This window comes from Malurus melanocephalus, unplaced genomic scaffold, assembly GCF_030028575.1.
Source record: "Malurus melanocephalus ecotype Western Australia unplaced genomic scaffold, MMel_1.1 scaffold_43, whole genome shotgun sequence".
Taxonomy (NCBI): domain Eukaryota; kingdom Metazoa; phylum Chordata; class Aves; order Passeriformes; family Maluridae; genus Malurus; species Malurus melanocephalus.
This window is the reverse complement of record NW_026623275.1, coordinates 57,240-201,418: the sequence shown is the minus strand read 5'-3', so window position 1 is coordinate 201,418 and position 144,179 is coordinate 57,240. Positions and strand designations below refer to the sequence as shown.

General features: G+C 38.7%; 2 protein-coding genes across 6 annotated transcripts; both read right to left on the bottom strand.

Annotated features, from left to right (window-relative positions):
* Nucleotides 1-34,124: 34,124 nt before the first annotated feature.
* Nucleotides 34,125-143,492, bottom strand: ADGRG6 (adhesion G protein-coupled receptor G6). 5 transcript variants are annotated; one of them, XM_057364817.1, is made up of 26 exons: nt 143,257-143,492; nt 137,553-137,653; nt 101,938-102,279; nt 95,650-96,270; nt 91,359-91,427; nt 88,313-88,396; nt 81,074-81,159; nt 79,694-79,746; nt 79,560-79,613; nt 70,634-70,776; nt 69,815-69,929; nt 66,627-66,688; nt 65,280-65,487; nt 64,644-64,809; nt 61,359-61,499; nt 58,195-58,311; nt 57,090-57,135; nt 55,336-55,442; nt 52,436-52,563; nt 50,884-51,152; nt 49,164-49,278; nt 47,823-48,106; nt 43,881-43,982; nt 41,707-41,859; nt 39,457-39,503; nt 37,323-37,386 (listed from the first exon to the last, which is right to left on the bottom strand). In XM_057364817.1, coding segments are annotated over exons 1-25 (3,582 nt in total). In that variant the 5' UTR covers nt 143,259-143,492; the 3' UTR covers nt 37,323-37,386; nt 39,457-39,489. The 5 variants fall into 5 exon arrangements, with proteins under 5 accessions (XP_057220799.1, XP_057220797.1, XP_057220798.1 ...); XM_057364814.1 differs by lacking the exon at nt 39,457-39,503 and having other exon boundaries at nt 34,126-37,386; XM_057364815.1 differs by lacking the exons at nt 39,457-39,503; nt 143,257-143,492 and adding an exon at nt 142,738-143,010 and having other exon boundaries at nt 34,126-37,386.
* Nucleotides 83,428-87,292, bottom strand: LOC130572843 (uncharacterized). The gene has a single exon (XM_057364819.1). The coding sequence runs from the start codon at nt 86,804-86,806 to the stop codon at nt 83,810-83,812; it is 2,997 nt and encodes a 998-aa protein (XP_057220802.1). The 5' UTR covers nt 86,807-87,292; the 3' UTR covers nt 83,428-83,809.
* Nucleotides 143,493-144,179: the final 687 nt, after the last annotated feature.

Sequence of the window (144,179 nt, the reverse complement as noted above, 5' to 3'; positions counted from 1 at the left end):
GGTGGGGTCCGGTCTATCCTGCTGTGCCGGCAGTGAGAAGGTGGAGGGAATTGCCTTAAAATGAGACAGGGAGATCCTGATTAGACATTAGATATATTTTTTTTTCACTGTCCAAGTGGTCAGGCACTGGAATAGGTTGCCCAGGGAGGTGGTGAACTGACCATCCATGGAATTGTTTAAGGTGCCTGTATCTCGTGCTGGGTGATGTGGTTTAATGATTTAGGGGCTACAGTGGCAGAGCTGGGAGGATGTTTGGACTTTATCTCAAAGTTGTCTTCCAACCTTGATGATTTTATGATTCATTTAGTGAGATGCTGAGAAATCTAGTATCGCTGTGGTGCCTGGATATATGTGAAACATCTAACAGGACCAGGAAAAGAAAGGCACAGGGACCCAGAGCACAMTGCTGTCCTTTCCAGGGTGACTTCTCTGATTTCCTAGCTCTCAGAGGCCAGCTGAACCTTGGTGGCTTGTTCTGCCACCATTTCTGAGCACTTGTGCCCCATTTTTGAGCACTTGTGCCTCATTTCATGCTGATGATCTTGGAGCCATGGCTGCTATAACAGCACGCCGAGCTCCAGCTCCTCCTCCTGACTGCTCCAAATGGGCACTGACAGCGAGATGTCCCACCTTGACCTGACACACCTGCCCAAAATACACCAAGCAGCCAGAGCCAAATCCAGCACCGAGAGGATACATCCAGCAAAATCCAACAGATGGATGCAGGAAGCCAGCAGGCCCTCCCTGACAGCCTCAGTCAAACAGAAACCAGGCAGCCGCAGCTCAACCACAGAGAATTTCCTTCTGGGGCTTCTGGCCTCCTGGGAAGCAGAGGAGTTTCCTGTGCTTCTCAACATCCTTTCCACATTGCAGAGTTTTCAGGCTTAGGAATATTTATCAACTGCTTGGGAAATGTTTACTATTTCTGGAAATAAAAAATGCTATTTTATTCACCAAAGGGCATAGACTAAATTTTACATCCTCAAGCTGGTGCCTCTGAACGTGGAGTGGCACAATTTTCTCCAGAATGCTGTGTCCATGACTKCTGTAAGCGGAAATGGGAAAAAAGGTTGAAAATAATGAACCTGAAATCAYGAGCTGCAAACACCTGAACCCCATATGCCTGTAGGTCTTGCAGGCATTCTACCTCTGTGAAAACAAACGTAATTACAAGCAGCCAAATTCAGTTTGAATGGTTATCTTGCCTGAATAAAGTCTATGGGGACAGACCAAAAAGYTCCTAATTTTGTACCTAATATGCTCCAGTACTTCTGATTACACAGTGCTGGTTTTCCTCTTAAAATGTTGTGTTTTAATGATCACTTTTACTCCATATTCTGAATGTGAATTCAGTAGCCCAAATAACGGGCTAAGCTCCTTTTCTTTTCCCCTCATTTCAGGAAAAAAGTAAAAAATATTAAGGAGTCASTGACACTTCATGGATTTCAGAGGATTTTGTCTTTTTACCTGCAGAATGGCTCTCTTAATTATTTTTTACCATTTTGTGGTAAATACTAAGTTGATATTTATTTAGCTGCTTGACACTTCAGCCAAGACAGATAAAATCCACATTATKTGAACTAAAATGTGGAAGAAGAAATTAGCGTAGAACTGAAGTGATCCAATGTCCATGGAAGTCAGAAATRGAAAACAAACTGGAGCTTAAGGAGAATATTTGTTCACATGGGGAAARCATTTTTTTGAGACATAATGTTTCAATCTATTCATTCTCAACTTGCTTTTCTCCAGCAGGAACTGCTGAGCTTATTTTAACCAACATCCTTCTTTGATTCATCCAAACTGCTCTTCGGAATTCCTCTACTCTCTTGCCATTGACTAAAATGTTAAAAAGCAAGTTATTCTGAGGGAAAAAAAAGGTATGTGTGGATTCTGGCACCAAAGCTTTGGTCTGTATCAGTAGGTAGTGGAAGACACTTACTTCCCTGGGAGTGAGATGCTTAAATGYCTTTGAGAATCTGAACTTTATTGGGAAATTATATAAGCTTACTTCCCTTTTTCCCCCATCCTTTCTTTTTACAATCCATTTAATTCAGATGGTAAATATGTWGTGAAAAGAAGCAACCTTGCCATTTAAATATTCTGACTGCATAATATGTGAACAATTGCCATAAATAAATAATTAGTCCAGGTCACTGCATATGATACTGCTTCACTGACTGGCTTAAAAGAGGGAGGCGAGAAATGAGAGACAAGAGCTGTGTGCATAATTTTTCTTTCCTACAACAGAATAGGAAATGGACACTAATTCATTTATATTGACAGAATCTGAATATTGGCTTATTTTATGTGTACAAGAACTTATCCTTCTACGTAATATTCTAGTCTTTCCCTTAGGAGCTGTGAACATTACATAACTATCGAACAACGTTCTGTGCACTGTKTTAAATTTCCTAAACCTGCAAGGAGGAATGTGTCACCAGTCAGAGAGATGTCACTTTGGCTGACTGCTGAGTCCTTTGAAATAGACTCTACTCCCCTTGGTGCATATTCACGGTGAAATGGTTTAACAGGACAAAGTGATTTATTTCAGTTGACATAGCTTCTTGGGTAAATGAAAAAAAAATTGTTTTCTCCAGTAGGTTTATTAAGGCACAATTAAACTATGGCTATTCAAAYTAGTTCTGAGCTATGTATGTCTGAGGGCATCTAGCACTGTGCATCCAGGTACCAAATCTGTCATAACTGCATTAGTTATGGGATGGTATGGGTCTGCCTTAGCGCAGAGCTGCCTAAAATGTTTGATTTGTGTCCAGTATCTCGGTTTGCATGATTAGACAAATCTTTGTGCCAGAACAATGTGCCCTCAGTAAACATAATTATTCTACTGCTTTTYCCCTTTTACTCTCTGAATTTAAATGACTGCTTCTATTGCAGTTCTTAGCAAGCAATGCTCTGTAGTGGATCTTACCTTACAGATCATGAGCAGCTGTAAAATTCTTTCTCTATGTTAGAGGCAGAAAAATGAAACACTGAAGAGGGTGACTGAGTTCCAGACTCTGGATCTATGTTTGTATGTCTCCTTCCAGTTCTTGACTGAATTTAATCACTGAGTTGAAGCCATGGGTGAAAATATACTTCTTCGCATGGAAACTGAAAAAGAAGTTTTGGAACTTTATTCACAAAAAACTACTCTTAGATTGGGACATGGACCTGAGTTTCCCTCAGGTGTCACTGTCACCATAAACTGTTAGTGACATACAAACTTCACCATAAAAAAAAAAAAATTGGTCTTTAAATAACATATGTGTCCCCTCAGCAGAGATGATTAAATCTTTGGAGGGCTTAGCAAGGCAGGTGATCATTTGCCTTCTATTATAATAGTCTTTAAAATATGTTTAATTTTTTTTTTTTTTTTTTTAATTTGGGAAGACATCTCTGTCCAGCAGATGCAAAACCTCTTACCACCTGGAAATGCCATGGTCAGATGATCACTGTAACATGGGCTGTCATTTCTAGTAAGAAGAAAACCCCAGAAAATTAACCTTGTGCAGTTCAATTGTATTCTTGGTTGTCTCTGAAGTCCATAACTCATTAAGTATATATTGGCAAGTCTTTCTCTGGACTTAAAGATTTTTACTAACTGCAACTGAGCAAGCTCAGTCCATATATATATGTATATCKGTATACACTCAATCTATTCTTGTTTATAGCACATTATAAAAAGGAGCTAAACTCATTTCTCATCTTATATGAAGAAGTACTGTAGAATCAGACAAGCTGTTATGRCTTAAGCCCAGCTGTCAACTAAGAGCCACCCAGCCTCAATGCTCCCCTCTCCCCCTGACCTCGGTGGAATAGGGTGGAGAATCAAAAGTAAAACTTGTAGGTTGAGATAAGGAAAGTTTAATAATTGAAAACAAAGTAAAAATACAACCAAAAAAACCCCAAACAACAATAACAACAGCAAACCCCCCCAAACAAACCACAAACAATAGGGAAAGGAAAAAAAAAAACAACCATGCAATTACTCACCATCCACTCACCAATGCCATGTCCCATTGCAAGACCCAGATCTGTCCCTCTTCCAGGTAACTCCCCCAGTTCGTGTACTGGGCATGACATTCTGTGATGTGGAATAYCCCTTTGGCCAGTTTGGGTCACCTGTCCTGGCTATGACCTCTCCCAATGTTTTTGTGTTCCTCCTCACTGTCAGAGAATAAGATATAAAGAAAAAAAAATTTTTGACTTAGGATAAACACAACTTAGCAAAACTCAAAACATCAGTGTGTTATCAACATTATTCTCATTCTAAATCCAAAGTACAGCACTGTACCATCTACTATGAAGGAATTAAATCTGTCCCAGCTGAATCCAGGACATGCAGAGATATTCATAACTAGTATTTGTCTGGCAAATTTTAAAAGCAGATGTGTAAAATCTGAAAATGCATAAATCATCTCTGACAAGACTAAAGAAAGGATTTGCTAATATTTTTTAAATACTTTATAAGCTCAAAGGTCATACAAAGGTTAAGTCAGGTAAAGTAAGTACTGTGTTTGTAAATCAAATGGGAGCTGGGTTCATAAATTAATGTGACACGGAAAAAATCTCTGGTCAAATAAACATGGWAGCTAGAAGAAATACATACATGCTCTTTAATGTGACACAAAATGAAGAAGAAAACTTTTAGCTAATGATATATTTTCTGCYCTGAATCAGTGAATTAATAAACTCTACAGAGCTTTGGAAGAATAAACCACTTTCTAACTTATATGGATCAGTTTATGTTTCAATGAACAGTTTCCTTAGAGCTCCCTCCTGCACCCCTGTTGGTTTTATTGTCCAGATGTGTTCTCTTAGTAATTCTTTTGGTCTGTATTTACTGCATTTTTCTCAGTGACAAAGTCCCTGACTGTATTCCTAYCAAATAATGTGGCATTATTACAGAGCAGAGGTTTTGAATTTGCAGTGCATATATATAGATTTTTTTTTCCCTGAACAGGAAAGGTGCAATAGTCATTGGATCAATCAATACTCACAATTACCATATGTCCTGGTCCCAAACAGGACATGGTTAATTTTTGCAGTTAATTTTTGCAGTTAATTTTTGCAGTTAATTTTTGCTGTTGTTACACATTATGTAGAAAGTCTTTTACCAAATGAAGTTCTGTAAATCTTGTCATTGTACCAGAATCACCAGAAAATTTTGAGGCGGATAGAACTGGATGTACCTTGAGCCTTTGAAGATGGCATTTGTTTGTACTTAATATTTCTTATTTCCTGTACAATCAAAGAACTACTAACTTAAAAAATTCTTTCAAAAATTCGTAAGAAATTTCTTCAYTATTCTCTGCCCAGAATCTGCAATTAGACCATAGCCTACTAAACCTGAGATTGCTCCTTTTGAAGGAAGAGTAAAATGCCAGAAGCACAATAGCTGAAGTTATAAACATCTCTCTGGACTACAGCATCCATTTCCCTGAATCACACACAGATGGTTCAATGAAAAAAGGAATTCCATGTTTATTCTGGCAGGAATCCTGGTCACTGTCAAGGAAACACTGTCTTTACAAAAAAAAAAAGAAGTTTTAGATGAAAATTCCCAAAAGTCTGACTCTTAGTTTTGACATCACTATAGATTCAGAAATGAAATAATTAAAAAAAAMTAGTTCAGGTATCATACAGACTCACACTGTAATGCCAGATATTTTTAGTACTCCATAAGGATTCTTGCCTCGTGCTGAGATGTACTGCATTTTTGTGTTCAGAGACAAGAGCACTGCATCCTGCACAAGGAAAGGGCACAGGATTTCATAAGAAGATGCAAAATACAGAGTGACAGCCTCTTTGTTCACTCATTCCTTGTTTCCCTGGGCTTTGCAGGAACTCACTGAAGGGATACATCGGGGCATCACAGGGCAGATCAGGAGAAATGTTTCTTGTAGATAAACAGCCAAAGATTTTCTTCCTCCCAATCACAGACACAAAAAAAGGATATTACACAAAGATTTTTTTTAAAAAAAGGAAGGCTGTAGATGATAGGTTATAGAGAGGCTGGACAGAAAGAAAGGAAATCAGCGGGATACCTGGATGTCAGCATGATGACGTCCAAAGGCCCATCTGGTATCTATGCACTGGAGTGAAAGGGGATGTCTGGTAATCAGGGTTTTGTGGTATATTCACAAAGTAGAAATGAGGTTGTGTTTAGGGATAGGGAATGTGGAAGAATCATTTATGGAAGGAGGAGGAGGGAATGGGATGGCCAGATGCTTGTCTGTCAGGAAAAGGTTTAGCGATGCAGTCTTTATGAGGCAGAGCTTCTTCACTATCAGTGGAGGAAGAACAGCAAAAAGCCCAGACTCATTCCTACTRTTGTTTTTTCCATTTCAACTGCTCGTGTCTTCAATAATGAAAATGAATTCATTCACTTGAATTGATTACAGAAAAAGTAAAGAAGCAAACTTTTATATATTTCTGATATGTTTGACATGAATGTTTCTTCCTCCAGTTTTTCATTTGAAAGTAGAATAAGAAGTGGTAGAGATCTCAGWCAAGGATTGTCTTTATGAAATTTCCAATGTCTTTTTCTGTTTTTCAAGAAATGAAATATGCAGGAARATTGGATAATCTTTCAGCTGTTTGGATGGTTTCTTGAAGCAAATCCAGTCCCCAAACCTTTCAAGACTTCTTTGCTGCAAATGCATATTGACAAACAGACAGCCAAATGCCACAGAAGTAGGCTCTGGTAATGCATGTAATTGAATTATAATACCAGAAGAGTGCTGAAAAAGAGGGCCAAAATAATTAATATAATCAGCAGAAATTTGTAATATGTTCTTAAATCAAAATTACTCTACAAGCAAAGCCTGTTCCTTCATCCTCGTGTGAACTTCTACTGATATGCAACTCCTGCTCTTCCAGATTCTTGGACACAAACTTTGTAAATCGGAGTCAGATTCGTGGACTCAGATTCTTCTTTAATCTGCTTAGACTTGTCTGGCTAACTGAGTAATGCTCTGGAGATGGACATATCTCAAACAGGAAAAGGAGGAAAGCTTAATACAGGAGATAATATTATCCTTCTATTAACAAACCCTCATAACACACCCACAGGACATGAAAAAAATGATATTTTGTTCCTTCTTTTCACCCTGTCCAATCAAAATATATTTTAATRGAGACCAGCAAAGAAAATGTAGAACATCAAATCCCAGCAGTGCATTCATCTTGGCAATGAAAGGGTTCCTTAATGCCTGATTCTTACCAAACCATCCTCTGCCATGTCAAGTGGTTCAGAAGTATTGCCTGMTGAATTCTAAAATAAATTATTCTTTGAGAGAAAAATATGGGATTATACCTAAGAGTGAGTATCGTCGAGAGAGAGGGTTATCTTGCCCTTCTGTAGTTCAGACCTGTTTATTTAGATGACTTTCTGTAAGTGAACATCCCAGTTTACRTGTTTGATTAACCTGGTTTCCAGACTGTTTTCACTTTGTGGGGTCAGAATCTGCCTGCTATAATACGGCAGAAAATGGAAATATGACATCTCATATGAGATGTCATATTTTCTCTACATTGTTGGAATAAACTGGTTTCTTTGGTTTTCTGGRGACCTTTTTTGTAAGTATATCCTTCTTATGAGATTTTCTGGGGAAGTGAGGTGAGATGAACTCCTCAAAATTATACTGAAGAAAAGTCCACAAGACCAGATTACTAACCCTTTGTACTGAATATCAGCTCATTAAAGGACTCATCATCTCTAGGTACATTCCTACAACATATACACCCCTTGTTTTTTCTGCTCCAATCTCTTTCAGGAGGGGGATGGATGAGGGATATTTTGATAACTGGTAATTGTCAGTGCCACAAAATAAGCTTCCAAAATATCACATGGTTTCTGCGCTTGAGATAAAGCAAGATCCTTTAAGTGAAATGAAAGAACTCTAAAATTATACACTGAATAATCAATATATTTTTTGTTTTGCTTGAAAAAAMGTTTTGCAAAAGGGTCTTTGTTTTTCAGGTCCCATGACCACAACTGAAACACATAAACTGAAAAGAAGTGCTACAGAGATATAAATCTTCATAGAAATCATAACTTTCTTATGCCATTATTGCTGCTCCTTAGCAAACCATGCAGTCATTTTCCATTCATTTAGAATTCAGTCAAGTAGGATCAATTCAGGCTTTGCTTGTCTGTATCCTGTGATGTAATTCCAGCTAATGAAACTGCAAAGTATAAAATCTGGCTTCAGCCAGCAAGACCATTATAATGCTCTTCCTTCTGTCCTGACCTTTAAGTGAGAGTCCAAGGCAATGAGGGCTGCCTGCAACCAGCACTTGTGGCAACATGCTGAGTGCAGATACGGATGATGGCTCTGCTGCGATGAATCACCCAGATAACATTATCTAATCAGATACTTTATTTCAAATGAGAAAACTTCATTACAAACGCTGCGACTGCCATGCCAAGCTTGCAAAATTTAGGACATGGTAGAACTGAGATGGACCATTCAGCTTCTATTCAAGTCCCCTAATACCTGCCAGGTTACAGCTGTGTTAGAAGGTTGTCAGAAGTTCAGATAGGATTTTTCCATRGATGTGTTCAGCAATGGTATCCTAGCAAGTATCTAAGATCATTCTCCCTCTGTCAGAGGGTGAGCTGAGATCATGAAGACACAATCTGAATGCAGGACTGTACATTCCCGGGTAGATTTCTGCTACAATTTCTTAAGAAAATTAATGCCCCAGAGAGACTGACCGATCCTCTCTCTTGCCATATGTGCACACAGTCAGACATGCATCCAGGTGAGAGCATTTGTAAGATTTGTAGGATGTGTGYTGGCATCATCACATCTTTATAAGGCCTGTGCAAGGCAGAGGCACCAATCTCCTTGTGCAGGTCCCACGGCATTGTCCTGGCCACAGAAGCTGGGACACCCTGGGAGAAGTGGCCCTTTCACTTTGCCCAGCKKGGCAGAGCAGCAAGGTCAGTCCCCTTCAGGCTGCCTCCWGGGTAGTGCTTTGGCTCTTGAGAGTTGATGTTATGACCAAATTTGGGCTGTTTTCTGGGGACTGTCTGATGYCTTCCCTGTGTGTCTGGTGTTACAGTAAGAAGGTGCTCAAAACTTCTGGATTGCACAGTGTGGCTGAGCATAAGATTTATTAGGACAAGGAAAGKAGAAAGAAAACAAGTATTTTTTCCAAGTGTGACACAAGCATCAAACATTCCTTGGGACAACTGGGGGRATAGAATAGATGGAAATTGTTACCTCTGCATTGCAAATAGAGAAGTCAAGGCCTGGACTGAATAAATCTGCCAAAAATGGTAGAGAGATCCAAGGCTGGATGGGAATTAGGACTTTTCAACTCCTATTTCTGGGTTTATTCTTCTTAACCAAGCTTGTTGTCATTATTCATATATTGTCTCTTCTTTTTCAGCACCAGTACTCAGCCTTAACTGAGAGCTTGACAGAGACACTTTGCAGTCAGCTGGAATCAGTCAGGCACAAATGATTGCCTTGTGAATGTGTGGCATTTTCTTGCCCCATTCAGTTCAGCCCTGCAAGTCAGAGCATCTGCACAGTGACYTGCTGTGCATCATTGTGGGCCAGGCCAAAATGCTGCATTGCCAGTGTRGTTTCTGCAGTTTTCTGCAGCTCTGTTTGCTAGTGCACTTCAGCTGGTGATGCAAAAGAGGTAAACCTATCTTAACAAGCAATAATGAAGGATGCACTTTCAATAAAAATTAAGGTTGTTTTTTAATGCAAATATTTTCCCTTGGCATGGAAAAGAAGGAACAACCATCTCAGATCAACCCAAAACTGCAAGCTTCAGCAGTAATCCAAATATCACTTCCAGGAGAAAATCCCAATAACCTTGAAGTAAAGGGTATAACTTTAGTTACACTTGATAGACAGAATTCTACGACTAGTATCTACATTTACACAAGGAATCTATTGGAAATATTGCCTGGAGTAGGGAAAAGGAAATAAGAAATTGTGGCAGGTGAACACAAGAAATTKTTTGAGAACAGTTTGTTTTGTTCCAGCTCAGAGCACATTACTTCTGCAGTCACTGTTCAAGACCCACTTTAACTGTCCATTGCATGAATTCTCCTCATGTTGAGTTATTTAATGATCTTAGGTCAGTCTAACTTATTTCAGATGAGGCAGAAAAAATGCATTTCTATTTTATTTTCTCTGACCCAACACTGCACATTTACATCTGCTGAAGACWGAAGGACCACCTGTTACTTACGTTTCACTTGCTTTTGACAGATGTTAGAACCCAGCTGTATTTTCTAAGCATCCCTGGGTCTGCATTATGTTTTCTCAGGGCAATTTCCGCTTGTTTTTGTTTTTGTTGGGGTTTTTTTGTGTTTTTTTCTTATAGTGCTCAGTGAGATGCAGCAATCAATGATCTCATGGATATTGCTTAGGAGATTAAAATGCTAAACAATTTTTCATACACATTTCCCTCCTGGAACAAACATCTTAAACCACAAAATTATCTCTCTGAAGCACCATGCCAGTAGGCTCAGATGGCTTCTCCTAGTATTTACACTTATTAAAGTCTGCAGTAACTCCAGGGAAATCAGAAGWGGCACTTTGTAGTGAGTGGGATTTTGCACACTGAAGTTACACAGGAAGTTCTGATATCTGGATGTGCTCTTTGGTACAGAACACCCAGAGAGGTTCAGCCAGGAAAGCTCCCACCAGCCAAGTTTTCCATTGGCAATGGCAAGTTTTTCTTTGGAAACCTGTCCCCAGTTCTTGTTGCATTCCTTTCCAGTGAGCCAGCTCAATCAGAAAGTAGTTTGGAGGGAAATTGCAGTGGCACAAGGTTGTTAAATATTATTTTATCACCTTTATGYATCCCATATGGCTTCTATTACTGAGTCATTACATTCTGCTGTTGCTGGCTAATCAATAATTTTCATACCACTCCTTACCAGTCTCTTAATTTTTGGGAAAAGAAGAGAGATATGGGGATCCATTATCTTGGAGGTGTTATATTTCCTAAAGAATATTCAAAACAGTTCCTCCAAATAGAAATTGATGTCTTGCCAGCAGCAATCACTTAAAAAAAACTGAAACAAACCAAGACCACCCCAAAACCACTGAAACTCACGTGTTGTTATTTATCAAATCAATTTTTGTCAAACCACAGATCAGAAATCACATGGCAGRTTGTGATATACAAGATCAAATACATGGAGAGAAAAAATGTCAAATCATGTTTACTAAGTTTGAAGGGGTGGACAAGCGTGTTTTTCAGGGTTCCTAGATGTGGTCCTTTTCCCACTTTCTGCTAAAACTTCATTCCTSTAGAGAGGAATTTCCTCTAGAATACTTTCTCTTTCTTCTACAATCATTATTTTAAATAATTAGTCAAAAGGAGATTTTTTTTTTTTTCCCAAATGTGGATTTTCCAGCTCACAGGAAACTCTGTGGGATTGTAGGTGCCTATCTCCCTGGCAGAGTGTCTGGGCACACTGCCATTTCTGGTTATCCTGATGCCACAGACCCTCAAAATTCTCTTCCTTTTCCCATCATGTCCAGCTGTGGGGTAGCTGCCATGGCTTTCATTAGTGTCTTCCTAGTAGGAGATCTTTAAAAGTGAGGTCGAATAAATGTTCTATGCACAAACACACAAGTGGCTTTTGGTATTGGTAAATTGATCCATGTAGTAAAGTGACCATTAAAAGTGATAATAACTAAAATTTTTCCAAACAGTAAAAATCAATTTACATTATGTGCGAGCTTGAAAACGAGAAAAGGTCTAAGACTTTATTTTCTGGCAACTTTCCACCCAATTTTTCAATCTGTATACAGCCTTTTTAGCAGAGTGGGCATTTTCTTTCTTTTTTTTTAACTTAACCACAAACCTGTTTGAAATTGTATTGTCAATGTCCAAAATGTGAGAGACATTAGTTCAAAAACTTGGAACAAAATTACTTACAATTCTTTCTCTCCATTTTTGCAATCAGATATTTGGTTTCAATTCAGGCAGTGAGAATATGTATTGTTTAGTCTTTTAATATTAATATTTTTCTAGCAGTTTGAAATTTTCAAGTGAAAAGAATTATAGGAAAGTAATATGATCTTCCTTGACTTTAGTTTAAGCATTATATAAATTTAAGGATTTTATCCTTCAGTTATCCTTGTTTAAGGATTACTTTTAAGGATRACTTCAGTCCAGATTTCTGAGATTTTTAACTGAGTACTAGATCATTTGAATCAGTCTTATTCTGTGGTAAACATAATTTCTAGAAACACCTCTGTCCCTTGTTTTTGTTATTCAATTAATGTCAATTAATCAGTAGAACATAAAGGATGTGGACAATACCATACAAAACAACATTGGTTGCCAGATAAAATTTAATACACAAGTCAATGGAAGATTTCTCTGTTTAGTGGTTGTACATATGACAATAATTTAAAAAGCCAATAAATAGCATATTTTCTGATCAAAATTGGCATGGATTCCTATCTGCTGATTCTTTAGACATTTACACTTACATTTACATTTACATTTACATTGGAAAGAATATATTCAGATAAACGAAGTCTAATTATGATATGACATTTTGTGATGCTGTGATACTGCGCAGTCAGTTGAGATTGTGACTCACTCAGAAACTAATGTTTTTGTCTCAAAACTCAAAGTCTGGCATTTAAGAATCACGGAGTTGTGCAATCGTGCATGAAATTTAGTTCATGATAGGGGGGACAAATTCCTTTGGTTTAGAATTAGTTTTTAATGTTCAATGCCTGGAACTGACAAGCTCTAGATTAGAGATGTTTTCAACCCATCCTCATTTTAGAACAGAAGTTCTAGGATTATTTATCAAATTAATAGGTCCTGTAATTTCATTACCTGAAATACCCCTAATTATTTAAAACATGAAAACCTCCCATTTCATAAAAACATATCAAATAAAACAAATTTCAAGCTGTTTTTCTCATAAATAGTTCCAGTTTCTTATTATGCACTGCTTATCATGTAACTTATGRCTGGTTAAAATGGCCCAGATTCTCCAGGTCTATACAGTATCCAAACAGTTTTAACTTTGGCACATCAGGACTACSTGATCTTAAAGCTTATCCTAGCTAAGGCATTGCATGGGCTGTTTATGTAAATGGCTGCATATTATTGCTAGAAACTTACCAAAAGTTCTGTTTCTGCTTCACTGGGGAAAGCAAGATGCAGGCTGTGAGCACTCCAGGTAAAGGYGTAAACACGCCCTTCATACTTCCATATTTTCAACTTCTAACAGCACTCTGCAGGGTCAGCCTCTCATTCATGTCACCATTTGTACTATGGTGAGGCAAAGGACTTTCTCTCTATAGCTAAAACCATAGCATTTCCTTTTAAATTTTGTTTTTGTAAGTATTTCCTTTGAAAAGRAAAAAAATCACTCTTCATTACATGTGTGTTAACCTAGTAATAAAGATCATAAATCAACATTTCTAACAAGCACCTATCATTATAATGACCATTAGAGTTGTACATTTATGCATCACTTGCAGTAAGCATTTTTCCCTTTCCAGGGACTTGCTCCTCATGAAAACTTTTCACCATATATTTGTGTACCCTGCTCAATGATATCCGGAACAATGAAGCCCAGTGCAGTACAATAATTATGTTGAGTTCTCTTACAGGGTAACCTCACATTAATTTAAAAAGAGACTTTAACCATTTAAGGACTGTAGAGTTTGACTAATGATATTTAATGGGTTTTGTTCCAAAGTCTATCCTGATATCATCAACAATTCTGGTTTAGCGCTGAGGATGCAAATAAACAGAAGGGAAATATTTTCCAGAGCTATTAAAMATAGTAGGTAAGAAGAAATAATACAGCTGTGGGAAAATGAGGTGATTATTTATCAAAGTATATTTTAACAGATTTTTTCAGCTTTTATGCTACCGCAATGAACATGAAGTTATAKGAATTCCTTACAAATGTCTTTTTGAAAGCAGACTTGATTTCAGTAGTGCTTAGCTTACCAAATATTTTCCTCATTATAAAGTACTACATGGTGTTAATTGGTAACTGTCCATTGCAATGGTGATCATCACTGCTTATAATTAAATATACATTGTAAGTAATTTCAGTTCATTGATATAAGCATTAGATAAGACATTCTGGAACACTGTAAATATTGTATTAAGTGTGTAAAAGCTCTTTCCCATTACTTGGTGGACAATTTGAGAAGTGAGGGGGGAATTGCATTTCATTTATAGAAGTACAAACAATGTGCAAKAAATTGTCATTTTGTTTTCATAATGCAAGTGACGCTGACATTTTTGTGGACATGCAGAAGGAATTAATCAAATTTTACAGCCCAGTGAGTATGGGAGTGCTGGATAAATATAGAGCATGGAAGTGGTGGTATGACATCACTGCCAGTGACATCTTGCGTCATGAAAACTGAAGTTTAAATAGGAACAGCAATTTCTCATCTTACTTTCAGATGACATCAAAGGTTCATGGGAAATTTGTTTTCATGAACATATTCTTCACTSATGGCAGTCGGAAAAACATTTTTTGTCAGGAAAGAACAAATCAACCATTTTTAAAGTAGTGAATATCCATAAGATTTTTAATTTTAAACTTMTTCAACATATGCTTTGCATTGTGATGCATTAGAGACTTCAAAATCATTACATCACATTTTTTCATGTTTTCTTTACAGTGCTGTCACACAGTCTTCCCTCCCTGCTCCTTAAGAAGATTTTTTTCCGCCATCCAACTGCAGCTGAGACCTTGGGTCCAGCACGAAGAGTGAAGTAAAGGCTTCTCTGGGTCTCTCAATGACCATCAAAGTGTGTGAAAGGCTATTTACAGGGTTTTCTTGCATCCTACGTATGTGAAATGGCTCATGCTAAAACAGAATCTCAGAACAACTGAGGTGGGAAGGGACCTCTGGAGATAACCTAGCTCAGCCTCCCTGCTCAGACCAGGATCAGCTGGAGAAGGGATCTCAGGGCCATGACAAGTCACATTTTGAGTATTCACAAGGGGAAAATGCCACAACTCCTCTGGGCATCTTCCCATGTTCTGACAGCCGCATGGTAAAACCTCAGATTTTCGTGTTTGAGTAGATTTTTCTGTATTTCAGCTTGAGCCAAAATATATCCCATAATGACAYTATGTGCACTACTGGTCAGAACATAAAAGTCATTGTGCATCCTGGGAGGTTGAAGGAGGTAGTGCCTAAAGACATGAATGCACAGGCAGGTATGCTCAGTGTTTAGTTCTGAAGTAAGAAAGTTTCCAAAGATCAAACCTGGCTAAAAACACAACCAGAAATGCAACCATTTTTCACCTGYTCTGCACCATAAGGAAATTATAGAAATTAGGAGCATTTTGTTGAGAGATGYGAAACTGGAGAGAGGAACTTCACAATAAGTTTATTAGTTGCTAGTTCAAAATTCTTGTATGTGTCCAGTGCTGGTTGCTCTCACTGTACACAATAAGCAAACCTCACCAAACCCTCTATACATCAGACTGCAGAAGTTCTGCAGACAAAATTTTAAACACAAGATGTTTGTGGGACCCTCAGTTTATAATTGAAAGCCTGAATATTGTCTCAGTTCCCTGACAGTCCTTCCATTGGAGTGGATTTCCAGGGCAAGGCCTGGAGGAATGGAGGCAACAGTGGTAGGGCAGAGTGAGAAGAAAGCATGGACCAGAGTGCTGGGAGGAGCAGCAGAGAGCATCTCTGACCCTCTGCATCCCMCTTCAATCCTCAGCTCTCTGTGCTGAAAGTAAACCAGTGGTTATGAGGCTTACTTCTCTTTCATGTGCAATGGGTAACAGAAATGGCACAAATCCTTCCTGTCTGTTTTTGTCATTTTCTTCAATTTGGGTTCCTCAGTGTTGGAAGATACTTATCAAGGATGCAGTTTCTCATGACATATGTTGAACATGTAGTAAAAATATCGATAGCCCTAGATGGAATTGTGAGGCATCAAGGAGAAAGATTTGCTATCTAGAGGCCTAAAGTTATTATTATTGCCATTTTGGAGAAAGACAAACTCTGCTTATGCAAGTGTTTAAATTGACCAACCAATTACTTTTAATGCTTTTRTTCCTACTCCACTCTCACAAATATTTGTTAGAAACTGGTAGCTTCATTTCACTCAAATAAGCACCAGATTCCTTCAGGGAAAAGACTGGCTCTAGGAAGATATTCTGCTTAGCCAGCTTCTTTTCTTTGGAGGGAAAAGAAAAAGATGTCAACACAAACACAAGTCAGTGGTTGATGAGATGTTTTAGGGCATGGGGGAATATTTCCAATTTTAATATGATTTGCCCTTTAATGATGAAGAAAATAASTAGATCCTGAAAGCTTATTTAACTTACATAAACTTACTTATTTGCTGGCCTCCTAAAGGCGACACCTTGGCCCAGGATAAAAAAAAAATTCTTCTGTTGAGTTTGGGATATTTTAGTTTTAACTTAGTTTTCAAAAGGGGTTATTTTCATTAGTACATAGATAGCCTTATAAATATGAAAAAGTGTGTGGGTAATAAGTCCTTGAATATTGTTCATTTGGGTTTTTCTTTGACCAGTTAAGTTAGCACAAAACTGACAATTCCTGTGGGCGATGTCAGCTCAGAGACTAAGAACTCAGTGGTGTCAATGACCAAGCACTTTATCTATCTTCTTAGAAAATCGAATCTAAAAACTACTTTTCTTAAAACAACTGAACACTTTAATCAATTGAGATAGATTGTTTTAGGGAGTGGCTCTCTCCTATTAGACTTGTTTCCTTATGGTTAATAAAGCTCATTAGGAAATTTGATTTGAATCTTGGCAGCTGTCACTCATGTCAGTTCAAATTTGTACAGACAAATTTATAACATTGTCATAGAAGAAACACATTTTCCCTTAGAACTTACATGGGTACAGRAGGAAAAAGAAAGGATTTTATGTCTCTGCAGTACTGTTCTTTCTCATCTAGACAAGCCAGTGAAGTCTTTCTGAGAGGATTTCTCCAATTCTTAACAAACTATCTCCTTTTCCAGGCCTTTGACTGATTTATTTRATCAACCCTTAGGAACATATTATTTTTATGAGTTTTGTCCATTTGATTTGCTAAAAAAATACAAGTGTAAAATAATTGGGGTTTTGTCTTCCCGTTTGTCTTTAAAACCTCATTCAAAATGAAATCTTTTAGAAGGATCAAAAAATATTCCTCTACTGTATTTCCYGATTGGGTTTTGATTTTATCTAAGTTCTCTTTTCAATGTTGCAATAATTCTTACGGTACAACAGATTTCATTTGGAAAAAGATGAAGAAGAAAAAAAAAATTGCTTTTCACGTCTAGTGGATGGTCTTGATTCTACCTTTCTCATTTTTATCTCATTTATAGAACTGTAATGTTTCTTCTGTTTCATGACAGGAAAGAGTGTCATGAGAGGGCACATAAGGGCTGCTGCCCTGGCTCATTGCAGTGAGAGGAAGCAGGAGGAATGAGGAGTGACCACGTTACCAGGCAGCACCTGTGACAGGCAGAGCTCCCAGTTTGTACTACAATCCTTTCAACATTGTGGCCAAGTGCTTTTTCAGCTGCTTCACWGTTTCTTTGAAAACAGACAAGGTTCAGCTCAAGCCTAAAGATCCCAAAGAGGATGGATTGTCTAAGACTGAAAGTGCTTGAAAGAGGAGAATAATGTCCTCATAACCACGTGTGGTTTAATTGGGAATTGGATTTCCTGTTYTAACAGTAACACCTTGCAGTCCCGCACAAGAAAGGATTGGTTTTATATTTTAGTGGCTCTTGCAACGCAGAGTTGCCTCTTTCCTTTACAGAGAGATGCTCAGCAAAGGTGTCAGCAAATTGCAGAAGTCCTGTCTGTGGGCACGGTTTCAGTAAGCCCCCTTGTTAAACATGGAGGTCTCCCTAGACACTTCTCCACAGCCAAAGATTTAAATATTCAAATAAATATATTTAATGACTCGATGGTTCTCTTCTCCACTGGTGTGAATTTTCCTTCACATGCCAGAGAGCTAACAGAAGAGCCAAGTGGCTTGAATCATGATAACCACGTTGCCAGTAAAAGGCAAGCTCTGTGTTTTGACTGGCAAAGGCTCTAAGGAACACACCAGCTGTGAATTATTTCTTCTCCCCGAGTAAGGGGGTTTTCAGGGCAATTAAAAATACAGCCAAATTATCGTGGACTGGGAAGTTGAAGAAGTATAAGGAAGTTGAGGAAAATAGAGAAAAGAGCTGAGAAAAGCCCAGAATGATCTTCCCTGTGTTGTTCAAAATTATGCACATTTGTCATCTGTAGTCAAGCTACGGACTGCTCTCCACACCTCTGAGGAAGAGGGAGCGGATGAACCTGAATGAGGACAAAGACTCAGGAACACCTACACCCATTCTCCTGATGTTGCCAATAATAGATTTTCTAAAGAAGAGTGTGCATGAGTGGGAAAGCTGTGAATTAGCACTCTTAGTAAACTATGGAAAATCTGAGTTAAAGCATGGAAGTTGGAGCTGGAAAGATCCTGTTAATACATCTAATTCAGACTTATCACTCCAGGCAGGCTCTCTCATGATATTTCTAGTGACTCATCTAGCCTCACTTAAATTCMTATCTATGAGGTTATTACTTTCTCTTGCTTTTTAGGAATCATAATCATGGAAAGTGGGAATCCAGGCTTAACTGCTAAGAAATGGAAATTGATTTCATCAGAATGCATAGCTCATCTCTAGCAGAATGCTCCCTTTTCCTTTGTCATTTAAAAATGCAGTATTTTTTCTCCTGCTCCTAAATGTCTTCATTTTTTTTATGCCTATACCTTAAATACTCCATAAAATATGTCTAAATCGTGGGGTTTTTTTTTTTTTTTTTGTGATTACCTGTTGCAAGATTCCTTCAGTACCCAATTAGCTGTGAGACACCTATGGGGCAGCCCCAGTGCCAGCCCTCGATGGACACAGACTTTGCCGGCATTGCAGATAACGCTGAGCCTGGGGTGGCAGCATGTATAGATTATGYATGGATCTTTAGGGGTGTAATGCTTAATGACTGACAAAGTCTAGTGTGCCTTGTAGCCACAAACAAAAAGTGGTTAGAAGGTTGTTAAACCATTTTTCTCCTGATGCCATGAGGTTACARGGCAGACTCCCAGGCAAACCATAACAGAATTTCTTGCAGGTATTTCCATTTCAGGCTTTTGGGTGAAGAAGAACAAACTTTAGAGATCACCAGGACTAAATACTGATGGTGCATGAGTTCTGAAGAGTCTCAAACGTAAGATTACTAAACTATTGCACATGGGAATGTGCAACAAATATATAGTTTAAACCTTCAGCAATACCAAAGAAATGAAAGCTGATAAAGGTAACCAGTCACTGAAGAGTGGTGGGGAATGTGTAGAAAAGTGGGTCTAATTTTTCATTCTGGAAAATCACTAAAAAAGGTTCATAAAGAGTAGAACAAACAGATATTGGATATTACATTACAAAAAGGAACAGGCAATGTGGATATTATCAAGACAGCTATGCCTCACGGAGCTGTTAGAGTCCTTTTAAGTAAGATATGTGGATCCATGTGGTATATATGGACTTTCTACAAGCTTTCAGCAAGATCATTAGCCAAAGGTCTTAAAAACCCCAAAAACTCTTTAAACCCCCTCCAACACGGAAAGAATCCCCTTAGGGGCAAATAACTGCCAAAAGATAGAGAATGAAAACTTTTAGCAATGGAATGAGGTTACTAATGCAGCCCCATGAGAGACACATTACTGCAGGCTGTACTGTTAAATATACCCATACACAATTTGTGAGCAAAACAGAGAGGTGGTGAAGCCTGAAGGTGATTTGGGATTCTCAGGGGAAAGACGACAGTAAGAAACTGGAGTGTGATGTCACAGTATGGGGCAACAGAGGAATAAAATTATGGATGAAATGTAATGCAAAGAACTGCACGGAGAGTGTGTAGGGGAGGGAGCATATCRGCACTCATTTTCAGATATGACTTGGGTTTTATATTTTTTCCCAAAGTACCTGTRCATATCTTCTGTTGGCCAGACAGCAGATGGATGAATTTTCAGTCTGAACCAATGTGGCATTTTGTTGTGGTTAGAAATTTTAATGGAAAAATTGGGAAGTGAAGCAGACTTTGTGAGAAGAAGTTTCATTTAGAAAACAAAATGTTTTCTGCTTTCTTAATCTCTCTGTGGTGATGACTTTTATCTTAAAATGTTCCAACCATTGCTACTGTAATACTRACAGAAGACAGATTTACAGGCCAATACATACGAATTGTGTCATTCTTACCATGTAATCAAAAAAGTAGAAGAAACTCAGATATGTTGCAAAGGTAATAAGATTTGAAATAGAAGCATAWATAAATACTTAAATACTTCTGTTTTATGTAAGATGAAAAAAATCATGGTATAAATCTCTTGAGGGCTCACCTCTGAACWTGTAAAATATAGGCAAAATATTATGCTTTTGAAAAGCTATGAATTTTAATGCTAAAAATTGGCTAAATCTAGCATGGATTCTTATATTCTATTTATGAAAATATAAAGTTTTAACCTTTTTCCTTTGTCTTTATTTTTTCCTTTGTCTTTATTTTTTCCTCACAGCACTCTTATGTGTCCCTCTACAGATGCTGTACTTCACTTGCATTTGTTATATTCCCCCGCTGCTTTAAGAGGTTCCTTTCTCTGCTCTTTGAGAAAGATTAAGGTTCTCTGGAGGGCAAGAGTGAAAAACATCATCATCAGTGCCTTGTTCAGGGCCTTTCAGCCTGATGCTGTCAAATTTCCTCACACCGAAACCCATCTGGTGGTGGACTTTATGCACCAACAGTGATGGTGAAAGGAGCAGGGCTGTGCRAAGGACTGACCATTCCAGGACCTCAGTCCTCACTCAGGGCTTCTAGAAAAGTCCCAGCTTTCCCTTTCCCTCTGTTGTAGTCCATGCACAACGTAGTGTGGAAAAGTGACTTCAGAAAGTGATATCTACYCGCAGAGACAGTGCAACTGATAGTGTTAAAATTGGCTGGCTCTACCATCAAGTGATGGCCACCTTTTCACCTATTTCTTGATTTTTATTTCTCTGTTCTCGTCCCCTAAATATCATAATTTCTGTAYTGGAATGTGCTGCACATGTTTGAAAAGCATTATCATAAGCGCAAGGGCTGCCAGCRTTTTGTGATCATTTTGTGTGGCAGTGAGGGGAACCTGGGCTATTGCTGAARCAGAACCTCTGGAAAGGGATGAAAAATAAACCAGAAAATTGCTTCTGTCTGGTGAACTAGAAAAAATAAATCTATGGAAAGAATTCCCCTTCATAAACTGTAGATTGTACTTATAGTCTATTGAACCCAGATATTCATGTTCTTTCTATTACAGCTCATGAACTCACAACTGGAACTTGTGTTTTATAAAAGAATAAAAGAAGGAAAAAAAGATGCAGTGAGCCAGCCCATAAAAGAGTTTTTGGACTCTAAGATTATATTATAATTGGAATTTTTAAACTTACGTAGAAACATTACTGTGCTAAAACATCTGAAATAAGGTATTTTCAACATAGCAGCTAAACAAAAAGAAACACAAGTAGTTTAGGGCAGGAAATTACAAATTGAAGCACTCAGTTTAAAAGGGATTATAGCTAATGTAAAATAGATCTTTCACTTAGCACTTCTTTGCTACTTTGGCAACCAGGCATTATTTGTGGCTATAAAGTGCTGTGAGGAAAGCCATGTTTCAGGACTATTAAGCTGAGAAATCAAATCTTGAGAGGAGTCCTCCTACTCCACTTAGATTTGCTTCTACCACAACAATGGTGAYAGAGAAAGGAAAACAAGAACAAGCTCCCCGAAATGGGGGAAAAGCAGAGTGTCAAGGGTAAAAATATCTGTGACTCTTCCATTTATYTTCAGTTCTTCCAATCTTGGGTCTGGGCTGGTTTGTTTTCTCAGAGAAGAAGGAATAGGTCTGGATTCCAGCAAGAAAAGAGCACACAGAGCCCTCAAATTCTTTGGAGAACCAGTGGGTCCAAACACCAAAGGGACTGCAGCTTTCCCAGGCTGAGGCCCAGCACTGTCCTTTCCACTGTGACCTCCCAAGTGACCCATAAAAGAAGAGGAGCAAGGGGGGAAAGAAACCAAAACCAAGGCACAATTAGCAGAGAGGCAGAAATGGGTGTGTTTGCACTCCTAGAATGGTGTTGGTTGCCCCGTGTAGATGCAGGTCAGGTCACTGGAGCCTGGTTCTGACCTAACCTGACACCTTATGTCACTGCTGCTGCACTGCAAACWGTGGTGGTGTGTTGTTTCAAGACCAGAGTGAGACCCTAAATTTACTGCTGAGGTGTTTGAGAACGTTTACCAGAGCGGTTTTAGACACTAAGAGAAGACCCCTTGCAGGGACAAACATTTTATTCTGTAGCTAAATCAGTTGTGGCTCAAAGCAAAGGGTTCAGGCTGTCCCAGGGAAAACACACTGGTTTGTAACAATTTATATCTTAATTCTTTAGAATTCATTATAGGACTGGGAAAGAAGCAGGATGAGAGATAAATGAAGCGGCAAAAAGGTGTATGGGAAGAACCTGTGATTATTAACTGACACAGTTCAGCATAGACTRTAATTCCACCAGTGTGACTGTGCTGATTTATTCCAACTGCAGCTGAGATTGTTTGTTTGCTTGTCTTAATTGCATTTAAAAAGTAAAGTATTCATTTCTAATCCTCATGTTTGCTCAGAAGTGCTTGAAAACGTAAGTGCATCTAATTGTTCAAAGAAGCAGAATGCAATTATAAGACAACCTAGTGGTATTATTATTTAATCTTGTGGTACTTAGWGAAAATTATTCCTATTTTGGATCAGACTATTTTGAGAATTTGATTGGAGTTTTATATAATGGTAGTTTTCCCTCAATTTTTGTGCATCCTTCAAACAGTGTGAAAAGGCAGTACACATTACTTAAGGTAAGCAATCTTTAGAATAAAAATTAGGYAAGTTTGACAGAAACAGACCTAGCAAACATAGTAAGTGAATTATGCTCTGCTTCTCTGGAGAAATTAATTGGCTGCATCTTGTACAAATTCCTAGGAACTTTTTAATCTAGAATTTGCAAATATATTTCTTGGGATTTCGCACCAAAATATTTTAAACCCTTTTTGACTGAATGACCAGAACAAAATGAACTGAAATGCACGACCACACTGTGATGAGTTGAAAACTTTTAATTCTTTTCAGGAGGATGTTTTCCCTAGCAATTTAACATTTAACATAGCAATTTAACATAGAATGTGCTGTTTTGTCCATAACAGAGACTGAATTCTCCATTCACCAGTCAGATTTAGAGCAAGAAGCAGCACGTACAGTCAACCAAACCTTTTCTTACTTTTATAGCTTGTCTGAAGTGGTGTTCTGCCAGCTTTCAGTGAGTTACTGCTTTTGCTGCTGAGTCAGACTATAACAAATGTCTGTTTCCTGGGGATGTTTTTTTCTGGGCTCCTGTCCTGGTTTCAGCTAGGGTAGAGTTAATTTCTTCTCAGAAGCTGTTACAGTGCTGTGTTTTGAATTTGGAATGAGAACGGTGTTGATAACCACTATTAAGGAGGAGAAGCAATTATTTTCTCATCCTCTTCAAAGAATATAAACCTTAAAGAGGGTGAACTCAGTGAAGTGCTCAGACAGGAGGTGGGGAGTACAACAGCTTTGTTCTGCACCTCTGAATCCCATGCTACCACGGGAAACCTGTCATCTTCACATACCAGTCTACTTGGCATGGTCAAAAGCCCCAGACATCATGCAAATGTAGGAAAACATTCAATGAAGTGGCAAAAACTGTTGCAGATGAGCAATAACAGCACAAAGATGTCTAAAACTTCTTCTTTGGCTAATATTCTTAGAGAATAAAAAAAGAAAAAAAAGTCCAAAACTGAGGCAGACTGAGGCAGGTATAGACCCGTTCAACTCACAGTTGAGTGCTCCAGAACGGGGGGACCTTACACTTGCAACTAATCAGGCATTTCTGCTGCAGCTGTTTATTATTCAGTTCCCCTGCATGGATTTCTTTTTTTTCCTGCCTTTTTTTGAGGATGTTCCAATTTTTCTAAGCCCAACAGTTATCCAACAGGAAGCAGCATCTAGCGGGCTGTCTTGTCCCCTCAACACCAAAGAATAGTGCCCCAAGGAATGGCCCACAGGTCAAAAGGTGTTTTGGGGTGACCAGTTTGAAGAGTGACTTGCAGGTGGCTTCCCCGCAGCCCTGGTGCTGTGTGCTGGGTGGATGCAGGCTGTGGTTTTGCAGATATGCTGGGAATCAAGTTTTGCCTGTACAACATGTAACTCAGTAACTCTGTAGGTTCTAGGCAAGATGAAATTCAAGCATGCAAAGAGCCATATGAAACCCTATAAAATAGATAAGACTGCTCAGGAAGCTGCCTGAGGGGATGGTGGGAGGTAGAGGCAGCTCTGACTACTGCAGCCTTACTTGTCCACTCAAAGCACAGTAAAACTATTTTTAATTCAGCCATGCACTCCAGCCTGAAATGTCCTCAGCTCTTGGATCTCTGCACTGGGTGAATTCAGAAAAAACTTATGCTAGTGCCTCAAGTTATTAGATCCTTTGCTGGAAATTCTCATTTAAATGGATTTTCCCTCTATTAAGCAAGAAAAATTTCCAGAACRGGAAAAATGTGTTATCCTCAGCACTGCTTGCAGTCAGGTGGCACTGCTCAGGCACAGAAGGGCTCCTCTGAAGTCAGGAAAGAACATGCTTGAAACCAATGTGGAACAAAAAGTGGTTTCTGACAAAAAATAAAATGCTGTTTTGACCACTATTTCCCATGGTGGTTTTCTTTTAGAAACATAAATACGTAAAAGGAAAACATCTGTCAGTGTTTGCAGGTTTTCTTGTATGTACAGTTTTTGTTTTCAATTGAAAAAAGATCCAGAAGAATTAAAAATATATAATTTGTTAACATATTCCAGTAAAAACTTTTGAGGCCTTTCCAACATTTTCTCTTCCTTCTCTTTAATGTCTTTTTTGACTTTTAGCTCATRCATCAAATTATCTGAGTCTTTACCCGGATTTGAAGTGAAGTATACCAGACAGAAGTTTAACATTTGGCACGTGACAGTTTTCCTAGGARAAGCTTTGGCCGTGGGTCTGGGACTCTTTAGTGTCACGGGTGAATCTGTGTGACATTTGCCTTTCCCCGCTTTCCCTCTGATGTGAGATTGCATGAACTGCTCCGTACGTAGTCGAACTGGGTTTATTGAGCCAGCCCTTTTCACAGAGAGGAAGCAAAATGAAGAAMGAGAAAACTTCCACTTTTGCCTTTCTAACACAGCTGCAGAAGGACAGTGAGCACAGGCACAGCCAGCAGTGTGACTCCTGGTGCAAAGGCTTCCTGCCCAGCTTATCGCTGCTTACTCCACAGCTGATTATCGCTGATTATTCCTCCACATTCCCAGGTAGGATCTTTTTTCTGACTGTTTCAGTCCCCTGGGCCTGAGTTAGCTGATTTATAACCCTCGGCTGATGCCTGAGTGCTGCCAGCTCTCCTGCAGACCCGGGGCTGCTCGGGGATGGAGCCTGAGCTCCGCCACCTTCCCATGGGTGGCTTTGTGCCCATGGCCACACTTCCAAAAACAGTGCCCTGGTCCCGAGTCACCGCCAAGTGCTGCCCTGGGAGCACAGACAGGGATGTGGCACTGCTGAGGGTCTCAGGGGATGCCTGGGGCTGACATCGAGAGCACCACGGTCTGAAGGTGCCAGCGGGGCGCTTGGAGAGCGCTGTGTCCTTTCTGCTTTCTGTCTGCCTCCAAACACCGTGTGCTCCGAGTGCCAGAGCACTCCCCAGGAGATCCATGGGAAGTTTCAAGACAGGATGACAGTCGGAATAATGATTTTGCAGAAACTGAGCTTTGCTTGGCGCTGCTGTCAGGAGGAACGCTTTGTTTCAGTGGCATAGCAACGGCAGGATGGAAAGGGCCAGGAATGAGAGGGAAAGGAGAGAAGGTGTCTTGCTCTTGTAATGCAGTTTCCTGGTGGGGGAAATCTTCTGGTGCTCTAGAAAGATTCCCACTGAGCAGGCTGGACTAGGCTCACAAGATTCAGGATTTATTCCTGCTCTATTGCCCAGTGATGCCGTGACCCCTGTCTCCTGTCAGGCTCCGTTTGGTCCCMGTGCAGGGTGCAGCAGCTCTCCCAAATCCCCAGTAAGGATGTACACCGTATCCAGAAGTCAGGCCACTTGCTGAATAACTCCCTTCTTCTCCCTCACTCCCTGTTTTTCAGGAGAAGGGCAGCTCAGAGGGACACTGGCAGKTCCCTTCCTCAGAGGCCAGGCCATGTGCCAAGCCCCTCACTGACACAAATTGTCCCAACAGGACCTTGCTCAAGCCTGGACATCTCACTGTAACTCTGGTAAGTGACCTAATCTTCCTGGGGCAGTGTCACAGGAGTCACCTGCCACSCTCCTGGGGCAGCCTTTGGGATCAGACCTGGGATGGCTTTTACCTCAGAGTTTCACTTTGCAGGACATACATGACACAGGGCTACTCTTTGCCTTGAATTTTCAGTTTTGGCTCACCCTTACTATATCATCCGAACTATACTATACATCCTTACTACATCATCCGAACTCATCTGAACTATAAATTCACCTTTAGTTTAAGATATCCGACAGTTTCTTGCAATTGGTGCATTATTGATCAGGACAAGTGGAAATGGTAGATTTACCTTTCAGTAAATGTACTCACAGATGTTTTTTTATCCTCTCAGACAGAAAAGTGCAAGATGTGCTGTTCATTTGCTCTCATGCAGTAACTGATCACACGCAATTGCCTTGTCTTTACTCAGGACTTTGAAATCTGTTTTCGTCTAAAACTCCACTGCTATAAACTTGGAAGCAGCATTCCTTCTGCTGATAAAAGTATGATAAATCCAGCATGAGAAAGGATTTCTTCTTTTTTTTTTTTTTTCTTCCACAAAAAGTGTTTTTAAATACCACGTATGGGTTTCCAATGGTCTTTTAAGTTTATGTTCTACCTTTTAAAAGTTATGATTTAATTTACATTCAGAGATCATTCAGCTAAAAAGGCTACAAATAGAAAATACTATTTTCTCAGGCATCCACTCTGAAATAATTTATTCTTATGAGTAAAATAATCCCAAAGACAAGCAATCCTTTATCTTTTTTTATACAGCTAGCCACACCCAGATTCACAGGCACAAGAAGAAGGCATCAGTAGCATGTCACACTCGATAAATCAGTGCATTCAGGTCCTGAGCACAACACTCTGCTACAGCAATTCAGTGTGCACCAGCTGAATGAGGACTGGCAGCAGGGAGCTCAATTCTTAACTTGTCACAGGTGAAAGGTAAAACGTGTTGGARAGAACAAGAGGTGGATGAAGAGCCTTCACCTTGGCAGTCCAGAATGATAAAGGAGGATAGGAAAAAACTTTTTAAAAGGCAGTGACTTCTCTGTAAGTCTGAGTCCCAAGATCTGTGRGAAGGGAAATCTCAAGTGCTTGACAAAAGATATYCAACTTTGTGRATGTGAGGCCAGACAATGAGAKTGCACGTGGTGAAGCATCCAYCTATGRCTTTAAGCTTCTGCTACATCTGCAGTGAAAATATATGCCATATAACTACTAAAACTAAAAAGCTATTGCTGTGCAGCTAAATGGATCCTAATAAAATGTTAAAAAGTGGAAAATCCWTAGGAATTGTTTGTGCATTTTTTGTTGCAATAGATGAGCAATTTCTGGGGAACAAGAGCACTGATGCCCCACTGAAAGGACACCCATGCTAGAAGCCCCAAAATCTATAGGGAACCTATGCACAATAGTGGGCTCTGGCTGTATCAGTATCTGGGGAAGGTAGGAGGGTTTGGATAAACCTGAGTGAAGATGATGGTCTTCATCCTGCCTCATACCATGGTTTAAGAAATAAATCACAATTGTAGGGCAAAAGAGTCAAAGCATACCGATCCTGTTTCAGCTGATACAAAGAAAACTATTTCTGTGAGTTCCCTACCTTACAGTAGGTGTTGGTTTAGTGGACCCTATCCATCCCAAACCGGACAAATGAAATAATGCAAGACAAACAACCTTTGTTTTCTGAACTCATGCACTTAGTCATTGGTAATTCTTTAGAACAGGTAAAGGAGCCAAAACACTTCATAAAGCAATGTTATTTTTCGTTTCTCAGCTATTGCATCCGCTGCTTTTCCACAACCACCTTAATATTAAAATGCTTCTCTTGGCATTGTGCCAGCCATGGGAGAAACAAGCTGGTTGAAAGTAGCCACATGCCAGTGACARTCACAGGGTTGCTCTACACACATTGAAATGTCTGGTTTATGGGAATAAGCCACTGCAGTTCCTATCATCAGGCAGCCAAATCCGTCGTGATTTGTATGTGCCAAGACAATTCAAGGTTTGTGTGCACAAAAACCCTGTTAGGCAGAGATTGAGATCTAAGGAGGAAGGAGTCTCTGCCAAAGGGAGAWTTTTTTTCCTGTGGTATGAAAAATAACAAAAATCAAGTAATTTAATTAAATGTCTCAATGTGTAGAGCTGGGCTGATACATTTATTTGCAAATACCCTGTGAAACTGTTAGTTTCTGTATCTTGACTTTGGGACAATTGTACCCAGTGTTTTGCTTTTGCGATCGATTGTGTACACAGTGCTTCAGAAAAAAACACCAGAGAACAAGCACACAGCCCATTTTTCAGGGCTGTCTAGGATGTGTGCATGTGCTGTATGTGCAGCATGTGTAGTTCCTTCTATCCTTCCCATCCTGCTGACTACCTGCTGAAATGCCTGCTTAAACAGGGAGCACTGCAGCAGACTCTGTGCCTGCATGCCCAAGCGTTCGAGAAGCTAATTCTTGCCATCCCTGGCACATGTCAACTTTTGAGTCAACAGTTTAAGTCAAACTTCTTCATGTGAGCATTGTCCCTGAAGCTTCTTTCTCACCTTTTTTTTTCAGCCTAACCAAAAGAAAACACTGAAATGTCTTTGCAACATCTCCATCAATGGAGGTATTTCTTTTAACTGGGAAAAAAGGCCTGTTGATTTTCCTGGCAGAGTCAAAGGAGGTGCCAGCTGCCATGCTCACCCAGGCAACTGCATGGATTCATTGCAAAGGTTAAAAAGTAAAATAAATGCCTGAAGCCTTGGCACAGATTTAACCTGGTCCCTAARGGTGCCAGAGAGAAGCCCTGGTTTCTAGTGTGAAGAGCCCACACAAGMCTATAGTGGACCTAAATCTGAAGGAAAATAGAACCAGAAACGTTCTCAGGAGGGTGCCTCTTTTTCCTCCCTGTTTAAAATCTCTGTCAAAATTRATCCTGAGAAACATACACCTAAAACCCTAACTCAGAGGTTTGCCAGCCCACCTCTAAAAAGGGACCAGGGCTCAGGGGTGATGTGGCAATGGTGCCTGCACGTGCTCTTCCAGCATTTGTGCAGGTCACTGCTGCACCACAGCACCATGCCAGCGCCAGGCTGCTCGAGAGCTGGGACATGGTGCTGTTGTGGCCATCTCTGAGTTATCCTATAAGATGTTCTGGTTAGTACAGGGAGAGGGCTGTTTTTGCAGTGGGGGTAGGCTGATGACTGGAGAGGTAATTGATGGTGTGGAAGCGTGATATCTGTGGGGTTCTTGTTCGGGGGGCAAAGCTATTTGTGGATGAGGCAGTTGTTAAGGGCAAAGGGTTTGTGGCGGAAAAATTGAGGGGGAACAATAAAATAAACCATGGAGAGAGGGTAGCAATGAATTTATTGTGGGAGCACCTTCCTSCTCAAGCAGTGTGGTGTGTTAATAAAAATAGCTGCATGTAACCAAAGAGGAGCATCACAGGGCAGGAGGTTGTCTCTGTGTCACCCGATACTGCTGCCGGTGTTGATGGTGGCCCCACAGGCGTGGGTTTAGRAASCCCAGGTTCAGCCTGTTCTGAGGCRCCTCCAATCACAGAGGGTCTTCTCTGTCCTGAAAGTCTTCTGGTGCTCCACTAGGACATATCCTTCACCTGTGCCYTGCTCGGGAGGCAGTTTATCCTCGGATCAGTCTCCAAGTGATGTCCAGTCTGACTGCAGCRAGAGGATCTCTTTGCATGAATGAAGGAAACCTCATGTACCAYATCTGGTAGGATAAAATACAATTGGGGGATTGCCTGTTTGCTGAACCAAAGCATGCTTCAGTTTGGGTGAAAGCAACAGGCAAAGTGAAAAAAAAAATAAAAATCTTTGAAAGACACTGAAAAATCAATGAAAATAAAAGAGCGGGATGTGTTAAAATCAGCTGGCTGTAACCCAGCAACAGTATCCAACAGTCACATGCTCAGGGACAGGCTGCTTCTGCCTCAGCTGATCTTTTTTCTGGTTGATCTTTTCTGCAATGAAATGTGCATTTGGCTTTCTTATCAGCTCTGCCCAAGCACCTCAGGAGTACCAGGTCAGATTCACGTCACCATACCTCTGGCTGAACCTGGTGCAAAGATCTGGAGGATCTAATCTAGTTAAAAYAAATGTAAGTTCCTCATCTCTGCTAAAAGCTGCCACCTAACCATAGCAAGACAATTTTAAGCCCCAGTCTGCCTGAACATATCCTGCTAACATGCAAGGAATATTACCCAGACTGCTTTGAATCTTGTTGCACAGTTACCACCCTCTCTAGGCTGCACCAAAGAAAGGGTGAAGACACCCGTGGGCTGAAGTTCTGCAAGCCTGCTGGAGCTGCATCCTCTTGATCTGTGTTTCCCAGAGASCTCACCTGGGCCTGTGCAGACACAAAACTTCTCTGAGAGCTCTTTTAGTTCCATCCTGCATGGAAAACCACAGTATGTCAGCGCCTGACACTCTGTGCCCCTGCAAAGCTTTGCAAATGCTGTTTYCCTATGCTTGCCCTCCTTTTTGAAGCATCCTCACTGTCCTACACCACTGATTGCTGCTCTATGACCCCAGCAGTGCTGCATAATCCCCAGATCACCCCGTACCTTGGTTAATTCCAGAAAATGATCCTGTCTGAGGAATGAGATGTTTGCAGCCAGACTGAGAGGCATGCTGGCATGTCTGCTTTCCTGAAGAGGGASCATTGGTTGTAGGGAGGACAGAGACATTTTGGGGAGCTCGTGCTGGCTCCTGCATGGAGTGGAGCTGTGCTTGTGTGAGGACACCAAAGTTGATGTGCCATAAGACAGCTGTGTTGTGCCTCTGAACTTGGGCTGCACCAACACCACGAGTCTTTCGAGAAGTGAAGGTGTCACGACATCTGTCATGCTGGTCCTGTGCTCTGCTCTGTGCACCAAGCCCTGACTGTTTGTGRGCCTCCCTTCCCATTGCTCCTTCTYCTCACATCCWCAGCAGCCATGATCCAAAAGGAGTGAGGCTGGAGCAGGCCACCTCCTTCCCTGTCTCTCCCAACCCACCTACCCCACACCATTTTTCTCCCCTCAGCTTGGAGCTGGTGCAGTGTGGATTCAGAGGGACATGCCAGTGACAGCCCAGGGACAAACCAGACATTTTAATTTTAACACAGTGCCATTTTCCAATGGAGCAGCTTTCTGCTCAGTCCTGCCCTACGACAGAATGGCCATGGGGCAGCTGTACAGCTGAGCCTGTAGCCCAGCACTCTGCACCTTTTTTGATCTGACTGGGTGATGTGTGCCATGTGGAAGGAATATGTGGAGCAGARGATCCAGCTGACAGCAAATCTCTTCCTACGTCCTTGATGGAAAAAAAATGGTTGGGAGGTATGGATCTGTGTGCCGCTGTGAAAAAGAGAGCTGCTGGAGTTTTTTCTTCGCTGGACAATTATACATACAGTGAATTTCTGAGTCACAGGCTGGCATCCCTGCAGAAGAAATCATTTGCCCAGTACTGGAATAAGCCAGTGTACAAGCCTGTAATGGTGATCTGGTTCTGTTTGCTCAGCTGACAGAAGTTTAGCAGTCACTAATTCCATTSCATCCCCTCAGAGCAAAAAAGGAGAAAATGTAACAACCAGCAAGAGAGAATACAGAGAGACTCTGTATTGCTCTTTCCACTAAATATGCTCAAATGCAGGCAGACAGCTCTCTCCCCTCACTTCCCTGAGTGCAGAGTGTTTGCTTTATCCGGTGATGTAACCGATTGCTAAATAATAGACAAACCTGGTATGAACTCTCCTACTTATTTCTGCGCGGGTGCACATATGGAGGAATCTTTCTGGGCTTTTCACCGGATTTTAACAGCTTTACAACTAGAAATATGCCACTGCCCTCTGCTGGAAAAGCAGGAGCCAGACAGGCAGAAAAGAAAACCAGAGTGGAATTTTGTAAATGCATAACACTATTGCATTTACTGCAYTTGGTGATGGAGACCTGTGAAATGCAGCAGCACAAGCACAGTGGGAGTCCTCTGCAGGATCCACTCCCCTACCGTGGCTGCACTTTGGAGGGCTCCCAGGTAGGGAAAAACCTGGCAGTGGAAGAAAACATTAGACCAGACTTACCAGCATTTGCTTTCTTCTACACTTCACATAATGGGATACAGTTTGTATTTTTGAGAACCCTTTTCTATCTAAAGCTATGTTTTTTGAGAATCCTTTCAAATAGTCAGGATAAAATGTTGCCCAGTTTAGACTATCTGTTACACGCTAAAGGATCAAGCTAGAATTTATTTTGCAAGGTAGATCACTCACCTCGAGAAAACTGTGYCACTCAAAGTGCTGTCAGATGGCTGTGGTTACACAATCCATATGGACAGCAAAACAACGTGCACTCCTCACAGGAGCATTAAAACTGTGCCCTAATGAGAACAACAACAGCATTGGCTTTGAGTGAGCAGATGCATCTGAGGAAGGGTTATCCTTCCAGAAAAGGTTTCCGTGAGATTTATGTATCTATTTCTGGTATGGTGCTTATCACAATGATTTCCCATCATGAAAGGCATTAGCTTTTTCCTGAACTACAGATATATTATTGCTAGGCTAGTCTTCAAGCATGGAAATGCGGGATTTGTTATCTTGAAGAACCATGGAAGATTTTCAGCTTAAAGCTGGAGTCAAAAATACTATTTTACATTGACAAATGCACAAATAGCCACAGTGGTGTGTTCCACCTACTCCAATGGCCTTGTCTCCATTGTTGGTCAGAGTGACACAATGTGGGCAAGGGGCAAGAAATCATGTGAAAAATAGAAGATGCAAAGCAGACCTTGGCAACTACCTCTTCCCTTCTTTTAGTTTCAGTTTCCCTTTCTCTTCTTYATTTTTCTCTTTCCCTTTCTTGTGCACTACAGTAAATGATTGTCCTGAGGATGGAAGTGTCATGATGGTGCCAGGAGATCTGAAAATTAAATGGACCAAGTAAGCAAAGACTGGCTAAGTGGAGGATGAAGGGGAAAGCCTCCTTGGCATAGCAGCAGCTGGAGTGCTGGCCATTAAATGCATGCTCCATAGACTGGTTTGCATGATTGACTTCCCTGACATTAACTTCSAAGCCCTTTGCCTAATTTGCTGACCCATATGTGGGTTTACATCTTTATATATAGTAAATGCATAAAAAAATTTTATAATGACTCCATGAATGACACATTGCTGCCCTGTAACTTGGTAGTTGTCCCTGCAGTTACATAGATGTGTCTGATTATAGATCAGCCTTTCAAAAGTAATAAAATGAAGTGGCATTTTATGTAACTCAATGGGTTACAGTAGGAAGCTGTTAACAGTAGAGGATTAAAATAAAATTGTTCTTGGTATTTAAAAAGTGATGAAACGAGGAAAAAAATAAATCCACCCCCAAACGCTGCAAATCACTCCTTACCAGTGTGGCATCTGCCAAGATCCTACTTGGAAAAAAAAACCTGGCTCCTTCCCTCAGAGGGTCCTCCCACACTCTTGAAGGCATAAAGCCCAAGGGTAGCGTTCACTGTCCSCAGACACACAGACAGACTGCAAGGTGCACCCAGCAGCCTCATTAATAAATGCCACCCTTCCCGTGGGTTTTTTTTTAATTCTTTCTAAAAGAAAGAATCTGCTAAATCCTCGGATTCTGAGCATTTTCTGTGCTGAGACTTAAATACAGGGGAGAAAATCGGACACATTTCAGCATATTTCCATGTTCTTTGAAGGCAAGCAAGTAAAGGCAGTCTATTAGTGCGTGACATTTATTGTTTACACATTWGTGTGTATTAATCAAGTGATTGGCTGAATCAAATATATCAGCAGTGAACAGTCAAAGTATGATTACAAGCTGAATGGAATTATTGATAACGAGGGACTACATTCAGCTGGAGAAAAAATACAGAAAGAAAAACTCCCAGGTTTTAGATTATTCATTTATATTACTTTAAAATATCATCCCAGCATACTGTCTGTTACCTTGATTTTCCTGACACGACTGCCACAATAAATAAATGAGCTTGCATAACTTCCAGATCATTCACTCAATGTGGCATTGAGTAAATTACAAAAGGGAAAGGCATATCCTGCAAAGTATGTTCCCTTGATGAGATGGTGTTAATCTTGAACATTTATTTCCAACCTTTTAGYTAGGCGTGTATCTGTCTCAAGTACTTAAAAAAAACAAAGATTATTTTGCAGAATTCCACTATGGAATTTTTGCCATTAAACACCAAAAAGGAAAAATAAAAGTCAACCATTCACTATTAAAAGGCTTTAATTATTTGGAACACTAACATAAAATATGTTTACTTGAAAAGATTTCTTTCCATTTTAGTCTGTCTTCAAACCTGTTACACTATATTTCACTGACTAGTATTACAAATTACACTGACAAGTTTCCTCAAAGTTGCAAAAGATAGAAGTACAGTAAATTGTTTCACAAGTTGCTTATAAAAAACATATAAGAAATTATTTTTCCCTCTTCTTCTATGATGAAGCAGAAACTTAGCATTAAAGTAACAAGAACAGTCATTAYAGTGCTGAGTATATTTGACACATTTAACCTCACAAATAAATAAATATATACAAGGGAGGTTACAGCATGTCAACTACAAAACACAAGCTTTACATTGTAGAATTGAGAGCATTCAAGAGCAACTAAGTGACACTGAGAGTTTAAGATTACTACATGGTAGTAAAAAAAGAGAAAAAAAATCTTAATACAGCAAAAATACAGGTAGATGTACATTAAACTGATAGTAGGGTTACAGCTCAGCTTCATTCAGGATACTGTGTTTTCTTTTTATTTATATTTTACTGATCTATTATATTTTATTGATTCCTCCTTTTCCCATGAACATTTGATTTTCTTTCTCTTCRTTTTTGACTGTCTTAATCAGGTAGAAATCTCACAGTAAGCTGCTATGTGAACACTATTATCTACAGTAGTTAAGCAGGTGGGATGATAAAATATAAGTTCAGTAAATGCTTGTACATAATCKCCCCTAAATTATTTCACCAGTTAAAGACATCTGACAACCCTCATCCCTGTTATTAATTACATTTTGAGCGAATGGGGCTGATTTTCATTCATACATCACAAAAGCGTTGGCATTTTCGAGACTGGGGTTTTGCTCAGGTCCGTGCAGCGACAGCAGCGATCCTGGGTGGAATCCCATCAGGACATCCTCCTCCCACCAGGTGTCTGCAGCTGGGGAAAATGTGCCATTTGTGCGGTCACAGCATTAAATGATCTCTGCACACAAAAGCATGTGCARAGAGCAGAGAAAGCACAAATCCACATCCCTGATCACTGAGCATCCACCTGCTTGGCAACTGAAAAATCTCAGCATAACTTCCTGCTCTCTTTCTGAATTCAAATAATTAAGTATTTGGCTAAAAATATTTTGGTTTAAAAAAAGGATAGGTTTTAAATGAAAACTTGCATTAGGAGACATTCTTCTCCAAAAGYAGTACTTGAATAAACCTTTGATGTTTCAGCMCATGCCTTCASCTTGTCATGGGGTRAAACAYGGTTCATGAGGAGAGATGCACTTTTGGCACTCAAGGTCACATGCTAATAWGCCACAATTTYATAGAWAGTAAAACAAGGCAGCATTTTATRCTCTTGTCTGTTCTCTGCACACACYCCCACTTCCTTCAGTGTCACTCTAGACACAGTATAGCAATTTGAAATTCCTTAATATTGCCTGAACACCACTTAAACTCTGCTCATCCAACAACCACCATCATGTCATCCAACAAGGAGACAGAGAGAKGGATACTGATACTGATAACATTATGTGCCTGGAAAGATGATATTTGTTTATTACTGGTAAACATATTCCAGGTTATCCTAATGGTGCAATGCCATCTGATGGAGATGTCTCTACTTACAGTATATCTGAAGTACTGAGACCGACAATGGGTTTACAAAGAATTCATCTTGTATTTAAGTATTTAAACTTTTGTTATAGCACCATCCATTGTTTGTACATTGTCTGTGGTACACACTGTGGTTTTCTCTGTCAATTTACTGTGTACATTATTATAAAAATATGTGTAGAGAGAGCTCTAAGTATGTATCTATATATAGTTGAATGTCTTTTTGTTATTTTCCTTAGTGAAAAAAGAACAATAAACACAGACTTGAGGTGGGATACACTGCATTTCATACATATCAGTCAATAAGTGCTGAAACATGACTTTGTGTAAACTGTGTTTCTATGTATATGGATACAAACTGGTCTGCATTTACGGCACATACTGTTTTGGTAAGTAGGATTTGCATGAATTACATCTGTTTTGGCAAAAATGGTTTAAAATTACCCTTGAACTGGTGTTAGGGTTTTATTCACTTACGAATAAAGAACAGACAGCACTAGACATTCAACAAGMAAGAATCTAACAAGTGTCATAAGGAAAATCCATATTTTTCAAAAGAAAAAGGCCATCAGCAAACTGTTCAATAAAAGCTCGCCTGTACTGCGTGATATGTCTGCTATTTCCTCCAGGAGTCAAGACTTGCTTCTGTTTGGATTATATAAATTAAAGTTAGGCTTGTGGCTTTTATGTCTTAAAAGAGATTTACACAGGATTACAATTAGCTGTCCAGACATCATGTTGGCTGGCAGACTTTTAAAAACAGCTCAGTATCATAGTGGAAAATTGTCTTTTTCCACAACCCTAAAAGGGTAGAGAAATAGGTCCTTAAGCGGAAGCTATTTACAGAAGAACACTATAAACTGGGAAAAAATAACTGAACAGATCGCATTCTATGACATCTAGTATTCTCAATTCCAGGCAGACTTTTTGTATTCCTTTGATGAAAAAAACAATAAATCAGAAATCCAGTTAGAACTTTGTGCTGCGACTAAATGTATCAGACATGATGATRTTTTTATAGAAGCTGTCGGAGTGAGGATTGCAGTATCCTTTGACCTTGTCAATAACCTGGTGGACAGGGATGATTGATGTCTGCTCTCCATCCTCTTGGGCAAATTTTGAAGATGGCTTGTCAAGAAAAACATTCTCTAAGAGGAGGAAAAAGCAACAAGAAGTTAGAGCCTCTTAAGTAAACTCATAGTTTAAGAGATGTGTTACTCCTACATAGATATGCYTTTGATAGACACTATTGCTGAATTAAATTACTGCTCTAAAAGTCAGCAAAGAACTTTTTGGCTTGGAATTGCTTCTTCTAAATTCTTTTGAGATGTCTGAGATTTTGTGGGCAGACCTTTCAGGTATCTCTTGAAATTATCATTTGCCTAAAGTGTTACTGACTCCTATGAACTCTTAATATATTAATTTACCACTGATGCTCCTAATCTTACAAACCAAAAAATATTTTGATACGCACTAGATTTCCATAAATAGCGTCTCCACATAATAAAGTAGTGCAAAATGASAGTAAACAGATTTAATTATTTCAACAGCAGATGTTTTGAGCTATGCACAGAAACAACATGATCTGTGCTGAACGTAGCAGAGGATGTCTCGCATCTTGAAGCAGATAATCAGAGCTGAAACTGGCTAAACTTTGTGCTCGCCTAGCATCACCTTGTTTATTCTGTAATGTGGGGGATGTGGACTGAAAAACTGTAGGGACAAATGGACATCCCACAGAGTCCATGAGCTAGAGGTGATGCTAAAAAGATAAAGAAGCAAGGCAATYCCCAGCCAGACTGGTGGTGCTGTTCAGAGAATGGTCGGTAGGTAGAGCTCCTGTAGCGAGAAATGAGGAGAGAGCTTGTCTCTCATTTTCTCAAGTATGTTGTACTAATGATCTTTCTTTCTTATCTCTTCCACTGTAGTGAATAAAGCTGGAATTAATTCTCTGAACCTGGGCAAGATCTGGGCCACTGCAAGCCAGCAATAAGGTGGAGTATCCTGGGAAGCAATATTTTCTACAAATGACATTTTTCTACAAAWGACAAGACCTTGTTGAAGTCATCTCCAAAAGTCTCTTGTCAAAGGACCATGTAAGAATTAAATACACTACCTGAACTATGATTTCAGAAAAACCTTTTTTTAGACACAAACTAACTAAAAATAAACAGAAAAGTAACCCATCCCTGCAGAAGTAATGGTATCAAGCCATAAAAGAGCATAAAGTGTTGCAAAGGAGAAATGGATTGCAGACGGAGAAATCAAAATGRTTTCACTCATTAAAACAGAAACAAGCATGTTGAGGCATACCAGGATGATTTTTTTCAAAGCATGCAAGAATGTTCATTAATTGCAGTGAATAACTCCATGTCCAATGGGAAATTTCTGAGTACTGAGAGCCTTTCAAATGTAGGCATTTACTAACCAATGGCTTTACACCTAAGTACAGGGTTAAAATCATGTATAYCTGAAGTGGGATAGTATGATCAAAGTGGGAGTTGTATGACCAAAYTCTCTGCAGAGAGAGTCTTAACTTCTGTTTCACGGAAGTGTTACAGAGGGTATTTAAGTGCTAACTAAAAGTAGTTTGTTTTGGGTTTGTAGACAGCCAGAGCACAAGATGCCATAGTGACCTCCTTTGTTCACCCATGAGGGTCCATCCAATATTTGTGTTGGTGCATTCTGTATTCAAGCAGCAGTTCACAGGATGGCTTTCAGGCAATTATATTTCATCATTCAGAGTAATTTTGGGTGCTACTGGATATAAAAGCCCCAGTATCTAGAAGACTAATCCAATAATGGCCATAGACCAAATATAAATACACTAGCTTAAATTTTCTGCAATAACTTTGATAAATGCTATACAATCAACTGGAATTCAGATTGTTTTTGCTTTTTAATCTATGCTTTGTGTATGGGTGTTTCAGGACAACTTCCTTTCCCCAGACTACYGCACACAGGCATTAATGCCAAGACATGGTCTGTTTTCTAAAATGGTATTTTCCAAATGCTTCGTGCCCTGTGCAGAGTGCAGACACCCASAGTTTGAAGCATTCTTGTCCTTTGATTCAGCATCAGTGGTGCAAGATGGAACAGTGAGAAATAAGCAGCGTTTCTGATTAGCGAAATGCTCTGCGTCAATGAGGACATCATGCAAGAAGCATCCCTCCACCCTGCTCCAACCATGCATTCAACAAAAACAATTCTCACTTTACCTGTAATGCTCCACCACTGGTGAGGAAAGGGCCTTAGAAGACATTATCTACACCACAAACACACGAATGCTTGTGTCAATTCCAGGGAGCACATTATAACCATATTAACAAGACTTGCCAAGACATGTAGCTATGACCTTATTTGCCTGCAATTTAGCTAAGTTGGGAAACTGAGATGTTCAACTGTATTAAAAATCAGAATCTGAAYGTTATTTTTAATTATTTTTATTATTTTTACACATGAAAAGGTATGTCAGTATTTAAAGACCTAGTGTTTTTAAATCAAAAATTCCTATGGAGTATCACTATAAAATTTGTATTTTTAGAGACAAAAGTAAAATGTATTAAAATCTAAAAAAAAGAAAACTGTTTTATTTCCCTAATGTCCAATAAACCATCACATGAAAACTTTGATTACATTAAGAACTTCAATCCTTTTTAGAAATAATTTATGCATGGGATTAAACTCCTATTTTTTTAAGAATATATATGAGAAAGTTTCTTTTAACTTTACTAATTCTTATCTGGAACCGTTTCTTTGTTTTACTTCAAGAACACCTTGTAAAAACTCGAGCATTAAGTCTTATTAATTGTTAGCCTGGAAAAAAGCCCTGAGTCCAACAAAGCACTTAAGCAYGTTTTTATCATTCATCCCAAAACCCAGGATCTGAAGACTGATCTGCCATGAGTACAAAAGGGAATTCTCTGCAGCAGAAGGGGCACAATGGTGTCCTCCTCAACTGTTAAATCAACAACAGCTCTGTGATCAGTGGATGCTAAAGATGCTGTTTGTGGGAAGACTGCTGGCAGAAGTGTTCCTACAGGGAAGAGATGAATGAACAGCTTGAYCGGGGCAGCTGGGTGCCCTGCACACCAAACCTGACCTGGCAGCAGGAGCAGGCAGCCCGGGGAGGCAGATGCCAGCCGTGATGCCAGCAGATGACAGCCATGTGCTCCCAGTGCAGCTGTGAACAGCGGTCCTGAGAACAAGCTCAGGTACTGTCAGTGATCAGGAATTTCTAAGATACCTCTCATTTTTACTGTATTCAAAGCAGGCGTGCTTCATGTATGCTCTCGATAGCCAATAAAGTTTTAAACTCTTAAAATATCTGATGCACATTCCCTCATGCTAATGGATGCACTGAATATTGGTCAATGAGAAAACAAGAGTGTAATTCTTAAATAAAAAAATTGTGTGTGCCTAACTGAAGCAAGCAATGATCATCAATAAAAAATAGAAGGTATTTCCTGGAAACTATGCAATACATCAAGAAAGGAGAGTCTGCCATCATAAATGAGACATTGAGGGCTTAATGAAAAGAATTAATACTTAAGAAAAGTAAGCTAGCTTTCTTTCTAGTGAAACAATCTACATCATATCTAAACATTTTTYCTAATAAATACTTTAAGGCAAGTAAACACAACTTTGAGTTAAATATGTACGCAGAGTTTATTTCCACTATATTTATAAAAGAGTATTGTGTCATAAGGCTATGTGACTTTACACAGGACAAAAACATGCACTCACAAAAACAGAGTAACAAAAAAAATCTCAACTACATAAGTGAAGGTCTGAAATATTATCTCCGACACAACCAAACTCGTAAATCATTCCAGCCGCTCACTTTCTTTGCTCCCTCCCTTATAGTCTTCTTAAAATGAGCACATTTTCATGGTATRAGTGGAATACAGATGATGCCTTTTATTATATATACCATTGACATCTAAATAAATAAGCAGTGGATATGGCTATTTGTAGAAGGGCAAGACAATGCGTACTCTGGGAACACAGAATCCATTTCCGAGTAGGCGCCGTTTGTCGTTTTACCCATAAATGTTTTACAGTTAGATGAAAGGAGTTTAACCAAGACAACCAGCTGTGGACTTGGACTCTGAAGAGTTGATTCCTATTTCCAGCTGTACTGCCAGCTTTCATGTTACCTTGGGTGAAGAACGTCATCTCTCTGTGCTTTGGCTACCCTGTGTTTACAATAGGATAATAAGCAAAACTTGCTTTCATCAAGCCTATTTCATTTAGCACAGGAACACATGGCAATCASATCTATATATTGGATGTATTGCATGCTAGCTAATGAGTCTTATTAAACAGCAACACATACTTTAAAAATACTGACACTCTACCAATTGGTGACATTTCCTCACATTAACCTTTGGGTAGAGAYGCTCACTATGCCTTTAACACAAACCTATGTGTTCACAGATGCATTGGACTGCAGTGCAAGAACTCACCTGTATGGCTGTTCCGTTTGCAATAGGTATTTGTTGTAGATTTTGATTTGGATGTTAAGTAGGTTGAATTGGAGCCGATGGAACTAGAGGATAAGGATTTYCCAAGATTATCGGAACTCTTCTTTATAATATTAGTTGCTGTTTTGCTCCAATCTAAAAATAATTGAAAAGTTTTACATAAATATCTACTATAGATACTAAATAGCTAATTTATTTTGTTACATTGATTWAAAATATCTGATGCATTTCTTAGTATTGCTTATAACAGCCTATCCTTTTCCTGTTAGATACCCTCTTCRGTTCTTAAGAACTATAAAATTATTTCAACTTGATTTACTCTACCACAGCAGCTGAAACTGGTGGCTCTAACATTCTATCAATAACTTGGCTGGACAGCAGAACTGCAAGTAAGACCTGGCTTTCCAGAATGCAGAGAAGCTGTGGGGCAGTATAAGGATTCCAGACTTTCCTGACCTGAAGAGCAAAACCCAGAGGTGATAGGAAAGGGATAGATAGAGTCATTTACAGTGATTTTATATTCTGAGGGCGTGATCTGCTGTTCCTGAGGAATTTACTACATACCAAAAACTAACTTGTTGTTTAGCATATCGATGCACCACTTGTATAATAAAGTTTATTCAGTAGTYCACATTYAAGAATTYTGTCCTAACTATTAATGCAATAGGSACTTATGCTGGAACAACTCCCAAAATTAAATTAAATAGCTAATACCAGTAAACTGAAAAATGCTGAAAAACTCATCAWAAGTGTCCCAACACCAGTAGAATAAAAGTATCTAACTACTTTTGCAACATATAATTGAAAGTAATTGCAGAAAGTTTCACAATTTAGTCATCTTGCCGTTATTYACTGTACTTCAATGGAATTCACAAAATGGAAGAGAAGTCCAAGCCAAAGATACATAGGCCACTTTAATCTTGATCTAAATCAAGACAAATACTTTATCCTAMATTATTGCTAYRGGGCTTAGGTATGCAAGTTCACATTTRACTTATATTTCACTGTTCTRCCTGAAAACAAYKTYAGGTTCATGGAGATTAAAACCTGCCCAAGGAGATAATGTTAGACCTAATGACATCACCTTAACTATATCAGTGATGTGTTCAAATCCTTCTTGTTTTTATTTCTACAATATTCATACCCAAAAGCAGCATAAAAAAAAGCAAATAATTTGAACCATCTCAGTTTTTTTTCAGTTCAGGAGTTACAGCACAAACCACATGGAAACTGAACATATGAAACAATTTGGATGTCTGATCAGAATGAATATAATTTCCCTAATTTGTATTAACTCTTTGAAACAATGAATCGAGTTTTCTTACTACAAAATGAAAGCTTACCAAGAAAGAAATAAGTTTATGCCACCTTACACCTACTGTAGATTTGAACACAGGTCATTGAACAAGAACCGTATGAGAAAGAATTATTTGGTCCAAATCACCACATCAGACAACAAAAAGARCCAGTTGCCAGAACACAGCAGCCTCATGCCATCCAAGATGGCCAAAGGTGCAGGAAACTATAAATGCAGTGGCCCAAGAGTTGCCCTTTTCATGTGTCCAAACCAACGTCTTGTCTTTCTCTGACTGCTGCAGATGAAGACAAACTCCAGTTCTAGAACTTAATCAGCCTTCTGTTAAAGGAATTTTCTATGTTCCTGAATTAAATGGTGAAGGACAGGACAGTTTACAAAGGCAAAGATRAAAGCAAAAGAAGTCAGAGTATTTYTGTGTGACTTTTAAGAATTGCTCCTACATCATCTTAACAGTCCACACAATTCAAAGACAACATACTTTAACCTAGGAGAAAATGAGTAAGACTCGCTATCGAATGACGAAGTTTGAATCCCTGGATCCTTATTCCATTTTTTTAACTTTTAGGGTCTGAAGGGCCTTCCAAAACCATTCCTATAGCACTACAAAGTTTACCAGCTGCCTTTAATGRAACATTGAAAGACTTGAGAATTTTTATGAAGTGAAATCTGGAAAGTCCCTTGGCAATTATTAGTACTGAAGTGGCAGACTATGATTAATCTATTTTTCCACATCTCTGGCTTACCTTGTATTTTATTAAAAATATCACAGCAAGCTGTTTACGTGGACATTTATAGACAACTGTAGCACCWAAGGAGGGGAGCTGTGAGTTGCTTTTACCTGAATTGTCTGCCAGTCGGAACCTGCCACAACAGAGATGTCTCCTCCATTGTTTCTGCACATTTTCTTTCATAGCACAATGGAATACAAATATAAACAAGCCTATGATGAAAGCAAATAAACACCAAATCAAGCATGTATTTATAAACAGATAAGCTCAAGTTTGTTATCAGAAGACTATGAAGTACAAACAAAAAAAAAATAATCTCAGCATTTTTGCTATTGTCATCTATGCATCACTTAACAGGTATGAAAATCAACCAACTAAAGTTTTCCCGTCATCTAGTTGCTCTGTATGTGTCTGGGACATCAGAATACAAAGAACAGGGTGCCTTTTATTAGCATTGTTGATTTAGATTCARCTCAGTGTTCATCTTCTAATTTTATTCTATTTTTTCTATTTTTTTGCTTAAAGGAAAATGATTAAAAGGTCTTGTCTTTGAAACAAATTACTATTTTGCACACAACAGGATTGCAAGAGAGAGATTGCAAAATAAATACCAACACTATTATATTAACAAGGAGTTATTTATCTCCTGAATATGGTTCCATTTGTACAGAACTGTGGGCGGCATTCTTTTAAAACCCGACATCTTGCAAATGGCACTTAAGGGTGTCCAGAAAAAGCACACTTGGATTTATGTGCATCACATGCATGCACTTGAAATGATTATGGAAATAGTAAGAGTATGTTCATAAGTACTAATTATGAGTCCAGCTACTCACTTCCAAAGAAAACKAAGCAATTTGCGCATGCAGTTGTAATAAATGTGTTTAAGAATGCTTTTGTACAGTTGACTTTTCTCATGCACTTTCCAAGTTTTTATTTTCAAGACAGGAGATAAGCAAACTACCATGGGATAAGGTAGCTCTTAACAGAGTGTTTGGTWCTATTTCATCATCTACAGATGTACTTTGGTGCTAAATATAGCAGCTGGAAATCTCACACGCTCCTGACTCTTCTCAGGCAGGCATTGGCTGTGGAATCTTTTGTTGTTCTGYGGCTTAGCCTATTCTTGTTTTACTTGTATTCTCTGTGAGAGAGCCAACCTGAGGATGAACACCTGATGGCAAAATGCTACTGCCAGATCCCTCATGATTTTATCTTAAATGTGAATAAATGCTAYATAATGTGGGCAAATGTGGTCAAGTGGCTTTCTCTAAAATGATTTCCTTTATGATCATCATGAATAGTTCTGTATACTAATGTCTATTCTGGAGAATCAAATTATCTTCTCTCCTCCAAATTGCTGAGGTCTAATTTTGCACTAATGCATGCCAYTGAACTGGACTCATATTTGCTTACAGGCCAGGCTGAGACCCCTGAAATCAGTTAACTTTAGGTAAGGGTTGGGTCATTAAACAAAATTTTTCCAAAATTTTTCAAGAGCTGATAGGGGAAAAAAAAAAAAAAAGCACTTTTCAAAAAAGGGCATACATTAATRCACCACAAATGTTACCTCTCTTGGATTATGGATACTGTATTTGCATTTAGGAAAATACTTTTCTGTGTGATTTATTTAAAGCACAGAGCTAGTCCAATGCGACCACTAGCAGCTCTTACAGGCTTAGAGATGTGAAGTTGTTTGTGTTGCAAAGTTCCTCTYAGGGTTTCTACATAGCTTTTTTTGATGCTTAATTAAATAGCAGTGAATGATTGGAGCATTCTGAATGGTTAAAAAGAAAATGAATATTCCACAATAATGCAAAACAAATGTACTGCATTAAGTGCTTTGCCTTTGCCCTGTCTGGGCTTGGTCTCCAGATTTTTTTTCTCTGTATTTCATTATTCATTAAGTTTACAATGTGCTTTTAGTAGTACAGCTTTGGTTTTGTTTCCCAGAGACAAATCAGACCYTAGGCTTTGCTCGAGCTTGGCTCTGACTTGAAAGTATTTGGCTTGCCCGGGCATATATATAAAATGAGCAGCCAAAAAAGAAATGTTCCCAGATTTTTTACTCTGAGCGTCAAGGAGAGAAAAATAATTTCCTATGTAGATGAAATAGCAAAGTACAGTAACCACTAGCAGTTGCTGAAATTTGCTTTTTCATTGCCAGTGCACAGAAAACTAATGMAGGCTGCTGGTATAGCTTGAAATACTTGTGCAGCTTTCAAAAACTTGAGAGAGAGCAAACGTGTTTACCAATATCTCCATAATTARGCCGCTAATACTGATGAAAGCCTTGCCATACGGAACTGTCTTCTGCTGCTAGTAAATGTTCTCTGATAGAGATTAGCCCCATCCCACCCCCTTACTGCTACATGAACACTGCACCAGTTATATGGGATTATAAACACCCTCTCCCTTTTTTTTCTTTAGCTTTGCCCAGCTCTTTCCGACTCAGCAGTAAGTTCTTTCAAATAGKAGATTCTTATCTCCTATCTCCTATTGCTTGTTATGACGTGCCTGAACATGGACTGCATCATCATTGCWACTTGAATCCATGAAAGGCTCATCCCTGTTCTGTTTGCATTTAYTTCTCATCTTTTTCAGTTTCATCTGCTGCCTTAACTTCCTTCCAAATGTTCATTTTCCATTCAATATTGCTACTACCCCACAGAGACTTAAGCAGTAGTGGTCAACCTTGTATGCACTCTGCTGATACAAGCTTAATTGATTGCACTGGAAATTCTGGTTACAGAGAACTTGTTCARTTTGACCCTTGGCAAGCTTTTCAGCATTTAAATACTTTTTCATGTTCTTCCCATACTTYTAATCTGTCTAGGCCCTTCTGAATTTCTAACACAGACACAATGCAGTAAAAACTTCATTATATTGCTAGGGGAGTATCAGAATCAGTCCTCTGGAAAAAACAGTCTAGTAAGAACACCACATCCAAATATTTTTTGCCATTTTGCTTAGCATTTTAGATTGAAATTGACTCAAACAAAAACCCACATCATTATTCTCTTTCCACAAAAGCTCAATAAATCTTYCAGCACAGTAAATATGTCCCAACAGTATCAAGTAAAATCCTCACAGGGTAACATTAAGTTTTCCATAAAGAGAAGACATTTTGCTGACCCTAAGAAAATTTAATTTTTATCTCAATATTTGTGTTGCACAACATGTGCTCCTTCAATTACATTCTGGAGTCTGTTTTTCGGTTGGTATTTTTTCAGGCAGATTTATTTTATATTTTAATATACACGTGGTATAAAGCATGCCCTTCTAATGACCTTCTTGGGGCTTTCTCTTCATTATGTTTTTAGTTGCTCTTTATTAGTGGGCAGGGCAAGTGTTGGTAGRGAATTTTATTGCAGTTGAAACATATGCAAATTTTAGCTCTCAGCTGAATTTTTTTTTTAAATGTCGGCTATAAAATTCTGTAATTTATAACCACTTGATTACAATTTACAGCCTTTTTCAGAAAGACAAACCATGCTGGAAAAGTAAAATATTGAAAAGTCAAGTAAAGGAAAGAAAAATAAGCCGACTATAACTGTCACTGGATTTTTCTTAGTAAAGAATATCCCATATGTCTCTGCTATCTCTTTACACTGAGACCGGACTGAATTTTATTTTATGAGTTTCTCATGCCTTAATAAAATAGTTACAAGTTTTACAGATTCCCTACAGGAATAAATTAAGGMAAAAGGCTTCCTATATTTGTTAAAATCAGTGAAAGGAAATGCTGAAGGTCATACAGCATGTATCTCAGCAGAGAACATTGCAGGCAGTTAGCAAGGAAGAGCTCTATTTAAAATACAGTTCATTTTGCGGAAAAAAACCTTGAAACTGTAATWAATTTATGTAAGGTATTCAACCCACATATAGCTGGAATCATTATTCCAYTAAGGGGAAACTAATGATGGTTTAGTATCAAAGGAAAACCTAGAGAGCTTGGATATGAGTTCCCTAGTGCRATCACTGGACACAGCATGCCCCAGAACAGCAAGAGATCAAATATTATTTATTCATAGARTAAAAATTCAGCTTACCTTGCAATGAATTGAAAATTGAGAAGAGGTACAGGAAAGCAAGAGTTAAGGGACCCCAGGCAAAAAARGCAAAGCCCCATGTCATGCCCAGGAGGAAGGTCAGGCTGACCACGCTGCGGAGGTTCCTTAGGATCTCTTCCTTCAGGCTCCGGTTTGTTCTTTTCCCATTCCTCCCACAGATTTGCACCATCACCACAATAAACATGGCAACATTCATTAGAAACATGATTCCAAAGTAGCCAGCACAAGTCACRTAAAAGACAACTTCATTCTTGATCCAGCAGCTGAAAAAAAAAATACAAAAAAAAAATTTAAAAAAAAAATTATCATTTTTGGTTATGAAGACTGTCCTCTGATTATTCGTATGACTAAAGGAAAATGAGCTGATTTCTGATACCACTGATGCAGAGTGTAAAATGAAACATTTTTTAATTTTCTTTTTGCATACAGGATGAAGCCCCGAGGCTTCATTTTAAGTGACTGTGGCCCATAGTATTATGAGAAATCYGAGGGCTGTACCACATTTTACTAAAAACTAATTAAAAAGGAAATCTGACCTCAGATACAAGTGGTGGGAACAGCAATCCCATCATGAAAAAGTTTACACTCAGTACAAAATACTTCACTTCTATCATCTGTGTGAAGCACTGAATGCTTTAAYAACAGAATGGGCAAACTTGGATCTTCAGGGTCGGAATCTCAAGTTTCTGCCACTGGAGCTAAAGGAGAATTTGAACATGACTGAAGAGTAGGACTTTTGAGGCAGCCATTTGACAGTCAGTCACATGAGAGATGTAGCTAATTCCTCTTGCAGCAAATGGCCTGAATGTTCAGCATGATACTATAATAAATTTAAAAAATTAAATTTTTATATATCATGATGAAGCTTTGCCAGGCAAGGTAAATAGCACTCATCTAAAATTTTTGGCATTTGGAGATTATTATCTGGACATCAAGAGAACATAGAGGACTATTGAACTACACTGGCAAAAAGCTGGTTTATTTATAAAGAAAACTATTTTTATACAACTTCATTCTTTTCTCTTACCTAGTAAATACAGCTTTCATTTAAGACAAACCAAAACAGGTGTTTTTATTTTGTTTTCATGACAAAATCTATAAATTATTTTTTTGCCAGAGGCATGTTCCTATCTGGCATTGGGTGATGCAGATTTCCCTCCATYTTTTCTTACAGCCTTCTTGACATTWMAAATTCTAATAAGACAGTTTAGCCCTTTTTGCTTGTTTAATCCACTGTTGACTTTTCAAAGCAATCTGACTAGATGCTATTTTTTTCAGACTATAAATGGTAGATTTTAAGAGATCAAAACAAATACTCACAAGTCATCTCCTCCTTGCCCATTAGCATCTCTGCCATACAACTCTTTGCCATAAATACGACTTGCATTTGTATTAGCACTTGCTAAAACAATTGCTATCACCAGAGCTGGCAAACCTGTAACACAAGAAAACTTGTGAGCTTTCAAATCTCCTAAAYCTTCAAATTTTCCAGGCTAAGCTGAATTACTGATGCCCCCATCCCTATTGCTTTAGTACAGAACATCCTGAGAAAATTGCACTGTGAAAGTAGAAGGAAACAATTTTTCAAACAGTACAAGTATATAGAACTATCAAAGCAATCAATGGGCACTAATGAATAAGCCTTGTAATGTTCTGTAAGGTAGAAAAACTTTAGTATGTGATAAGGAAACTGAAGTAAAAAAAAAAACTAAAGTAAAATAATATCCTTTAATTACCCAAAGTTGAATTAGCAACTGCAGGGAGGCTCTTATAATACAGTGAAAAGATTAACAAATTGTAGCAAAAATGAGATCTAGTGGAAGGATGGCATTAGAAATTCTTTGAGGAATCTTTTTCATGTGAACGTGAATTCATTGGGTTGAGTACACTGGGGAACATGAACTTAAACTTGCAATTTCTCCACTGCTTCTCTCAACTGCATTTTATTCATTATACACATGTAATGTTATATATCTTCTCCAGCATTATACATATTATATATACTTATACATGCTCCCCTCACTTCCATTTGACAAACAATGTATTTCTTAATAAAATGGTAGAGGGAGTGTTCGGGGAAAATAGACAACAGTGTGGAAGAGAACTCTGCAGAAAGGTACAGCTCACACAAAAGAAATGTACGTTTCCTGATATGCCTTATTTACATGTCTTATCCTTGCTATAACAGAACAGATTCAAAGGGGAAGAGGTTAATTTGCTTTTCCGACTACTCAGTCCTTGTCCTGTGCTGAGGTTGCCAAAGAGGATGCTAGTTGCCAATGGAAAGACATAAATTATCAGCCATACTGAGGTCAGTGCCCTAGCCTAAGGTTAATGGCTTTGTATTGTGTTGTATTATTTCAAACACAATATGTGCATTCAGGGAGAAACCACAGATTCCTGATATAGACAAAAATGAAGAAGAGAAGTCTTGCTGCCTGAGCTTTGCAGWTATTTTTCAGTATTACTTTTTCCATTTCAGTCCTGCTGTGTACATTGCTTAGGGCARCCAGGATCTCTTGGTGGTTTAACAGTGTGCTGAATCTCAGAAAATTTTGGTTGTTTCTGATTCCACAGTAGGCTTTGTACTTTTTGGCAAGAAAATTTAAGCTGGATTTAAAGTTTTTGAAAGTCAAGACGAAGACCTCTGTAGGATTTGCAGTAACTGCAATAATTTCTGCATTTATCGTGCAGCACAGTTCTCCATCTCTGACATGACACTCGCRTTTCCCCTCTCCCATTCTGGCCTCTTTGGAAAACAAGACCAGTTTATCTGGTCTCTCCACTCACTCTGGGGCTGTGAGCTGCTCTGGGTGGGGAGCGACAGAGAGAGTGTATTTACACAGAGTTACACAGGGGAACTCGGTGACAGAGAGGGCTGGCTGCGTGCCATCACTGCTGCGGGCTGGGGGAAGGAAACGACACGCTGATATTAATGCTACTCTGCATTTCTGATAGGGAGTTTTTGTACAGAGGCATTTATAGAGAACATTTCATACAGCAGCATTTGCTARGTAAATATTGCATCTGTTGAACTCACCCCAGCCAATGATGCAAAACTTGAGTATGTATCGCCGTATATACGTGTTGAACACCTTCACTAGAGCAATGTACATGTGAACAGCTTCCAGTCCCATCCACGTAAAGGTGGCCAGAAGGAAAAAGTGCAAAAGTGCAGCTACAGCTATGCAGAGGCCATCGATATCAAAGGATGCAATCCAGCCATCAAGCAGAAAAATCAGGTTMAGAAAGAGCAGGGCTGTGCTCAAATTCATCAGGATTTTGGATGGATAATCTCTTCGCAGCTTCCTAATGAGAGAAATACAGGTGCACATGATTAACTTGCTGCAATCACACAAGCCACTGATTGAAGCTGGGTTTACCCCTTCACAAAGTCAATAAAAACACAGGCATCTCTTTCTAGCTGCATTTGTTCACCAAGACACAATGGTGTGCATTTCTGTGTGGGATTACTGAGGGCTTCTGCTGCTGGTGGTGGGGGTAAGGTGCTGGTTTTTGGGTCCTTAACAAGTGAATTAACTGTTGCAATATTTTAGCAACTAATTTTTTTATTAAAAAAAACCCCAAACCAGTTCAAATTAAATATAAACCAGTATTTTTTATTTTAATGAAAACAGAAGAGAGTGAAAACAAAAAAAAATACAGAAAATCATCTGAGATCATTTTAAATGTAAATCTTACCTTAATTTTTGGAATATATTGTCCAATGCATGTGGTTTTCTGTTTGTTTTTAAATAGGCTCTTAGGAAGACTGAAGAACAAGTAATTTTTTTTAACTGRGCCATATTGAAATGTAGGTAATGTGGGGCAGCCAACAATTTCTAGCAACTTGGACCAGAGYACTACCATAGGTAATATAATAGGAATTGAATATATTTAAAACTTGAAAACCCCCTTTTACAGGCCCCCTCACCCCTCCTGCCACCAGAAAATTATCCTTCTTTAGCAGCTACTCCGTCTGTCCTGTTACTGGCAGAATGGTTTCTTTGTGTTGACATGACTTCATTTTCTCTTTTCACTGTTCACAGAACTGTATCACTTCAAAATTCTTGCCTTAAGTCACTTTCACATTTCAGCAGGACTTCTGCTGAATTTATTGTAACATTTCACAGCTTATTTTCATTTTATCTCTCCACTTCTTTCTGAAGGGCTATAGAATGCAATTGCTCTAGTTGGAAATGTCTCTATTTAAACTTGGAACCGTTATGCCCACATAGGCAAGTTTTGTTTAGTTTTTGTCAAATGTCTGTTTGAAGGTTTTAAAATAGTACATACGTGTTCCGAATCTAGAGGATTCTGTATTCCCAAAAGGAAAATTCTGACACACATTCACGTTACTCCCAGGCCTGAGCAGCATAATATATTATAAACCGGAGGAAAGGCTCTGAACTTATGTCCCCTTGAAAAAATTTCCACTTTACAACATTGCGACCCTGATTTTGCAGGTTTGACTTTTTCAAACATAGGCTTCCCCTCCTAGTCAAATAAACCACACTAACCACGTAACTACTTATTTTATTGGCCACATACAGGTACTGCTTTGTGATGCTTTTCACAGCATTAGTACTTACTCAAATGCAATGTATGTCAGAAGAGTTGCAGCTGAAAATATAGCAGATATTCCACAGCCTATGTAAGTGATAAAGGTCAGGACCTTGGTGTTCTGTGGGTCAATCTGCGTCACGGCTCTCTGAAGATCCTGTGAGAGAGAAGGAGGAGACATCAGCTGTAGCSAGCACCTTCTCCACCAGCACAACACTCACTCTTGGTAATCAGTCAAGTAAAACTGAAAAGCACTTTGGCAATACCACTCTAACCTTGACACTGGGGTTCATTTTTATTGCGTGTACTTGGTCCATAGCTGTTCCACCTCTCACTTCCTTCCCACAGCTCTTCAAAACATTGTGCTTTAAGTATTATAACTGTTGGGAATAGCAGACAGAGCCTGAATCTGATCCTTATAATTCAGTACCAGGAATTCAAATGCCCTTCTCTGGAAAAGTGTCCAGTTTCCAAACTTTTTATTTCTGTTGCTTATATACAACTATTTTTCAGAAGATGTAAGATTTAGAAAAATGCAACTTAAAAGTATTCATACTGAAATGTGCAACATTCTGGGGAGTTTCTGGCCTTTTGGTTTTTAAAAGTTCCTAAGAGTCAATGTAACTAATCATCTACAGGTGAAACCAAGGGCAAGATTGCTTTCTGGTTTTAGGGTCTGTTTTGACATAAGAAGTACACTTATAAATTGAATTGGTTAGAAAAGCAATGACAAAGACAACAGAAAAAAATTGGAAATGAAGCAGGAATATTCTGAGATTTTCTTTTTTTTCTGTCTAACTGTAACTAACATATGGTACCATCTGACAATAAATGCCAGCGCTGTTTCCTCTTTTTAAGGTCAATAAAATATGAGAATGTTTGGATTTATATCCATGTGGAGAAAATGTGAGCAAACACTAACAGACAATGATGCCTATTCTACAGTCACTGTCACTGTTGTCTCTAGCATAACTAGCTAGCAAAAAGAAATATAAAATGCTACATAATTTTGCATGCTGTGTAGGAAAAGGCAGGAACAGGGTTTTTTTACAGTCCATTCTATCGTTATATGACAGTCTATACATAAGGAGAGTGTTCTTTAGAAATAATTTAGTATCTAAATTAAATTCAGTAGAAATTATTAAAATGGAAAAGCAATTAGAATGGTCAAAACTGTGCAAAAATCTACTGGAATGCAGCCCAAATTCAAAGACCTTCTGCCTTATTTCCTACAGTCACTAAAGCATTCAGCGAAGAGAAGGGACTCATTCAAYATATCCTAAAGAAAGCCTTTTCTTAGCCTTTTCTTTATCCCTTTGTGGAAGGAAAGTGGAACAAGACCATAATTTAGCTTGCAAGAAGACACAAAGTTTGTGGCTTTTTCATATCTACATCTCGGCATGATGTGAAGAGAGCAATTCAATTATGAAGAGTCTGGAAGGCCACAGCTGAGAAAGTCATGGCTTTATGTGTATGTGTTTTTAAGCTGTATGTGGCTCCCTTGTGCAGTTAAAGTCCCATGTGTTACTGCCACAAGTTGCTTCAAACACCACACACTTCCACTTTAAAATTATGCCTGCAGTGACCAGGAGCCAACATATTTTCTACAGCTATGTTTTACAGGCCAAAGAATGTTCATTTCAGCTGGAGAAAAAATGTATCAGCCCATTACTGAGCATAAACAATTGCCARAATTCAGAAAAGATAGCAGTATTCCATTTTTTAATGTTGGGATTATTTTTTCTCTGAAAAACCACTTCACAAGTGTAAATTGCTGGAGGCAGCTGAAGGCTGGAGGCTATGCTGCTGAGGCTGAAGTGCACCATATGGTTCCCCCTTTCATCTCCCTGATAGGCACTGCTCTGCCAGCCACCCTGTCTGGAGACTTTGCTTAAGGCTCTGACAGAGCATGGGCTACACGTTTTCTACCAGTGCTCTGTGAGCATTGTTTTTCCAAAAGCAGGCCTGTAATACAAGGCATCCCCAAAACTGATTAAAGCCAAGTGAGGAAACAGCCAGTATGGGTTTAYATTGCACAAAAGAAGGTGTTGCTTCATACTTTATGGCATTAGATAAAYCTTGGCAGATTTGCAAACTAGATTTGCAAGGGACAAGTCAGCCTTTCAGTGTAAGGATGAAAGARAATTCTTGTGCTCCCTTGACTTTTTATCCTTGTTACTATTTCTGCTGTCTGTAGGATGTTTTTCTCTTCCCTGTTTTTCCTAACAGTTTCTCTTCTTTTTGTTCTGAAAACAGCACTTCTAGCTTTTTCTCATGCTTTGTTTTTTTCCCCTACAAGACAATTCCTCCTTTCTCAATCTGGAAATTTCAAATATACTTAGACTTTTTTCTCACTCGTTTCCTTCTTGTTGCATAACTCCTGCCTCAGCTACAGACCACTTTTGTCCGATTATATGTTAAGGGATATGTCAGAGGCCCCTGCAATTTATTAAGATCAYTAGTTTTTCCTGCCACTCCAGTGGCAATGTTATTACTGGGCCTTGGTTGCARTAAGTTGGATCTTATAATGTGCTATTTGTATTTTGATATCATTCATAAGTCTCAATTTTAGGTCTTTTGTGGCATGGTATATTCAAAATTTAGAAAAATTTCATGGGCACACTTCAATTTTTCAAAAGATAGCATTTAACTACTTGTAAAAATTTTAATAACGATAATAATAACAACAATAATATTCTTCCATTGYTAACTTTATTCATTATCTCGTTCCTGAATCCTTACCAGTATCTACTTTGTTATGAAAAGATAACTTTATACAATAAGGGGGAGAATCATGTATTATTAGTCTTAAAAATTATATGCAAAAGGAAGAACCCAAGTAACAAAAATGAGAGTTGTTTTGACACAAGACAAAAACCATGTTGCTGTTCCTGGGAAAGGTAACCTGGTGAGCAGTGAGTTTGCCTACCATTAGGACCCCAAAGTGTGTGAGGTGGTTGCACAAGCACACAGTTTCATTTTCATTGGACTCTGCACCCACTTGGCAGCCTGCAGGGTTCCAGCCACCGCTGCCACCTGTGGAAATGAAACACGAGAAACTGCTGTTCAACAAACACATGTCAACCTCTCTTTTAGCAAATTTCTCCCTTCATCTTGCACAAATGTRGAAGCACTTTCTCAAATTGAATGATCCAGCATTAAAATTAACCAGGAGAGAAGCAAGTGTCAGATTTCCTAGTTTCTGCAGAGTATCACCCCAGATGGACAGAGCAGAAGCAATAGATGGAGAGGAACAATAAAGGCAGGGTTATTAAGACCTACTATGAGGGTCACACATTCAGACACRCCTTCATTTTAGCCAGTAATAAGATGGTTTTAGAGCTCCTTTTTCCCTCACTGATGGGATGTCTACACCTGCCTGTCTTGCACTCATATATCCTCAGGCACATGAAAGATTTTATGGCCCAGGAGCAGAGGGCCCCACTCTTCCTCTCTACAGCATGTAAGGCAGAAGGTCAGAGTGGGTAATCCCAATGATCTCTCATAGCCTTAAAAAAAGACAGGAAGTGGAATATTCTCAACTCACCCCATCTGAAAAGGCCACTTTGAAAAATAAGTAGAAATATTTCAGTTTTGAAAATTAAATGTTAAAAAATAAAATTTGTTTCTTTTTTTCATTTTTTTCCCTGTCAAAATGTGAGCTATTTTTGTGAAATAATTTAAATTCTCTGACTCGAAAAGACTTTTTTTCACAGCTCTTGACAAAATCCAGCATAATTTGCTCTGTAACTTCAAGGCAACCAAACCACAAATTCAAGACATTGTCTCAAAATACTGTGAAGATGTTCCAAAACCACTTAAAACTCTTCTCCACTCAAGCAACCACTGGGAATAGTTTCTTCCCTGTGTGTTTCTCCTTTAATRTGATTCTTAAGTTCAGTTTCTGAACTAGTTTCTATGATTTTTTTGCTCATTTTTATCCTCCTGTGTTCTCCTTGTTGCTCTGTCTGTATTTCCTGCTTTGAAGTACAAATTTGGATGGTAAATTTTACTTCTTGCAAGACTCTGTGTCCTAAACCTCTCCATCCAAAATCCTACATCTCTGTCTGTTTTACTGTAAAGAAGAGTAACATCTCAGCAACGATCTCTAAAACAGAAAGATCTGGAAAGTCATCCCAGAGAACAATTTTGGGCAAAAGATGAAGAGCCTGGGTAAAACATCACTCTCAGGTTTGGCAGTAGCAATGAAGAATGGCCTAAAATGCTGCCTCATTAATGYGTGTCTCCATATGTGACCAAAAAAGCTTAAGATTTGTAACAGTCACAATCTCGCAGTTAAATAGCCCTATGTTTTAAAAAAATGAGCAGTTAAAAGCATGGCTAAGAAKCATTGATGCATCTGAGCAGCATTATAATTTGATTTCCCCATATGGACCGATCAGTGAAAAACTGCAGACATGTAAAAATAGTAGAAAAACCTAACTGAAAAATTTAAAATGTTAAAAACATTTATATTAAAACCAAACTTTAAAAAGGAGTATTAAACATGCGCCATTACAAGTWACAATACTATCCAAAAGAAATTATACACTTCATTGAATGGACCTTATTGAATTCTGTAAGGATGGATTAGGGAGTAAAATGGCCAGTACTGTGGCAGATTTTAAAACTCAGACACCTYCACTCCCTACACAAAGGAAATTACAGTATTTTTAAACTTACCATTTTTGTTCATATCCCAGAAGACACAGGTAGGTTTAGGATCTTCCTAAAAACAGATGTAAAAGTAGACTTTGTATATCTCTTCAGACATAGATCTCATCAACATTTACAACTGCTGTTGCCATGCATATATTTTCATTTAATGAGCAGAATTAGATTTTTTTCTGCTAGAAAGATTTGTCCAAATTTCAAAATCTCGAACACTGCTTCTATGCAGTGTTCCACGGTCCCTTTTGCACATCCTGAGAATAATGAAGTTTTATTGTGTCACTTAAGTTATCCATGAACATGATGTCTTTATAGAATCCAAATACTTTTTACTAAACCTTAGGGCTTCTCCATGAATCCTCTACATATCGCCTTAAAAATGTGCAAATGCCTCCTGTACCCAARTGGAGGTTGTTTTGTCTCCCCTTAAAATATTCATTGTGATGCAGTGCAASATAAAGTTAATCAAACTGTGAAAASTACAAACCAGGTYCTCATTACATAGAAAATTTACTTAGGTATTGCATTTTARCTTTAACATCTCTAGTGCTATTGCCTCTTTTCGATTAGACACTGAGAACAGAGTCAAGCTCACACATTCTCTAACTGAAAAAGTATGTGCCAAAATGCTGCGTTTGGTCCATATTTCCCTAAATTTACTGTAATMATCTTTTAATAATGTGTTTCTGTCCATTCCTTTGCTGAAAACCACATTATGACAAAATAATTCCGGGAACTATTAACAAAGCAATTAATGTTTGCTCAAGGAATTTAAATAATTCTGAAGTTCCAGTGCAATAAATCATATCCCTGCTCACGAACATGGTCATGAAGAAACGTTTCACCTACAGTTATTGGCACAGAAATTGCCTCTGAGGGGCAGAATCAATGGTTATCATTTCACATAAATCTTAGATCATGAACGGAGTATGAATGGATGAGGATAGGAGAGACTATTTGTATTTTCTTTTTGCTTACTTGCTTTTRTTCCAGACTTCTACATTTCCATTTGAGTTTATGTTCTTACTCAAAATTCACCCCAATAAATCAGGCTGTATGCTCAGCCTTTAACATRTACAATCTGCATTCGTGTTCCTCTGAAAAAGCCTTGTTTTACCTGAATTTTGGTATGCTTGATTGTAACCTTCACATAATCCTGAAGATCCTGAATGGTTAAGTTTCCAATACTGCATGCCACCACAAAACTGGTCAAATTGGCAGGATTTTCTGCATCCTTCAAAAGGTTAAGAAAAATAAAATAAATGCTTACACGGCATGTAACATAAAAGCCAGAGTACACAGTTTCATTTTAGCAGCGTGCCAGAATAAGTAGGTTGTCAGCATTTCTGTACTTTTGATCACACAATATAAGAACATTATGTTTGTAAAATCAAATTATGGGTTAGCCTCATGGAAGCGTCCCTATTTTCCTTGTAGTCATAAACGCACATAGRCACAATTATGGAGAGGTTAGAAGGCAAACAAAATTATAACTCAAACAATGCAGCAGATAACAACCCATGATATGATTAGCTCATTTCCCTAAACAAGAATGAACGAGCTCTCTTATCTTATTGTTGACATTGGCCTTTAATAAATACAAAGTTTTTAGAGAATTACCCGTTTTCTGCATATAGTTGCTAAATCATCCTCTGTCTTAAAATGAATGTATATGAAGTCATAAAGTAATTCAAAGCAACGTTACACGCTGAAAAAGATAGAATTTTCTGCAAGGTCTGATTTGATAGGGATTTTAATAGAATTCTGACATTATCACTGAGCAATAGGATTTTTAACCTCAGCTGACAATTTTCCAGAAGAGAAGTTTTCCTTGGAAACTAATTATTTATTMAAATGGAATGCATTGGAAATGCTAATTTCTTTTGATGAGYTGCTATTGAAACTTGCATATTTACRTGCCTGGCTGGGAGGTTTGGTCACTGCCTGTGGCAGATCTTGGGTCAAATGAAATCTATTGTCACTTTCCCTCCCAAAATCTGGTTTGTCAAACTCCTGAACCCTTGATTCCTTCTGTCTAGGAGTTTTGTTATTTCAGGTCAGCACTGGACTTGTGAGGTCCCACCACTCATGAGAGACACAATAGCTTCAGTTTTTAAATGCACATTATCCTGAAAATAATATTCTATTTTTTAAAAACCATATCCGAGAATTTTCAGACACAGTATTTCAGGTTATACTGGAGCTTTGTGGCAAAATTTCTTAAAACCTTGAAAATTGAAGAGGGAAGAAAATGCAAATTTCTCTGCAGTTCTTGATTTCTTTTTTCAAACAAGAAAAACATCTGTTGGCTACCACCTAMATTTCAACATCTCACAAAATCTATGATAGTCCTTGGACATGTTTCCAAAGGTTTCAGTGGATTTTGTCTGTAGCAGATAAGAAAAAAGAAGACACGGCATCTTTAGTGATGCAACTCACTATATTCTTACTAATCCTTACAAAGCAATAGAAATAATGTTCTATGCATTAAAGTAAAATACAGTTAACTACTTATTTGGCTGTGTTCRGCTGAAGTTCAACWGTTCAGGCAYASATGTGTACACTGMRCACAYCTGCCTTTGGTGAAGTGAATCCCAYYCTGAAGAGCTTTCATATAGTCCTCTAAGTAATGTAGCCATCTTTCATGAATTACAAGATAAAACTTACTAGGAGTCATTCAGTTGCAATAAAATCTCACCTCCAGTGGTGCAAAGTMGGATGTTTCACTGTTATGCTGAATACCTTTAAGGAATACAGCTAATAGMATTCAGATTTTTGTAACTGCAAGTGGAATAAATAKGAAATGAAACAAAAAYKRAATACTCTTATAYTAATGGATAAAGTTATTTGGTTTGRGATGGCAYRTGGATCAGTTTATTTGYAGGCCTTATTTTAATCCACTWTTTCTTTAACTTCCTTTASTTTTAACCTTACTAAAATGTGAGGATTGCATGTTTTTAATTAATTGTGTTAAACATATCACCACGAAGAGTTTGAAAAACACACAAAGAATGAAAGGCATTTTAGTYGCAAATTCAGGTGCAATTTTTATGGTTTTTGTTTTTCAATGGCTTATTAAGTAGCACTTAGAAACACATTCCAGCACTATTAAGGGATACATTCTGACTTCATGTGATTTTATGCCATTATGACCAGCCTCCATCTGTATTCTTTTGAGGTTTTTTTTTATTAAAGATATCCATCCTGTTTTTCTCAAAAGCAGGCTTCAAATGAATACATTTTAAAATGAAGATACTTTGGGGTGTACTTCAGAAGGCAACTGYGGGTCATGGGTATTTTCTGGCCTAGATTATCTGAAGAATCTGGATACACTGCCAATAAAAATGATAATATAGGGACAATACAATACTACTGAGTTCTGCGGATGCACAAGAGCCAAAGGTCACTTGAAATTCTGATGGGAAAACAAACTCAAGTCTTCTGAGACACATTCTACAGTTCACCATGAAACAATGTTTCCTTCTTAATTAACTCGTGTTTTTTCCCCCCCTCCTCAAATATGTATGGTTTTGGTTTTCTTTTTCCAAGCTGGAAACGCTCCCTAATATTTCTGGCATAAACCATACAGGCACTATTTACAATTACCATTTGATAAGACCCACAAAATAAAACATCAGATCTACGTGAGCACATTTAGGTTTCAGGTACAAGTATTGTTACCTTTATTCCCATCAAAATATAGTGTGCTTATGAGAAAACAGATATGAAAAGAATAGTGTATATGTATAAACAGAAGTTCTCTGGCTGCTCACCATCAGCCCAGGGCTTGTAGCTGAACATGAAGCAGTCAGCTGGATATGACTGCTCACCAACTCAAAAGAAAAAGAGAGTACTTGGCAGTGTTGTATGCTAAATTCCCTTCTGATAGAAAAGAATCTGGCTCCACTGAACATCAAGGACTTTCATTACTGCATTTTAAGAGAATTTATGCCCTTTGAGAGGCCTTGCTGCTTTCCTCTGATTTTAAGCAGTTGGGATACAGTTTTCCATAATGATCCTGAAAAAAAGGTTTATTTCACATGTGAAATAAAGGKTTGTTTCACAGGAATTTGCAGTTGAACCACTGACTTTAACTCAACTTGGGCACTACAACTATTTCACTACTCTGAACATAAGGCTGTCTTTAGTGCCTACATTTGCTGTCATATTTAAATTCCTGTAACTCACCGAGTGCTGTTAAATGATTACACTGCAGGAAACTTTAAGCAGCTGGCTTTGATTCACCCTATCTGAAATTACTTCAAGCACATAAATGTTTACCTGAAAAAGACCATTTTTATTGAAGAAAGTAAACTGAGCCCTGGATATAACTTCAAACTCATCTTGACTTAAATTCTTCAGTAAACTYGGTGGCAGAACAACAGAAGCGAAGGCACTTGTCTGATCCTTGTCAAAATCTATCTGTTAAATAAAAACAGCAGAAGAACATGTTCAAACAAAAACAAACCATCTGTTGTCCCCAACAGGGTTCACACTTTTACACAGAAGTATCTAAATATGGGACTAGAACCAATCAACAGTAATATGACTTGCGTCTATGTAAGTGCTGATGAAATAAACTAATTTTTTTAAGGCTGGGGAGGTTTTCCACCTTTCCAGCATTCCATTCTGCTACAAAAAAGTATTAGATAAAACCAAACTCCTCCACTGCTATAACGATGTTTTGGAAATGATATGAGATGGCAATAATGGCAGTCATAAACATTTTCAGTAATGTTCAAAATACTTTTGCTCAKAGCAAACAATGTTGAGAACTAAAAAAATAGGCTCTGAATCTTTCTTTCTTAAATTGTATTAGCTGGCTTGATCTGCACATCTGAAATAATTCTCTCATGAGCCTTTATAGTTTCTCTGTTATGGAAAAGAGATTTAAACATTATTAGTGTCTCTTCTCTGTATTTATTGTGTTATGTAGCACAAAAAAGGACACCTTCTGACATCATATAAATTTAATCCATACTGGCAATGTATCAGACATCTAAAAGCCGTCTGTGGCCCAGGGATGTAACAAGTGAGCAGGAAATAAGAGGATGAAACCCTGCATGATATCAGCAATTCTATGACTGCTCTGGAGCAAAAGCATTAAAGAATTTTACTGTGGGATATGGGAACTCCCACTACTGACTTCTCGAGAGGCATCCTGGTCATGTATTTGTGCCTGYCATGGTCAGCTGTATAATCCTAAAAGCACCATTAGTTAAGAGAAAGTTAAAGAAAGATTATTCACCCTTGGAAATCAGTAAGAAGTTGCCCATAGAGATCTCCTGACAGGGATAAAAGTAGTTCAAAACTGGTTTTCAGAGGATAATTCTGCCACAGTAAACAGAAAGTGTGTCTATGATAAAGATGTCCCCTTAGGCATTTTCTGTAAACAGAGTGGAAGAAGCTCCTCCAAAGAGGCATGGATATATTACAGGAACAATTTAATAATATGAATCACCAAAACTTGACTTAGTCAAAAGTTTGGCAAGAAACATAAAGACACAGGGGACTGAAATAGAATCTTTCCAGATTGCCATGGACAGATTTGCTTGGTATCCACTTTAAGAAAAATACAGAAAAAAATCTGGAAACATTCTGACATACAGCTTGAATAGTTTAATGTTCCCTGACGAGCCTRGGATAGATCATCACATCACCGGTGAAAAACCTGGGCTTTCGCAAGGGCATCTCCCTTCAGCAGGGATAGCAAGTATCACTCTGACAGGCATGGAAAATATGAACAGTTGCTGCAATTTTTCTGGTAGGAAGGATGCTAAGAATTCTCAGTCAGCTGTTGGAAATGTGAAAGTCTCAGAAGAAACTCATGTTCCAATAGGAACATTACAAGTAATTTGACGGAGTTTGGATTTTATGATTATTTAGATGGTGCTGTAATAAATGATTCCAGGACGAGAAAATTCCTGGATGTCCTGAAGCCACAGATGGTAAGATGGTAAGCCACAGGTTTTAGRTCATCTAAAACCTGGCTTTAGAATTTTTCCTTTCCTCTTTCCATAAATAAAGGATGAAATCTGCAGCAGAAACATTCCTTTGATAACAAAAAACTATTCAGCTTCACAAACAGTATTGAGCTTCATTAATATGAGAGCTAAACAGAAGTAGATTTACAATCACCGAAATTCCTGATAAAATTGATTCAAATAAATTTTAGCTAAAACACCTAGGAATATAAATATATGAAAGCTCCAAGTACATTAAATCTATTTTAATCTACTTAAACAAGCACTTGAGTTTTGATCCAAAGTCTATATACGGGCAAAAGTCCCTACTATTTTTTCTAGAAAGTAGACTTTTATCTRTCTTCATTATTGGTTTGATTTTTACAGTATATAGTATCTTGTTAAATTATCAGACATTTATTAGGATTTTTGTGATTTATTAGGATTGTTAGGATTGTGTTGTTACAATTTGCGGCAGGAATTAATTTGTTTCCACACAGTACTTATACTCTAGTGATTACTCTTTAACTGTTTTYATAATGCCATGTTTTGCTGAATTCAATTTTAGTTCCTCTGGCCCAAAATGACAGCAGATTTTTTTTTCTTTTTCTATGTAATATTTTCTGTGTGTTTCTCCAAGTAAGGCTCACTGTCCTTGAATGGTCAAACACCCATGAAAGTGAGATTACATCTCTGTCACATACACTTCCTATTTAATTGAAAAAATATATATTGCACTGTATTTTTAAAAGCATTTAGGTGCCATAAGATGCAGACAGGCATGAAGTGAGATTTAGAAATACTTGGCACCTCATCACTACTGATTGCAAGAGAAACCTTGGAAAATCCTATAGGTGCTCATGTGCATCTCATAGTATCACAAACTTTTAGATGTCTGGGTTTTTTTTTCTGTTTGTAGGGAAAAAAAAGAAAAAAAATTATTGAGATGATGAAAAATATCTTTACTATAGTATCCTTTCTAGATACTATAGCACTGGAGACCTTCCGAAGTTTTGTGTGATCTCTGTTCATTTTAWTATATAATCTAGGCTGCTCAAGCTCCACATGAATGATTTGAACGACCTTAGACATCCTAAATTGTATAAGCCAGTCAACGTGTATGTGCACAACTGGATAGACTTAGGTCTCTTAGCAGTAAATGATTAAACTGTGCTGGAAAGCTGAAGAATTACTGCATCTGCAGAAACATATATGTAGATACCTATGTCTAGGTATTTTATCTAAAGCTGAAAGAAATCAATAGAGTTGTTAGATATTGTACAATGGTCAGTACAGCCAATTGTTAAAAGTTACTTTCCTTTTTYACTCATTAAAAAACCCCACAAAACTAAAAAAGGGTCAGGCGTATTCTGGATTTATAAGTAAATTACTTTTTATCTGCATGGAATGTGAGTTTATCTGTGTTTCCTGTCACTCAAGGAAATACTACATTAATCTGTTATCTGTTTGGATGATTGTAGGAAAAAGGAAATAGAAAGTAGGGGGAGAATTAGGAGTTGTAAGTGGATTTATAGGAACCACAATAAACACACTTGGAACAACAGGCACATTTCATGTTCAAACACAACAGCTTGTTCTGTACCTGGAATTCAGATGCATTATTCTGTGGACTGACACTGAAAGAACCACCTTTGAAYGAGGTTGAATTGATAGAAGACACTCCAAGTGCAAGATTTCGCGTTGAAATGCTCATGGATGGTCCAGCAAAATGGATCTTTAAAGCCAAGGCATCAATAGTTTTCAAAGCTCTAAAAACAGAAGTAAAAATTATTCCGAAAACTGAATACAGAAAAAAACCCCCACTCCTATACCCTGTATGTTCCCCACATCACAAGATGATCCTCTTGTTATTGACCATGTTTCTATCCCCCATCTATGTATTCAGAAGTAGACTCTTAGACTGTGAATTTATGCATCTCTCTTGAAAACAAAAGCTTTTGATTGACAGAAACTCTCTGACTATGCATCACTGGTCCTGAAATGATTTTCCAACAATACTTAGATCKACACTGTGTCATGTATGAGAAAACTTATTTTCCATCCAGATACTTTGTCATGCACACTAAAAGAAGAAATATTTGTGCATCTAATTTGGAAAATTCTTTTTGATGGGTATCAGAAAAGTTGTATTTTCTGGTTTGTCTGCAAAGGGAAGGATGAAACTTTACAGCCTTGCAGGTTGCTCTCAAAAGCTTTTCYCAAATGCAGAAATACTTACTCTGAAGATGAGGCTGCCAACACACTGTCTGAACTGGTCAGAATATTGGAAAAAATTGTCACCACRGTAGAACCCAGAGATTCATCAATTTCTTCATCATTCACAATTTTTTTGAGTTTCTGCACAACGTCGTTCACTTTGTCTGAAGTCAGCTGCTGCCCCTCACCAGTGAGATTCAGAAGCTGATTGGCGATATCTGCTGCATTTTCTGTGAGCATACAACCAAGCAAAAAGAGAAAATAATGCATTACATTCCTGAAGTGATCCAGAAATACAAATTTTTGTCATCACTGTTGAAAGCTAGAGTATGTTTTATGGCACTTGTAATGAACATAGGATTTTTCCCTTTTGTCAAATTTGTAACTTTGTAAAAAAGTATATAAAACCTGCTGATTATATACTGTTCTAATTGGCTGTGTYGTTCTTTTCTTTGTTTTGACATGAGTTTGTAAATCAGAACTATTATTGAAAGGGATGACTGAATGAAAAAGGAATAAAATGCATGTGACCTTTTCTTTCTCTTAATGCTATCCTTTATTTTTCACTGGGAAGAAGTTTCACTCTTGAAGTGAAACAAATGTGTCCAAAGTCTCTATTACTGGAAAAGTATTTACTGTTTTCAGCATTCTGAATGAAGTCTGAGCCCCTTGCAAATGAGTCCATTCTTTCAGAGAATGGTACTCTTACTCATCAGAGGGTTGGCAAACAAAACACACGAGCAAGTTTTATGAGAAGAATCTTCCTGGTCAGGAAAGTTTGATAGTGTGTCCAATGGCAAAACATGTTGAACTGTTATTTCAACGCCACCTGGACAGAAAACTAATATAAACACTAGCCTTTTACAACATTTGAGGTTTATTGGAATTTCCAAATAAGATTTTGAAAGATCAGCCTTCTTTAGTCTGCACTAGATGTGGGTTGTATTTTTACAATACAATTTACTGTCTACAGTCTAACACTGGGGAATGTTCATTTTACATGATGTGATGTTTTCATMTAATCTGATTGCAAGTACTCCATCRACTGAGYTAGGTAGTCAKGCTCCCTAGGACACCTCTATCAACAGAGAAAATAAAAGAGGCTTCTCCACTAAAGCAATTCGGAACAAGAGCTTGCTGTAGGTGCTTGGAAATACAGATGAGTGCATCATTCTTTTCACTAGCCCAAAGAATTTGATTTAATTCAGTAATTAGTATCCAGAGTTTTTAATGYGTGAGCTGAATTGAACTTGGGTGCACATCCGCAGAGTTTCATTATTTACTTTGCATCAATTTTTTAGAAAGTTTTTAAGCACCTTAGCATGAAGAGAAAATATTTCCTTCCAAAGACCAACATCAATATACCCACCTGTGCAATTTCTAAGATCAGGCTGACCCCAGTATGATGTATAATTCTGCAGACCCAAATAGCTAAAGAGGGAAAATGACAAAATTCACATGAAATACAGTAACAAGATTACATAAATATTTCATAATACTTATGTAGGTGTCACAGTGATCATCTTTTCTCAATTATCAACATTCTAGCAACATGGCCTCTAGTGAAATATAGTATGTGTATTGACAGTGAAAGTAAACGGTTGTTTAAATCATAGTGCTGAGAGAAACCCCAGTTCTTCAATGAAAATTCTGGCCTTGTACTTCAGGAAAGACTTAAATACTGACACAAATTATTGTGCCCCTAGTAAGGCTAGTCAAATGCTATTTCAGTAATTTCTCTTTGGTATAAATGGCTTTGATCAAGTCAACAGCAAGCTATAAGACCTCTCAGAAGAACATGCACAGGAGCTCTGTGAAGCTATAAAATCTATGCTATTAATGAAAACTAGGGTAGGTCACTACCACATTCAGGTCCAAAGTAAGAGGCAAATATAAAGATTCAATTTTTTTTTTTTTTTTATTTTTAAAGCCTTACCATAGCAAAATACAGAATCACAGAAAGGGTCAGTTTGGAAGGGACCCCAGTGGGTCATCTGGTCCAACCTCACTGCCCAAGCACGGTCATCCTAGAGCACATGGCACAGGATTTCATCCTGAATAGCTCCAGGGAGGGAGACTCCATAGCCTCTCTGGGCAATCTGTTCCAGTGCACAGTCACTCACACAATAAAGAAATTCTTCCTCATATTCAGGTGGAACTTCCCAGGCATCGGTTTCTGCCTGTTGCCACCTGTCCCATTGCCTAGCACCACTGAGCAGAACCTGGTTCCAAATTCTTGGCACCCTCCCTTCAGATACTCAGATGTTGATGAGGTCCCCTCACAGGTGTCTCTTCTCGAGACTGAACCTTTCCTCATAAGAAAGATCCAATCCCTCAATCATATTTGTCACCCTGTAACAATGGGTCCCAAATTAAACACACTTTTTCCTCAGTTTTCTTTAAAGAAAATCATCTTGTCATAGCATGGGAAAAGGCAGGACAGTGAATGRGAAAAAATTTTTCCCTTTACTCAGCCCATGATAAAAAAACATTATTCCTCAGCTGATCAAAATAATTATAACAGCAGAGGTAATCACCCACTGTGGGATGCAGACRATTAGAAGAGACTGTTAGAAGAGCTTCCTCTTCTCTCAAAACACATCTCACCAGTGCTCTGTATTGACAAAAGCTAGTGGAKGCAGAGACAAGGAAGGGACAGCACAGGGAAGAACACAGTAATTTATTTTTTTTTAATGAGAAGTGCTGTATGCAAACAATCAATGGTATAGTGTAGACCACAAATGAAAAATAAAGTTAGGCAAAACAGGACAGCAAAGGCCAGGCCAGAAACCTTAAYTTTTAATGATTCGGAAGCTCTGACATTAAAACAATTTGATTTCTGTACTACTCACTCTACAACAAAAGTTGGTCAGTCAGAATCATTTCTTGTACAAGATTAGGAGGCTGAGGAAGTGAGTTATTTAAATATAATGCGGGTTGCTTTCCTGTCTGGCACAGAACCTCAAGCTGATTCATATCCATGTTGCCATTCTGCTTTGAAAAAGTAAAAGATCTGGTCTTCTCAGAACATGTTCCAGATGCAGTGTGGGTGGATAAGGCTAATGTATTGCATTTAATGGTAATCGTCTTAAATACTGAAGGAATTAATTAATATTGCATCATCATAACCAAGTGTAAGGCACTCAAAGGAGATCAAAGCCATAATGTTTTTGTAATATATAAACAGAAGTAATAATATTCCCATTTTTCAAATGGGAAATAGAGCTACAGAGTCAAAGCCTTTTGTAGATGTTTGCAAAAAAAAGCCTCCATTAAAGGAAAATTTGTTCTAAACCTTAAAAACACAAGTTCAAATCTTTAGGCATAAGGTTATCCCTACTTCAGTTACGATTAACTAATTGGCAAAATATTTGTTTCACAATTTATTTTATTTTCCTCTGATGAGATGAGGTGTTTTGGACTAAACCAAATACACATCTGATCTTCATAGAATTTTATTCTATTTCTTACACGATGCAGCTTGTAGTGGTGGAGTGGCAGCAAATGTGAAGCTTTGGTTTTGGTAACGTAAAGGTCACGGCCAAGTGCAAGATCCTGCATGTGGCTCATGGCTATCTCAAGCACAAACAGAGGATGGAGGAGCATGGATTGAAAGCAGCCCTGAAGAGGAAGGACTCAGGGATGTTGGTTGAAGAGAAGCTCAGTAAGACCGGGCAATATGTGCTTGCASMCMRRAARSCMAWYSKWWYCYKGGSYYCMWYMAAAGCAGCATGGCCAGCAGATTGAGAGCAGTTATTCTGCCCCTCTACTCTGCCTTCATGGGAACTCAGCTGGAGCCCTGCAWMCAGCTCTGGGGCCCCCAACATCAGAACAATGTTGATTTCTTGGAGCCAGCCCAGAGGAGGCCCACAAACACGATCAGAGGGCTGGAGCACATCTCCTATAAAGACAGGCTGAGAGAGTTGGGTTGCTCAGCCTGGAGAAGGTTCTGGAGAACTTGAAGCACCTAAAGGGAGCTACAAGAGATCTGGACAGGGACTTACTACAAGAGCAAGTAGTGACAGGACAATGGTGAATGGTTTTGAAAGAGATTAGGTTTCAGTTAGATATTAGGAAGATTTTTTTTTTAATTTGAGGGTGTTGAGGCACTGGAACAGGTTGYCCAGAGAGGTTATGGATGCCCCATTTTTGGAAGTGTTCCAGGTCAGGCTGGAAAGGACTCGGAAATTTGGTCTAGTGGAAGGTATGCCCATTGCAGGGGGATTTGGAACTAGATGATCTTTAGGGTCCCTTCCAAACCAAACTATTCTGTGATTCTTTGACTTGAAAAAACAGCTTCATTCTGTGGGAAGGTACTATTTTTACAGCCATGTTGAACATGTATTAATTGTGGGCCTCATTAAGCCCTATAGAAGYGGTAGAGAAGTCTTTTTTCCCTGACAATGTAGTACATACTCCCAATGCATCCACATGACTGCTCACAAGAAATCATCTTCCTGAAATACAACACCAGCCAATGGCAACCCTCATATGTAACTATATAACAAGAAATCTGCATCTAAAGCAAYTCAGCTTCTCAGATATCTGAACACCTACCAGGTTCTTGATGCAGTCTGAACTGAGCTCCCGTGGCAAAATGTGAAGTTGGTCACAGTAGGCCTGGTATCTGGCCAAAAATAGTTTGGAGGGTTTTCTTCAGCTAAACATTTTTCTGTAAAAATGRGTATATCAGTGTTAATAGTAAATTTCTCCATCTAACCAWCTTCCATTTCTTGTCCTCAGCTGATCAAGCAGTCTACAGCACAAAATTGCAAGCACTCAAATGCAAAGCTTGGTTGTTTGCTATGGGGTAGCAATAGAGATGCACAATGGGGATCACATGTGTTGCTGCTGCTCAAGGGAAAGAGCTGAATGTGCGTGCTGCATCTGTCTGCACTCCACCAGCCTCCCCCTTCTCCCTCAGAAAGGAAGGRCAACCTTTGGTAGAAGTTAAATGGGCAAAGAGGAGAGCTGAAACAAGATTGATTAAGAGCAACAACTGGCAGGAACATAAACAACATTGAGAAGTGGGGATGAGGGGCCTTGGCATCCAAAACATCTCATTCTAGTCTAGCTCTGGCTGTAAAATATAATTCTTCATCCCCAAACCACCAGAGGAGCTGTCAGGAACTGTCCCAGCCTCTTTGAACCAGACAGYAAGAYATTAACTAAAGCAATCTGGACAACWTTGTTTCTGTTAGAAGTGGTATTTTGAGCATGGCTCTCTGAGATTAGTGGAACAACAATACTTATAGGGACAATTAAAAACCTGAAACAGTCATATTGTYCAGAAATGTGTGATTATTTTAACAGAGAAAATGCTTATTTATGAACAACCAAAAAAAAAAATGTGTAACAAAGCTGAGCACTACTCACCCACTGGATCAACATCCACAGTCTGAAGTTGATATCCTTCTTCTATGGTTCGATTATTACTTATRAGCTTCTGTCGAATGTCTTCCTCTTCTAAATTGATGTTGTTGGTAGAATTATAAACCAGAAGAGCCAAAGCATTAAAACTGCAAAGAAAATTATCAAAGTATTTCAGTCAGAACAGCAGAGGCCAAATGTGTGGAAACAAAAATATCTGACAAACTCTGGTTTTCTGAGTATGGAACAATGTCACCAAAACAGTGTTGCTYATTACCTCTAAATTATTATTTTTGTATATATAGAGCCATAACAAGAAAATATGGTTGGGAAATTTCATCTTCTAGTTACCATTAAAAAAGCATGTCATCAAACGAGCTAAGAAATATTTTCAGAAGAGTTCAGAAAATAGGCCCTAATTAATTTTAAAAATCTGATTGCTGATGGCTCAGGAAGTTATGAGCTGATTCATCCCACCTCACAAAACTTGTCAGGGTGGGACAAGTCATCCTCCAGAGGATCCACCTCTACACTGACTACAGAGAAAGACTTAAAGATTAACAAAGAACAGATGCCTAACATTTAAATCCCTTAAGTTTTTTATGGAGTGAAAAACACCCTGACATACTTCTGAAGCTTTTAGTCATAATTAGGAAAGTCGAGTTGCTCAGATGAGTAATTGAAGTTTGAGCACTAAAGGCTGCTCTGTACTGTAGCCCACTGCTACTTTCTTGAGCATAAGAAGCAGTTCAAAGTGCCCAWGCCTCTTTCCTGTGAAAAAATTAAAACAGACCCCACCCTTGTCCAAAAACATAGCTTTTCTGGAAGGAAAATCATGAACAGCAAAACAGTTCTAGCAGGACACAGGAAATAAGTCCAGAGTGCAAGGCCCAGAAATTTCCTCCTGGGACAAAAGGGAACRCTTATTGGAGATGAGAGTATGTCAGTACCCAGGAGCATTGCTTGGCTCTGGCTAGTAGGAGGTAACCACTAAGGCATGGAACACTGGATGTCCATGAGAGCCAAAATGTGGAAAAAAAGGAAAAAGCAAACCTGCTTGGGCTGTCTTCATCTTAGCCTTGCCCTTGGATACCCATCAGCCTGGATAAAGACAGACCTTTGGAGTGTGTGAGCTGTTCCTGGCAGCTTGGGGAGCCATGGCACTGCCAGCACACATTCACTGAGCAGGGCACACGCCCATCAGAGGTGCTTTCACCTGTGGCCCCCCATGAGAGAAAGCAACAGTGAGCTAAAGGGGCTTGCTGTCTACAGGRAGAAGAGTAGAAAAAAATCTGTAGGGGTGCTGAAGAGGGCTAGTAGGGTTTTCAAGTACTCCTTCCTAGATAGACCAGGAGTTCAATCAAAAGAAATCTTTCAGAAAGACATCCCCATGATGACAGCTCAGAACTGCACTTTCCAGATGTGCCTAATTTTCTTGACATATTCAATGTTTTACTGGTAACATGTTGCTGGAGAAGAAAGGCAAAAATGTGACCACCTGCAGGCTTGGCTCTTTCTTTTCCCAGTAGATATATTTTAGCAGAGAAATTCCAGCTATCCCTGGCCAGGTCGTTCCTTCCCTGCTCCCAGAGATACTGAGTTCCTCCTAACATTCCTTTGGTCTCTGTGGRGTGTTTGACATGTGTATGGCAAATAGCAAATGGTAGGGTGGATATGCATTAGCGGGCTTATGCTATATACCTCAGATAYATTACCAGCACAAGTTTATTATGGCACTTATTTTTAGCAGAAGCATGGAAATTGCCTACGGGATTGCCAATTCCTTCAGCCCTCCAGTACTTCAGCCCCAGAGTCTCCTGGCACTTAACCATCTTTCCTAAAAGATTCTGGCTTCACTCGTCTATTCCCTTYACTTCAGAAGAGGAAAACTTAATATACTGATGCCACTCCCTACCTCAGCACTCTGGCTGCAGAACAGACATTCTGAGCAGCCACCACTACTGCTTAGCTGCCTGTTCCAGGATTCCCAATTAACCAAAATGATATTTAGCATCCTAAACTCTGAAGAGGGATAACGCTAACAAAATAGGACAGATAATGATAGATGAGGTAGAACTGSTTGCAGTTACCTTGAAAAATTATRGAGAAAAGTACTGATTATGAAGCACTGATAAAAATAATCCCTTAAACCAATCTGCTGTTTTCTGAGAAACTCTTAGAGCACGTCATGTATACTGTCTAATGAGAGCCTACTCCATATTATAATGAAAACAATTTCTACAAACTTTTCAGAATGACTCATGCTAGCTTCCCAGAGTAAATAAATACCTTTTAACTTGACAGCTGACGCAATATGMAGTTGAGTGCTTCCTTCCACTTTTGTCACACTCAGATCCCAGAAAGAAAACATTATACTGGTGAAAAGCAAATTCTCAATTTGGGGAAAAGGTAGACCTGCAGTCAAATAAAGGTGACGTTGCCATGCTCTGCTGATGCCACCGGATTTGCTACACTCAACTTTAAATCTTTTACTGTGTGCCATATAAAGGCAGATAGATTCTCAYAGCAGTAATCAATCACAAATTACACATTATCTATAGTAACCTGCACAGCCACATTAATGCCATCAATGTACAAAGATGGACTGCGGTGTAGGTAAACACAAAGGGATAAGTGTGTTTCTCTTTTCTTTGAAATGGTGACAGCTGGAGCAAGCAGGAAAGCTGGGGAAGACCAGAGTCTATCCCACTTTGTGCTGGTCTGTTGAGTTCAGCTGGCTCAGGGAGAGGCTTTCACGGGCTGCATCCTCATCAGAAGCGCAGGAGGCGGTGGTGGAGCCTGCGCTGCCGCGGCACGGACCACAAAGCCAGCTTTCTTCTCGGGCAGCGTGACTCAGAGCTATTCCAGGACACTGCCTACACACRGGCTGTGGTGTCACCGCTCGCCGTGAGGGCAGCCCCAAGGATGGATTAACAAACCACGCCAACCGWGCAGTGCAGGCTGCCTTGCACATTGACAGATAAATCAGCAATRCACATTTCTCCCTTCTGTTCTACTGGACAGGCTGAGCTAACAATGATTTACTGCTGCTGTCAAACTGTTTCACAAATCACTATTAATTTCTTTCATAGTTAATACTGATTTAATGAATATAAAGAACCATTTTTAAAGAAGCTAAATACTCACGGAATCTAAATTTGCACTAAAAGTCACTGGGAATTTCATTGCTAACTACCCTGGTGTATTTTAAATAGTTTAAAATGTCGGAATTAAATTCTTTACAAATCTTACTTTTGTGTTGTCTCTGAAGATAAGCAGTGAGGGGTAGCTATAACTGAAGACTGACAGCAAAGGTAGGCCCACAAAGTTGCCTGTGAGCAATATTAACTACTTCACATTAACTGGACAGATGAAAAAAAAGAGCTGAATGTTCCATAACTCCACTCAGTGAAGACAGAATACAAAGAGCGGGCAAAATGTTAGAAAACACAGAATAAGATAGAAAAAAATGTGAAAGTAGAGGGAAACTAAAGAAAAAGCATCTGAGTTGTGAATAATCTTCTGTTTGAGGTGATTTTGACTGCAAAGCATTAAAATGTGCAGAACAGAGAGAAAAAAAAAGTTGACATAATAGACACATTCAAAGAAATGCCAAGGATGAAGAGTTTCCTTTCCTTGAGGAAGGTGATTTTATAGTTAGAATATGAAATCTGAGCCATCATGACACAAAACTAAAAATTGCAGCTACTTTTTGGACTACTAAAAATAAAAGCATCCTAGGTCTTCCTTTTAAGTTAATGACCATTGTAGCAGAACAATTTTGCAAGCACCATGGTCATGCCTCTTGCCTGTGCTTGTGTCTCTGGACCTTGCTTCTCCTTGCAGATCTGGTGTGGGAATACAATCAACTATGGGCTTTCAACAGAAAGCACTTATAATATGTGCTAATTTGGTATGAAGGCTATTCATTACTAGAGAATGTTGCAAAGAGCCAAAACAGAAGGGACTGGAATCCCTCACATTGAAAAGCTGGTCTTTGCTGAAATGAGTTTTTGGTTACACTTGCACTGTGTTCTGAAACAAAAAAGAAAACCCCCATTCTCTGTTCTCCAATACAATGCTTTTCTAAAAATGGCATCTACCAATGTCAGACCGATCCTAAATCTAGTTAAAGTCAGTGGAAAGACAGAGCAAGTCACTGGAAGCTGGAAAAAGGCTGGAAGTTTCAGCAGAAGACTAAGGGATCATCCTTCAGTCACTCAAAAGGAAATCCSAAATTCTTCCATCTTTGATGAAAGCTTTCTTTAGAGGTCATAGACACAAGATGCCAACAGGGCACTGTGGAGGAACCTGAGGGTTTTTACTTGGTGATTTTTCAGTTGGTTTTTCAARCAGAAATATTGCACATAATGAACACATGTGGCATTTTAAAATATTTCTCAGCCCTGGTAAAGGCTGTCCCTTACTGCCTTCAGTAACACTGAAGATGAAGTGATGTGGGGTAGTATGGCCAGGTCCAAGTCCTTCCTAAAACCTCACTGGTAGAAACCCAGAAAAATTTTGAAATAGGAATAGGCACCACAGATATATTCATTTATTACAGTAGTGTATTTACTTCATAACAAATAATGTGAAGTATTCTATAAATGTAACAAGCCTAATACTTTATTTAGGACTAGAAAAGCAAAATATGCTGCTCTAGTGTTGCTAATGCTTGTCTAAAAGTATTACACAATCTAATTAATGTAAGTTTTATCCARGTGTATTAAACTTTCCATTAAGCAAAACAACACCCAAGAACACAGCATGCAGGAGCCTGAATATGCCTCACTGACACTGGTGGCAAAACTCCCACAGACTTCAAAAAAGCAGGACTAGGCATGGGTAGTTCTGATTTCCTGCTTTCCTCTCTATTTTCATTCCCAAGACAAGGGATTTCTGTTTAAGTTTAGCAGTTTTTATGCAGATGGCTACTGCTGTGGTTTTTAATTTGGATGAGATGKTTAACAGTACTAGCATTAATATTGTTTCCCATAGTAGGAGCAATTGAACACTGGAAATAGGCCAAAATTATGACAATCAAGTGGTGGAAGTTGAAACAAGCATTAACTTATTGTATGTTAAGTGGAGAAAAAAATCATCAACTAATTGGGGCCTGAATTCTCAAAATTGCTAGCAAAATAAGAGAAGAAAGGAGAAGCAAAGGAGCTGAACTCAGACCAGTTCTCCTACTGTGAGGCAGCCCTATGTTGTCATCTGMCAAAACCTAGGATCAGTAGGACCTTACTGAGAAAAGCAACAGCAGCAGTCAAGAGAAAATTTTTACAAAGCTGCAGAGTCATAAAAGGCAAAGAATTAATGAAAGAAACAAAACACATTTGTAGTTTACCCACAAAATTGGTTCATTTGGATAAAATCCACAAATTGGTTTCGCTCTCAAAAGTTTGTGAAAAAATAATGAGGGACAAAGAAAGAGCTATATCCATAGGCCACGCYGAATTTCTGTCTATTTTGAACAGCTGCCCTCTCACTAAGAGACGGAAACAGCACAACCMGAGGAAAAATTGAATAAAGTCAAATATAGCTGTGATAAAATTATATTAAAGTAGTTAATAATCTACCAAAGTATTAGCTTGTTATGCACTGCTGTCATCCAGAGATGTCACAGTATTAAAGGTGCTGATAATAATATGCACTTTTGAACTTGGCACCCTGTCTCTCATCACTGGGTACATACACGCCTAATGAGCACCGTGTACTTTGGATTTCTGCAGCTCATAGAACACAGCAACGAAAGAGCAACGATTCACTTCAATAATTTTGTTTTGTTTTGCTCTTCACCAGGATGCAGTACTATTTAAAATATTTTTTTGGAAAACAACTATTTTTAATGTGACAAAAAAAAAGCCAGCTTCCTACCTCCCACTTCCAGCTTCTATTTCTTCTCTGAATCATTCTCTCTAACGATTCTTTCTCTTTCAAATGCAAGAAAACTGGCTGGGGAGTGTGACAGCTGAAATTCCTTAATGAGGTAGCAGKGTAGTAAATAAGGGTGAAGCAAAGCAAAATACACAGAACAGGCTAGGGGATGTTGTTTTGTTGTTTTGGGGTATTTTTTTACTGCTCTATAAAATACTGATCCAAAAGGAAAGCAAAAAATATGTTACCTGAATTACAAGAATATGAATTCATGTAAAGAGAGAAGAAACCTTCTCAATGAGCAATTTTAAGAATTAGAATATTACCTTGGAAATAAGAAGGTTATGATCTTGTGGAAAATTCAGAAAAGATAAATAAGGCTTTGTGAGTTAAGAGTTAAAACTAATATGTTCACTTCTGTAAAAGTTAAAGTTAAGGCCATTAATCTTCCGTTTTTGGTCTTTAATTTTAACTGTGGAGGGAATTTCTTTTCAGATGAACATGAAGGTAAATAGAATAAAAAGTACCTAAAAACTAAGGGTAATAGTAGAATGTCTAAGACTGCAACAGATTTATCCTTGACTGCCCAAAATGGAGAAGTAAGAAAATTTGCAGACAACTATTCACAGAAATAATTTACAGAAAAATTTAATTAATAGTAATTGCATAAAAACATACTGTAAGCAAGTTACATAAAARAACTCAGCCATAACATTTCAGTGGATCACCTGGGCAGTAAGGAATTACCATACTTCCATCAGGTATTTAGAACTTCTAACCTCCAACTTGCTAATTGTTTATACTTTCAAATGTTACCCTAGAGTCTTGTAGGATTTCCTAAGAATCCTATCCAGGAAAAATCCAAGGAAAGTCTAACAAAAAGTCCTGACAGCAATAATCAAGAAGCAGTAGGGATAAAAGCTTCCTTTATGGATCTTCAGAAATTCAACAGATTTCTTCCCCACAGAATCCAGAAACAGATGTGTGAACCTCAAAGAACTGGTGACTAAATCCAGGAACACTCAAGACTACTGGGAAGATGGTCCTTTTTTGGTTTCAGAAGGGAGGGATATACAAGTGTAAATATGTTGCAGAAAACCCAAGACMTAAAGCTGCTTCAACGAATTTTTCTCAAATGCTTTTTCTCTAAGAGGTAAATGATGCATGAAAACGCATTCAAGACATGAAAGCTATATCAAAAAAGGCAGAAAAASCTGTTTATATATATTTTTACTCATGTGTATGTACATACGTAATGCATAGTGAGTGTATTTTTGTTAGTCATATATCGTGTAGCTCACTTATATTTTTAATTATCTTTGTATTACCCCATCTGGGTTTCTAGATTGGGCAAAATCTTGACTTGGCKTTTTTTTTGTTGTTGTTTTCTTTGCTAAGAAAACATCCACAACAGAACATTCCTGATTATATGGAGAACACTAAAATTTTATGTGACATGATTAGCATTTATACTAAATTAATCAGAATAATGAAAAAATGCCATTTGACCTTGACACAAATTGCACTAGAACCCACGAGAAGACTAGCTTCTCATTAGACCATGSATCCTTTGAAAAATTTGACATATTATGAACATGTAATTCCTTTGCCTCTGAAATTACATATAATGAACARAAGAAATAGAAATGGGGTTACTTTCCCATAAGAGTAATACATTATGAGAAATAATTTAGTGGCATATTCACTCKATAGCAAAAAGGGAGGGAAAAGAAAGGGAAAGATTACTTAGAATAGCTTCTCCCTCTTCGTCTTCCAGAGGGAAGCATGGTGGGAAGGTGAAATGAGATKAAATCAGGTGTACAGCTCAGCTGCTAACCTCATAAAAGGTACAGGAATAAGTATGGGGAAAGCTTTACATTCCTCTGCAGTCCTGGGATGTTGGTAAGACCCGAGGCATGGTCCCCACTTGAAAGGCCCTGCTGGCATAACCATATCATTTAGACGTGTGAAAAAAAATCCTGCCCACATCACTACACCCTGCTGTAAATGTAGGTCAAGCAGCAAAATAGCCCATTCAGAGACTGGGCTTACGGAGTACCTGTTAAATGGTTTTGCCAATAAAAGCTGTCTTTCTGCCGCGGCTCTGTGGCAAGGAGATACCACTCCTTTACAGATCTTTTCATSTTTAGGCAAACTCTGTTGAAAACTGAAGTACCACTAACTACTTCCTGATGGTAAGCTGGGAATACCGGGCTATCTCTGATCTTAAAAARCCCAGCTTTTACTGCCATTATCATGGCAGTTCTCAAGAGTCAGCAGTTAAAGGTCTTTTCCTACAGGACTTCAGCCTACACTGCAAACAGATACATCCCATACCCACTTACTGCCCCATCTGCACAAGACTAATTATGTTTTGGTTGTCTCTCCTTAATCTGGTCCTAAGATTCCCTCCCTCCCCATACAGCCCTCAGAAATCAGCCTGCTGCTTTCAAAGAAGCCCCTGGAGGCCAAATTTTCAGGGGAGGTGACCCATCTAACTTTCTTTGGCTGCCTTTGAGGCCGTTCCAACTCCAGCGCCTCCAAGCCCAGCAGAAGTCAGGAAATGAGAGCATATGGTAAATAGTTTAACTCACACTAGTTTAGCTTTCAATTCTAGCATGRTTTTTCAGTGTTTTCCATCTAGTAAGATGCCTATTAACTCAAAAGGCTCTGGYTCAAGAGAACAAATGCAATGACAGTGGACAGATACCAGAGTMCCAAAACTTGTTGCTAAAGAAAGTTGGGTATGTTGTACAACTTAAATATCCTATATCTATTCAGTTTTTTTGACAGATGAAACCTGAGCTCTGAAAAAAATCATCTGTTAAGGTTCAAAGCTCCGCAGGTTTAAAGCAAAACAAACATGATAACCAGTATTAGGTTTCTAAGCACATTYAGAACACTGAGCTTGCCAGCAGTCATATATTTACAGACTTGCAGCATATGCCAAATAACAGACAATGAATCCAATAATTGACAATGAAGCCTCTTGTAAAGCCACTTGMAATAGCAGCTGTTGCCTCTGTGGAGAAAATGTCTTTCAAAATATTACCTCCGAATACTTCTTTTTTGTCTTGCTCCCTCTCTTACGGAGCCAGGGTGGATGCTATGAAAGAAATAGACATTAATTAGTGTGGACTAATTCTCCAAAAGAATACAGTGTAAACATCTTCCTSCTTAATTTACCTGATATTGACCACATACACAGTGTAATTCCAGTTCTGGAAAGTACGGTTCAGCTGAAAAACAGGAAGACATTGATCACATGAACGGTGAGATGTTAATGGGGCTCTTTGTTGCTTAAGGCRGTGTTAGAATTTCACCCTTCTGCCCCTTGAGAAATCCCCTTCAGTTTTGCAAAGCAAAGAGAACACTCACTTTTCAGTGAGGTGRTTGTTGTACAACTGGTAGCGAGAGATGTGGCTTTTTTGTGGACAGAGGGAAATCTGTACAAGGTCATGACACCGTGAATAGGTGAGCATGCAGGATGCTGACCTTTTCCTTTTCTCCCTCTCCTCCACATCTTAAATGCTCAGATACACTTTGATTAGGATAGATTTAATGAAAAAGCTACCGGGTAAATTTTCACCTGAAAGTCTTCAAACTTCTGATGATCTTCTTTTCAGACCTTTGTACCTTTCATTCTGAGTCTGCAACGACTGCTCAGTTTTCCCCCTGAGAAACACTTTTGCATACTCTGCTAGGTCCAAGTGATACCYTTCTAGATTCTTTGGCTCAGGTACCTACGTACTTTGGCTGGCTACTGCTGCTAAGGGAACAACCTTGGCAGGTGTGGATGACTGCAGCTCTGGTTTGTAGATTATTACAGGTGGTTTCCTTAGCTTCTGCGAGCTGAAAGCTCCAGGTTTATTGAAAGGAAAATAAAGAATTATTGCCATATTTCATGATACCATATTTTTGTGCAAGTACTTGGTATAAAGGGTTCACAAATTGTGTGAGTGCAATTGTGTGAACTGTCAAAAAGGACAGACAATATCTCTATTTAGACAGGAAGAAYTTTCAGAGGCAAAAACTTCAAGAATCCCTCATGCAGAGAGCCCAAAAAGCTCTTGTCTGCTAAAATGGGCTAAAAAACCAGGGAGTACTAGAAACSCCAGCAACTGACCTATGGCAGAAGCCTTCTAAAATAGACAATGTTAGGATAGATTAGGAAGGTTTATTGCCTCACACAAATCAATACTGTCTGTCATACTGTAACGTCAAACCTGTATTAGCTTTTAGGGAGAAAAATTTTGTCCTGTATAGAGATGTTAGAACTGAGACATGTACCTCTTTTGGTGGACAATTCTGATTTCTCCATACTTTTCAAAATCTCATGTACTATCTACATTTCTTAGGAAACTAGCTGGTAAAGTGCAGATATTTCAAAATTTTATCCATAGTGATGGAGAGCCCCAGCTAGACCTGAATTCTGCTGCACAAATCAATAAAACAAAGACATTTAGAGAACACATGAAGATTTTTTGGTAGTGATAATTTTTCCCTTTTCCAGCTGATAACAGTGATTCATATTTGTAATCATACAAGAAAGAAAACTTAACTTACCCATTCTGCAACGACATCATGTACTTTCGACACCGAGTTGGGGTTGGAGCTAGAGACAGTTATAGATATCCTGTAGAAGAGCCCACCTGTCCATTGAAAACAGCATAATGTTAGAAACTGAGCAAATTTACCTTTTTAATAATGAGATTTAGCTTCATGGTTAATATAAAACTTGTGCTGGACCTCAGATACAAGGTTACCTCACGCTCTTGTTGGCATTATGAACTCTGAAATTATTAAGCCCTGCAGGTTTGKGCCCATTCTCACTAGTTCCGTTGGTTTTGACAAGAACTCCCTCCCCACCCCTCCATATTTCAGAGATGCTTGAAATGTGACATGGAAACTCTCAGACAACATACTTAAAAATAGTATTTTGCATATGCCTCTACTGTGGTGTGTGAATTCAAGATCATGAAATTGTCACGAATTAAAAAAATATTATAATTTTTTATAATTAGTCTGTAACCTAAGTTACAGACTGTAGTAGTAACAAGTCTGTAAACACTGAAAAATTCTGCTACTAGGCATATTGTTATAAGCCAGAATTGAATCACTGCAGATTAGACTTTAAACMTTGTGAGAGCAGACAAAGCTGGTCAATTAAAGTAACAAGGTAACTGAGGACAGAATTAGGTGTGAGAAGGAATATAGAACTCTTGTTTYCAAAGTGCAGTCTTGCTCTCAGGCCTGGCAATAGCCAGACAGTAGAAGAACCCACATAAGCTTTGCAAAACGGGCAGCTGAACAAACCGTCTTTCAGTCACAAAATGTGTAACACTTGGCTTGGTGCAATTTTATATTCAGAAAACTGTTTTCAAATGGCATTGGGTAAATATAAACTCTCTTTAAGCTCATGAGTGGGTAGGCAGCATTACAAGATTTCACATCTAATAAATAACATCAAATAATTTCATAGTTATTTTCTGTGTTAAAAGTCTGTACTTTTCACAAGCCAATTTTTTTCATTAAGCTACTAAACATTCTGTAAGCTCTAGTTGGGTAAAATTTCCCAGGATGTGGGGGAGGTTCAAGAACTTTTGGATCAATTCACTTGCATGTATGAGCATGTGTGGCATTGCTTGGTTCTGGGCTGTTACCAAAGTTGTGGGTATGYTGATCACAGAGACATGCATTTATATAATCTTATGTAAATCTTATGGAGACACTACATAGGACAGAGCAATAATTATACAGAAATCACTCTCTGTCTTTGATTGGAAAGGAACTGCTCTACCTTTCTGAATCTAAATAAAAGACCTCTTTTCCTAAGTGGAGCAAATGTCATAATTTACAAAWTCACAGGTAATTACTGAAATAAAGGCATCTGGAAAAAAATTTGAAGTCAGCATTTTTCARTTGAAGTGTGAATACCTTGGTTACAATTCATGAAATAGGTGGAGTATTGTTCTTTCTTTTCAATATGGAATTAACTATATGAACATTTAGATTGGTATGAGAATTCCTCTACAATAAAACACTAAGGAAGATGGTTTATTAGCTACCTGCTTTGGTAAGCTATGATTAAATTTTAGATATTAACAGTATGGACTTCTTTTTGATTTATTTCTTTTCTTCCTCTCTTAACTCAGGAGGCACACAAAATTGGTGCATAGTTTCATCTGAAAATGTACTTCAGTTTATTATTACTGTGATAGTTTCAAATWTAAAAAAAAAATCCAAAATTAAATCTTTGRAAGTAGAAATTTGGACTTTGGGCAAGTTGAAAACACTTGCAAGACCTGGATCTCCTTTATATGTATATTTCTCTGTATACACACATATTCAATTTCAAATCTATAATGTATCTTTTATATGTGCCATRCAGATACATACAAACAGAAAGTGTGCATTCAAATAAATTTTTTTGCATTCAAACAAATTCGAATATAATTATATATAATTATAGCCTTCTTTAGATAATTATGTATAGTGACAAAATCACCTTAATATAGGAATATGCAAAGTATTTTCAAAATCATACACAGTAACTATAAACTAGGCAATATCTTCAAGATCTCTCCCAGATGGTAACCCAAAGCATATTTTAATGAGGAAAAAAAAAAAAAGAAGAACTAATCTACATTTTAAAATACTCTCAGGAGACTGCAGTGGCAGACAGTAAAAACTAAAAATTATTCATTCCTCTTCAAACTAAACAGTGGAAATCCCACCTCAAAATGCTCACTGAAAAAAAAAAAGGCATAAAATTGGTGAAAACTGGCCAAAGACCATTTGAAAAATAAGAGGAAAAAATAGCCTGGAAAACACTTCTCCCTACATCTGCTACCAACTATAAAAATATAATGATCAATGAAATACAAATATTTTTTTTAAATTCTGTTAGAAAAATTATCCAAACATTTTGTTTTGAAAAATCTTTTCCTTTTGAAAGTGAAATCCTCAAAAATATGTAAGAGAAAAACATTCATACACTCCCAAACAACAAAATGGCATTAAATTATATAAAATACATGGCAACCAATGTATTATCCTCACAGTCTCATGAGAGCTGTCTTAGAGAAGTACACAAATATTAGAAATCACACATTCATGACATTTACTATCACTAAGATGTTACACATTCCCTTCTACTGTAATTAYATTRTTATTCCAAAACATCTTCATTTGCTAAAGGGTCCTATATCTAAAGGATGAAAGACAGCTACTTCTATTTTCAGTCTACAAACTGAATATCTAACAGATAAGATGATCTGGGGTTTTTTTTCTACATCTAACTTAATGGCTTGACATACTGTAGTGGCCCTCAGGACGACAGAGGCAGCCCAGCTCACTGGAGGAGTCACATAAACAAGACATAAGGATGGCAGCAGAGCTAAAAAGTTGATTCAGTGGTGGGTGAGAGGTGCTGTTGTGGCTTGTCCCAGATGGTAAATTGGCCAAGGAATAAACATGGGCTGAAACTGATGACTCGTGGTATGTCCCAGAAGAAACTGGTGTTTGGCTCTGCACGAGAGAGGGATAGATGGCTGCTGCAGCTGCTGCCAGAGCGCCTGTCAAGATGGTCTCTTTGTGCTGAGGCAAAGGCACCACATCATCCATTACTGCAGTTCTCCATGATTCCAGAACAGAAGAGAGATTTGCAACATGTCCATAACCAGCATTTTCCARATCCAAGGCATTAGTAGTAATGACAGGCATTCCTACTCTGATCCTGCTGAAGGATSCATACACCTCCCCTCCTGAATTCCACTCAGAAAGCCTTGGTATGATTGTTGATGTCAGAACAGTGAAGTCCCTTCTGTCTTCATTACTGTCAATGATTTCTTGTTCTACTGCCCAGAGAGAGTATCCCGGACTGGCCATTTGATTTTCAATAGAGTTTTTGCCTAAAACAGTTAGATAACTTCTCAGTGTTTCTGTTGTTGGCAAATTTAGCTCTCCTACATCCCACTGAGGYAGCAAGCTTGGAGAAATTGTATCAAGATGGTTCTGAAAACTTTGTGGGAGTGGAGGTGTGGAACAGCTGTTAGGAGACACACTGACTCTCAATTTCGAGTTTGATTGAAGAAGCTGTCTCAATTCCAAAGACATTGGAAGGAAGTCAGAACTCACTGAACTGATGTTTTTTAAAAAAAACCCTGCATATTTTTGAGCTTTGCTTCTTGCTTTATCACTGGTATTTGTTACAGCATCATTCTCCAGAAGATTTTGTGACTGTGGTGTTCCGTGTGTTCTTGCACTGCTTATCAAACCCTTAACTATCCAAGTAACCTGAGTCCCAGGGGTACTGATCAAGAAAGGAGCTCGGCTATCCCTTGAAAAAGAAGGCTGGGCTCCTGAATGTGTTGGAAAGACAGAAACAGGCTGATGCCTATTGTTTAGGAAGGCCATGTCAGTTTGATCACTTAAAACATCAGTCTGAATCTGCACGTGCAAACTATCTATGGAGTCTTCAAGTACCTGATCAAAAGAAGTCACCTGTGCCCATACAGAGGACTGAGTGAGAGGTGCTTCCAGGGAAGGGAAAGGAAAATCAAAATATAATTCACTGTTGGAAGTCACATTTAGGTTTGCAATGTTCATTGTTGACTGCAATTGTGATATTGTCCTGCCATTACTTTCTGAAATTCTCTCTGGAATAAACAAACTAAAGATTTGTGTTTCAAGCATTGATACATGATTAGAAAGAATAATTTCTCCAGCTCTGTGACCTAATAGTGTAGTGGCAGATGTTTGTTCAGAGATGCTGTCAGACTYAGCATTGGAACTAATGGACAGCAATCTCTCTGTTGGGGAAGAAAGAAGTTTATTAAATGAGAGCCAAAAAWTTTCTGATGGCTCCCCAGAAAACACTTGAGATGTTTCTTTCMAATGATGGGAAACAGTCCAGAAACTTGCTCTTAAAGAAGGGAAAATATCTACATATTTTGTTGGAAAAGCCAAGTGATCTGAGTCCCAGGAGTCACCAACTGGATTCATGTTCTCTGGCTCTAATATGGAAAAAGCTGACTCTTCATTTTCATTATTATCATGAAATGCATCTAAATTGTTCTCAAGTGCTCCATTTCTGAGGGTCTCACTTGGCTTTTGAAAGTATAATGAATGCTGTAAATAATGAGACCAGTAATTACTACTAGATATAAATATGCTGTCACTTTTCAAATATGTATCAGTCAACAGCTGTTGATAAACAGGCAGAGTTGTTACAACATGTTTAAATGTTGAGCTTGTCCAGCCTGGTCCTACCAGAAATGCTGAAAATGTTAACAGTTCTCTACTGTGTCCTTGGACTAAATTTGTCAGCTGGATGTCAGGCACAAATTTCGTGTATGTTTTTTTCATATTTTGAAAAAAAATTGTTGGGTTTGCATGTGGAATCTCCACAGAGTTTAAATTTGTAACATCTCCTGAGTGATGTTCCTTAATGTGCACGGATCCCCTAAACTGAAATGCACTGTTTGCTGCTAGTGTAGAAAATGTTTTCCTATCAGCATTGCCTTCTGTCATTTCCAGGTAAAAATTTGCAGGTGACAAGTCTAGCAAATCTAATCTATGTGTCTGGAACGGTGATTTCTCATCTGTAGATGATAGAGARAAGCCAGAAAGTGAAAGATGAACCTCTTCTTGAATGTCAGAGATGATGAGATGATGAAACAGAGTTTCGTTCCACCGGTTCACAGGCTCCAAGACATTGCTTKTATGCATGAAATTGTTTGTGTCGCTGCTGGAGGATGAAATCCGCGGAGTTTCTATTTCATGTTCGTAAGAAGCGCTGCTGCTGCTAACGGGAGAGTGGAATGCTGGCTCCGAGTCAGAATGGCCGAGCCCACTTGCCAAAGTCCATGCTAGCTCTGTATTAGGATTCCTGCTGTGAAGAACAGGAACTGCTGCGTTCACAGGCAGCTCTGTAACTGCATCTGCTGCATCAGAAGTGCCATGGAATGGACTTCTAGAATAATTCAAAACATTTTCATTTGGCAACTGATTCATCACAGTATGACCTAGGTTGATATTTTCTGTAAAAGCAGACAAGGKTTCGTTGCTGGTCTCCTCAGAAGGAGCTGATGTGGACAAGGTTGGAAGGAACAAGCTGTATGGGTTTTTTCTCTCTGGGTTCTCATCTGCTGAATTTTCACTGAAATGCAGAGGCCTTTGCTTCACTGGCCAAATAATTGGGGTTGAGATAATTCCTATCGTTTTGATCCCTTCTATCTTAGATTCTTGCTGCCTCTGTGGTCGTGAATGGGAAAATTCAGGTGAATTTCTCTTCATTCTGAAGATAACTGTAGCAGGAAGTCTGAATTCCTGCAGGTCTGTGTGTAGCAAGCCACATAGTTAATGGATCAAAGAAAATATATGTAACTTAACTCTCTATTCTTCGCTGTCTGTTCTTGGTCTAAAAATCARCTTACCAAGAATTGAAAATTATGCCTGTTAGCTGAGTGAAAGTTTAATTTTCTTCTACTGTRAGTGAATTTGGCTTATTTTCATAGTCTTTCTACTTTTTCTTATGAGTTTCAAAACTAGATAAACAACTTAACTGTCCAATTTTTATTCATACTAATATTAATAAGATTTAGTTCATTCTGYCATTAAAAAAATAAGAGTTAACTGCTCATGGGGAACATAGAGTGAGTGGCTCCACAAAAAGGAAGCAAACACTTGGAAGTAATATTTTCTTCTTGCTTCTACAGCTTATTAAAACCAAACATTTTGGATTCAGATAAATTCTTTCTCATTATGTACTGTACTGCCTGATTGCCAGTGTACAATAAATGGTCTGCCAAGAGAAAAAAATCATCCAAGAGTTTTAAATCCTACAGTAACAACTGATGGATTGGGGAAAAAAAAACACCCAACCAAAAAAAAAAAAAACAAACCAACCTAAAAACCAAACCACAAAACTCCACCCAGATTCTAACGTATTTCTGTGAAGCACACTGAAAAAAAAAATCTTAAAAAAAAAGTATATTTAAGCTTCAAATGAAATTTGCCAAAATCTATCTCTGGTTGTGTTTAACAACCATCTTTAACAAACTAATAAATATTTTAGCAGCACTAAATGTTAAAATGATGTTCAGTCTTTAGGAGACAGTGATATCACAGAATTTGAGAAAGCCTCAAAAGAAATCCTGGCTTTATTCCTGTGCTAATAATAGGTTCATTTACTGCCTAATTTTCCCCTTAATCTTCCTAAATGAAAAGTAAACGATATCTGATACTGTCAACATTTTCCCTAGTAAAGTCTGATCCAGCTCTTCTTTAAGTCAGTGGAAAGATTTCTGTTGACTCAGTGGAAGTGGCTTTGCGCCATAGGAATGGTTCCACTTGGCTTCCCCGCCTGAGGAATGGTGAGGAACTAGTGAAGAACAGACAATCCAAGCCTGCTACCACCCTGGCTGCACAAGTGGGAGCTGCACAGTCTCACATCTGCAGCCTTGAAATGCTTCAAGAGCCTGGTTCTTTTCAGACCCTCTTCAAAAATCCCTTTCCCCTCCCTTGCTCTTTGCACTGTTAAATGCAATGGGTGACACAAGGTTAGTCCCTTTCTTAGAAGAGCCAGATAAACACGATACAAATAACCCCCAGGTTTGGTTCTACTCTCATTTGCACCATTCTGACACGGTCCAGAGGTTTAGTCCTGATTTATCCGGTGTAAATGAGATCAGAACTCAGACATGACCCTTGGCATTATGATGGTAGGAAAAACACACCTTAAAATACAACAAATTTTCTTTAGACACAGTACAAGGAAAAATGTAACACAGGATTTCTTACCATTGTTTGGCTTATCGTTTCTATTAGTATCGGGCATGTTAGTGGTGACAGTGGGTGGTGTAGGAGTAGTAGCATTTACAGTAGCTGGTAATAAAGATGAGAAAGAGGTGAACTTGAATGAAATATGAATGTTAATAAGGTAAGACAAAATGGGAACAATGCATGACAATGTAAAATGAAACCATCTACACACAATGCCATAAATGTTAAATAAACACATTATTTTTTCTGTACAAAGTGATGAATAGATATGAACTGAGGGCCCAATTCTGCAATCCTCACTTGCAGTGACTTCAGCGGGACTTCTGCCAGTGCAAATTTTGCAGGATCTTTCATAAACTCCAAATCCGCTTATGAGAGCCTTAGTTGCACAAAGATCAGAAAATGTGTAAGTTCTAAGATGCATGCACTTAGAATGCTGCTTGTGAAAAGAATCRTTGTCCCTGGTCAAAGACAAACAAATGAGAAACTAAAACACCCTTGTAAGGATCCAATTAACTTCACTGATCTCCAAACAATAAAGAAAATTGAAATTAGGCTTGGAACAGGTGAAGTAGAATATCTATTTTTAAGCTTTATGTAGGAACTCAGCCGTGGTGTTCCCACTGACACCAAAACTGCAAATTTTTCCCACRATGGACAGGGAGGGTATATATCCTGGAGGAATTCAAAGATCAGGCCACCAAATTCTCAAATAATGGTTTGGAAAATAATTTAATTTTGTTCAATAACTCCCAGGAAATGCAAATCCACTCACTGATAGAATTTTTTTCCTGAAAACCCTTATTTAAAATGTGAAGGTTGGTATGGKAAAATCTCACAGTGTTACATGGCTTTGGAAGATTTTGACCAAATGTCAACCTAGGAAGGTTAAACAGTTATATTTTGGGCAAGAAATCACATTTTTTGTTTTTCCAGGTTAATTTCTCTAACCTTTTGAGCCCAAAAGTCATAACTTGTCACAGCTTAGGGAGCAGATTCATGCTCAGGTTTGAGTGAGACAAGAAAATTAGGGAAAGAGAAGAAAAAGTTGAACATGGGAGCAAACATGTTCTAAATGGCAAAGTATAGCAAGTGACACCCTGTAATGTACAAAAGCTCTTCCTTCATGCAACTTCAGAGCTATTTTGTCTGAGGAACAGGTTACAAGGCTTCTAACTGATTGTATCYTCCAGCCAATGCTGTTAAAGGAGGCATCTTCTAATGCACGAAAATATCTGCTAAGCACAATGGAGAAATTAGCTCTTTCATTAGACACAGCTGATGTAACCTGGCATTCACAAACTTTTTTATTGTTATTATTGCAAAACATTCAACAAACAAACAAAGGAATCCAAACTGGCCTCTCAGTTCAGACAAAGTCTATGGAGGAGAAAGAAATAGACAGACAGACATATTTTTGTGATTTTCACTATTATGAAAATTATGACAATGGTGCTGAGTGGGATAAACCTGATCTGGCATCTTATTCCAAAGTGACAAAATGAACACAAAGGGCACTTTACCACACACTTTTTAGACAAGGAAAGGGTATTACCTTTGTGAAAATACTCTTAGTCTTTAATGAAGATGTGATAGTCTAGGACGTTAAGAAGGCAAGTTTGAAAGTCAGCATCTTTTATTAGAGGCAATATCAACTACTAAACAAGTTAATAAAGCTGGGAAAATGAATGAGACTCTTAGAAAAGCAGGCTTGTTTTGCCAAAAAGTGTATCTACTTCTGAAGCCATCATAGCTGACGTTATGAAAGATATTCTCTCCCTTTCATACTATTTCAATGGAGGAAAACACTCAGCGATCTTCCAAAAGAATGGACAAAGATATTTATATGGTGGTACCCTTTACATATTAAAAAACTAATATTGAGTAATTGTGGAGGCTTCATTAACGCAAASTATTTGTGTAGTAGTATTTCGAACACACTGTGCTTTGGGAATATGATACCTGAAAAGTTACTGTTTGAAATCTGATTATGGACATTTATTTTGTCTCACTTCCCCTGTGGGGACCAGTACAATATGCTCCAAGAACCTGAACCAAATTTACCTCAGGAAAATCTGGGAAAAGTACACTGCAAACAGACATAGATCTCTTCCTGGCTTTCCAAGTAGAGTGCATTTTCCCTTTTATTTTTAAGCTAAATTGGATTTACTTACTGGTTTTGAAAGAGTTCTGAGAATTATTCTCCTCTTATATTTTATTCTTTCCTGTTTCTTCCCCAATTCAGCTGGAAAGATATTACAAAGCTAGATACTTTTTTTATGTAATTGTTGCTGTAATTAAAGTTTAACATATCATGCCAACACATTATAAAGGCCTGTGTTCATGAAGGTATTGTGGAAATGGGTTGAGATTGTCAAGCACTTTTTATGGAACTTCAGCCCCTGAGCAGAACAGCACAAGTTAACCATCCTTGCATGTCCACTGATTCACGTGACATGGAAAYCTGTAGGGTTCACCCATTCCTTGCACTCAACTGAGCTGACTTTTAAAGATACCTAATGAATTTCTATATGTGATGATTTTTACCAAATTAAACCATCACTAAGTGCTGTAGCATGTGTTACTTTCTCCAATAGCTGCTGAATTTTGCGGTTTGATGTTTTACCTGGTAATCTCAGAGTATCTAGCCTCAAAATAGCTTATTGAAAATAAGCCTGAATAAAAGTTAGTTCCTTTGATTTACATTTGCTCATTTTGTTTTACAGATTTACCCACTTCCTATACTGGTTCATATTTTACTGTCAAAATGTGCAGGAGAAAAAGAGGTGGAGAAAGAAATAAATGAAAGCAGTCAGTTAATTCAGTTTTGATATAATGGAGACTATTTGGAAAATGTATTATCAAGGGAGTGATCACATTTTTTCAACATATTGTTCATACAGGACACCCACATACTTGATGAGACTAAAGAATTCCTTTGCTTGCTATTTTTCATTGCCTCTCTTCCTTCCAGAATTGATAATAAAAAAGAAATGGAATAAAACCCTGAGGAAAAGAAAGATTTCCCAAAGATGAAACTTTGAAATGGATGGGTGTTTCTTACCTTGGCAAAGGCTTCCTAGGTTTGCACAACTGGTTGGTTCAATTGAAGAAGAAGGAATTAGATATGAGCCTTTAAAAGAAGAAATCAAATAAYTTAGAAAGGGTTAGTTACTGAATCTAAATCTATCATGTCTGAATACATATTATATTGTGCAGTGACACATTCCTCTTCCTAATTTCTCTCAGYGGCAAAACTGACACTGCCATTTGCCTGTAAGACTTACAAGTTTTCATTTTCTTTTGCAGCTCAGGGATCCTTGAAAATGCTGCTGACTTGCAAGATAGAGTCACTTACGTATCCTCCCATGGTTTCCTTAGCTTGCACTAAATAACATCACATTAAAGGAATGCAGTTTGTGTGTCCTCTGTGAAATGGGTTTAAGCAAAGGGGTCAGCGTGGCCACGGGATTTATGTGATCTTTGTAACTGCCCTCTGCTGCTGCAGCACAGGTTACCCACCACACACTTGTGAGTAATCTGCCTGTGACAGACACCAGCCAGATAAAAGGTGATTAAACTTGTTCCTCTGCCCAGGGCGAGGGTGTGATTTGTATTCTGGTATGCGTGATTTCTAAACAGATAATGTTATAAGTCTGTGTCTTTACAGAATTATTCATAACAGCAAGCATTACACTGATGATCTGGAGACAAAATCAAGGCACACGAGAATGGCTACAGAAAAAGAACTGGTGCAACTGCATTAATTGCACTTCACATATCCCAGAGGTTCAGCTGCAAATACAGCTGCCTTTACACACTCTGTTGAAAATAATAGGACCATAGAGCTCTGGCAAAATATGAACCTACTATGAGTTCTGCCCTTTTGGCTTTTGCTTTACCACTTCAGAATCATACTGACTCAATGAGGTTGTCTCATGAAACAAAACTATCCTTCCATAAAATTAAATAGCCACCACCCCCCAGCTTGTAAAGAYAGCTAAGAAAATATTTCCTGTGATGCAAGACAAAATGAAGCATGGAACTTTGACATAKAAATTGTATCATGCCACAAACACAGCTACACGTATTGCCAACAAATACAGAGTGGAATTTAAAAATGTTTTTCCTCAACAAATGTTAAATTTTGCTAATTTTTTTGTAATAGACTAAGAGGTGGAGGCAAATTCACTTGGTACACTTCCTATGAACTCCAGGAAGGATGTTCTGAGTGTACTATCTCCTGCATGAGGTGGTGTTCTTTTCCCAAAATAAATTTGCTAATATCAAACAGTCAATATCAAAACCTACTCTACGTTCTGCCTCTGTAATGTAACATGGAAAGACGACTGGAGAGTTGGTTGAAAATATTGTGGGTGTTCATATTGTCTTCTGTATTTGAAACAGGGCTGTGATTTCATTGGGTGAAACTAAAAAAAAAACCTATCCAACTTTACAAAACATTTAAATCAGAAGACTATTGCACTGAGTTTGCATGGCAAAGGTTTGACAGTAACGGGTTTATAGGGACTGTTCTGTGAGAAGCTTCTAGAAGCTTTCCCTATGTCCAATGGAGCCAATGACACCTGGTTCCAAGATGGATGCGTTGACCAAGTCCAAGTCCATAAGCAACAGTGGTGGAGCCTCTGGGATAATGAATTTAAAAAGGGGGAAACGTTACTGCACAACTGGAGCTGGAAAAGAGTGGAGCTAGCATATGTGAGAGAAGCAGCCCTGCAGACTCAAAGGTCAGTGAAGGGATTCCAGGGGTCAGGATGGGCTCCAGGTGCTGGAGCAGAGATTCCCCTGCAGCCTCTGGTGCAGACCATGGAGAAGCAGCTGTGCCCCTTCAGCCCATGGAGGTCCCTGGTGGAGCAGAGATCCCCCTGCAGCCTGTGGAGGACCCCACACTGAGCAGGTGGATGCCTGAAGGTGGCTGTGAAGCTGGCACTGGAGCTGGCTCCTGGCAGGACCTGTGGGCCCATGGAGAGAGGAGCCCATGCTGGAGCARGTTTGCTGACGGGACCTGTGACCCCATGGACCTGTGTCACGGACACGTGTGATACATCTCAGTCCAAATGTCTAAAACTCAGATATCTGTGTCTGCTTCTCATGGTAGACTTTCTTTATAGTCAGTGGAGASGAACAGGCACTCCTACAGCAAAAGAATTCTGACTTCCCTGTGACATCTTCTCCAGCATGAGATGCACTGATCTGTGGAATAATGGCCTTTTTATGCCATTATTCATAAACAGCACTGAGGGCAATTAGCTTAGCCTGAAACATCAGCCAGCTGCCTAAGGCAGACACATCCCACACCGAGTTAAATCTAAAAGTGAAATTAAGAATTCCTTTGGCCTTTGGGAATGAAGGACTCCTAAAATGCACATGAAAAAAAACAGTTGCAGGCATGGACAGATATGCAACCATGCTATCCTTAAACTGTGTAAATCATATCCTGCTATACTGTAGCCAGTGYAGGCTTTAGAACCCAAAACAAAAGTTGATTAATGCTCCTCAGTTTTTGCCTGAACTAAATTCTGAAATTGTGTTCAATAACAATACACTTCTCTCACTATCTAGGCTACTTGTTTTAAAATTAGTCTGGATAACTAGGCTGTGCATGCATACCTTCAAATGCAATCTGCACAAAGGTATGGTAATAAAAACAGAATTCTGTCAAGTCTTACAYAAACACCCCACCATGACTGCACAGCTGTGAAAACATTAGTCTAAGGAATAAACTAATAAAATGGAAAACTATGAAAAGAGTATCTGAAACAATTTGCCAGTGTTTTATGCTCCATAAATCTACTTGTCAAAGCTTTGTCTGAAAAACCATGAAAATAATACCCCTTGAAAATGCAAGCACTGTTCAGGCAGAGATATGTTGAGATCACTGCTAAATGCTTGGTTTGCTTTTTTTTAAGTTACATGCCATTTCCTGGTGAACCATTATTGGAGCTGTGTGAAAAACTCTTTTCTGCATAAATCCTTTCACATAAATAAAGCCTAATCAGAGTCAGCTCCCCAGTGTCAGTGGTTTATTCATGGTTGATAGCCTGACTCATCAACTCTCCTGTTGAAGGGAGTTTCTACAAAGAAGGCTTTTACTTGAGAAAAGGAAGGGAAGATAATTCTAACAATTTCATCTCTGGGATTAGCAACCATCTTTGAAATGGCACTGAACCCAGAATTTTCTTTTAGGAAATACCCTGGCTCAGGAAAGCCTCTATCACAGGGGGTGATTTCACATCAAGGAAAGAAAAAGATTGGCTAGTGAGTTCGTTTCCTCAGAGGCTTATGCAGAGGCAACAACGTTTATATGTAGATACATTTAAGTGACTTGTATAGATAACTAGRCCTAAAGTACCGACACTAATACAATTTTCTAAAAGAATCTTCTGCTGCAGGAAAGCTACATGATCAATCATATCCCAAGGAATAAAGCTGTGGAATGAAAATAATTCTATTGTTTCTATGACCACAGCTGTGATATTCTATTTGTKCCATAGGACTGTACAGTCTTTGAAAGAAAGAAGACTGACTCCTACTCCAGTCAAAATTAGATGAGACTGCAGCTTTTACAGAGGTGTTGGTAGGTTTTTTGGTCAAGTGTTATGGTAGTTAGCACTGTGCCACAGTGTAAGAAGAGCAAGACTTTCTGTGAAGTTATTTTCTRCCAGATCCTTTTGTACTGAGGAATTAGAAAAAGCTTTTCTTTTRCAGAACTCCTTCATCAGCTGTGGTCACATCAGCTGATGGAAGAAGGACGATAATATGTCATCATGAAGCAAAACCTGATGTTCTTGATCTCAAACTCTTCRTTCCTTTCTGTCTCTGATTTAGTATTTTCTTCTAGTTTCCTGTCCCATATGCATTGTTTTTGGCACTGCTTTTGCTGTCTCTGMATACATAGCATGAGGCTCCTTTGGCTCATTTAAGGGTCAAAGGGCAGGAATAAAAACATTTAGTAATTAATTAGTTAACATAATTTTTTTTTCTGTTGAGACCACAGTGATCTTATTTGAGGCTATCAGGTGCTTGTCATTGTCTCCCTTTCTTATGGGCCAATAAAGACTATTTAGGAAAAAGTTTGATCTGCAGATCATTTCCAGCAGCAGCTCAATGCATTCAGGGGACGTGTTCTTTTCCTTTAAGGAATCAAATCTACAACCTTCAAAGCCTCTGCATATGGTAAGAGTTGAGCTAAAGCCTAAGATAGGTAAGACCTAGCTATTTTTCTTTCACGGGAAGGCTCTCATTTTTTTTCCATCTTGGTATGTGATATGTTCAGCACAAAACAGAAGTGTGGGGGGGAAAAAAGCAAAAAAGTTTTGGCAAGATATACTCACCACAACTCAAATTGTTTTCTGCTTTCAGCGCTGAAGTTGGAATACTCCAGAATTCATTTTCCCAGTCCACAATGTTTCCTTTCACATCGCAGCTGAGGTTGGCCAGCGTTTGCGCATTCATGGTGAAATTCCAGAGGCGGAAGTTGTAAATGTCCCCATTTAGAGAGCTCACTTCATTGCTGTTAGAGCCCAGCACCAGCCTCCCATTTCCAGGGATCACTTTGTCAAAGACCTCCGGACAGGACACTGTGTGATAGATGTTTTTGGCATATATACCTACAGTGCCCGAGAGGCTATCCCAAACAACACACAGCTGCTGAAAGGTTCCYGTGAAAAACTCTGCATTTCGGGGCAATGCATTCTTGAGGATGCACTGTGTGCCCGAGATGGACAGAAAATGGCCTTTTGTGGTCTTCCCAAAGCTGAGCAGTTCTGTCAACAATGCATCAGTGTAGGAGAAAACCTTCCAGTCRTCGTTGTCATCGCTGTTGCCCTTGGTGGCTTCAAAGCACAGAGTAAACTGCCTAAGCTCTGGCACTGAGACAGCCTCTGCCACAGACACAGCACCAATGTCGGGAACCTGGGGAATGATGACTTTCTGATTCCTCAGAGACACGGCAACTAGAACCAAGAGCAGATAAGTGAATTAACAAAAAAACCCCAAACATAAAAAAGAGTAATTAAAAAGAAAACCCCAAAAAACCAAACCAAACCCAACCAAMCAAACAAAAAAAATTCATCACATAGAAACAAAAGCAGACTGGCAGCAGGGGTTAAAGCTCATTAAAACAAATATTCATCAGGCAGTTTTTATCACTGTAATATACCAACAGCACACACCAAGGGGAATTTGACWTGGGAGTGCACTCAGGTGCAAACACGCAGAGATCCTTTCAATGGCGCAGAGAATGCTGYGTGACACCCAGTTAACAACCCCGTAAGTTGCATTAAGAGCAATATTAGGACATATTACCTACTGACTTCAACTCTGCTTCAGCCCACTTWAAAAAAATTACTACTCATTCATCTAGTAAGGATGCATTAAGCAATGGAATAAAGCAGTTATTTGAAAAACGCAGTACGACTTGCTTCTAAGAGATATTATTTTAATTACTTGTCTGCATGACTGCACTATACCAACAAAGTTCAGGCCCTCCTTCTTTTAAATATCGCAATAGAAGAAAGTCCCCGTGACATTCCTTGGAAAAATGAAGCCTTTTGTTGCTGAATTTAGCTAATGGGTATTTCTGCACAGCATTAGCCATCTTCTCATTTTGTCCCCAGCAGCTTTCTGGTCGAATACTGCAATTTTATTCATGAATATTTATATCCAAGTTGTTCCCYATTTGCTAACAGTTGGGTCAGCAGTTTTGGATTTTGCACAAGTATCTAGAAGTTTCTAGTCCTCCTGCAATTTATATATTGCTGTGAAGGGTATTTAGGCAGAATTCCTCTGTCTCTAATTATTGTTAYGTATTCTCACTTGCATGGGCAAAATGGCAGCCACCAAATGAGCAAAAAGATATCACATGACATACACTTTTTCTCCATGAGTACATTAATGACAATTCTGTTCACTCTGTTTTGGAGAACATTATTTTTCAAAATAAAATGTTAATATGCTCAGTTTAATTGGCACATTCATAGCAGCACAATTCCTCTAGCAAATTTCTCCACAGAAAAGTTTCCCACTAGCCAACAAGCCAAGGTCTCTGGTACAGATTGTAACTGCCCTCAGTTTTACTTCTGGCTCCACATTTCTGCATCAGACCGTATCTCCTGCAAATGCCTGCTACCTCTTACACATTTTCACAGTGTATAGGCTGGAAGCAAAACTGCTTCTTGCAGAACTTGAAGAATAACTGCTACAGTAGTTAATTCCCAGTCTCTGGGATTTTTCAGTGATGTCACAACACTTATGCTAATTACTACACCTATCCTCTTCTCAGAATGAAATAAAACACTTTCAAATATGAGAGGGTAAGACTTGAGGGAAGGGCGACTGTCACTCCATGCTGAAGAAAAGACACAGATATACGGTTTATCAGGATTCTGTGCTGTCTGTGGTACCGCAAGTTCCCTTTGCCAGCTGCTTGCAAAGACTCTGAGCTCCAAACTACCATATTTGGATATACACAAGAACATAATTTGACCAATATATTACATAGTAAAATAACATAAAGCATTGCACATTATCTGCCAACCCAGTAACTTCATAATGGGAGGGAAGAGAGGAAAATACTGGGCTTTCATAGTTACTGGATTTACTTCATAGATTGTTTTTCTTCCCAAGGGAAAAAGCATGCTGTAACAATTTTATAGATAGAAAATGCGTTCAACTCTCCATTGAAAACAGGGGCATTTTTTAGCGGGTTAATTATACTCTAAGCTCCTTTACGTAACAAGGAAAGTGTTCCAGAAGAAGCATAAGGATTCAAGACCTGAAAAAGAAGAAAGCTTCTTCAGATGAGCACTGCAGCCTGCATTGGGGTGGTCAGGAAAGTTATAGACATTGTTATTGTCACATTTAAACAGTATAGAAAGAGAAATAAACGGGAAGGCCTTTGTTCCCGTACTGAAGAAGTCGACTCAATTTTGCTGTATTCATCGTACAGATTTAACCCCTGGCACCTTCCCCATTCACCAAAAGGACAAATCTGACAAGTCCACATGGAGAACACAGAATCCTGTCATCAATATTAAGCGCAGTCATCAATGCTCTTGCACAGTCAGTCTTCACACTGATGAATTTCAGATGTCAGTATCAGAGAAACTGGTTTTTCTCTGAGGAAGAATACACATATACTCTTGGGATACTCATCCAGGTGTTTAGACTACTTTCACAATGGTGTTAAATTATTTTAGCTTAGGAAGATCTTTTGATTAGCTCCTTTGGTTAGAACATGGTGCTAATAATGCCAAGGTTGTTGGTTTGATCCCTGTATGGGCCATTCACTTCAGAGCTGGGCTTGATGATTCTTTTGGGTCTCTTCCAACTCAGACTATCCTGTGATAATTGGATTACAATGGGCACGAAGTTTTTTGACACATTTTCTCATTTAAAAAGTGCAARTATCTACTGTACCTGCATCTCACTGTCTCATATCTCTTACATCCCCTCCTACATAAGGAAGCCAGCAGTCTCTAGACTCTATTTCACAATCCTTTGCCAGGAACACTGGTCTCCTGACAGGTGATGGGCTTTTCAATATAGTCTGGTACTTTAGGAGTGCCTTTTGTTGTTTCTACCTCCCCTGCTTTCATCTGCCTTGTCACTGATTCTGGAAGAAATGTATCAAACTTTAATGAGCTCTGCAAGTGCCCACATACCAAGTACCTGTCTGAGAGTGTTTTGTTATTATCTCGGTGAATCTGGGTTCCTGCAGCCCTGCTCAGCTGTATGTCAATTTTACATGACATTGTCTCAGGCATTTTTGTACTAACACAGATCACTTGGCTCTCCTTCCTCCCCTTTTGGTGACTGWGTGACTTCTACTTACTGGTGGAGTAACTACTCATGCAGTTAACTGTTATTAGGAAATTATTTACCATGCCAGCTCTTCAGCTGGTGTAAATTGACATAATTCCTCTAAGATTATCACTGCTGGATTAGTTTACTGCAGCTGAGGATACAGCCCRTGAATCCACTATTGGTGTGTTGCTGGAAGTGACAAGCAGGAAACAAACATTTTTGTGGGTGGCCAGCTTGATATGGACAACAGGACTCTGCAAAACTCAGTTGGAAACTGTTCTTACATCAAACTGAGMAGTCACACAAAAGCTGTTCTATTCCCAAACTAATTCCCTCCCAGAACTCTTATGTTTGTCTTTCCCTGCGTCTATTTTTCTTATGTACATACTGCAATTAGGATGTATGCACCATTAATGCCTTTTTAAACAACATTTCTAGACAGTAAATTGTGTTTTTGAATGGCCTTTCATTTTCCAACTTTGTATTACTTTGTGAAATTCAAAACTGAACAAACTAATTAATTTTACTATTTAAAAATGTAATTTCTGAGAAATGGAAGAAAATATAACAGCATTCCCCTTGTTCTGGGGGAAATGAATGCTTTTGCCTGGCTATCATGTTTGTAGTAGTTAAAAACAATGTCAGCTTGATGAAGAAGCTTTGAAAGTTCACATGAAGTGAGGGGGCGTGCAATCCTTCTGACAGCTTTGGGAACTCTTTGCAAGGATAGCAGAGCACAGCACTGCATCTGCCATATGGATGTGTGGTCATTCCAGCGTGTGTGCACATTGGTGTCCCACTGTCCACGTGTTTTATTACTTGAAAGGAAAGAAGTACATTAGGATCTCTTTCCCATGACCCTTTTCTGAACCCATTTCCAGTTTAAGTGTTACTAGGATCTTTGTCTGAACTATTTTATGAAAGTAACATAATTGCACGACAGTGGGCAATAAGTAGAATATAGTTACAAYTTGCCCTAGGAGAATGCAGCCAGCGCTCCCGGCATCCACAGTCAAAATCAAGATATCAGGTGAAAGTTACACATTTGGAGCAATGAAACCAGATGAAGCCAGCCTTAGACTAGGTGCTTAACAGCAAACCTTAACACAGAGCTTCTGAACTAATACAAATGTGAAACATTAAAATATAACTCACTGGTGAAGGTCTTTGCTACTTTTACTCACACTTGGGGAATAGTCTTTTTTTCAAAATAAAAGGGTGTCTTCCAAGACTATTTAATTTTGATGATGCTACCCATGAGCATAAGGTACTGCATATTTGGCATGGAGGTAATGCTTTTGCTTCCATAAAAATACATTACTGTAGGTATATCTACACAAAGGGTTCTCTGTGTTTGTGGACTTTTCCTCTCCTCCTTATTCAACACAGCTGAGGTCAACATTGCATCTTTCAATTCCAATTATAGCTTATCATATGACACATTTATGTAATGTGATCCCTAAACATTAAAATATTAAAGAAGAATAGAGAAATAATTTTGCATAATATGACTGCATATAATTTTTTATGATCCCCTTGATTTTACAGCTTCTTACAATATAGCAAGTTTTGTTAATTTCAAATAGCGAAGCCTTTCAGAAAATCTTCTCTGACTTTCAGAAGAAAGCAGGTGCTCCTAAAAGTATTGCCACATTCATTTTGTCAGCATGAAAAGATCTCAGAAGAGAGAAGTATTTTTAGCTCCTCTGAGATGGTACCTTTTTTCTTTTCACAACTGCTCACAGATTTTGCTGACATAATYGTGCCTACTTTTGTCTTATGATTCCTGAGAGTTGCTATCCTAATTACCTTAAAATATATGACGTAATACTTTTTWAAAAAAMAAWAATCATGTKGAAGATGGGCTTGTGACTGAAGMGAGAACTGCCAAACTTCCCCACTCTGTGTTTCTACAGAACATAACTGTGCTACAATAATGCAAATGCTCAACGCAATACTAGTGTTCAGTTTAAGGTGTGTGACTTCTAGAAAAAGGAAGTCTGCTGAGAGCATGCAACTGGAAACTGCAACCCTGAAGTGGAATGAACTGTGAGCCACACATGGGACCTGTCAGTGACTAATGCCCTTCGTTACCTCACTGYTCTTTACTGTCTAATGTACTGTCTAATTAATGCCAATTAATACTCTAAACAAAAAATCTAACACCAATCAGAAGTTATTTGTACACTTGTCTTCTAGGAAGAAAAGCATGAGTGTCTTTTTAAAATCTTTAAAACCATTGTTACATATTTAAGGAAGGGAAAGAAAGGTCAAGGAACTGAAATGAAAAGGAGCCATTTTGCAATCTCGGTTCATTCCTGGGAGTTTGTTCCAGAGGCTGGATGAACTCTGAGAAGTTCTTCTTTCTGCACAAACTTCTCCCCACCATTGGGAGTTATGCTGGGCCAGAGGTCTGGGCTGAACTTCTTTCTGGCTCAAATGAGTTCCCTCTCGTGCTCTCCTGTAGGTTTCTATGTCCCTCTGCAGGTATGCTGACCTGAAAGACAGGTGACCTCCTTCCAAATCTTCCAGCATAAACTGACAGGGAGAGAACTGTTAGGCCTAAAATCTTTGCATGTGAAGAGTTTTTCTGATACACTTTTTGTCATGTCATAGAACAAAATAATTTTGATCCAAAGAAAAATAAATTAGCTAAAAAAAAAATACAAGACAACCCTGTAGCCTGTAAAGTGCAGCCTCGCCCATTCATTATCTTCTCATGGAGGACTTGATTCCTTTGGGAAGTCTCATTCTAATCCTTATTAGACATTTCCTTAAACATCTATAAAGGGATGAAATGCTTTGGGCTTACTTACTTCGTACATAGCTGGCATTAAAACCTTTCTTTTGGATACTGAAGTCGCTTTTAAATGACACAATCATTTCATTTCCRGTAGAATTATAGGATAATCCTTTGGCAGTGATGCCACAAAGGTTCATTGGGCTTTCTCCATTGTCTAATGTCAGTGAATCATAAATGCAGCCTGGAGCTTCTTCAATGTCAAAATCGATAAATGTTAGCTGTATGATATATCCATGCGGTGCTCGGATGATCCATCTGCACGCTTGGCTGTTGGGATAGTCACTGGGGAAGCACGGAGAAGTGAAAACTCCAGAGGGGTCAGTTAGCACGGTCCTACAGTCATAGCATCCGTGAGCTGACAATAAAAAGAGAGAAAAGCTGGAGGTCAGGCACAGAGGTAACTTAAGAGTAAAGTAATCATCAACACAATGACTAAATGCATTTCTATAAGAAAAATATAAATAGAGATGGGAGGAAGAAAGGCAGAAAAAGGTCTTGTTTTTAGTGGGCAAAATGTTGGAGAAATAGTATAGCAAAAGCATATTTTATGCAAAAAAATCCTACAGCAAAGAAATATTAACTATATTGCTGTTGACTGTTGCTACTAATTTGTGCACATGATATATATATTTCCCATGTATATTGGCCTCATAAAGGCAAAGTGAAAGCAATGTTTTTCAGTTCTTAATAGCAAATTCCAATACTGCAGCTTCTAGAAAGATGATTGGTATAATTTACATTTTTTGGCTGCTGGTCTGATGCTGACTGAGCGCCATCCCAACAGCTCTGTGASACACTATTGTTTCCAGAGAAGTGTCCCTGGAAAGGAGCAGCACAAGAGTTGGGCTGAAGAGCAGCAGAAGCAGCAGTCCCCGAAGGTTAGTAAGTTGCATTTCCAGCCAATGCATTCCACATCACCCAGAAGGGTAGCAGTGAGCTACTGGCTTTTGAATYAACAGTGAGTTACTGTGTTCTTCCCAAGCTGACTCAGCTCCATTGACACATTTGTGGCAGTCAGGCTTTAAGAAATTCTTACCCTATTTGTCATACTCCTTTGCTCACCTGCTGTGCTTACCCACGAGAATTTCAAGCCCAGTTAGTCCCCAGGGTTGCATTTCTTGTTTGTTTTACATTTCCTCATTTATCATATATTTACTTAGTGTATTATATTATATAATTACTGTGAACTGCCTGCTGCTAAAATCTGTAACAGTTTGCCAAAGCAGCACTGAACAAAATGGGTGGGAACTGAATATCACCAAGAAAYAACCAAAGAAACTAACTGGCACATTTATGCTGAATTACTTTGCAAACATTTCATCAAGCCACAATGTCGTGTCAAGTACTACAAGGATGAAAAAACACACATTATTAGTTGCCCAAACTAAAAACAACTCAAAAAATTGTAAAGTGTAAATTACATACAGAACAGCTATAAAATAGGAAWAAATGCAGCTAATTTTTCCAAAGAGCACTTGATAATTCTTTCCATTGACAGGGTCCTGTATTTTTCAGTCACATTTAAATGCTGGTTGGCCAAAGCTAATGGACCCTGACCCTGTGAAGTTGCCTGCCAAAAAAAAGCAGTTTACATCTACAGTTAGAATTGGGAGGTGTATTTTAAAAAGTTTTTATAATTTTTATTTGCAAAACACAAATTCATATGGCTCCAGTGAGGTAAAGAGACTGTTTGGGCTCTCAAAGCCAATACAGGCTAGTTACACTAGGACTGCTCAGTGGGATGCTTATTTGTTCAAATGAGAAAAAAGGATTGTCTGAAAGATTTGCAGGTACCTTCAGGGAAGAAGTGGTGATCCTGGAATTTGAAAACTTAATCTGTGTAGTACAAAYAAAAGCCTGTCCATTTTTAATTTCCTTGCAAATCTTTACAGTCAGAGGACTATGACCACCTGAACTGCAATCCCAGTGTTCCATTTATTAACCAGAGAGGGAATATTTACTTATTAGTACGGTGACTATAAATCCTGCAGTTGTACAAACAGATGAYGGCTTTATCCAGTGGATTTTGCACAGATAGGTATCAGTTTTCAGAGAACCACCCTAGACTGAGAGGACGAGGAACAGGAAAAGCATGGTCTGTGCCTAGTCCAGGGTGGGTGAGCCTCCACGGGGCAGAGCGGCTCTAACACGGCTCTGTCAGGAGCTGTCTCCAGGTGGAATGCTCAGCAATCCATGACTCTGCCTTATTGCTGGGATGAGGGCTTACAGGGGCTGAGGATTTGGCAGCACATTTCTCTCACTCTCCTTCTCATTCCTGCCAGAGAGACAAATGACACAGAGCTTTCCCTGGGCACTCAAGATGTTCCCGAAGCCAGGGATGAAGGTGCTAAGTGATGTAAATACATATAGGAACATGTGTGTTAATGTACACTCATTCATCCCAGGGCACTTAAAGAAATCTTAAGGGCATTGTAAGACATTGCTGAAMCAGAGAAAATATGCAACTTGTCACTAAAAGTTTATCTATCTCTGTTATTGGTAGAATTCAACATGAGACTGGAAAAGTGCAATTTGTCCATCAGAAAGAGCACTCATSTTCCTGGTGTTTATTAATTCTATTGATCATCAACAACCAAAACAGGACTCAGYTTTTCTATTTATCTCTCTCTTGAGTATTTATCACTGTCTCTAGGCTGTGTAAAAAAAAAAAAAAAGAAGCCAGTACATACAACAAAAATACTTTTATCCCTGCCATCACTGTAAATATTAAAGGATAAATGTTATTTATGTTTCTTAAATAATTTAATCTTTGCAGAAATGTATTTTTATTATATCCATATTGTTTTGTTGACTTTACAGAACTAATGCAAAAAAAAAATCCCAAAAAACCAGCCACTAAATTTAGGTAGGAAAATAAGTGCTCAAAACTTTGCATACACAGAAGAAACAGATTTGGTAAGCAAAATAGTTGTTTTTTTTTATTGAAGTGGGTTGGCTCCATTTTGGTATAGTAGCTATTCTGTCCATGACTGCAATTTGAAGGAGAAATATCCTGTTTTCATGCAAATGTCCACAGTAGTAAGTAAAAAGAAAAGAAAACAAACAACAAAACTATATATAAACAGAATGGTTTTGAATGGAACGTTTTGCACAGCTTCTCATGAGACAGTTATTTTCTATAAACATCACCTATTTTACTCATTAAAGAGAAAAATTGCTGTGGCAACCTTAGGCTGTCAGCCAAAGCTGACAGATATTTTGCAATCCCATTGGCCCAGAGCAGCTCTGAACTGTGGAGAATGAATACTTGTTGCAATACACACCACAAACATTTCTAGAAGCAATCCAAGATATTTTATTGATTTTAATGGGAACAAATTTAGCGATGATATTCCTGGTTAGGAGCCCCACATAGCCAGAATTTGCCTGTCAAGTAATTTTTACCACCATAGACCACAGGAATTTACTCTCTAAGTATATTTTATAAAATAAAGGCCTTTCTCTATTTCCCTCTCTATTCTTTCCCAAACCAAAATAAACACCCGCTTCAGATAGTGCAATCAAGGATTTAATTTCAACTTTTCCTAAATTGAAGGCTTCACTGGATGATTCATTTGTTTCCATCATGAGAATACACTGGAGTAYGGTTTTCATTTCTTAATCACTTTTTTTTTCCTGCATCGTACCCATACCTCCTGTAATAAAGAATATTTGAGAATTTAGTGTGACACTTCAACACTACACTAAAAAGGGAAWTTAATAAATTCCTCTGGAGCAAGTTAGAGCTTTCACCCGGTTATCTAAGTGATTCAAAAATGTTAATTGACTTCAGAAGTGGAATAGACTGCAAGGAAAAAGGCTTTTTCCTATCATGGCAYGGAAATAATGGGCAAAAATGGAAAAACTTGCCACAGATTTTGGGTTCCTCATCAAAGAAATGAAACTACTGATTTTCCTTAACTTTCCTACTTAGTATTTGTACAGGGTTTTATATGTGCAAAGCACACTACCAATGACTTTAAACTGTAGTTGGGAGAGCACTATGACAATCTGACCCACTGTAGAAAAACCAAAAATGAATATTAGTGCCCAGTGGAAAATTTTGGTCAAAGCAACTTGACCACTTTTAGTAGCAACTTATCAGTAATGGCACGGATAGTACTCCATTCTTGTGGTTGCCGATTTTCCTAACCATGAAACCGCTTCCTCTCTTCTAGGAGTTTCCTGTCTGTCTTACATATATATATATATATATACATTTTAGCTTCTGTGAAGTATAAAGTACCCTATTCTAGTCTTTCCTACACCATGCTGAATCGTCTGAAGTCTGCCCTAAAACGAAGGGGCAGTAAAAATGAAACAGTATGTGACTCATTAATGATTGCACCATACAAACAGACATGGGCACATGCAAGCCTTGTAGCCTGTGAAACAAGATTAATTGCCCCGCTTGTTCTGTTCACTGATTTTGTTTCTTTAGAGTCCCAGCACTGGATTCTACCATCTGAACTGATGAAGACAACTGTAAGTACTGAAATACACAATTTGAAAGCGACTTTAATCAGTCATTCAGCTGAAGCCACAGGCAGACACAGAGCTACAATGCCTAACTGTAGATTTGGGAAGGAAACATCCTTTATAAAATCTTATCACATACATTCGTACTTCTCTTTTTAATTTTTTTTCGCAAATGACTAACATATTCCAGCACTTGCCTCCAAAATCTAAGCTAATATTAATATTTTCCTTTAGTTTCTCACACTTCTCTATTGTCATCATTTACCTCTAAAACCTGCCTTATGTCCCATTATACTCTGCACTGGGGAGAGTTGAATTAACACTAACAGTGTTTTGTTAAAATACATTAAAAGGTTCTCTCATAACAGCAAAACAGAATGCTGCTGGATTTCATTTTGGCATAAAAATTAAATCTACCTCTTTCTGTGGACGATACAACTTTTGCATGAAAATATCCTGAAATAAATCTATGTAGCTCTGGAATTGAATTTTCACAAAGCAAACCAAAACATTTTATGTTAACTCTAGTCATATTCAAGTGAACAACAAAACCTCCCCTGCCTGATAGRATTAGGCCAATTCTAAGCCACAGAAAATCATAGCTAGATTACCCACCATTTTAGACATAAAAAAGCAGTACAGAATTAATTATAATTTGCTTTCTTGTTGACAGCTGAGACCATTTAAGCACTTTACATATATTTAGGAAGGCAGCACTTACATGGAGGGTCATTTCAACTAAGTAAAAGAGTACAGGCAGGTGACACAGCAGAGGCACTTGGATGTTTGTGGTGATGTCCAAAATAGATGAGAAACTTTACAATCATCTCCTGTCACGGCATGAATAAAGCACCTAGTTTGATGGACATTAGGTGGAAAACAGTTTTTCTTTGTAATAAGCAAGTAATTGTTCAGGGTTTTTTTCTTCTATTTCAAGCATATCATAACACAAATATGGCCAAACATTAGGTTAGATGTATTTATGACTGCAAATAGATGGGTGAATGAGGTCAGCAAYGGGCACACCTGCAGACAAGCACAAGGAAGGGCCAAACCACCGAGATGTGGGTGGGCTGGAATGGCTACAGAACAAACAARCCCATGTTATTCCAGCGAGGCACAAACACCAAACCCAAAACAGCTATCCTATGGGACAGGCTTGGACAGTAGCTTATCTTCACCTTAAAAACCATTTCGAACCTAAAGGCCATCTGTACATCTACAAAATGTCCATATGCAAAGTCTGGGCGTATTAATTGCAAAGAACTGCCCCATCATTCACTCCGAACATAAACTAATGCTCTGCTCTACTTAATCACTTGTAAAGATAGTTTTGAGATAACACCTCTACAATTTGCTAATGCAAAACAGAAAGCCTCTGCAGACCAAACTCTGCTCTCTGTGCAACCCACACTTTGATTGAGTTCAGTCTGGGAAAGTTCAAATGAGGAGATGTGGCAGGTTTATTTYTGCTTCTTTATTTACTTTCCAAATTGTAGAAGGTGCTTGATCTCTCAAAAAGATCTTTATTCTGCTACAGTATGCTGATAAAAATTACTGTGCACCACACATAATTTAATGTTTGCAATTATTGTAATTACCAAATTAAACAGACAATCCAAATTCTATTTAAATATTCAGATTTAAAAATAAAATAAATTATTATCTCTGCAATAAATAGAAAGGAAGTAAGACTCTCATTCTGATGTGTACAAAAGTTTGTCCCTTCACATACAGTGTTACAGRGTTGAGGTCTACTGCTTGGAAATATGACTGTGATCGTGTGTAAATGCAGATATTCCCTGATTTGTAATCATCATATGGAACAATTTCTACTTTAGCATTTCTACAATGTGCACAGCTCTAAACTCCCAAGAGTCTTGAGCAAATCCTATACCCTCACAGATATGCTTTGAATTTAAGCCTGGATTTAAAATTCAGGCACTGTTTAAAGTCCTTTCGTGCACAATGGTGCCTTTGAGTGCTGTGTTTGAAGCCTCACAGTGCTGTCTGCAGCCCCACAGCCCCTCAAGGCTGAAAGGGAGAGATGACTCCATCAGTGCTGCTGTCTGGAAACCACAGGGGCGGCACCGCGCAGACCCGAGCCGTCAGCAAGGCTGTGCCATCCTCCCTAGTTCTGACCATTTCCTYTTCCTTTTAATGAAAGGAGCAATAACTGCACCAACAACACCCATTCAGGGAGATGGATTCACTCTCAAACACACAGGATGGTAGCAGAAAGGTGGTCACCATGCTATTGAGTAATGCTGATTAAATTTGGGGGGAGAAGGAGGTTGACCTTTTGTGCCAAACTGCAATGAAATAGTTCCTTCCAGACTTTGAATTTTCTTCGCAAATTACTTTCTGCCCRAAAACCATGAAAAGCAAGGTTTCAATGTAATTCAGCCACAAATTTTCTAMAAATGTCACCATGTCAAAGTCTTTTATTCCCTGCCCTCCCAATTTAAAAAYAGAATCATTATTCCTCTGGTTAGAGTTCAAACCCATCCCACCACCCTTTGTTGGTAAGTTATCCAAAATTTCAGCTCTGCAAAGGCATCAATAGCAGGCTTTGGTGCTGGACAGTTTGTGTGTTGAGAAATATGTTTCAGTTCACCCTTGGGTTTTTTATAATTTCTCCAAACACTGAATAGACAAACTGTGGGTAATGAAAATMTCTGGCAGTGTAGTGTAAGTCATTAAAAATGAAACTCTGAAATCTAAATAATTTTCTAAAACATACCTAATTTAATAATAGGTGTAGAATATATAGAATTCCCAACAGGATAAACACGACAAGTTTTTCTATGAAATCACCTGCGTATACTCATCAATAATATAAGCAGAATATTTTATAAGCTTTATATGAGTGAAACTTTATTCTTTCGCAACACATAATCAGATGTATTTTGCAGAGYATAGGTACAAAAAAGTTGTAGTTAGCAAAAATCTTTTGTATCTGTGTTATTCTTTCTTTGCAAATGTGACTCTTTTGGTTGATTTGTAAAGAATCATCATTTTAAGCACTATTAAAAACTCAGTCCAGACTCTCATTCTGCATYATTCCCATTGCCTCATCTTCATAGTACTCCTTGTACCCAGCAAGAATTTAAAGCCCCCATATTCCTGACTGGAAATAGCACATAACCCTGGCAGAGTCTTTTATAATTCAATGAAAGACAAGATTGTGCTCTCACAAAATAATTCAACAATCGGGTTTTGGCCACTGAAGCCAGGAGACAAAGAGTGTTCTATRCCCTGGCCAGTCCTATCAGCTTGCCTTGCATCATCTTTTGCTGATGCATTATGTCCTGCAACATATGCTTTGAATGGATGAACTGGTTGGCACACCTAAGAATAATTAAATGGTAGGAAAAAAATCTCCTCACAGGCTAATATAGAGACTTATATGAAAGTGTAGCTGTTGTCTATGAATTCACTTATTATTCCTGCTTCCTATTGCTCCAGCCCTTATTGCTTATCAGTTTATTAACTAATTAAATTTGTCATCACATGGAATTAGAACTGGTTATTTTCTCTCTTTTGTAAGACAAGAACAAAGSACTTAATTAATGAAATTACATGTGACAAATTGAAAACTGATAAAAGACAATCTTTTCTTTTACGTTACAATGTCAGCCTGTGGAAATATGACCTGAAAAGTATCAAAGCAGGGAACATAAAATTCAGAAAGTGAATAGACATTTTTCCAAGCGTCTGAGAGGATCTCGGAACCTTTCTAGACATAAAATAATTGATGAGATGTAAGTGTAAGAAATTATAAATGTCATGGCTTGTGTTTAAAATTAATCTTAACCAACTGTCCAGGAACAGCAATARTAGCTCCATCTTGTCATGGACACAATCCCAGTCTCCTGCCCACATGGCTGCAGCCCAAGGCTCTGGCACAGCTCAGGCCAGCTCAGACAGTTCTTCTCCAAACTCTTCATGGCTGTGGCTGAGCAGCCAACACAGGTCTCAGGCCATCCCCAACTTGCAACCTGGATGCAGCTACCCTGGTTTTTGTGACTGTGTGCACTTGGGACACAGCATGACCTGCTCTCTGGGGCAGAGAACAGTCCTGGGCTTATGTCATTTAGTGGAGTAGAAGTGGCCATTGCCTGTGTGGGAGAGCAAAAGCAGCCATGTGAGGCAGAGCACGAGGCTCTGTCATGTGCATCTTTCATAGGAGCCAACTGAGCAATTCTCGTTAGTTTTGATGTTCAAACGCTACACAGAAATCTGGGAGAAACAGGTGGTATTACATCCTGTTTCTTACATGATAATCAAAATTATCTTTCAGGATACACTTGAGGTCAGTAACAGTAATAATGCACAAAAAAAATCAGGAAGAGCAAAGCTTAATTTTYAAATCAGGTTAAGATTAGAAAAGCAGACATGAGAATAGTAATTACTGACTCAGGAAGCATTTKCCATGAACACAGGCAGTAACCAGCTACTACTAAACCCAGCAGCAGGCTCTGCACTAAAACCAGCGCAGTAGAAGTTGATTTGCACTGCCTCTTGCCACAACTGCATTACACAGTCCTACACTGAGAGAGATTCCGTTATTTATTTTCATAATTCTTTAATTTTGATATTTTTTTCAAAAATAAATAGATAAACCACAGTTTTATTCTTAATCTTTTCATTAAGGACACAGGTGGACTGGAACTTTACACTGGTTTAGAGAGTGCCATTCACATGCAGGCTGTTGACACRTTGGACAGGACATTTCAGGGAACTAACCTCTTGACTTCTCCAGACTAGCTAGCATCTTATCCAGTTCTCAAAGGAGTCATCCAAGTATTGGCATTATCGGTATTTGTTACATGCTGGATCTCCACAACTTTATAATAGACCTGGAAAGGTAAGAGCTGATGCTCTTGAGTGGGATGCCAGCACAACACAGGGATCATTAGACATTCAATGTGTTTCCAGATATTCCATATTGGCCCCAGACCCCATTTTATGCTGGAATTYAGTAGGTATTTATTTCTGTAGGGTTATCATAGCCACTAAAAAATCTGATCCTTCTTGATCACTGTAGCACAGATATCCTACTCCCTGACAGCCCCGACTTTATCACAGCAGTGACTCCAGCAGGTTTTGATTGATCTGGGAAATTGAGGGAACCAGCTACAATAGAAGAAAATATGTTCAGAGCCAGGGTGGGGGCCCTGCACTGCCTGTTTCCCCTTAGTTGTTTGGTTTTGTGCCAATGAAAATGGAAGTGGAAACAAACACACTGACTGGGTAAATCAGCCCTGACCCATATGAGTGGAGTTCACACTGTAGACAAAGTTATGGATTTCCCCCAGAGGGAGGGGGTAATGTGAAAATCCTGTGTTACACCCATTGTAACTTAAGAATATTTTCATTGGCATTCCTGTGATAATCTTATAAAAATAACAGAATTGACTTGCTAGTTTTGGCCCGAGTTGGATTTTTTTTTCCACAAAGTAGCAGAGGTTTGGGACAAAGAACGGTATTGACAGTTCAGTTTAGATACGCTGGTTTAAAAAGTATTAAATACTCAGTATACAGGTGAGTGTAATAAGCACATAAAACTAGCATACATGTCAGTAAAAAGAAAATTAAGTCAGGGAAGGGATAGGGTGGGAACAGGTGAGGAGTTTTTTTTGTGAGGTTACTGCATGTAACAGTGTGTTTTTAATCTGGGACCTACATATCACACTCCATCACAAACGCTGCTGAGATTTACAAGAGGAATGAACATGAAGAATGTTGTCCATTTGTCTACTTTAGCAAGTAGTTCTGGCTGCTGACTCTGACCCATTCAGCTGTGGCACTGTTATAATGAGGATCACATCCTCAGCTGGAATAAATTGACAGTTTTCAACACCAGGCTGCACAAGACGAAGAGCTGTATGGCTAAATAAATTCACAGGCATCATTCATGTGATGATGATGCAAACAAGTTCTCTGGGAAGTAGTTAAAAAATTGAGTGTGAAAACAGCTGACGATTGTTTAGTGAGGAAAAGTGCTTTGTAAGAACTTGAGTTCCCACCAAACTGCACAGATATGCGTTAAAATAATGTTACAACTAGGCACATCTTGGTAAATCTCAGTAAATCTCAGTCATACAGATACATACCTTTCTTCTACATACGCAGTGAACGCAGACTAAAGAAGGTGTCAGGATTAAATCCTTGGGTAACAAAATATTCTGTGCAGTAAAAATAGAAAATACTGCATTTTCACCRGCTACTTTACCCAGGAAATCCAACACACATCCAACATCCCAAAGCAGTTTCCATTTGTTCCATGATACATTCAAAATCTTTCATTGTTTATAAGAAGATAGTTCAATTGCAGTGTTTTCTTGCCAGGGYTTCAATGTTGGAATGTCTTTTCTGGCTGCTACTATCAGTACTCTGAATAGGCATTAACTCCTATCAAGACCTCTAGAAAWCAGAAAGTAGGGGGGTTACTGTACTGCTTATCAGTGATATCCTTCAAGCTTTGTCTGTTTATAGGCCAAATTTTGTGTCTAGATTTTTTTTTAGAATTTTTAAGCTATCCCAGATAATCTGCTAGTAATTACATGTAACTCTTGCAGTAGATGTTGAAAATACATTTTGCTGTTTTTTAACAGAGTTACAGAAACTATGCAAAACTACTTTCCACTGAATTTCACTATTCTAATAAAATACTGAGGCATTCTAGACATACTGGGAAGCACCAATTCAAAACTGATTTCATACAGAGCCTCTGAAATATTTTAAGAATTTTACTATTTGTCCTCTCTATGAGTTTTCAAACTATCTATTTCAGTATTATTTGGGTTACTCATATTTTAGCATATTAGTATTTTCTGGGTTCTTTTATTAATTTATTAAAAAATATGCTGTTGGTAATACATTTGTCTCATCTGAAGATGTAGCAATCTAAGTCAAAAAGGTTGGGATTTTTTAACACCACAAAACAATGAAGAGTTTTTCTATGACACACAGAAATATTCTGTTCCCCATCATAGAAAATCAGCAATTCTTTCACCTTCCACAGACAATAACACATTCAGTGTTAAAACTTCTTATTCAATGAGTTCTGCCCAGACCAAATTGAAAAGATGTCYTGAGTAAGGGTATTTTCTTGTATTCTTTCAATGGAAGGGTGAGGATACTGGAAAGGGTTAGAATCTCTGCTAAGCCAAGATTTCACCTTTCCTACTTCATTTAGGGACTTGCTGTAAATAGTGCAGCTACACCAATAAAAAAGTGAGATCAGAAATTACTTCTCAATATTTTGCATTGCTGAGAACAGAGTAATACCGTGTACAAAATGGCAGACTAATATCTGTTGTGGTGAAGTGTGTGCATTTTGGACCTTTAATGCTACTCTGATATCTCTAATGCTGTTTTGTGCTCTATACTCTCAAACAAGCCACTCATAATTTCAGCGGTACAGCCTCTGGAACTGCTTTCTTATCATATTGTTTCCATCAGATGTAAGGATGAAAGGCACTGGCATATTTAAGTCAAAACAGTAATTCCTTCCCTGATGTATTGCCAGTTTCCACCGCAAGTACATTGGTGTATTTCTCCTCACATAACAGCAGAAAAGAAAGCACTGTGAACACAGACTGCAAAGTCTTTACTGAACAGCCAAGCGTCTCCTTATTGCTTCCATAAGCTTACAATGACTGATCTTTGTGTGACTATACCTGAACCTTCTATTTTCCATCAGTCTGGACTATGTGATTTATTTTTCTAACCTCCATCCAGTACTGCAGCCACTCCAGACACTGAACTCCCACTGCAATCAATCAAAATTTCTCCCCACACATTCCAGTGCTTTTTTTCAAAGCTTTTAGAAAAACCTTTWTTCTTTAGTTCCCTAAAGAAAACTATTCCATGGATGAATGGATTTCAAAGTTAGGAATTTGATTCTGATCAAATTAYAAGCATTTAACTCCTTGAGTATGGACACCACGTGCCCCAGCTCCGTTTTTGCATCTTGCTTCTTTACTGAAAAAGAACCAAAACCCAAATTTACAGTGATCAGATCAGAAATAAGTAACTGATTAACTGTGTCTTTTTTTGTCAACTATGACCACTTACCACATAAAACCTGAAAATATTCTCTCCTTAAGCTAGAAAAACTATGATATGCTTGACTAAGTTTGGCTTTAAAACCTCTCTCTTAGATTCTAAAATGCTTTATGTCTTGTTTTTAATATTTGTCTACTCTACACCTTAAAGAACAAGTTACCAGATATTGGTGTGATGTTTCTAAGCACGTCTGCAATAATGTTAAATTGGTCTTTGCTTAAAAACATTTAYAGCATTTAGTTACACAATACTGGACAGCTTCAATCTCAAACACCAGGAGAAATCAATTCTCAACTGAAAGAGGAAWTCTGAAAATAGAATTCTTGTTTGTTTAGGGAAACTTCTTGTTTCCCCWAATCGAAATCAGCAAATTATTCTGCTTCATGTAAGACCAAGAATGTTTTCTTAGTCTCAACAAAACTTGCTTCATGTGAAGGAATTTATTTTCTGTGATGGTTCTGCAGTCATCAGCATTATTTGGAAACAGTATCTGAAGCACTTGCCATTTAATGTAAACAGCAGTTTTACAATTGACTTGCTCTGCAATTTCTGAAACCAAACCAAGCCAATCAAGTAAAGGAAACCTCTTTCATGAATCTGTTATTTACATATAAAGCAGACAGGAAAAAGATATTTTGTTTGCTCTGGAGACACAGTTTAAGGAGGTTTTAAAAGATTAGGAAGTATAATGACAGGTGCACAGTGTTCCTTAAAATGAGACGGGAAGTGAGTATGAGACTAAACTTTATGGCATCATCCTTCTATAAAACTAAGTGAACAAATTGTTCTCTCTCAATAATGACTATACCCTCACATTTGCAACCAAGTATTGTGCCTTTACTTGACCTTTAACACATTGTGCTGCATTAATTGCCTTAACTATTCAATTAAAGAAAGCCAAGTACTGGATTACTTCCATTTTCCTTCTAAGGTAATTTTAAAAAATATTTTCCTGAAATATCAGCCTCTGCGATTGTTTTGTATTCAACAAAGCTCTGAAGTTCAAGCAAGCCAATGTGCAGCATCACCTTAAAACTTAAGATCCTCGCTGTGCAACTTTTCAGCTAATCTTTGTAGCAAAACCTACCTCAGCACACACCAGCGACCGTGGCACTCTCTTTTGTAACACCATTTCCAACACCATTTGTTATTACATTTCAACTCTTCTCAAGCAAAGCATATTTCAAAGCCACAGAGAAAAAGATAYCTTCCTATTTAGAGCTGGAGCCCATTTATCACTTTTCTCTGTCTTTGTACCTGAAATATGAACTAATAACAATATGAAAGTAACCTGTGTGTCTAGACAGATTATCCGGACACCTCTGAGAACTGAAGCCCAGTTTGACTGCAAATTTTCTATTGTTGAAATTTTTGAATCCACTAAGACTGAATCCTTCAAGATACTAAATCCTGGGTCTACCACTGAGAAAGCCTGACAGAGATCTAAACCAAATCAGACCTAATAAAAAGAGTAAATATGGAAGAGACACTAATCAAATTCTAATATTCTAATATTCTAATATTCTAATATTCTAATATTGAACATCTGACTCTGAAGTTTCTAGAGAGCTTATAATTCCCACTGCTTTCACATTACTTACCTTTCACTATAGTTTTTAATCACAATTACTCTGATTCTGCAGATACTCAAAACTTTAACATCTGCAATACTGTAATTTTTGAGCTGTCATTTGAACAAGCGATGGTGCAAGCCCAAAGATAGAAACAAAAAAGCATGGAAAGCATAAACCTACTTCTCTCAAAGAGGGAGGGGATTTTGCCTCCTGAATGTTTTGCCTCCTGTATTACTTTGCAATAACAGTGAATAACAAAAGTTAGAAGCAAACAGTCAAAAGTAAGTATTTTTACCCATGACTACAGGTTTGTGATTATGAAGAGTTAACTGCAATGTTTGGATGGAGAATCAGAGAGAAATATCTCAGTGCTACAGAACAAATTGATTAAAAGCAAAGCAATTTGCCATGTGTGACGACTAACAAAAAAGCAGCAAAATAGAAAGCATACGCCCATTGCTATGGTACATGCCATGTTGTTACTACTATGACCCTTCAAAATGCACCAGGYGGAGCAGCAAGGTGTTTAAACTCACCTCCTGCAACAACAGAATAAAGAAGTGTTTTGGGGTTCCCTTTTATTTGTTTTTTTCTTAACTTGTACATGCATGCTGTGTGAGCTACTGAACTGCAAAGTGTAAACTTGAGTTCATAAATGAACCCATCAATGACTTCTATCTCTGCTCTTTTGCTGTTTATCTCAGTGACCATTTCCCTGCATTGAAAATTTACTTCAGGGGCTAATGARGCATATCAGTGCAGTGTTCAAAAGCAGGCTGAGGAGACTGCTGGGAATAGTGACTATCTCTCACATCTGCATCCTATCATACTGTCAAGAATAAAGTTACCATGAACTCCATTCACTTTTGTTTACCCACATATCTTAGATATTTTATCAGAAGTTCAGAGGARCACTTAAAGATAGGAATTCAGGGTAATAAGTTTTAAAGTTTTGAAGAAGTAGTTATGTTTAAATGTATTAAGTAACCCATAAAACACATCTAATTCTCTTTATTTTGTTTCAACATTTTATGCTTACTAAAAGCTTTTTTCCATCATCCTTGGCTAGACCTATCTAGTTTTAGGCTTCATTCAAAACTCAAAAGAAATGTTCTCACAGCAGGATTTGGATCACAGCCTTTAGACTCAAATATGAAAACCTGTAATTGACAATAAAAAAACCTGATCAAGTGATCTGACAATTGGTCATGCAGAGTTTATGTCATAGAAACAAATTACCTACCTTACTATTCCCACACACAAAGCTCAACAGAAATATCGAAGTTGCTTAGGGAGAACACCTGAATCATGGCAAGTTTTTATATGGAAAGCATGTTACCTGTGAGTGGCTATAATATCTGATCAGAAAACAGCAGGTGACAGAGTGGAGAAAGTTCTTCATAGTTCTTTTTAATTATGAAATCAACAGTGTTAGTTTTGATCCATTCAAGGCCGTCCCTAGCAGGCACACACAGTAAACAGAAAATCAGCAGAAACAAAAAGCAATCTCTAAAATTGTTCCAACAACACTGCCCTATGTCCCTCTAAYGTATATTTGAATGCAGCAACTAATAAAAACTGCAAGATAATAAAGCAGATCACAGCATTTTTCTGGAGGGAAAAAAACTCCCATAATTTCAAGGCCTCATTTCGGCAGTGCGTTACCTTTATGGAGATATGTCAGAAGAAGCAAGAAGTGGTCTACAATATGGTAAGACACAGCAAAACACCACTTTACTTGGTAAATCATTGTATCATGGTACTCGCACAAGAGTGTACGAGAAAAAAAGCAGACAAAGCCTAGGGAAAAAAAAAAAGTGAGAGCTGTATCTGACTCTCCCTTTCTCCTAATAGTGTCTCCTTCTGAAGAAGATACACTATATCCTGAGAGCACAGATATTCCAAAATATCCATCAGGCCATGGTACAGACAGGAAATAGGAAGAGGCATACTAATGTTGCAGTGTGTAGGTTGGAACCCACTTTATAGACCTGCTTAAACACAGCTCAGCATACTTAACAAGTTGGTAAGTGTTCCTTGCCATACCATCAAATTTTTTTAAAGGGCATATTTCACTCATGGAAGCAAGAGAAGAATGAGTCATGAGTGATTTCATAACAGCTCTGCAGAAATTAGTCCAAYGCCATGGCTGTAGCAGAACGAAGCTGGACAGACTGAGGAACAAGGAGAAACAGTCCAAAACCACCAGTAAGAAGCATAGAGTAAAAAGAATAGWGCCTGTGTAAACAGGAAATAAAGGAAGTTTTGCACTTCACCCTGACCATGGTGTCTTAATTGCTATGGATAAGAAAAACAGAAAAAATTCTTTTCACACTACTTATGTGCATATTCAAATAGGCATTTTACTCTGTATATCATCACATGAACCAAAATCTACCTTGCTACTGTCCTGTGATAGCATTMTTTCTTCCACAAAAGTCAGTGACTAAGCCAAGAACTATGGTAGACTCCCATGGCAAGAATGGCAGAATTTTTAGGCAGATGATCTGACCTTGGTCAGGAATTCAGTCAATAAAACTTAGTGGCTTTGTTCTTGCTCTGTTCTGAGTTTTTATATCAAGGACTCTCAGCTATTAGCTCAATTAAGCTACAGTCAATAGAAAGAGGTCCTTAGGGAAAGTATTCCTTCTTATTCTAATTACTCTGGTTGACCCTAGTGCCAAGGTCTGCAAAACAGCTGCTAGACTAGAGCTAAAGAATGATTGTACCTCCTTCCTTAAGAGACAGGCTATTCCAGATCTCCTAGTTCTTATGAAATCYATTAAATCTATTTTAGTAGCTGTGTGGTTGGCACTAGCATCAATCATTGCAAGTTTTTCAGCAAAAGTTGCTGAGSAGTGCGTGCAAACCAACAGGGAAGTCTTCAGTATGGTTCAGGACAGCTTCGGCATTGCTCTCCCACAACATGCATGGAAAAGCTGAGAAACTTTTAAATACCTCCAAGTATTAAAACTAATATAAACTTTGTACCTGATCAGCTAACCCAGACATTGATTTGGTGCAGCAAAGATTAACTGAAAACTTAAAAAGATGATAGGTGTAATCAACCTCCTGAAAATAAGCAGTATAGGAATAATTAGATGGGAAATCTTATTTAAAAAAGAAAAAAAAGAGAGAAAAGAAATCTTGTTCAAAAAATATTCTGCAATGTAATTTCTGATAAGTGTCAAAACATGTAATAGCTATTGCCTTTAAAACATTTAGAAAATCTTTTTTTAAATACTGAAGAAAATTGAAAACAATTGCTTAAAATTTTCCTTTGAATTTTCAGAGCAATTCTTTTTTCCACCACTAAAACATTTAAGCTAGAATTTTTATCACATCACTTTACTTTAAAATTAATACAACTTTAAGTTTCAACAAAAACAATATATTTTGGCAAGAATTATCAACCTTATTTGATAACATCAATTCAGTTCCTCATCCAAATATCCTTCCTGTAACTTTAGTATTTTCTTTCCTTTTTGTAGTTTTCTTAAGTGTTATTATGCAGCAAATTCTGYGGTGAGACAGAGTGCTGGAGATCCACCTGTAATGTGAAAAGCTTTTGGGTGTGYTAAACAGCTCTCCTGTGACTCTCATGACTGCAGGCTTTTCTGCATCCAGGCAGCTCCGATCACCTCCTGTAGTCAGACTCAAAACTATTCAGCCAGAACAGCCAAAACAGGCTCTGACAGCAGGCAGGGCTAACAGCAATTACAACATTTGGTAGCGTGTGGTAATTGAGTCATTATGATCAGGCTGCAACAACTACATGAAGGGAAAATTCTTATAATAGCTCAGATGGTAACTGCTTGCATATTTTCTTCAGTCTGGATCAGTTATGAAAACTGCAGGGCACTCCCTGATGGTTGGGTGGAATGCTCTCCTCTGACAGAGCCACTCAGGTACCCCTTACATTTGTGCAGTGCCATGTAACCAAAAAGGTGATGTCAGCCTCATCTCAATGGCTCTGAAACTCTGCTCACCTATTCTGCTATTGAAGATACGGTGCTGCACTGTGGAGTAGTAATGGTGGAAGTCCTAACACTCTCCTTGGATCATCTGGTAAGTCTGCTTCAGCCTGAACTCTAAACACGACTACAGTGAAGTGTCAGTAGCAACTCTGAGCAGTTTTGAGTTATGGAAACGCCAGAGGGCTGTTTGTAAGTAATCAGGCAACTCCTGGATTCTTCACCAACTCTGACTTGCAAACATTTGCCAGAAGTGTTTTTATTTATAACTAGATGGAGAATTGCACCTTTGCTTTCAMGCTTCCTGACTCTTCACAAGTGCTACCTCTGAGGCTACTGATGAAACAAATACAAAATAATAATGGAGACAAAAATATGAATACTTCAGCCTAGAAAAGCTGATCATACAAACCTTCCAAGTAGGAAAAATCAACAAAAAAAAAATGCTACCATGCTAACATTCAAATCTTATCAGTAGGGTAAGAATTGTCTTATTTTGCCTATCTGTAGAGAAAGGGTTGTGATGAAGCAGGTTAAGCAAAGTATAAGGGACTGAGTGTGCAGAGTGATACAGGTGTGATGCAGAGTTATCATGAGATGTCTGGAAAGCCAGCCTTGCAGCACCGAGGGCTTTTATCACTATAAGGTGAYAAAAGCATGAGCCACACATTCACATCCCTTCCATAATGGCAGTGAGGCCACCCTACAGCATATGGAGCAGGACTACAGCTGCTCTGCAGACTTCTGCTCAAAGCAGCTYTGTGCCCTGCCTGAAACTCATCCTTCTCCCAGGACTGTGTCCCCAACGCCAACCAAAGGTGCAGTTTCATTTCAAAAGCTAAAGCAGGAACTATAATGGGAAATCACCTTATTCTGGTTGTAATCTGACTCTCAACACAGATGCAATGAGAAATGTATTATTTCATGAAAAATTACGATGACAAAAACCAAAACCGAGTTCCAGTGTACATATACTTAACACTGTTTTGTCCCACAGTAAAATCTCCTTTAAGCCAATTTTGTTTTCCCCCTGCACACGAAAACCTTGCTACTCCATTTACAAGCAGGAAGCCACCCTGTTCTGAGAAGAAAATTTACTTTACCATAATTGTATCAGAAGTTTCTCAGCATTCAGATAACTGAAAAAACAAAACTAGAACAACAGCATTATCTTCCACCTAGAGCTGACGTCTGCATGGTCTTTCAAACAGAAAGGTCTAAAAATCTCTGATGTCTGAACTGGATCAGCTGATCTCTGAACTGCCATCAATGAGAAATAATCTATTTATGTGACCAAATCTGAGTTGACATGCGGGAGTGCACTGTCCTTTTAGGGAAAGGCAGGACCATTGGAGCCATGGCTCTCAGATCTGCGCTGTGCAGAATAACAGGTTCAGTCCCTCATCTKTGAGAAAGAACTTACAGCATATATAGTGCAGTGCAGACTGTCTCAGTTCCTTCTGCATTGTAGGTGGTTTCTGTCTCTTCTGCATTTCAGAAGAAAGCAGAAATTAATCCATTCTTTTTGCAGTGATGGCACTTTTCTCCCCTTCTGTCTGAGGGAAAAATAGTCATTTGACCCTTTCACCAAAGTTTCAGAAGGTGGTCTAACTATTCATTGCAGCTGAAAATGTTCTGCTAATGTTCACAGTTGTGAGGAATTGCCACTCAAGGGAGCTGCTGGAAGCTTTCATTATGTTTTAATAAAGTACCTGAAGGACCATTCAGTCCTTTCCACTGCTTGTCAACATGATCAAACATATCCTATTATTTCCAGACCCATTTTTGCCAGATGCAGTCTTAGTCTAGAGYACTGGAACAGGAGTGTAATTACAAGCCATACATCCTGAAGATTTGCTAATAATRTTAACACTTGTGCAGTTTGCTGGTAACTGGCAGCCAGGTAAAACTAGCTTGCTCCAATTTCTGCCTCTGACCTGACCAGTGCCTTGGCTACCACAAAGCGTCTGTGGTATAAGAAATGCTAGAATTAGTGGACACCTGGATAAATAAAACCTATTTGGGGAGTCAACATGACTTCTGTAAAGTGGCATTTTGTCTTAAAAACTTCTCAGAGTTCTCAGAAGGCTTCAGTTGTGCTATGTGGGTTCATGTGACGCAGCTGACATATTTCATTTGGATATCCAGAAAGTTTCTGGCAAAGAACTTCACCATAAGCTTTAAAGCCACTAAGAAGCCATTGTATAGAGAGGCAAGTTTTGGCATGGACAAGTAACAGTTTAAGAAGTAGGGCATAGGAGCAAATGTGAAGCTGTAAAAACACAAAACAGTCACCAGCAGAGCTCCACAGGGGTCTTTGCTGGGATCCACACTAATTAGTGTATACAGGAAGTATCTGGAAAAGCTGTAGAGGAGTACAAAGATTGCTGATGATGGAAAGCTGCTACAGGCAGTAGATACCTTGAAGGCAAACTGTAAAGAACAGAAAAATGAGTCTCTTATAAGACAGAGTGACTAGGCAATAAAATGACAAATAAAATTCAACGCAGATAAGTGTGACAGTGCCCTGAGTGCACTAAAAGCCCTTAATTGGCTTTCAGTTCTTGCTGGGCATACGCTGTAGGTGTATCTGTGTCTGGCCTTTGTCTCTGGCTGCTCCTAACATGACTCTTGGAAGGACCCTGGACCTGCTTCTCCAGCTCAGCCTTATTAGCCCAGCCCAGACACTGTGAGTCTGTACCCATCTGAGTGGGGCCAGCCCGGCTTCCAGATCCTCCTCCATGATGGGCAGCCCAGCTCCTGCTGCTCCCAGCCAGGTGACAGCTCAGGGCACATGTGGATGTCCCAGCCCGGGTTTAATGAAGCTGCTGAGCCACAGGAAGAGGAGCATGGGTGTGGGTCCTGGGTGGGGACAGTCAGGGGAAAAGAGGGAGTAGCCAGGGAAAGAGGAGATGTAATGGAGAAATGACAAAGGTCCAAGAAAGGTCTGTAGGTGACAGGGGAGAGGGAGATAGTGGTACCTGCTCACTGTCATCACTTAGTGGCCCTTTGTGAGACAAGGGAGGTTCAAAGTAAGGAGAACAAGGTGGCCCTTCACGCAGCAGGAAGTGGACACACGGCACTCCCTGCCTGAGGACAACTGTGGGTGTGYGAGTTCAAAGGGAGAGTGGGCAACCAGCTGGCAGAAATCCATTGCAGACTAAACAGGCAAGCCACACCAGCCTCAGTTAGATTTGCATTCCCAAAATGGAAAGAGTTGAAGACTGGGAGAGTTTTGAGGGAAAGTATCAAGTACCCAGGCCTTGTTTTTAACTCTCCTATTCCAGGTGCCCAAACATGACCACTGGGCTGCTTCTTAAAGAAGTAACAGACCTACTTCTGTTCCAAGGGCAGATGGGCATTGAGACTTTGTCCATAGATATAGGAAAATTCAATTATTTCATGTAATCTGCAACTTGAAAACTGACACAGTTATTAAACATGTCATATTTCTAGAAGACTCATTTGTCTTACCACATGCTACAAGTCCRGAGAGTAAGATAAACAACCTTAGCGCTAAAGGAAATCCTTTTTCAAATCTGSTGTCTTAAGGATTATGATCCCTGTTCTTTTTGAGGATGTTGGCACCAAAGGCACTAAGGAAGCAGGGGGTGCTTGGCACTGCATGCAGATTTCAGTCTTTCATCTAGCAGACTATCTTGACATCAAAGATATCCTACCCTTTACTAAATGTATTTATTTATTTACTTTATTTATGGCTGAAGAAGTAGGAATCTCTCCAYAAAGCTCTGGGCACCCTGCCATTACCTCAGATACAGAGGAAAATTTTATGCATGTCAGAGAACCCCACTTCCTGGAAAAATGCCACCTTCCCTCAAACTTCAGTCCACCCAGGACCTACTCACTCAGACTCCAACACTCCCCAGGTGCTCCTTCAGAAACTAACCCTAATKAGTGGTTTGTTTCCTATTTCCAACAGGACAACACAAATCAATCATCAATAAACTAAACACTACATTGTCTTAAAAATAAACAAACAAATACACTATAAAGCAAACAATCAAGCAAAAAAATTCCCCCAAACCCAAACCAAACTACATTCACACATCACCTTAGAGAGAATACCGGAGAAGATTAAGAAATATTTTTTTTAAATATGTAACCAGAAATTCCCCTGAATTTAYACATAGAATAAAAAATTGAAGTAAAAAAAAATATTTTAAGGAGCATGCTGGGAGTATGGCAACAGATTATCTCTCTGTTCCTTTTTTTTTCCTTTTTATTATGAAATACCATGTTCTGGTGTTACATAGGTTGTACAGAAACAGGTTGCTGTTGTTTTAACTGCTGGATCATTCAAAAGCTGCAATAAATAATTAAATTTAAAAGGAAGGTGTGAGGCAAATTGCTTCACATGAAGGGTTTTATTACTCCAATCACTGTCAATTTCAGCTTCCTTAAAGTGTCTCAAAAATATAATGGAGAACATCTTGATTGAGTGGGAATGAATGAAACACAAAAAATAAGGAAATTACATTTTGTTAAGAGGAYTTTCTACTCTGCATATGGGATACATTAAAATTCTAACTACACATCTCTAAGAGTAATTATAGTTTTATCTACATATACACAGACATGTCAACACTATAAACCCCTCCCAGAAACAGTCAGACACCATTAGGGTTGCACAATCAAGGACAACTGAAGTTAGGAAATGCCAGAGTTAACCTTCCTCTGGCCTTTGTCCACAGATAATTGAAAAAAAATCTTCAATTACATAATCACATACTACTGTTTTTGCAGGACCTCATTCAGTGCACAGGAAGGACAAACCCCATGAAATAAGCAACTTTGCAGTATCCTGCTTTACTTCTGTTCTTCGATGTGTTACYCTCAGCCTTGAAGCGATTCCAGTTGTCCCCTGAGACATTATCACCGACTTCCTCATGAGTTCTTCTGTGGCGCTCATTAGTATAACATCTGAACRTTTCTCCAACAGTTATTTTATTTTAAAACTTACAATATGACTGTGAGGGWAGGAGTATTCTTAAACCTGTCTCAGAGAAGTATAGCTGGGGAATATTAACATCAGAGGAATCTTCTGATGTTAGGTGTCTCCTTTCAGACATGCAAGACCTAACTCACTTCTGATTTGCAGCATTATATAGAGGTTAATACAGTCAAAACCAGTTCTTGTTCACCTCAGCTGCAATCAGAGATGCAAATCATTCTCAAGGTTTAAATTAGTGACAGAAACTGAGACACATTAAAGATAGCCATGAAATTCATTTGCTGAGCCACCTGTAACAGAAAATAGCAGTTTTCAAGCACAGCCTTCAGCTACCCTCACCATGAGATCTTCTTGCARTCCAGTTCCTCATTCAGGGTACATMTWTTACCTCTGGCCACACTTTAAGCAAAGACYTTAAAAAACATGTTTGTTTTCAGCCTTCTGGCATGTCTGCTTTGTACAAAATTGGAGGACAATGACAAAAAGCAGGTGGCTTTGTAATAAACYCTGCATCATCACCATGGATGTGAAAATGGAAAAATCCATAGGCAACCTGAATTCTTCAATTCTGTTATTTCCTAATCACTGGGTTGCCAGCTTTCTAGTCTTAGTACTTCCTGGTATATATTTTCTTAGTAAAATTTTCTTTTATTATTTAAAATACATCAAATTTGAAAAATACCCTTGTGGGACAATCAAAGGAAACCTTCCCCACTGTGGGGAAGTGGCACTGGTCTGTGACACAGGTTTCTGACATTTCAACTGAACTGGCAAGTCCTGATACTAGATTATCATTCTCTGTATCACTAGCTGAATCCCAATCTTTTCCACACCTCCACATAAGACAGGAAATTATTGCAAAATAAAAATACATGAATGTCTTTCTCTTTGTCAGAACAAGTGTGATTAAAGGGTTGTGTTACTCTGAAGCAGTAACAGACAAGAGCCATTTAATAGCATGTGGCATTTCAGAAATAAACATACTGTGTCATAATTAGAAAATACAGATTGCAAGGATATGACATTACCTGTAAATACTTGGAGCCTGGATATTCACTCAAACCTCTCTTATCGAGGCTGATAWAGAGGTGCTCACAATGAAAGCCATTATTCATTCAAGTCTCATATGGATATATTTTTCCATGACCAMAGCAGCCTATACTCAAGAACATAATTTACTTAAAGTGTGGACACAGCCTCTGTGCTGTGTGGCTGGATTTATAAATCTGTCAGCACACACAGGCCTACAGGAGATCCACCTGCACAATCCAAACAAACACAATACCCTGTTTCCATACGGATATTTGTCCTTAAACTGCTACAAAATGTTAGTTCAACATTTTCCTTCATTAAAGTTTAATTTGTATCATAAACATGTARTGGTTTAGGGTAATTTTTATCAGTCATTTTTATAAATTACAATTTATATTAATCGTATTTTTAAGTAGCAATGAAGAACAAGTCAAGTAGTTTTATTTATRGCAGTACACAAGAACAGGGTAATGGCTGATGCTACCTCCAGATTATATATCTCCAGTGAGATATGACAATGCTACATAGTACTCATTTACTTATGAAAGCTCATGTCACATGGAGAAAAATAACAAAACACCACCATTATTTAATATTTATTTTGTGACTTTAAGGGGACAATYCTCTGAGTTTCATTACAGCTTTAAAAACAAAACAGGCGAATTGTTAATCTTAGTGAAAGCCTCATATGTGGCCATACCATGCCCCCAGAAAGGTCATAAAGGGAATATATTCACTAGGTCAGTGTTTAGACCGGGCATATTGATCTTCAGTGATTTTCATAATTGCTGACAAATCGTTAAGCATTGCTCAACTCTGGGGYCTCACAGTGCAGGATATCCCCCTGCATTCCAAGTAACTGCTCTTGAATGCAAATAGAACCTCAGCCACACAAAGTCTACTTGCATGGAATCCGACTGTCATGGTTTGCTACCATCAGTATTTGTATACACATTTCTAAGTTTGCACCACAATTACTATGAGGAATGATATACATAAGAGGAATAAATGGGGACTCTTGATGWTTTGTGAGGGCCAGTATAAAAAACTGAACCACAAACATGAAGAGAATTAAATTATGACAAAGTATAAAGAAAAAATTGCAACCACAGAAGAGCTTCTTGGCAAGACAAAAAAAGTTTCATCAACTGCTATTAAGTAATTTCTGTTTGTGACTCACAATGGTCACGTTTTGATCAGCAGTTTCTAGTTTAAGACCTTTTTTGGTTATTACAATATGTAACACCATTTTTCCATTCTACTGTTGTTGTATCATTTCTTACATTGAATTTTGCAAAGGCAAACTAATCAAAATGTAATGTGAAATACCACAAATTGTTAAAAGACCTTTTTTTTTAATGTTTGGCTTCATTCCTGCTAATAAAGGATGTTTCTTCAGAAAAAGATTTCTTCAGATTCACATATTTCATGTGAATAAACACAGTAGCTGATTAAGAAGCATTGTAGACTTCACCCTTCACTCTGGCCAGAGTTTTAGGAAAAAAAGTTTTCTCACTAGAAACACATACACTACAGTAAAATAAGAGGAAAGCTCAAAAAAATCATGCCACTATAATTAAAAGCAATTCACTTCTAGAGGAAAAAGAAAGCTTTCCTCTGTGCATTAGGATTAAAAACCAGAGTGGATGTCTGGATTCTTATCATATTTTAACTGAGTCTTTAACTGAGTCTGAGCTACTGAACAATCCCCAATCAGATACACTAAACCTAGCTAGAAAGAGAGTGATAGAGCAAAAATGCTTGCTTCTCCTCAGTTCAGTTTTTGAGAGTGCTGAGAATGYTCATTTCCCACTGAATTCTGGGAATCGGAGGTGCTCAGACTCCCACAAATGGTACCATGTCCCACAAAAAGCAGGAACAGTGCTGGAAGAAAAAGYCTTTAGTATCAGTCCTTCCAGAAGAATTTGTGCATCTGAGTTTTTTGCTGGACCTCAAGTTAATTCTTAAGTACCAAGAAAGGATTCACATGACATGGGGATTACAMAGACAAAAAGCAGAATACAAAAAACTCTTCCATTTCACTGGGTGAGATCACAGTAATCTGCAGACAAAACCCACAAGTTACAACACATAATCATTGCCAAGTGAACACAGCAACACTTCTTTGGTTCTTTAAGCCTTTTTCCTCTCTCAACACTGAACAGTGATGCAGCACCATGCAAGTTGAACCTTTTAAAGCCATGGGGCAGAACTTTGGCTTCCTCTGACAGGGGAACACTGCTTGGCCAAGGCACAWACTTACAAATAGTTTCTATTTAGACATTTGGGAAGGGATTTTCCAAAGAGGTCCACAGTGATGTACCTCTGCTCTTATTCAAGGATAGTAAAACCTGCACTGATTTTGGTGGGACCCAGTAAAATGAATGTTGTGCAATCCAATTGAAATGGAGGAACCACCWGAACTTTTACAGCTGAACATTCACTTAATTTTATTTAATGTTTGCTTATATTTTATTCAAGAAGTTGTGCAAAACTATTTGAAAATTAAAGCAAATATGTCTCAATTTCACCATTCCTAAGCATAAAAAAGCAAAGCACATACTTTCTATGAGATTACTTCATTATTTTCTCAATCATGTTATCAGTAAGTTATTTTCCTTTACTTTTTTGAAAAGAATGCTTATTTAAGAAAATTCTTTTTTWAAAAAACATGGCAAAATTCTTTTAAGAAAACATGGCAAAATTTTAAAATGGATGTTGTAATTTTCTCCTTCAGATTCAGAATTTTTATTACACCAGAAAAATGATTAAGACGATAAGGCAAGATAAATGTTTTGAAAACAATAGCATTAAAAACTGGGCTCTTCWCAGCTACATTTCTGGCATCTGCTACATTCCATTGCTATGATGTGCTATTCAGAAAAGATTTATGCAGCCAAGCATTTTTTCCCTAAGATCTTGAGTTCAGCTATTAATTCTATGGTTAAATTGCCAGTGATTCAATTTTGCTCTAAAAAAATAAATAAAATGAAAACTTCAAATACTTTTGTTGAAAGTAATAGTCAAAGGAATCAGTAACCACAAGAGCTGTGTAAAAGAGAATACTCGTATCACATACATCAACATTGCTAATAAAGAGGGGAAGAAGCCCACCCACAACTAAAGACAACTGACTATGCCACATATTATTTGCAGGTAACTTCTAAGTTACTAGTGTTTGACCAGAGATTTAGAAATTTCTCATTTGACATTACCCATGCGTGACAAACGTGTATATTTCATCAGAGGGAGGGAGTGTATACACAGAATACACATACATCTGTATACATATGTTTCCCTTTTTTAATCCTCAGTACTATTTTAGGATTGCCATGTGCCACCAGAAAGAGAAATTTATTATTCTACCAATGCTACTTCTGCCTTTTTGACTTCCACAGAGACCSTTCCAAGAATGCAGAAGGGTTAAATGCAATTCACTTGTAAACAGTGAAATAATCACTCAACGGTAGAGCAATTTCTCATATGCAGGGGRACAGAGGGAAGCCCTGACTGGTGGCATTTCTGATATACAGTGCCTTTGCCAGTTCCAACAGCAAGATCTTAACATAATCACATCCAATCCAAAATTAGATCAAAATATCSGACATCATGGAARSAGTGTGCTGCCAAAATCTGACAGGTCAAAGAAAAAAGTATATGCTCACACCTCAAAAAGTCACAGAGGACTGGGTCACTTGCACAAATGCCTCTGTGATAACTTCAACCATGAAGTCTTTTTCTCCACCTAAAAAGCAAGTTCTGATTAAAAAATGCCTTGAATTTCATAGTATGGATTTGTCACTGCTGTTTTTAATTAAAAGAGCTCTGAGAAGCCAGAGCATGCATCTGAACAGAACAAACCCTGTTTGAGACAAGGAGTTGCAGCTTTGTGTCTGACACCCGTTAAGAAGCATATTCATGAGTGAAAAAAAGCTGGAATTAGGAAAAAACCCTGATTTCATTCTATCCTTTCAAAAACTAGGTTAGCTGTGTGACAATCTTTTCATGGATCTGTGTTCTGCAAGAGCTCTTGCAGATATTTAGCTCTGGAAAAAAAGCAGTGGTTTTACAGTGTACTAGGAGGCAGCTGGACTGCTTTGAAGATATCCAAAGGAAAAATGGTTTCAATAATAGGAACTAACTTTTYGTCACACTTTAATTGAGTTAAATATTTTCCAACACACATTTCTCAGTCTACAAGAATTCTCAAAAATTAATTTCTAAAAAAATTTCCCATGCTGACACTTCCATAGAGTATCAACTGTCTTATATCTTAATTAATATAGCAGTAGTTTTAGAGGATTATGTAATCTGAGTTACCACTGTGGTGGCCTCCCTTGTCAAGTTTGACTGTCTGCAACACTGAAATTTGGACAAACCAGTAAGTAATTTAAAAGATGTTCAGAAGTTACTGAAGAGAAAAATCACAGAATGGGAATTGCTAAACATGTTGGTAGCTGAAATCTTGAGGACAATTAACAAAATTGTTTCCGACTAACAAATTGAAAACAGTCAACTTACTGTTCAAGCAGCTATAGTCCCAGACAATAGGAGTAAAAACAGACCGAAAAATGCCACAAAATCTACAACATGAAAGATGATAAAAGAAGCACACAAGTTCATAGTGGTACCAAACAAATATGMCTGGAGTTGGGTTTAGAGCCRAAAGTGGCTTGATCTTTTAAGAGARGRCAACTCAAATTGACTGGCATGASATATCTGGAGGCCAGACTACCTCTGTCTCTGAATTATACACTTAATTTTCCTGTACTGCAGCAAGAGTCTTAAGAGTCTTAGAACTTAGTCGGTCATTTACAGGAAGCAGAACAACAAGCACTGAACCCAGACAAAACAAGAGGGGTTTCTGGAAACCCTCCCTTCCCTTGATATGCATGGTTGTATTACCATATCTAGAGCAGGGAAAGTAGTTTTGGTTCAACATATCATTCTCTGATATAATTTACCGTTATTATTTTAATATTTTTGTTAACTCTGTAGAAAATGTCTATAGCTAAATACTTTATTTTCCTCCCACAGGAGAGATATTTTTCTCTTCCATGATGAGAGGAAAGAAATTCAGAAACARTACATGTGAATTATTTAATTAGATGTATTTCATACACAATCTTAACAAGGAACGCAATTTTCTTATATTGTAGTACCTTACCAGATTGTAACTACAATTCCCTCATTTACTTTTTCTCAAATTCTTGAAAGATAAACATCACATATGYTTTTCTTCAATTCAGTATTGTATATCTATCTCAGACTTCTCTGTGTTGTGGTTGTGTAAAAGCACAAATTTTAACATTTCATTATCAGAAAGTGATAATTGAGGCCTTGGTCTGGTAAGCACTGCATGTTACACCTTGTGCAAAACACTTGAGCAATCCCACTAGGCAAACAAATGCTGTGTTCTAGCAAAAACAATCGTGGACATAACAACAGGCATCTAAAATTTGCAAGATCAGCCYTTCTGATTAATCGAGAAATGCTGACTTTACAGTGGTAATCACTCACTTCTAAAAGGTCCATTGGGATCTATCAACCATTTTAATTACTCAGTATTAATTGAAATGCACACCACATGATTGCTAGACTTGTATGTTAGGAACTTTTATCAGGAAAACCTCTAAGAATAGTTAACAGCTATTCTTCGGGATGCAATGCTTCTCACATTAGTAATCCTCAGGAGAAAAAAAGTGGCATTCTCAAAGACTTCCATTTGTTAATACTGAAGACATGAAGAGCAACTGAGAAATACCATTAAAAATTAATTTTTTCACTGGCCACAAGTCATCTTGGGGCTATTGTGGGATATACCACTAAGGTAGGCACATTAATTATGGGTTGTCATAAACAGTATTGACAAACATTCGAACTTCTGTTGGCTGTGTTTTTAATTTCTAACAGYGAACAGAGAAAATGAGGCAAAAATAATTTATAAACAGATGCTAAAACCCTGTAGGTCATAAAGATTGGACCTTCTGMGACAGGAAGTTCTTTCTTTGAAGGTGTATTCTTTATAGAGGAGTTCATTATTTAGCCTGTGTTYCAGTAAAGGAGTGCAGAGACCCTGTGCAATCAGGCCGTAGCCAGCTTAGAAATGCTTGAGCACATTCCATATCGGTTTGGCTGCGAGGGCGTAACAGAGGAGGGGGAAAAATCACTGTGCTTTCAAGGCAATATTGTCATGGYTAATGCAATGAGGTCAAAACACTTTAGGGAAAAGAATTATCAACACCATCAAAAAATTAGAGTTGAAGAAAATAAACAGAGGTAATGAGAGGCAGGTTCCTGTAAAATTCATTTCAACAGTAATTTAGTTTAATGTTAACAAACTGTCAGCTAGGGGAAATACAAGAAAGCAGACTAACAACTTTTCCTCTGCAAGATTTCGATGAATACAAATTCTAAACACATGCCTCAAGCAAGCCAAAATTTAGATATTAAACAGAACATAAAGGGGATAGCTTTTGATATGTTTTGCTTAAGCTACATTCAAACATTAAAAAAAAACTGACAGAGAAAGAGGAAAGGATAAAAAACCTTAGAGTGATTAATTAAATACACAGATTCCTCCTGAGTAATCTCTCAATTACTCATGATGTACGTATGCCTATGTAAGGAAAGAGACTGCCAGACGGAATATTTATTTCCAACATTTTATATTTTCTGACTTTTTCCATAATTTTCAGAAATAAGRATTTCTATGCCTGAGTTAGGGATGGCACCATCAGTTGCATTTACCCTGCTCAGCAATAACTACATACCAATTCCCACCCCTGGGATGCCAGGAGAGAAGTTTGACAGATCACCAGTAATAACTTTATAAAAATCACCCCCYGCTGTACATGAGGATTGTGCTGACTGACTGGGTTAATGCCTTGGCACTTTGTTCTTGCTCTGCACATGGTAAGAAAGAGGAAGATAAGGGAATGTGCTGACAGCCATTTCATCGTTTGCTCGGTGATAGGATCTTTGGCCTGTCTGGGGTAGGCAGCTTGAGACCTGTGGTGAAAAAACCACATTTCCTGCCTTGGCAGTGCCAGATAGAGCCCAATCCATTGTCACTGCGCCACTAGCTCCTGCTGTTAGTGCTGGTGGCATGAGCAGTGCTTCCCACCATACTGACTTCCCACTCTTATGAGGCTCCTGAACCCACAGATTCACTCTGAAATGCTCCCATGAACAAGAGAGGCCTTTAATGCCTCCTTTATCTCCACAGACACAATTAAGGACTGTAACAGATGATCCTATATCGGGGATCATCATCAGCCATGTGGGTGAAGGACCTTCCTTCAGATATTTTTTGCCTTGATGAGTTAAATACAGCTCAAAATTTTGCTCTGAATTACCACTAAAATTAAAATTCCAGGGTCTGTAATGGAATTAAAATTTATTCTTTGGTAAGTTCCTGGGATCTGATTAAACCACTCCGAGGACATGGAAATGTGACTACAGACACCAGTGCACTCTACTGATGGATGACCAAAAGGACAAATGTTGTGGCATTAGTTACAGTCAGAGTAATTTTGTGATAACATCAGTATAAGGCATAATGCAGAAATAGTGTAATAAGATTTATAGATGTCCTCATGGCTTTGCTAAAATAAATTTTTTCCACATTCTGAATAAAACTAAATATGATTGCACAGCAGTCAAAACTTAAAATATTTATTGACCCTTATGTAATTAYTAATCTATTAATGACATAAGAAGGTAAAACCTCTTTTGAGAAGGTTGTTATCTCCTCAAATGCTCAAGTGTTCAAAACTCTAAAAGTCCAGTGCTGATGAAAACGAGATCGGAAAACAATTATGCAAACTGGAATCTGCATTTAAGGTCACTGAGAAAACTCCAGTTCTGCCCCTGGGTTACCATAGAGAGTGGAAAACTCCAAAAGACAGCACTATGTTGAAGCATTAGATATTTGGTTGTGACAGCAGAAAAAAAAAARGGGGGGGATTAAACTGAGCATTTTTGTGAGGTTACACACACCTGAAGGAACAGATTTTACTTTCCATACTGAACTACTTCTATTTCTTTATGTCAGATAAAAATCAAGCCATTGCGACAGGACAAAAGCACCAAGACAATTTTTTAGGCACAGCAAAAGTACTGTCATATTCCAAGAAGTGCAATTTCCCAAGGATCTCCTCATTCACAGATTTTTAACCAAAAGAGATTCTACAGGACAATGATTAAGGAAGAACTATAGATATTAGGGAAGCATAGAAATTATACAGAGTATTTCTCAGCCCCAGGGAAAGGGGATAATAGATTTAAACCATTTGTGGTAGATACATTCCCAAGGACTGGGATTTCCCAGTCTTTCCTGACATCCATTTCACTGCTATCTAAACCTTTTGATGAGATGTCCTCCCCTCATTTATCTTGCTGTAACTTAATCCCATTTTTTTTTCCCTTTCAACTGCCCAGAAAGATCAGTCTCTCTTCCCACTGCACCTATCTCCTTAAATATTCTCAGTTCTTATGCATTCCCTCTTCTGCCTATTCTAGACTAAAAACATCTTAGTTCTTTCTGTCTGCCTTCATTAGTTATGTTTTCCAGAACTCTGTTTGCTCCCTTTGTTCTCTTTTGGGCTCTCTGAAGCCAATGAACTGTACATACAGACAATAAGTTAGAAATAGCTCAACCTCATATAAAAGCAGATTTAACTAATTCTATTTAACACACCCCCATTCAAACATCTCAGCTCCTGTGCAGTCCCTTCACTGCAAGATAGGCAAGCTCTTACAAGGGAGGTGAGACACACACACCCCTCACAGGGAAACTGAGGCACAGATAAATGACTCACATGAGGCCATCAGAGATATCTACCCCAGACAGGAATGGAACCCTGGCAAGTTACTAACCGATCTGTGCTGCAACTTCACCCTGCCTCACAAAACATGACCTGAAGTCAATATGCCCAGACAGTTACAGCAGCTGAGATTGTACCTAACGTACATGTTACATTTTTATCAGTGCTTTTCCTGTTAATAATTTCTTTCTGTCTTTCTGTTTCAAGTGTCACAATCCATCCATTGATTCCTGTGAGGTATCAGACCTATATTTTTGGATTACCCTGCAGGTGCACCTGTTTTTCAGTACTTTACTTATCAGTTTGTGGCTAAACATTGTTTCCACAGACCATCCTACTCCTGTTTTCAGTTTTCTGCTGTGTAGTTCCTCTCCGAAGATCTGTTTCTGAAAGCAGGCCAAGCACTGCAGTTTTCCTCAGACTAAACTATAAAATTATTACTTTTGCATTTTTCCATGTCACAGCTTGACTGATATTTTTATCCTTATGAATAGCCCCTTAAATAATCCATAAAACCTGGACCTGATGATCTTAATCCCTTGCTTGTATGTAACCTCCTCTGGGCAAAGCTTAATAAGCACCAATAGCTTTCTAAACTTACRGATTACTAGAGAACCTGGATGAATGTCAGACTTTTATGACATTTCTACTGTAAATTCAGTAAAGCTTAAGCTGCCAGAGAGATTATGAATTCCATATGAATCCACAGCCAAAGTGACCAATACCTTTAAAGAACATGAAATAAAAAATGCAGGAGCAGCAGTGTTTCCCACTTTTTCTGTCTTACTTTATTAGAAAARGCAGAAGAAAAGACTCAATTTTGCAGCATAACCTATGCTTTTACATCAACATTAAAAGAAATATGAACCCTGAGGGTCTACAGGCAAGTACTGCCAAATGACAGGTTCCTGTAAAGGTAAATGTCCATTTTCAGTCAAGTATTAACAGCAGATGACTTATCATCTCTTTCACTGTCGAACAGAGAAATTCTGTCTGTTGAACCTGGGCATTTCTAGTGCACCTTATTTATCTACTTATCGTTTAGGCAGACAGGGAAATACCTTTTCCATTTATTGAAAGTTTTGAAGATTTCAAATCTATTCCTGAGGAGGCAAAAAAGGAAAATACCTCCCAGGGTTGAGAGAGGAGACTTGAGAMTGGAACACTTTTGGCTGTTTTTATCAATCCGATGGTACCAATAATTTTATTGCTAAAGAGGCCAGCCAGAGGCATACATGATTTTGTAGAAGTGCAGTTGTTAGAGTTTGGCACAAGGCTTTTGACCCTACTTGTTCAGCACGGCTAGCCATGGCATGCTGCAATTAGCTGAATGCATGGATGGGTCTGTGGTTGGCTTTCTCTGTCCTCACAGAGAGAACCTTCTGGTTCGTGGGGCTTGGGCTCGTTGTGTCACCAGCACTTTCAGTTTTCAATTATCTGTTATCAAGAGGAATTAGCAAAGGATAATAATTTTGAGGTCTTAATATTCCAGTCACCAGRTAACAGCACACAGCAGATGTAAATTAAAGGAGGTTTTGCTGCTTTACTTTACGCTAGGAATGGCAGCTGCAAGGCCCAGGATCAAATGTGGACCAGGAACATGGGCACACAAAACCCGTCAGCCAATGGAGCCATAGGTATGGCTATGGAGCAGATCCTAAATGCATTTCTGGCTACACAGCTTAATGGAAATGGAAAACACCTACTAAAGTGACATGAATCTGGAAAGTGCTACTGCACAATGACAACACTGTTCTGTCTCAAAAAGAAAAAAAGCCTATGTTTTGTAAATTAAAAAAACCCACTTTTTTAAAAAAGAAAAACATTACCAAAGAAGCTACAAGCCCTTTCTATATATAAACAATCCTTTTTCCAATGGCAAGCCTGTCAAAGCAAAACTACCCATCTGATACAGAATTAGCTGAGCGTCACAAACTGCTTCAAAATTTTCATAAGCTCCAGAATAAACTCCAGACACTTTTTTTCCAGCAAAGCAGCTGGATGTCCTAAAATACTTTGCACTCTAGTGGTTAGGACAAGACATTTAGTAAATGAAATCTCTCATTCGTATGTTTGAAGCAAACAGAACATTACATTTGCTGTGCTGAAGCGTCACTATAGATCAAGACGATGTCAAGTTTAAACTGATTATTCTTTACAGTGTACAATTAATTTACACATAACTTGCACATAATTTGCTGAGGAATGTTTCTATTATTTGAATCATAAAAGCTTTAAAAAAGAATAAGCACATTCCAGTTATTTTACAACTTTGAACTACAGTGGAGGGCTCTTGAATACACAATCTACAGGCACAAACGGTACTGTGGGAAATGGGAGAACTACATAATTACTCAGAGTTTTCCAACAACCAGAAGAAATTCAAAAGAGGTAGGCATTAACAGGGCAAACTCAAAGAAAGAACACAATGAAAGGACTCAAAGAAGAAATCCAAAGGAAAAAAAATCGTAATGACTAATAACAGCAAGATGGTAAAACCAGCAAAAAGAAAATTCAGCAGTAGCAGAACACAGGACCCAAGCTATCAAATCACAAATAGTGATTATAATGCATCACTGTCATCAGAGTGTTACATTGTACATAATTTGGTCATACATAAGCAAAATACTCAGTCATTAAAACTTTGGCTCCGGGATCATTTATTTATGCAAGAAGATAAATTGCTGACTTACCTGCTTGCTGCATGCATATAATATACGTGGTAAACAAGCAGAGACAGTGCTGCAGCTTCCATTTCCAGTGATAGCACCACATTTCACTTACATGAGACATCCTGTGGGGGAAAAAAAAGCAAGCAAGGATTCAGGGAGATTTATAAGGTAAGAACATGAGGAAGRCACTGTTGTAAGTCAAACTAGTAACTAGCAGTAAATAAAGAAGCACTTGAAAATTAAGGATGGCCCTAGTATTGCTTAAATGGAGACAAAAGTCTGCTAAAAAGGATCAGAAATTATATTGTCTGGTTCTTAGCAGACATCAAAGTGGAAGACTGGTCAGCACTGGGCTTCTAAGCAGACAGATGTGGGTGGTATTTTGGTGAAAGAAACAAGAAGCACAGTCTGAAAGAGTTAAGTAGTAGGGGCTTTTCAAATAGGAAGTTTTAGACATATAAATTTACACATATAAACATATTTATTATGTTTAACTATACATAATATATACATATTTGTTATTAGCTATATGAAGATGGCAGATGATAACTTGCCTCTGTCCTTAACAAGGCTTTCCATTTTTCAGTTCTAATGTTCTGATGGCTGCAACATTTTCTGCTGACAACTTTTATGAAAATCCTGAAAATTTCCTTGCCAAAATCTAGGAAGATTTTGTGCTGCCAGAGAAGTCAGGGACATCTTGATTATTTAATAAAACAAATTCAACTATAGAAGAGTATCTATCAGTTCTAGCTCGAAGTTTCCTTTCCCTTAAAGCCTAGAGGATATTTAACGGCTAAACCAAAATGTTTCCTCCAYTGTGGGCAGAACAGGAAGCACAACTCTTAATAAATTTATTCAGACCTCTAACCACGCATCCAAAATGAATGGTACTCCATTACACTSCCATCTCATTTTATTCAACAAGTTAGCAGCAAGCAAAAAGAAGTAACAAGCAATGAAACACAATACRCATTATTTCGATCAACTCCTTCCTCCCCTATTTGGTGATGATAACTGGCTTTTGTTCAGCAAGATCTGTATCTACCTATACTGGGAGAAAACTCTTCCTTCTGCTCGACAGACATTGCTGTGAACCCACCAGCAAAAGCTGGGGGCAAATACAAAACCTTTTCCAGTCTCAGCTTCTGTTTCTTCCCAAAGTGGAAGCCAATGCAGCAAGATAAACCATTGTAAAGGAACAACTAATGTTTCAGCTTTAAAAATAGTAATTCATCAGAGCACTCCTGTGGGCTAGGTGCCAATGGGCCCAGGTAAAAGGCACTTCAGTAGACTGCTGTGATCAGTTAGGCTTCCCTTGAGTGCAGTGTTASACACCACAGGTATCTGATTACAAAAGAAGTTCAGTTCTTTATGGGTAGTTGTATCAAATTAGGAATTTGAAGCAGATTTATTTTTCTTGAGATATTGTAAAGTCAAACTTAACAAGTGTTGAAGACAAGCACAGAAAACACTAGGCTCTGAAATACAAGAATCTCTTTGATGAAGCCAGACATACAAAATAACTGGATTATCAAACAATAGAATTATTGTCCTTCAACTTAGTGATCCAAAAATCCCTGTTAAAATCTCAGACAACAGAAAGCTGAGGWTTTGGAACTGTTCCTTTTCAATGTATGTAATTCACAAATCTGCAATACCTTTAATATTAATTTAGAAAATTGAATTTTAACAGAAGTCCTTTGAAGACATGGAAAGAGTTATGGCACACACAAGCACAGATGGCACATGTGCTCACAGAGTGGGGAAAGGGAAATGCTGGGGCTAACAGCACCACATACCAGAGATACAAAATAATTTTGCTCTTCCTAAAGAAGGAGTTTCTAGGTATGGGTGAGGCATGTGCCATCCTGCCACATAACCTACCGATGCAAACCTGCRGAAGCAGTAGCATTACAGATTTTTGTTGTTTGTTTGTTTTGAGCAAGCACAATTATAGTTATCAGACTAGGAAACAAACAATTATTTATTAATTCAGAATAAATCTGTGCTGATTTTCATCACACTGAACAATTGTCTGTATTGCCACTTTTGATAACTCTGTGAACTCAGACAAGATTTTTGCTAATTTAATAACTAATTTAACTGATTTAATTCCATGACACCACATTTGAGACACTAAAGGAAAAAAAAAAACATTACAAGCTTCTGCTGCCTAGGTCTAGTGTGAATTTACCCAATCACATAGCCTCTGGTGCCTTTTTAAAAAAACATTAAACCCTACATTAGTCTGAAAGAGGCATTTAATTTGGCCAATTTCAATCTGTTAATGTTTACTTGTAGTGCGGTAATGCACACAAGCCAGTGCTCCGGGTACTCCAGGGTGACTCTTTACAGTCTGCTTCCTCATCCTCACTCATGTAAAAAGTGCTAGTCAAGAAAGATTTCAAGAACATGCAAAATAAGCACAAATAAGTACAAACAATAAGGCAGAAAGGAGTAGTAATAAAGGTTTTCCCCCACAAAAAAAAGCTAGATAATTACATAACTGCTTTAAAAAATTTTCCACCAAAATAAATAAACAAARCAAATACATAAAAAATAGCAAACTGCCTTCTCCACTTATGTTCTCTACTGTTGAAGGACAAAACAATTCCCTTTACACCACATCATCTCAGTTGACAAGAAAGAAAGGTTTATCAAACTCAGATAAGAATGAACAGAAGTACACGCTACCAAAACACTCCACTAATGTGGGCACCATGAGTCAGATCTGTTTCTTTTGGAGAGGATTGTTGAAGAACTATTTTACAAATCATAACCGCGAGCAGAGTGCTATAAATTAGTGAGGAAATTAGTTATTCATATGTTYTTAGGATCTTGCAGAGACAAAGTCAAAATTCAGAAAACTGACTGCTCACAGTCTTGCACTGTGATGTGTAACACCCCAACAAGAAGTTGTCAGGCATGGAAGTCAGATAACACATTGCCAGCAAAAAGGCTTCCACAACAAAATCCATCCCTGATATTTTTATAATTTGACATTTCAGACAATTATGATAAGGAATTGTGATAACTGATAAATACTTCACAGATTTTAAAAAAGCAGAGCTGAGTTGCAGATATTATTCACCTCTTAATACCCACTATATTTATTTTAGGGTTCTTTTTCTTGATTACTAGTGTTAATCAAAATCTAGAAGTGAATCCAAACAGCATATGAATAATTCAATAGAAAAATTAGCAAACAGTTCTAGGCTAGTTTATCACTCATCAAGGGGATGGTATGGTCCCCTCACCGCACTGACTTGATGGCCCAAGAGACTCCTTTGGTCTTGGGTTCTTATTTTAAGCAGCATTAAAAAGATGTGTTTTGTCATTTAGCATTCATTAACAGCACAGGGAATGCATATCAGACCAGCAGTGTACTAACAAGTTTAGGTAAGCAAAGGGAGGGACCTTTGTCTGTAACAAAGATCTCAGAACATAGATGTATTATTTCAGTCTTTCTCTTCGGTTACATAAAAATTGCTGAACACTGTTCATAGTGGGTTTTCTTCTGTATTTTCTATCAATTTAAATTTAAAAAGCCCCATTCTGTCCCCAGCTGGTAACACACTAGCAACTCTGAAGAAATCACTCTTGATTGTCAAACACTGAACCAAAACATTTTACCCAATATATTTGGGTAAACTATTAGGACACCTATGGAAGGAGTACATCCACTACAGCAGGATATAGCATCAAAACAGCAAACCCTCTTAATGCTTTTAGTTTTCGTGGGTTTTGGCTTTCTGTGCAGTCTGATAGAAGAAGTACTAATTTTTCTGTGGACTTGCATTTCCCAGTGTAGACACTGTGTGACATGACCAGCTCTGCACTTTAGCTACCAATTCACTCCCATCCACAGCTACTTTCATTTCCTATAACATAGGGACACAATGAGCTTATTCACAATTCATTCCAGAAGAGCAAAATACACATGTAAAGTATCTAAACCATAAATGGATGGTAACTTGACACAGTTCAAGATGGAATTACTGGGAATTTTGCTACAACCAACTACTAAATCTTTACTCTACATGCCAGCAGCCAGCTAATAGGCAAAACGACATCGCCTTTTAGGGAATATACAGCTCTGCAAGACAACGTACACAAAATGTGAATAATGCTGAACATTTCACTTGGATACTGTACCATCCCAAAACATGCAACACAAATTTGAGTACACCATCTTCCTTGTTTAAAACTTTGTCAAAAATCCCCTGGAGTAGGATGTGAAATCTGCCTCAGGCACACTGACATGACTTTCTTTGGTCTTGGACATGTCTAAAGCTATTAAGGAAAAATGTTGCTGACACTTTAAAATTAAAAGATAACATCAATGTCACAATCTTTTTTTTTTTCTCACATAGGTTGTAAACAAAAATATTTTAAGCCTAATCACTCTCATGTGGAACTGCAAGTGAAAGATGATTGCAACTCAGTTTAGTTGCCCAAGGTTAATAGAGGAGTTGATTTTAACTTTGAAATCCTTGCTTTAAGCTGCAGTACATGAATGYCTTGAAAGATTAATTACACAACACMCCTTAAAACTTTCATTTTGTTAAGCACTTCTTGTTCCTAATTATTCTTACAGCCAACTTTGAAAACACCCTCATGCTCATTAAAAGAGATGAAAAAAAAAAAAATAAGACAGTGCCTATTAATTTAAATAGTATCAGGCTTATCAGATCCATCTAAGTCACTCTGGCTTTCCTTTGAAAGGGAACTTTTCCCAGTTGCAGACAACAAATCTGCTGGCTGTTTCCAGCCCGGTAGCACCGCAACACTAGGTCTTTAGGAACTCCTTCTCATTCCTGCCTTAACGTCACGGAGCACTGTGAGAACCCCCTGCCCTTTTCCGCTTGTACCGATTCCCTCGGGCGCATCCACAGGTCCCCGCTCCCGGCTGTGAAGGCACCGGCCGAACGCCTAACCCCAAACTTCAGTCCAGCGCCTTACCTTCGGCGAGGGACAGTCAGTAAAGGAGAAATACCCCGGGGAAGGCGCCCGGAGGCCACGGCACTGCCCCGCCCGGGGCTCGGACGAGTTCGGCGGGAGGGGAAGCCCCTGACCCGTCCCCGCGCTGTCCCCGCTCCGTGCGCTGCGGAGAGCGCCGGCGGGACTGGGAATGCTTTGAGAAGCCCTCCCTGCCCTCCCTCTCCCTTTCCTTACTTTTTCCCTACTTGCGCTGGCACCTCACCTGGAAGGCTGCCTGTGGTGCCTGTGGTGCGAGGGTTCCTCGACGTGAGCGGCCACGGCCCCGAGCCGAGAGGCTGGGGCCGGGCGAATGCGAGGGCACCGCCACTCAGGGCAGGCGGCCAGCGGGGCCAAGTGTTTCGCTATTTGTCCGCAAGCACGGGGAAATTCACCAGAGCCGTCCTAAGGACTGGGTTAGAGTGCCCCGCGAAAGGCAGCGGCCGCCCGGGAGCCGGCGGGGCAGCCGCCGACGGACACGGAGCCCGGACGGGGCAGAGCCCTGCCAGCCCTGCCCTCTGAGCTCCCGGCGTGAAACTTCCCCGTTTCCCCATTCCTTCAGCCCTACCTACCTGCACGGCTCAGCCCCGACATTACTCACCACGTACCGTGGGTGGTGGGGAAGCCCTGCCGATCCGCCCGGGGCTCCTCGCCCCACGATGGAGCCCGCGGGRTGATCCGCGCTCCCCCAGCGCCCCGGGCGGCGGCAGCAGCCCTCGCCCCAGAGCTCGGAGAAGACACTTACATGGTGGCATTACGGGGCGGCTCTCCTCCGGGACTCAGCAACCATCCTCCCGCGCTGCCGCTCGCTCAGCCTCTGCCCCGCTCCCTCGCAGGCTCCTCGCAAAGGTCATCGCTCCTTGCCCACCTCTCTTCCACGCCCGCGCCGCTCCGCTCCTCCTCCGCCGCGATGGTTCTCCCACCCCGCGCCGCGGCGGGACGTGCCTCTCTCTTTGCACGAGTCGGGGAAACTTCGGCGCGGAGAGAAGCCGCCCCCGCGGAGCCGCCCCGCCCGCTCCCCGCTCCCCGCGCCCCGCAGTCAGGTGGCGGCCCCCGGGCTGGCCCAGCCCACCGCCGCTCCGGGGGCAGGACGGGGCCCGCCAGCCGCCGCCACCGGGGGCCCCAGCGCTCTCGGCCGGGGACCCGCTCCGCGGGGCCGGCTCGCCGCTCTGGGACAGCGATGGTACCGCCTGCTCCCCGGGCTGCCCCGCACGGCACCGTCCAGGCTGTCACGGTCGTGCAGCGCGCCGCATCACTGGTTAGGGGSTAGGCCAGGGGCGTGCAGTCCCCGAGCACCCCTCAGAGTCCCCAGGCACCCGTCAGGCGATGATAGCCACAGGCCCAAAGCCACCTAMAAAGGGCACGGGCCACCTCTGAGAAGATTCCACACCGGGGACACCGCCCTTGCTGGTCACAGCATCCCAGTGCAGCAGTGCCCTGGGGACAAGCACACCCTGCACACACACCACCCTGCGCACTGCAGACGGAAGTGCACAGAAGCCCACCTGCCCGCCCCAGAAAGCAAACTGTCCCACTGTGTCCCAGGGATGCTGGCGCACACTCCAAGGCACTTAAAGTGTGTCGGCTTCCTCTGAAGGACACAAGGCTGCTAGGGTCACGAGATGGGTAGGTGGAGGTGACGCGGCTCTGACCCACTTTCTGAAGCGT